Source organism: Diospyros lotus, chromosome 5, assembly GCF_014633365.1.
Source record: "Diospyros lotus cultivar Yz01 chromosome 5, ASM1463336v1, whole genome shotgun sequence".
Lineage (NCBI taxonomy): Eukaryota > Viridiplantae > Streptophyta > Magnoliopsida > Ericales > Ebenaceae > Diospyros > Diospyros lotus.
In genome coordinates, this window is record NC_068342.1 from 28,748,383 (window position 1) to 28,892,561 (window position 144,179).

Genomic DNA, 144,179 nt, shown 5'->3' on the forward strand with positions numbered 1-144,179 from the left:
CTAAGTAAGGGAACAATAAACATATTTTGTGCATCAATGCAAAATGCAACATAACGTCATTCTTTTCATTTGAGTCGACCGCACGCAACTGCTACTCTCCATTTCAACAGCCTCTTTACTAGGCCAAGGTGTATGGGTGCACCCTTGGCAGTGTAGCGACATCAATCCCTAATTGCAAACCCTTATGCGTTGCATGCTCAATAATATCATCATGAACATATGCATAATTCGTCATTAATACATGTAAATGCACTCTACATGATGCATAACATAGCATGTTAATATGATAGAATCTTTTGCATAAAATTAGTTTTGGGTTGAACCACTTACCTCATACGTATCTCATAACATCTTAATTCTTGTTCCAGGCTTTTAACGAACTCAATTTAGAACCTCAACATTCCCTAGCCATCATATTCATTCAAGGATATCAATATTCTATTTTTGTTAATTTTCTCATAATTTTCCTTTATTTCCTCCTATTTTTCCTCGATAAATCCAAACTAAACATTTCTCAAATATTTTCTCAAATACTTCTCTATAACAATTCATAAAATAACTTTATTATTTTTTGGAATTTTCTAAGAAATTTTACTCATCTTAACTTAGCCCCTCAGGCTTCCTCGGTATGCGTGTCTCAAAAAGCGTGCCTGAATAATTTCTTTCCTAATTCCAAGCTCTCGGCCATCTTCACTTGTTGCCTTCATTTGGGCATTGCCATTTTCTTACTCTCATTCTCATTTCTCTATCTATATATAGCCATCAACTTGCAGAGAAAACTTAACTATTAAGTTTGTTGTCCATCACTCTTCCATCACTTTTTACATCCCACTTGCACCACTTGCACAAAGTTTAACCATTAAGCTTTCACAGAGGCCATCACACACACACACACACGTGCACATATATATACATATATAATTATATATATTACACTAAAATAATAAGAAATTTACACATTTAAATCTCAAGATTCATCTCTATTTCACTTGGACAATTCTCTAATTGCATTTACATCCTCAAACATCAAATTAATTGATATTACGATACCGAAAATCCAAAATTAGTAGCTTAAATCTCACTCGATAAGGACGATTTCATCCCTGGGCCCATACTAGACCTTTGATTTTGCCCGAAACCACTTTAGAATTGATCCTTACGAAAAATAGGAGCCTTCTTAGGGTTCCATTAACTTCCCGGGAGTCTCCTATGACGATTCAATTTTTCAGCCTAAATCACAGCTGTACAGAAAATTGTCTCGATTCTAATTTCTTTTGATACCATAAATACTATTTTGGAACACTTATCAAGACCATATCATTTTCCTTAGACATCTTCATTCCAGGGCATTGCCTACAGTCGATTCAGTCGTTTATAACTATACCGAAATTACCCTATAACCTCAATTTATCTGTAAATTGCATTTTTTCCCCAAGATAAATTTCTCTAGAGTCCTTTTAAAATTCTTGGGTATTATATCCCATGTGTATAGATCCATATAGCTAACTTTTAGCTGCAACTAGCATCACTAATTCTTAGTGACGAAGAACACACTAACAACAACAGTTCACTAATATGATGCTTTACTCAGTATGCGTGTGACTTTCTAATATGTAACAATCAGGACGCGTCAACTCCTTGATGCCAAATAAACAATTTGACTTACTAATAGGATCTCTCCAATTCTTCAGAGCGCTCTAAAAGATCTTGAGTATCCTCTAGCCAAGACTTAAGACGATCCTAACGGTAATGAAGTCTGAACTTCAGATGAACCTATTATGGCTCTTAGATTAACGTACACTATAGTCCATCCACTGACTAACATCCCGATTGAGTGAGAGTCATGGACTAATTAAACTCACAGGACTCAGTAACTGTTATAGATCTAGTACAGTGCGATTGAGGTAGCATTTCAAAACACTTTCGACATTGGAAACTCTTTCCAATCACGCACACCCTGGCCAAGAAATTTTCAATCACAACCAATATAGATCAAATAGGATGTTCGCCCCTATCCAATAGAGGTCAATGGATCCCATCAATGAGCATTTGCCTCCATACAACATTGCACAGAGACCACACAGAGAGCATCCCTACCTCTTACACCAGATGGTTCTACTTAACGAAAAATCCCTAACACCAATGCATAAGACAACTCTGTCACCTCTGGTCAAAGGACTAGATACACAATCAAGAGCTAGCAACAGATCATTAATCCTCCAAGCCATGTGATATGTCGTAGGCGTTACATTCAATGGATGTTTAACTAACACTCACCCACATGCCTACTATATGCATCTCATACAATGTGGTATGTGACTCACCACCCCATCACATTGGCATCACTAAACAATGGTACTAGCCCATGTGCTGATTCACTAATCGATAAACCATATTCCTTTTCTGATAAATCGAAGGACCAAGAATCTCTCTAAGAAATCCTAAACTAAAGATTCTCATCACATTATTCTTAACTCTTAAGAATATGGCCTCTACTAGAAAATCTAGGGACTCCTTCATAAAGGTGAGATGGAAAGTATGGATGAAGATATGACATTTTATTAATATCAAGAATACATCAAAAGTGTCATTCACATACATCTCATGTAGGGTAAATCTAACATTTAGGGTAGTATATCACTAACACTCTGAGGCCCAAAAGCTTCGGGTTCAAAGGTGCATCAATAACTTAGCTACTTCTTCTTCATCCACTTGTGGTATACGATGCCTAAACCCCTATAGATGTGTGTGTATATATTTGCATATGGTTGTTACATACCAACTTTTGCAAGGATGTTTAGGTTTGCTTCCGCTACTTGTATGTTATGTTTTTTTGAAAAAGTTTTGAAAACCTATGTAATCCCTTACGTGGTATGCTAAGTGTTGGCACATTCTTTTAGATGACAACTTAAAGGACATTTTAATGTACTCTTTCTTATTATAGATTTCTTATTATAATCTATAATATGACACAGTATCTTCATTCAAATCTCTCCGTAATATTATGTATGAGTCCCTAGATTTCATGTTAAAAATCTCATCTTAAGTTGTTAAAAATATGTGGACAAGATTATTTAGGATGAGATTTATTAAATGGGAACTTTAATTAATTGAGTATGGACTAGCATGTAAATTTACTACATTTGGTTAGTATAAGATACTAATTATAAAAGATGGCGAGTTACATGTCATAAATGATGAGATGCATATAGTAAATATATGGGTGATTATTAGTTGAACAATGCACCAAACATGACATTAATAACAAATCACATGATTAAGAGAATTAATGATTTGTTATTAGTTGCGATTGTTTATGTTATTCTCTAACTTAAAACAACATAATTGTCTTGTATTAATGTGTTTGAGATTTGCTAGAATACGTGAACTTACACTAATCATGTGTGGCAATGATTTCGATGGTTTCCTTCAATTGGTATATGAAGGCACGGGTTTGGTAAATATGATTCATTATCTCTATCGTGAGGCAAACATTCTATATGATTTTATGTTGGATTGTGATAAGAGAAGTCCTTAGCCAAGACATGAATGATTGAAAATGAATTTTCAATGTGTCATTTCACATCACACCAAATAAGATCTATGGCACATAATGTAGTTAGTGAGTTTAATTAATGTGCGACTCTTACTCGTTTGGGATGTTGATAATGGTGGGATTGAATTACATAATTGTCAACGAAATAGGATCACTATGAATAAATTTCATTTAAATTTATATTATCTTGATATATTGTTAGATATCACTCATCTTTAGGGCGTTTTGAGAATATGAATTTTTTTTTTTAAATAAATTGAAGAGTTCAATTAATATCAAAGGAGTTCGATATTTCCTAATTGTTATTTAGTGGAAAACCTAAAATATCACACACCTAAAATTGAAACAACAAAATAAGTAATGTTAAGTTTGTATTATGCTCTTAAATGTCATTAAGAGTTAAGGGAGGCCTTAAATATTAAGAGTTAATGAAGTACTATTAAGAGTTAATAGAGGAACTATATGCAATTAAACATGACTTATAACATAAAATATAAAACGATCAACTAATTTTTTTAAAATTAAAATAAATTATTAACTACTTTTAAAATTAGAGAAACTGCTGCATATGATAAGAAGTTTATACTTTCTCATGAAAAATAATTTCACTAAATTATCTCAAGCTTTTGCATATAAATAGTCGATAATTCCTCATCGACAAATTATAAAAAATAATTTCACTGAATTATCTCAAGCACATAAATACTGAATTATCTCAAGCACATAAAAATAATTTCAATTTATATTATCTTGATATATTGTTAGATATCACTCATCTTTAGGGCATTTTGAGAATATGAATTTTTTTTTAAATAAATTGAAGAGTTCAATTAATATCAAAGGAGTTCGATATTTCCTAATTGTTATTTAGTGGAAAACCTAAAATATCACACACCTAAAATTGAAACAACAAAATAAGTAATGTTAAATTTGTATTATGCTCTTAAATGTCATTAAGAGTTAAGGGATGCCTTAAATATTAAGAGTTAATGAAGTACTATTAAGAGTTAATAGAGGAACTATATGCAATTAAACATGACTTATAATATAAAATATAAAACGATCAACTAATTTTTTCAAAATTAAAATAAATTATTGACTACTTTTAAAATTAGAGAAACTGCTGCATATGATATGATAAGAAGTTTACACTTTCTCATGAAAAATAATTTTACTAAATTATCTCAAGCTTTTGCATATAAATAGTCGATAATTCCTCATCGACAAATTATAAAAAAATAATTTCACTGAATTATCTCAAGCACATGAATACTGAATTATCTCAAGCACATAAAAATAATTTCAATTTATATTATCTTGATATATTGTTAGATATCACTCATCTTTAGAGCGTTTTGAGAATATGAATTTTTTTTTTAAATAAATTGAAGAGTTCAATTAATATCAAAGGAGTTCGATATTTCCTAATTGTTATTTAGTGGAAAACCTAAAATATCACACACCTAAAATTGAAACAACAAAATAAGTAATGTTAAGTTTGTATTATGCTCTTAAATGTCATTAAGAGTTAAGGGAGGCCTTAAATATTAAAAGTTAATGAAGTACTATTAAGAGTTAATAGAGGAACTATATGCAATTAAACATGACTTATAACATAAAATATAAAACGATCAACTAATTTTTTTAAAATTAAAATAAATTATTGACTACTTTTAAAATTAGAGAAACTGCTGCATATGATAAGAAGTTTACACTTTCTCATGAAAAATAATTTCACTAAATTATCTCAAGCTTTTGCATATAAATAGTCGATAATTCCTCATCGACAAATTATAAAAAAATAATTTCACTGAATTATCTCAAGCACATAAATACTGAATTATCTCAAGCACATAAAAATAATTTCAATTTATATTATCTTGATATATTGTTAGATATCACTCATCTTTAGGGCGTTTTGAGAATATGAATTTTTTTTTAAATAAATTGAAGAGTTCAATTAATATCAAAGGAGTTCGATATTTCCTAATTGTTATTTAGTGGAAAACCTAAAATATCACACACCTAAAATTGAAACAACAAAATAAGTAATGTTAAGTTTGTATTATGCTCTTAAATGTCATTAAGAGTTAAGGGATGCCTTAAATATTAAGAGTTAATGAAGTACTATTAAGAGTTAATAGAGGAACTATATGCAATTAAACATGACTTATAATATAAAATATAAAACGATCAACTAATTTTTTCAAAATTAAAATAAATTATTGACTACTTTTAAAATTAGAGAAACTGCTGCATATGATAAGAAGTTTACACTTTCTCATGAAAAATAATTTTACTAAATTATCTCAAGCTTTTGCATATAAATAGTCAATAATTCCTCATCGACAAATTATAAAAAAATAATTTCACTGAATTATCTCAAGCACATGAATACTGAATTATCTCAAGCACATAAAAATAATTTCAATTTATATTATCTTGATATATTGTTAGATATCACTCATCTTTAGGGCGTTTTGAGAATATGAATTTTTTTTTAAATAAATTGAAGAGTTCAATTAATATCAAAGGAGTTCGATATTTCCTAATTGTTATTTAGTGGAAAACCTAAAATATCACACACCTAAAATTGAAACAACAAAATAAGTAATGTTAAGTTTGTATTATGCTCTTAAATGTCATTAAGAGTTAAGGGATGCCTTAAATATTAAGAGTTAATGAAGTACTATTAAGAGTTAATAGAGGAACTATATGCAATTAAACATGACTTATAATATAAAATATAAAACGATCAACTAATTTTTTCAAAATTAAAATAAATTATTGACTACTTTTAAAATTAGAGAAACTGCTGCATATGATAAGAAGTTTACACTTTCTCATGAAAAATAATTTTACTAAATTATCTCAAGCTTTTGCATATAAATAGTCGATAATTCCTCATCGACAAATTATAAAAAAATAATTTCACTGAATTATCTCAAGCACATGAATACTGAATTATCTCAAGCACATAAAAATAATTTCAATTTATATTATCTTGATATATTGTTAGATATCACTCATCTTTAGAGCGTTTTGAGAATATGAATTTTTTTTTTAAATAAATTGAAGAGTTCAATTAATATCAAAGGAGTTCGATATTTCCTAATTGTTATTTAGTGGAAAACCTAAAATATCACACACCTAAAATTGAAACAACAAAATAAGTAATGTTAAGTTTGTATTATGTTCTTAAATGTCATTAAGAGTTAAGGGAGGCCTTAAATATTAAAAGTTAATGAAGTACTATTAAGAGTTAATAGAGGAACTATATGCAATTAAACATGACTTATAACATAAAATATAAAACGATCAACTAATTTTTTCAAAATTAAAATAAATTATTGACTACTTTTAAAATTAGAGAAACTGCTGCATATGATAAGAAGTTTACACTTTCTCATGAAAAATAATTTCACTAAATTATCTCAAGCTTTTGCATATAAATAGTCGATAATTCCTCATCGACAAATTATAAAAAAATAATTTCACTGAATTATCTCAAGCACATAAATACTGAATTATCTCAAGCACATAAAAATAATTTCAATTTATATTATCTTGATATATTGTTAGATATCACTCATCTTTAGGGCGTTTTGAGAATATGAATTTTTTTTTAAATAAATTGAAGAGTTCAATTAATATCAAAGGAGTTCGATATTTCCTAATTGTTATTTAGTGGAAAACCTAAAATATCACACACCTAAAATTGAAACAACAAAATAAGTAATGTTAAGTTTGTATTATGCTCTTAAATGTCATTAAGAGTTAAGGGATGCCTTAAATATTAAGAGTTAATGAAGTACTATTAAGAGTTAATAGAGGAACTATATGCAATTAAACATGACTTATAATATAAAATATAAAACGATCAACTAATTTTTTCAAAATTAAAATAAATTATTGACTACTTTTAAAATTAGAGAAACTGCTGCATATGATAAGAAGTTTACACTTTCTCATGAAAAATAATTTTACTAAATTATCTCAAGCTTTTGCATATAAATAGTCAATAATTCCTCATCGACAAATTATAAAAAAATAATTTCACTGAATTATCTCAAGCACATGAATACTGAATTATCTCAAGCACATAAAAATAATTTCAATTTATATTATCTTGATATATTGTTAGATATCACTCATCTTTAGGGCGTTTTGAGAATATGAATTTTTTTTTAAATAAATTGAAGAGTTCAATTAATATCAAAGGAGTTCGATATTTCCTAATTGTTATTTAGTGGAAAACCTAAAATATCACACACCTAAAATTGAAACAACAAAATAAGTAATGTTAAGTTTGTATTATGCTCTTAAATGTCATTAAGAGTTAAGGGATGCCTTAAATATTAAGAGTTAATGAAGTACTATTAAGAGTTAATAGAGGAACTATATGCAATTAAACATGACTTATAATATAAAATATAAAACGATCAACTAATTTTTTCAAAATTAAAATAAATTATTGACTACTTTTAAAATTAGAGAAACTGCTGCATATGATAAGAAGTTTACACTTTCTCATGAAAAATAATTTTACTAAATTATCTCAAGCTTTTGCATATAAATAGTCGATAATTCCTCATCGACAAATTATAAAAAAATAATTTCACTGAATTATCTCAAGCACATGAATACTGAATTATCTCAAGCACATAAAAATAATTTCAATTTATATTATCTTGATATATTGTTAGATATCACTCATCTTTAGAGCGTTTTGAGAATATGAATTTTTTTTTTAAATAAATTGAAAAGTTCAATTAATATCAAAGGAGTTCGATATTTCCTAATTGTTATTTAGTGGAAAACCTAAAATATCACACACCTAAAATTGAAACAACAAAATAAGTAATGTTAAGTTTGTATTATGTTCTTAAATGTCATTAAGAGTTAAGGGAGGCCTTAAATATTAAAAGTTAATGAAGTACTATTAAGAGTTAATAGAGGAACTATATGCAATTAAACATGACTTATAACATAAAATATAAAACGATCAACTAATTTTTTCAAAATTAAAATAAATTATTGACTACTTTTAAAATTAGAGAAACTGCTGCATATGATAAGAAGTTTACACTTTCTCATGAAAAATAATTTCACTAAATTATCTCAAGCTTTTGCATATAAATAGTCGATAATTCCTCATCGACAAATTATAAAAAAATAATTTCACTGAATTATCTCAAGCACATAAATACTGAATTATCTCAAGCACATAAAAATAATTTCAATTTATATTATCTTGATATATTGTTAGATATCACTCATCTTTAGGGCGTTTTGAGAATATGAATTTTTTTTTAAATAAATTGAAGAGTTCAATTAATATCAAAGGAGTTCGATATTTCCTAATTGTTATTTAGTGGAAAACCTAAAATATCACACACCTAAAATTGAAACAACAAAATAAGTAATGTTAAGTTTGTATTATGCTCTTAAATGTCATTAAGAGTTAAGGGATGCCTTAAATATTAAGAGTTAATGAAGTACTATTAAGAGTTAATAGAGGAACTATATGCAATTAAACATGACTTATAATATAAAATATAAAACGATCAACTAATTTTTTCAAAATTAAAATAAATTATTGACTACTTTTAAAATTAGAGAAACTGCTGCATATGATAAGAAGTTTACACTTTCTCATGAAAAATAATTTCACTAAATTATCTCAAGCTTTTGCATATAAATAGTCGATAATTCCTCATCGACAAATTATAAAAAAATAATTTCACTGAATTATCTCAAGCACATAAAAATAATTTCAATTTATATTATCTTGATATATTGTTAGATATCACTCATCTTTAGGGCGTTTTGAGAATATGAATTTTTTTTTTTTAAATAAATTGAAGAGTTCAATTAATATCAAAGGAGTTCGATATTTCCTAATTGTTATTTAGTGGAAAACCTAAAATATCACACACCTAATATTGAAACAACAAAATAAGTAATGTTAAGTTTGTATTATGCTCTTAAATGTCATTAAGAGTTAAGGGATGCCTTAAATATTAAGAGTTAATGAAGTACTATTAAGAGTTAATAGAGGAATTATATGCAATTAAACATGACTTATAATATAAAATATAAAACAATCAACTAATTTTTTCAAAATTAAAATAAATTATTGACTACTTTTAAAATTAGAGAAACTGTTGCATATGATAAGAAGTTTACACTTTCTCATGAAAAATAATTTCACTAAATTATCTCAAGCTTTTGCATATAAATAGTCGATAATTCCTCATCGACAAATTATAAAAAAATAATTTCACTGAATTATCTCAAGCACATAAATACAGAAATAGAAGAAGAAAAGATCACTCTCAATTGCTCTCGGTAGCTTTTTCTTTTCTCCCCCTCTTTTTCTTGCTAAGCCTGTCAAGTCGGCACATTTTCTTTGATACTCCTTAGCTAACACAAGGAAGCATCAAAGATTTTTGCTAGCTAGCTTGGCGTGGACAATTTAGGCCCTTTTTATTTGAGGAAGAATTGATTCACCAGTAGGTAACAACATTTAATTTATTAAATGTTTCTTGCTTATTGCTAAAACAACTAAACTATATGGGATTGAATGTTTATTCGTTATACATTTGAATGTATGTTTTTTTTTTTTTAAAAAAATCACATAAATCCCATATATGAACCCCATCATACGTATATAAATATAATATACATATAGATTAGTGGGGTGGTGATGCTAATTATCATCCTCGCCTCAACCATGATTGTAAGACAATTGGGGAATCCTTGGATTCAACTTGACTCCCGTTAAATAACCTTTTAACTCTGCTCCAACTAGGATGGAGTGAGACAAATTCTCATGGTTTTGAGTTATTTTGGCAACCGTAGCCAAAACAAAGTTTAGCTCTACAACGATATAAGAGTTTACCATTTATGAAACAATAAAGGGGCGAATATGAGAAACAATACTAATATATAAAAATTCTTTAACTGACAACTAAACTTCCAGGATATAAATAGCTGGAGAAGTACAGATGAGACGACAGGCTTTTTCACAATTTCATATGCTTAAGAAAAAAAAAAAAAAATCCATGCTCCAACGAACTAGAAGCCAAGAACCAAGAAAAAAGACAACAAAAAAAAAGAAAAGAAAACACTGCTAATAACCAATAACTTTACTAAACCTGATATCTATGGAAATTGAATTTGATCACAATTGTCATACACTTAGCTGTCCCAAAGTCAATTCTCCGGAAGAACTCTACTCTTTTATCTCATAAAGAATCGTCTTCCCTTGACAAAATCTGACGATAAGGCTAAAATAGACATAATTATCAGCTCAAATGTATTCGCACATTTAACCTCTCAGTAAACCCAAAAAAAAAAAAGGGAAAAAAATAAAATAAAACATGCAGGCTGGCTATTAAATGGTTCATAAGAGATAAGGTTGGGTTACAAATCTCAGTGGATGGATGCAATCACTAACCACAACTGTCAATTGCTACAGAGCATGATGATCAATTCCAAGCTGTCGAAGAGAATCTGGTCCGACGAGAAACACACGTCTTGAGGTTTGGTGTCTAAATACAACTACTCCTTTGTATGCTGTCCTTGGCACGCCATCCTACCAAAAAGGAGAATAAGATAAATGAAAGAAACAGGGGCTGGCAGAACAGGCACATTGTAAATATTGTTTCAGATTTTTTTTTTTGGGAATTAACTTTAAGGTTTTCTCTATTTAAGGGTGTAATTGAAGATTGCCCGAAGCTCAAAAGAAATAGGCTCTGGTCCTTAGTTAACCACAAGAAAGCTGGTAGTTTCAAATGGCTGAACTGCAAACCAGTATCAAATCTTTGCAGGAACAGCACTCATCTTAAAATGACAAAGTTCATTATTGATTTCACAGTTGAACAGTCCAACAAAATCAACTCAATTCGGGTTTACTTTATAGAAATCATTATGAAGTTTAAATACCTTCCATTCTTCAAAAATGCCAAATTGACGTGCAATGCGTTCGAAATCTTCCTGGTCTTTGTATACGATGCGAACATCACCATCTATATTATGTGTCTTGAATACAACATCAGCGCCATAGACAGGTCTTGCATTTTTAACCATGTCAGCAAAGTGCTTAACATACTTATCCTAAAAATTGAAGAAAAAAGATGAAAAGGTTCAGCAAAAAGCAGACAGAAAGTTGATTCATTTTTGGATGCAATCACTTCAGCATGTATCCGTACCTCCATCAGGTAGCTCAGATCCATGGATTTCCAATCAACCTTTTCAAGAGAAAAAGAAAATATATATACGCATACTCATACTTCATGACACAAAGGGGATTAATATTTTTAACTTTAAAAAATGTAGGAAGTGAAGTGATCACATGCCTGGACATGATTCAGCTTAATTGGCTCTAGGTATTGTTTGAAGAACTGACCGAAACTAGAACCCTGCAAGGAAATCAAAGACAGACTGAAAAAACGAAGCTGCAGGGAACGATGAATAATTGTTAAATATTTATAGCAATTGCATGTGCCTACCAAAAAATAAAATAAAAAAAGAAAAGTATTTCCAGGCAATAAACCATCAAATGAGACGCTCATCTTTGTTGTGTGCGAAGGAAACAAGAAGACAAAAGGTTAGATGGTTGGACACTGATTTTAAATTGGAGGTAAGGAAAGGGCTGCACAAAGCACTATGCTGATGCATTGTGAACAAGTGCATAGTCTTAATATCTGCGCTCACATTGTACAAATTCAGCTTTAGCACACAAGATAAACGTGGTTTGTGCCCCATGAAAAATTTCAGTGTTCGCAGTAATAGCAGGTTAGCTTATAATTTACTATAAGATATCAAAAGAATCATATGATTACTAGAGGGTGAGTAAAATGAGGAACAAAACACAAACAGTCAAATACTATAGCAACCATGAAGTAGGATGCCTATCTGGACTTGAGACAGAGAGCTAATGAAAAAACTAAAAACCTTATCTGACATTAAAAAAGAGAGTTCTGTAGCAAGATGTGTTTTGACTTTTAGGAGAACAAAAACATTGATCATATAGAAAGTAACAGAAAGTAAAGAAAATTTTTTAATAAAAATATATGATAACTACACTATAGGTTATTCAAAACATATAGAAAAAGGAAATTACAGGAAGAACATATGAAATAAATTTTCCCTTAAATTCCCTTGGTATTATAGAACTCCCTAATAGTGTTACATTAACTCCTAGAATGCTACAAACTTTCCAGGACGTTTCCCCTAAAATTTCTTTAAAGTTGCAACTGTATGAGTTACTTTAGCATGCTTTCAAATTTTGATGTTAGATCCAAACCTTAAACCAATTTCTAAGAACTGCACAGCCAAATTATATACATTGATTTACAAGTGTTTGTTATTTAGGGAACCGTGTAAACCTATCTGATAGAACAAAGGTTTTGAGTATTCTTATTTGCAGAATTACAGGAATCCACAGATCATGATATATCCAAAAGAATATTTAACTGTCATAGCAGTAGAAAATTCAATCAATGTCGCAAGATTTGGTACAATGGAAGAGTAGTGACCTAGCTCAGTGTAAGCATGGAGATATACATATATTGTCATCCTCACAAAAGAAAAAAGAAAAAGAATAACTGATTTGTTTCAAGGGAATGGAAACCTTCTCTACAGATAAACAAGTCAAAGAACATTATGAAGCCGAACAAGTTTGCTGGTCCAAGAAATAAAAAATCAAATTCTGGATGTGATAAAACAGGTACTAAGACGACGACTTGTAGGAAATTAGAACTGAAATAGTTCAATGCCAAATTCAGACAAGCAGTAAAGGCTTTGTTTAGTCCAACAAAGAGATTCTGAATATTGAATAGAATTGTAGTTGCACATACATGCTCACCAAAATTATATGTTCTGCAAACTTCAGGACGAATGAATTGCCGGCCTTTGTGATTCTCTTTCAACCTCAACCAATCATCCCAGTAGGTGAATTTTTGTCAAAGAAAATGTTCAAAAGAGATACTTCAAAATGACATGTTTGAACAACAGACAACAACCCAATGGACCAAAAGGATATGCTTTAGGCCACTTTGGAGAGAGTTCATCCCATGTAGATTTAGTGAGCATCCACCCAAGTCCGGGGAAAAAATCTGATCGGTACAGCACATCTGCAGAGTTACACAACCAAGGTTAGAATGACTTCTTAAAGTTTCTCTTTGAAAGAATAATCTAAATATATATGAGCATGCTGTTGTGTTCTTTTGGTTAACTACTGTTAACAAATAAGTGTCTATGGCTCCAAATGTGCATTAACTTTCCAACCAAATATGATTTTGCAAAAGGTCAAAAGGTGTTCCAAGTTGACGGAGGTCCCTTGAGTAAACAAGGGCTTTCTTTTTTGACAGGGTTAAGGTTAATAAAGAATCTCATAAGAGAAGCCTTCCCCCCCAAACCCACCCCCGCTCCCCGGCACGGGAAAAAAAAGAGAAAACTACAAAAGAGCAGGGTATTCAGTGAATTATTGCAAGAAAAACATATATTTCACAAAATTATTCAATGATGGTGAGGACACAAGAGTTAAGTTGGGACATCTTAGTAACTCTGAAGGGGACATGAGCTATATATTTTATCGAAGTATAAGTTCAAATGAAATAAGGCAAGCATTAAAAAAAAATAAAAAATTATAAGGCGGTGGGACCGGATAATATACCAATAGAAGCATGAAAATGCATGGGAGAAGAGGGCATCTCTTGGCTAACAAAATTATTTAACACGATCCTTAAATCAAAAAAGATGCCAAATGAGTGAAGGAAGAGTACTTTGGTTCCTATATACAAGAACAAATGAGATGTTCAAAACTGTGAAAATTATAGAGGAATTAAGTTAATGAGCCATACCATGAAATTTTGGAAGAAAGTAATAGAGCAGAGGCTCAGAAAAGAAACAAAGGTCTTGGAAAATCAGTTTGGTTCATGCCTGGTAGGTCAATAATGGAAGCAATATACCTACTGAGGCGCCTAATGGAAAGGTATCGGGATCAGCAAAAGGACCTGCATATGGTGTTTATGAATCTAGAAAAGACCTATGATAGGGTCCCTAGAGAAGTATTATAGAGAGTTTTAAAGAAGAAAGGAGTCCGAATAGCCTATATACAAACCCTTAAGGACATGTATCACGGTGCAGAGACAAGAGTCAGAACATGCGGAAGGGATACTGAGCCGTTTAAAATTACAATGGGACTACACCAAGATTCTACACTAAGTTCATACTTATTTGCTTTAGTAATGGATGAACTCACTAAACACATTCAGACAAAGGTGCCATGGTGTATGCTATTTGCAGATGACATAGTGTTGGTGGATGAAACAAAAGAGGGAGTGAACACTAAGCTTGAGTTTTGGAGAAACAATTTAAAATCTAAGAGATTTAAATTAAGTAAGGGAAAACAGAATATATGGAATGTAAATTTAGTAAGAATGTAATAGTGGAGAATGTTATAATAAAATTGGAATATCAAATCTTACAAAGAAAAGACCATTTTCGATATTTGGGATCAGTGATTCAAAAAGATGGAGAAATTCACGAGGATGTCACACATAGAATTAAGGCAGGTTAGCTAAAATGGAGAGATGCATCGGGGGTGCTAAGTGATAGTAAAATCCCATTAAAACTAAAAGAAAAATTATATAGGACAGTTATAAGACCAGTCTTGTTATATGGCTCAGAATGTTGGGCAGTCAAATACCAACATGAGCAAAAGACGAGCGTAGCGGAGATGAAAATGCTAAGATGGATGTGCAGCCATACAAGAAAAGATAAAATTATAAATGAGGTTATTCGTAATAAGATAAGAGTAGTGCCAATCGAAGAGAATATGAGAAAAACTAGACTAAGATGGTTTGGTCATGTGATAAAGAGACCAAGAGACGCTCCTGTGAGGAGAGTTGATGAAATGAAATAATTAGTAAAAAAAAAACAGAAATAAGACTTTGGAAAGACATTAAAATTTGATATGAAGTGTATGGGTCTAAATGAAGATATGACAAAAGACAGAAATACATAGAAGTCTAGAATTCATGTAACCGACCCCACATAGTGGGATAAAAACTGGATCTGTTGTTGTTGTTGTTTGTTTGTGAAAAAACATATTGTTAATAGGAGCCTCTACAACTCATTTTCATAGGTTTTCTAATGAGTTTCAAAGACACATTGAAAAGTATGTATTCAATTAACATTTGAATTTGTCCTTTTAGAAATAGAAGGGTTTCGATCTTTTCAATGGAAATTGTTGAGAGAAGCAATTCTATTTGTCCCATACAAAGGAATACTAGCTGCAGTTCTGTTAAGTGTAATCATAGTTTAGTTATGCTTGTTAGGTAGGACTGGTCCACTTGCCTTTGTACAGCTGTCAAGGTTAGTTGTATCTCTAACATAATTAGTTGAGTTGAATCTATAAATACTCAACTGCTCTTCTGTTTCTAATATCAAGAATTATTTTCAGCAAATTTCAGTTTCAGTACTCTCCTTCCAGTTTCTTTCTTTTTTATTGTTCATAGAAGCTCTCCCCTCATGGTATCAAAGCCAATGACCTGCATTAATGGTTGGAAATCAAGAACACTCAAGTTCTTCTCAAAGTCAATCCTGCTCCTTTTCTTCTGCCTCGCAACATGATTTTCTCCTCCATAGTGAGAGATTTGAATTACAATCTTATCAAACTATATAGTACTAACTATCTATTTTGGACATGTGACAATTAGGGCTTTCGATTCTGGTGATCCTAATGCACAGAAAGTAAATGAAGAATATCTCATTGGGCTCAAATCAGATCAGTTACTCCTTGGGTGGCTTTTCTCTACAATAGACAAAGAAGTTCTAGTTTAGGTGATTCATTGTGAATCCACAACAAAGTTATGGTATGTTCTTGAAAACTTATATTCTTAGCAAACTATTGCCAAATCTTTTCAGTTAGAACAACAATTAAGATCTATTAATAAAGATTCTCTATCTGTGAATGACTATATCTTGAAGATTAAAACAATAGGACATGCTCTTGCTACAGTTGGTGAACCAACTAGGGATAAAGATCTTTTATTGGCTATTTTAAGTGGACTGGATAGTGATTATGAAATTGTTGTTAGTCTAGTTACCTATCAAATGGATGATATTAACCTAGAGAAGGTTCAATACTTACTATTGATGCATGAACAAAAGTTATCTATTAAGAATTCTTCTTCATTTCAGCCCTAAATTTTGAAGGCACCACTCGATGAATGCAAATGTTGCATCTCACTGGTCAAAGAATGGAGGTGCTCCTATTAACAATAGAGGAGGTTTTTCTAACAAAGGACATAGAGGTCGAGGTAGGTATAACACTGGAAAAATATGTTATCAATTGTGTGGGAAGTTAGGTCATTTTGTTGACAAATGTTACCAAAGGTTTGATAGACATTTTCAAAGTTTTCCCAGTCAAAATTCTAGCAAGGAGGATTATCTCAATCTGGTTCAAGAGCTTATCTTGTAGCTCCTAGTGAAGTATTTCTAAGTGAGATTGGTTCTATTCAAGGTTGTCACTATAAGAATTTTTTGGATAATAAATTTACTTCTTCCCCAACTTGCAGTGATACATCTTTGGTTTGTTGACTCTAGAGCAAGAAACCACATTACCTCCGATCTTCACAACCTTACTCTTCATTCTTCTTATCAAGGCCTTAACAAAGTTGCAGTTGGCAATGGTAAGAAACTATCCATTTCAAATATTGACCTTAGTCAACTTTATACCCAAACCAAACATGTTTCTATTATTTCTTTATCTAATGTGCTTCACGTTCCTCACATTACGAAAAACCTTTTAAGTGTTCCTCAACTAACAAAAGACAATAACATGATTGCTGAATTTCATTTTGATTCCTGTTTAATTAAGGACAAGGGCAAAGGAATTGTACTACCCTAAGGGCTACTTAAATATGGTCTTTATCAATTAATACCTGCATCTAGTTCTATTTTTGCTTCAGCTTCTTTCTCTCATTTGTCTAAACACTGTAAATCTACCAAGTCTAAAATGTTAGTTTTGCAGTCCCTATCTTGTCATGCATGTCTTTGACTAAAAACATAATAACAAATAAAACTGTGTGATTAGTGGCATGCCATACTGGGACATCCTTCTTTTCATGTACTGCAAATGATCTTGAATAAAATTCATATTCCTTGTTCCAATTCTTCTCCTTCTTTTTGTTTATCATGTAAACTTGGCAAACTGCATCAGCTTCCTTATTCTAACTATGAAATTACAGCCAAGAAACCTTTTAGAATTAGTTTATTTAAATCTCTGGGGTCCAGCTCCTAATGTATCTATTGAAGGCTAAGATATTATATCATCTTTGTAGATGCTTATACCAAGTATACATGGCTATATCCATTGAATTACAATATCACTCTAAAATAAATGACCTAGAATCGGATAATGGAGGGGAATTTCAAGCCTTATTGCCATCTCTTAGATGTCATGGCATTCAACCTCATTTAACTTGTCCTCATACTCATTAGCAAAATGGGGTTGTTGAGAGTAAGCATAGGCATGTTGCTAAAATGAGTCTTATACTGTTAGCTCATGCTCATATGCCTTTAAAATCCAGGATAGAACCTTTTCAAACAGTTGTTTATACTATTAACCTTTTACCAGCTCCTCCTCTCAAATTTGCCTCTCCTTTTGAACTTCTTTATCACAAACAATCCAATTATCTATCCCTTCAACCCTTTGGGTTCGCTTGTTCTCCTTACCTTAGACACTACAACAAACACAAGTTTGCTTTTCATTCCATTGAATGTGTTTTCATTAGTCATGCAGAAGCTAGGTAAAGATGTTTACATCCCAGAGGTCGAGTCTTTGTTTCCAGACATGTTCAATTTAATCCTTATGATTTTCGTTTCCCTACCCTATTTCCTTCTTCACATTCTGTTTCTTCTTCTTCCTAGTCTTCCCAGTTCATTTCTTTATTTCTTTTCTTCTTCTAATCCTCTAGTAGTACAATCTCCTACTCCTTTAGTCTGGATACCTACTGTGGAACCATAAAGTTCTCGTTCATTACCTACATTATCTAGGTTATAGCCTAAGCAACCTCAGCAACATCCTCTTCCTTTTATTCATCCTATGATCACTCATTCAAAATTTAAGCAAATTCTGGCCCATAGTTACCTAATACGCCCCTCCCCCCCGAGAACCACGTTCCAGTACGCACGCACTAGAATGCAGTGCATTTGTGTCTTGGAACGCTTGGGGACGCGTCCCAGTTCCCCTGTAATGAAGACCCGGATCTTTGATGCCATTAATTTTGGCCTACACTCAGACCCTCTCTCACTTAAGCGCCCGCCGCCCACCCCCTCTGCCCTTCTCCCTCTCTCGCTTTGCTCGTTGCCGGCTGCGGGTTGCTGTCTCTCGCTCTCATTCGCTCCGCCCTCCGTGCCTTCGTTGGACAACTCGGACCGTCGCTGAGGTCGATGACTCACTCGCCCTCCTCTGTCGCTCGCCTCGCTCAATCGCTCTTCCTTGCTGCCTCTCTCTAGCTCTGTTGCTCTCCTGCGCCGCCTCGCCCTCGCCCTCGATCGTCGCTCACCCTCGCCGGCCATCAGCTCTCCCCTCAGTCTCTTGCTTGCTGCCTCTCTCGCTCCGTCGCATCAGCTGGTGGAGACAATAAAGCTTAGCCTCTCTATGAGTTGTGATTTCATTTTTTTGGACTCCACATCTCATTCTATTTTTTTAAATTTTATGATTTTATAATTATTATATTAATATTTATTTATTTTATATTTTTATTATTATTAATATGTTTAAAAAACTAAGTAGCAAACCGAAGAAGCCTACCCCCCACGTACTGCGTTCCGGGAAAAGTGGCGTACCACGTTCCTGTACTGCGTTCCGCATACCGGACATTCCACGAACCAGGTAACTATGTTCTGGCCTCTTCACCTCATGCTCTGGTGAGTACTATAGAACCTAGCTCAGTTAGTGATGCTCTCTTGGATCCTAGGTGGGTTAAGGCCATGTAAGAAGCGTCTATTACCTTGCAGCATAATGGTACATGGGAGCTTGTTCCTTTTTCTCCTAATATGAATTTGGTTGGCTATAAGTGGGTGTTCTGTGTTAAGTATACACATTCTTCTTTCATTAGTTGTGACTTGATTGGGATATTCAACAGGTTGATGTGAACAATGTCATTTTGAATGAAGATTTGATTGAAACAATCTACATGTGCCAACTTGAAGGTTTTGTTAGCTTAGAGTCTCCTTCCTATGTCTGTCAACTAAAGAAGTCTCTCTATGGTCTTAAACAAGCCTCTTGTGGTTGGTACACAAAGCTTCGAACAACTTTACAAGATTGGGGCTTTGTAGGAGCAGTTTCTGATGCTTTTCTTTTCACTAAGAGGTATATTCATTCTGCTATGTCATTCTTGTGCATGTTGATGATATTCTTATCACTGGTTCAGATCCCAAGACTTTTCAGTCCTTTATTCATAATTTGGGCATTCATTTTGCTCTCAAAACTCTAGTTTCTGTGAATTATTTTCTAGATTTTGAAGTCTATAGGGATAATAAAGGTCTCTATCTTACTCAGTTCAAATATACGGTTGATTTGTTGAAAAAGGCTAGTATGTAAGACACTAAGCCATATTCTACACTAGTTAATCTGGGTACTTTTCTGGTTGATGATGGTGAAGTGTTTTCAAATCTCTCTCTATATAGAACTATTATTGGCTCCCTACAATACTTGACTTACACCCAACCTGACATTGGTTTTGTGGTGAATAAACTCATTTAGTTTTTATCTTCTCGTAAACAACAACATTGGTTAGCCTGTAAAAGGTTGCTCAGATACTTAAAAGGGACTATTGGATTAGGTTTATTGTTCACTCATTCCTTTGATTTGTCTATTGAGGTTTATAGAAATGTAGACCATGCTGGGTGTCAAGTAACACGCAAATCCACAAGGAGATTGTCTATCTTGGTAATAATCTCTTGGTTTGGAGTTCCAAGAAACAATCAGTGGTTGCAAGGACAGTTGGGGAAGCCAAAGCCAAATATAGACCTCTAGCATAGGGAGTTACTAAAGTTTTGTGACTTGTCTCTATTTGCTGAATTGGGCTATGCATTTTCTAAGATTACTATCATTTGGTGTGACAATATGGCAGCTAAAAGTATAGCTAAAAATCTGCTAAAAATCCTATCTTCCACTCATGCACCAAACATATTGAAATTGATGCTCATTTTGTTACAAAGAGAGTTAAAAATGGTGAGATGGAGATTAGATATATTCCCACACAATATCAAACAATTGATATTCTCACCAAAGGTCTGCCTAGGGACAGGTTTCTCTTTTTATGCAATAAACTTTGCCTAACATTTTCTCCTAACTGTGCTGTTGAAGATAAACTACAGCAGAATTCTAAGAAGGATGATTCAAGAATAATACTCTAGCGCACTCAAAAGAAGACTCTCAGATGTGCACAAGTTCTTGAGTCTATTTTGAGGGGGAATGTTGAGAGAAGTAGTTCTATTGGTCCTGTACAAAGGAATATTAACTGTAGTTTTGTTAAGTGTAGTTATAGTTCAGTTAAGTTTGTTAGTTAGGACTTGTCCGCTGGTTCACTTGTCTTTCTACAGCTGTCAAGGTTAGTTGTATGTCTAACAGGATCAGTTGAGTTCACAATCTATAAATACTCAATTGCTCTTCTGTTTCTAATGTCAATAATCATTTTGAGCAAATTTTAGTTTCAGCTCTCCTCTCTCTTTCCAGTTTCATTCTTTTTCTTCAAAGAAGCTCTCACTTCAACATTGTTCTCTTTTGGTTGCATTGTGTCGTGGCTGTTCTAGTTATGTGGTATTGATGTTTTGTTCAAGGGTTTTAGGAACACTAGAAGATGTCTTGTGTCTACATTGGAAAGTTAGACCCATGCGTTACTAAGAGAGCTTGAAGATGAATTTCTCACATTTGGAGTTTTGCAGAGTGTTTGGGTTGCGCAAAGACCTCCAGGTTGTTATGCTTTTATTAACTTTGATGACCATAGAGATGCATATGATGCAGTTTGTGAACTAAATGGTAAAAATGGTTGGTGAGTTGAGATGTCTCACAACTTTAGAGGTAATGGTGGCTGTCATGGAAATGGATGTGGTCATCCTTGAGCAACCAATACAACCCTTGGTAGATCTTCAACGAGTATCTCAAAAATATGCTCAATTCTAAGCAACCCAAACAACCCTTCATCTATAACATCTTTTGCTCACACTGGTAATCCCACTACTTGTTTTACACAGTCCTCTTCTCTCAACCATGGATTTTTGACTAAGGTGCTACTAACCATATGCTTAGTAATAGTTCTCTATTCTCTCATATCCAATATTCGAGTCTTTACCTACTATTTGTTGATTCCCGTAAGAAACTCAAGAGAAAGGAAAAATGAAGGTTCTCTAATCATCCATGAGAAGATTGGAAGTTAATCTAAACCTTTTGTTTTTTAGAAATCTCTAAATTCAGTTTAGGATACTTTCTTAATTTCAGTTTAGAATTCTTTCCTAAAACTTTGTATAAGTAATAAGCTTTTTGTCCAAGTTTACACATTGTGAATTATTCTCCATTTTTTCTTTTGTTCATTATTCTCCACATCAGAGTAAATCTCTTCCACAGCTTCCCAAATTGCTTTAGCCATTTTGTAGAAGAGATATGTCCTCCCAATCTTGGGCTCCATCAAGTTGATTAACCAAACCATGACAATGGAGTCCTCAGCATCCCAAATACTATAGGTGGTTACTTCAATATCAGGCATAGGTATTGCTCCTATAAGATACCCAACCTTTCCTTTGCCCTTGATGACTAGCAAAACTGATTGAGACCATTCTCTGAACTTCGTTTCATTTAGTTTGTGTTCAGTAATCTGGAGAGAATTGCTATCAAGAGTTATTAGAGTAGCAAGCATCAGTATAACTCTAACTAGAATGGAATCAATGGTAGATGATTCACTAGTTGTCACTGCTGATGGATTTCTAGCCATGACTTGAAACTTAGAACTCTACGATTTGAAGGGTAAGGATTAAAAAGATTTCAGCCACAAAAGAATCAGTGGCTCTGATACCATGAACAGAGAATTATTTTGAGAGAAACTCTCTGATAATTTTATTTGTCAACAGTCAATCAATATATACAGCAAAACTTCCTATATTTAGCCTCCTAAATCTAAGGTCTAATTGATACAACAATTGTACTATCTATGGCTAGACTACTTAATTATAAAGGACTGATTTACAGGACTAATTGAAGAATAACAGCTAACAATCATTAAGCATGGTAACTTTCTAATGTAGAACTTTCCTAATAAGATCTCCGAGAAATTGGCAGGATTCTTTGCTGAATTCCAACAATCACAATGGAATTTTCTGCATCCCAAGCACCATACATCATGTCTGTTGAGGCGGGCATTGGAATTGCACTAGTGACATACCCTGCTTTTCCTTTTTCCTTGAGAATGAGGAAGACGGACTGAAACCACTCTCTGAAATTGATTCCATTGAGTTTATGTTGGATTATTTGGAGGGAATGATTTTCTAAGGGTGTAATACCCCATATTTTCGTAAGGTTGTCACGTATTTTAAGTGAATTTAAAATATCAAAAAATATGCTTGAAATGACAACAAGTGACTAATCGGTCACAGGGAGTGCCCTGGAGCTTAGATATTTAAGGACAAAGATATATTTTTGACGAACGTCTCGAGGCGATATTTATGGCGCTAAAAGAAATAAAATAAGAGACGATTTTCGGTTAAGCTAAGTTATAGCCTGAAAAGATCGAATGATGGTCAGGGCTTCCCGAAAATCGTACATATCGAGTAATTTTGAGTTATTAATTTTGAGATTTTAAGTATCTCGATAAATTTGATATTTGAGGGTGTAATTGTAATTAGAGAATTATCCAAACGAAATAAGGATAAAATTAAGAGCTTATGTGATAAAATATTAAAGTTGAGGACTTGAAATAAGGGCCAAAATGTCATTTGAAAGAAGTTAGGGAATTAGCTTGGATTTCAAAAGTTAAATCCATTCTAGTTTTGGATTTCAAAAGCCATTCAAATATATCTTTGAGTCTTTGGAGTCCATGGCTTAGTTTGTGACAAGTGACATAATGTGATTGGTTGAAGAAATCTATAAAAAGGCATCTGGGTTGTTCTCAAATCATTCCAAACAAGTTTGAGAGTTGAGACACTCTAAGAGGAGGAGCTTTCTCTAGAGAGAGAGGAGGAAGTTCGGTGAGAAGGCGGGAAGAAATCGAAGGAGAAGCCGGGGAAAACGAGCCTTGTCGGAGTTACGAGCCTTCGCCGGAGTTCGCCAAAATCAGTCAGCAAAAAAAGCGAGGTAAGTTCGATTTTTTTTTTTTTTGATAATCCTGTAGAGGGGGAAGAGAGGGTCGCGTAGATTCAAATGGGGGTCGAATCGGAGTTAAAACGAGGGAGATATAACCGAAATACGAAAACGACGCAATGCTGTCCAAATCTGGTAGCAGCGCGTGAGATACACGCGCCAGAAGTGGCTGCACGTGAAGGCGCGTGAGCCACCTTCCTAGGGCGCGTGACGGGTCCATTTTCCTTAAAATTTTTCAATTATGCCCCTACTTTAATATCCTTCTATCCTATGTAAAAATATTTGAGGTTAGCTTTACCAAAACGCGTGTTTTCTGCAGAAACCTAGGCCGTTTGCTGTGAAATTATACTGTCCAAGAGATAAACCAACAAGGTGAGACTCCTATACTCTAAATCCTATTTTTTATTCTCTTATGAGAGACTTCTATTGCATGAGACATATTTTGTGAAGTTCTTGTACGTAGACTTTTGTTATTCTCTTATGTAAAATCATGTTGTACATATGAAATATATTTTTCTGGAAAATATATGTTGTTGGCTTTTTAACTGTTGCATTTATAAAATTCGTGTGGCCATACTGTTGTGCCTATTTGTTGTTGGCCGAGGGCAAAAGTCGGATATCCCCCGAGAGGCGTTATGCGTGCGCCATCGAGAAAGCTCTTGTGGGGAAGACCGTGAGTCTAAGGAACAATGAATGTGGTGCTTGCATGAGTTCTATGAGGTTGGGCCGAAGTGACATGGTTAGGGACCTCTCGAGAGGCGCTATGCGTGCGCCATTGAGAAAGCTCTCGTTGGAGGAGACTGACGTGTTCACGAGACACTTCGGAGTAGTTCTCGTTGTCTTCTCATACATTTTATACCTGATCATACATCGATATAAACTGGTTTTGGAGTTTCTCACTAGAAGATTCATCTTCTAATTGGAGTATGTCTCTGGAATATTCAAACGTTCCAGGTTCGACGAGCGACTCTAAGAAAAATAAGGTAGCTGAGGAATTAACTTAAATTACTGTCTGTAGCATGATTAGCATATTTTTGTTTATGCGCGAACCTATGTAATTTTGGATAAGTTTAAGATGTTCAGTTATCACTTGATGATGTCCATGTAATATATTTTGTAGACTTCTTGAACAATTTTATGATAAATAAAGTATTATGGTTGTGAACCATATCAGGTTCGATTAGAGATGACAAAATGGGCTTGGCCCGACGGGCTGGCCCGTTGGGGCCCGGCCCAGCATCGGGCTAGGGCCAGCATTTTGCTGGCCCATTTAAGGCCGGGCCGATTTGGCCCGGCCCCCTTGGCCCGCTAATCGGCCACACAACCCCCCACCCCCCCCCCAAACAGCCCTCGCCCTCTGTCTTGCCCTCGCCCTCGCCGGTCGCCGCCCTCGCTCGTCCTCGCTCGCCCTTTGTCTCGCCCTCACCTCGCTCGCCCTCTATCTCGCCCTCGCCCTCACCTTGCCCTCTGTCTCGCCCTCGCCCTCGTCTCACCCTCGCCCGCGCCCCTCACCCACCCTCTGTCTCGCCCTCGCCCTCGCCCTCACCTCGCCCTCGCCCTCGCCCTCGCCCTCGCCCCTCGCTCGCCCTCTGTCGCCCGCGCCCCTCGTTGGCCTGTTTGGCCTGCGGGCCCGTGTAGGGTCAGGCTAGGGCCAGCAATCTGCTGGCCCGTTTTTTAAGCGGGCCGATTTGGCCCGACCCGCTTGGCCCGCGGGCCACTTGGTGGCGGCCGGCCCGGCCCGTTTGCCATCTCTAGGTTCGATCTAGCTTCTGCATTTAAAATTCTAACACCTGTCTTAGCTATTTAATATTGGGTTTGTTAAGCTGAGAATGTGAAAATTAGGGTTTTTGGGAATTTGTATGATGTATGGCAGCGATTGTGATATGAAAAATTTTTATATTCCCGAAATCCTAAGTTATAACACGCTCGAAAAATTTGGGGTGTTACAAAGGGTGATGACTAGTTAGGGTTTGGTATTGACTGTGTTAGGGAAGAGGATGATGAGGAATCACTGGAAGAATTGGTCCCAACCATTTGCTGGGGTCCTGCTACCATGAACAAAGAGATTATGGGAAGAATTTCTCTTTATTAATTTTACATGAATGAGAAATTACAATATATATACTAGACCTTTCCCTCCTTTAAGGAAACAAATTAGAAAAAGGAAACAAACCCTAAAATCTAAAGCTACAAAGCAGGAAGTTAAATATGAAATTACAACTACAAGAGAAAGTTGACCAAATTGATTCTCATATAATCGGGATTTTATTCTATCTTTCCAACAGTTGGGAAATTAATTTATCTATCACAAAAAAGACTAGATATAACCTATGCTGTCAGTATAGTGAGTAAGTTTATGCATGGATCCTTGCAAAGAGCATTTGCAAGCGGTTTAGAAGGTACTTCAGTATCTCAAATCTACAATTGGGAGAGGATTGCTATTCCAAAAAGGTGGTGAGCTAACCCTAGAAGTTTATACAGATATAGACCATGCAAGGAAGGTCTACCATATATTATTGCATGTTCCTAAGAGGTAATCTTGTGACATGGAGAAGTAAGAAGCAATTTGTGGTTGTTAGGTCAATTGCTGAAGTCAAATTCTGGGATATGGCTCATGGGATTTGTGAGTTGTTGTGGCTAAAAATAATCCTAGATGACTTGAGGATTAAAAGAATTGGACCTATGAAGCTATATTGTGATGACAACTCGGCTATCAACATTGCAGACAATCTAGTCCAACATAATCGAACTAAGCACATAGAGATCAAGAAGCACTTTATAAAGGAGAAGCTTGACAATGGGCGGATTAGCACTCCATATGTGCCATCATGTGATCAATTAGTAGATGTTCTCACTAAGGGACTTCTTTGATGCAAAAGCCCTAGCTACTAAATTTATGGACCAGGCTGACAAGAGAAAACCTAAGAGGAAAGCCAAGAAGTGACTCTTGGCAAGAAAGAATGGGCCTAAAGATTAGTTTATGGTATTTATAAACTAACCAACCAAGATCTTTGGAAACCAATTTGGTTTTATGACTGATAGTTCAACAATGGAAATTATCAATTTACTAAGATGTCTAATGAAAAAGGTTTAGAGATAACCAAAAAGATTAGTTTATGGTAATTATAAACTTAGAAAAAGTCCATGACAAAGTCCCTAGAGAATCTTGCAAAATATGTTAAAGAAAAAAGGAGCCCAAATTGTATACTATCATATTGTTACAATAGTTTAAATTTATTAATTGATTAAAATTTTAATTTCAAACAAATGCAACGGAAAAGAAGTAATTACACGCAGATTGTGAGACTGTGATGGGCATATTGCTGCTTTCAAGTTAAGAATTGAAATGCTAGCCTATGCAGGGGAACAGCTAATTGACCAGTGAAAGTGTGGGGATGAAAAGCATAACTAACCAAGAAAACAATAAACAAGTCAAAGGGAAGCCTTGAATTGGATTCAAAGGGACAAACCTCAAATCAGTGGGACTGAAAATAGTAAGGTGGATTTGTGGGAGAATATTGGATCCAAAATCTTGCATGAGGTTTAAAATGATTCGAATAAGGTTTTGTTAGCTGATGATGACAGAAAACAAATGGTCCAGCAAAATAAAATAACCAATTTTGAACATGCAGCAAATGTTTCTACAATTCCTTGCTTAAAAACACAAAAATCATGATGGCTTCATGAGAAGCAGGGAAGCAAGAATATCTCCACAGTTACTGCAAATTTATAACAAGGGTAATGGTTATGCAGGATTATCAGCAGTGACAATAATACATCGGAAATTACATATGACTTACAAGGATCATGCACAAACTGCTTTTGTCCATTGTCATTCCATGAAGAAACAGCCATAATGGACCTATTACAGATTCATAGCAATAAATTGCAAAAGGATGGTTAGAGGTTTCTCAAGCATTAAATACTGTAGTGTAGCCAACAGAAAAACTTCACAAGAAGACACACTTATCACTATCAAGTAGTTTGGCTGCAGCCTCAAAATAGTCAAGGAAATCAGGTGCAATTTCCATATCATCTGTATTCCATGGAAACCATTTTTCAGTATATTATCTCACATTGACCACCAAGAAAGGAAACATAGAAGGATCACACAAAGCTAGATCTTTGCACCTTCAAGTATGATAACACGAGTAAAATTATGATTGTAGAACAACTGGTCCAGTGCCCATTTGTAATGACCTACAACAACAACATTTAAGTATGCTTAATAATCAAACTAGAAGAAAACCCTTATGAGAACGTAGAAATTCTTACGTGCAATCTTGTAGTATGCAGTCAACTCCCCAGGCCTCTCAGCATGGATGGGTTCAAAATCCAAGTGCTGAAGCCATAGTTACATGTTAGCCAGGTTTATATTTAAATTATTTCTCAATAATACATCAACATATTTCTTAGTTAAAATATAAGAAACTTTGGCTTAAAAACAAGTTAGCCAATCAAGTTATGCAATCAAATAGTTCTCAACTAGAGATTTAAAGAGCTCTTCATTTCACATCACAAGTACAAGGGAAAAAGCAATACAAGGTTGAAGACCAATTGTGAAAATCCTGGGAGAGTTTCACCTTCACTCATCTTGTAATATGCATGAAAGGGCTAAGCAAAGAGCTAGCAAGAGAAAATCCATGAAGGAATTATGATGTAGCAGGTTTTTGGGCACCAATCATGGGACACCTGTGAGAATTTTGTCTTCACTTCTGCTAGTAAAATTCACCAGGTAAGCTAAGAGCTAACAAGATGTGATCCATGGAGGAATTCTGATAGGCGGGTTTGCAGCCCTGCCCCACCAACTACTAAATAAAAGTGAACCCAAGAAAAAGATTGATGGACCTCAGTAGTATTAGAAAGTAAGTTACACTTCAAGTGACCCTTCAAAGCGGTCTTCCTTTAAATACGCCCCAAAACAACTACCTTGTGTGGAGCCCCTGTCGTAGTATAGTATGGGGTGAAAGAGTGATTGCGCAAATTGCATTTTCCATTACTTATTACACAGGTAACACAACTGAAAACTGGCCTTCCCCCCTTCATGCAACCTGCACCACTGTCTTCTTGTCTCCCCCTCCCAGAAAAGGTTGACTAGGCCCCATTTGTGCTTGTGTCATGCTTTCTGGTTTTATGCCATTAAAGCATATAGGCAAGTGAGTTTCCCAAGTCTTGTCAACTCCAGTAACTAATGACCTAGACCTATAGTATACTTGAAAGATTCTACTAGTTTGGCAAACATGTTTAGGAGGTTCCATGTGTTGAGCCAACTTGCATTAGTCAATGATTAACACTTTACTGATTAAGAAAACTTGCGAGGATGATTAAATATTTTTACAAAATTTGTTAAGTGTTTTTAAAAGCTTAGTAGATGAGGTAGTGGATGCAAAGAGAATAGGGGATAGGATTATTATGGTGAAGGTTATTCTAGGAAGAATGACTATGAATATCTTTAGTACATATGCACCACAAGCGGGGTTAGGTGAGGAGATAAAAGCAAAATTCTGGAAGGACCTAGAGGGACTCATACAAATGATACCAATAGGAGAGAAAGTGATTATAGGAGGTGACTTAAATGGTCACGTGGGTAGAGACGGAAACGGCTATAGAGAGGTACATGGAGGGTATGAATTCGGGGAAATTAATAATGAAGGTAAATCTATTCTAGATTTTGCAATGGCATATGGGCTCATCATAACCAATACTAGGTTCAAAAAACGGGACGAATACTTAATCACATATAAAAATGTCACATCAAGCACCCAAATAGATTACTTCCTCATGAGACAAGAGAATCGGGTATGTTGTAGGGATTGTAAGGTGATACCGGGAGAGTGTTTGACTACTCCACATAGAATTCTAGTACTTGACGTCCAAGTAAGAAATTGGAAGAGAAAAAATCACATAAAACAAAATCCAAAAATCAGGTGGTGGGATTTAAAAGGGGAGAAACAACTAATCTTCAAAGAAAAATTAAGGGGTAGAAGAGAATGGAATGGAGAAGGACAAACAAACCAAATGTGGAGAGAAATGGCTAATGCCCTGATAAGCACAGCAAAGGTAGTGCTTGGAGAGACAAATGGTAGAGCCCCTAACCTTAAGGAGTCTTGGTGGTGGAATGAAAAAGTACAATTGAAAATTAAAAATAAGAAAAATTGCTATAAGGCGGTATATCAGTGCAACAATGAAGAACATAAAAAAAATTACAAAGAATCAAAAAAGGCAGCAAAAAAAGCTGTTAGTGAAGCAAGGTCAAAAGCATACGAGAATCTATATAAACGACTTAATACAAAAGATGGAAAAAGGGATATATATAAATTAGCTAAAGCAAGAGAAAGAAAAACAAGGGATTTAAATCAAGTGAAATGCATAAAAGATGAAAATCAAAATGTATTAGTGAATGAGGGAGCGATTAAGGAGAGATGGAATGAGTATTTCACAAAATTATTCAATGATGATGGCGACACAAGAGTTAGGTTGGGGCATCTTAGTAACTCCGAAGGGAACGTGAGCTATACATTTTATCGACGCATAAGTCCAAATGAAATAAGGCAAGCATTAAAAAAGATGAAAAATCATAAGGTGGTGGGACTGGATAATATACCAATAGAAGCATGGAAATGCATGGGAGAAGAGGGTATCTCCTGGCTAACGAAATTATTTAACGCGATTCTTAAATCAAAAAAGATGCCAGATGAGTGGAGGAAGAGTACTTTGGTCCCTATATACAAGAACAAAGGAGATGTTCAAAACTGTGAAAATTACAGAGGAATTAAGTTAATGAGCCATACCATGAAACTCTGGAAGAGAATAATAGAGCAGAGACTCAGAAAAGAAACAGAGATCTCAGAAAATCAGTTTGGTTTCATGCCCGGTAGGTCAATAATGGAAGCTATATACTTACTGAGGCGCCTAATGGAAAGGTATCGGGATCATCAGAAGGACCTACATATGGTGTTTATAGATCTAGAAAGGCCTATGATAGGGTCCCTAGAGAAGTATTATAGAGGGTTTTAGAGAAGAAAGGAGTCCGAATAGCCTATATACAAGCCCTTAAGGACATGTATCATGGTGCAAAGTCAAGGGTCAGAACATGCGGAGGGGATACTGAACCGTTTAAAATTACAATAGGATTACATCAAGGTTCTGCACTAAGTCCATACTTATTTGCTTTAGTAATGAATGAACTCACTAAAGATATTCAAACAGAGGTGCCATGGTGTACGCTATTTGCAGACGACATAGTGTTGGTGCATGAAACAAAAGAAAGAGTGAACACTAAGCTTGAGTTATGGAGAAACAATTTAGAATTTAAGAGATTTAAATTAAGCAGAAAGAAAACAGAATATATGAAATGTAAATTTAGTAAGAATGCAAGAGTGGAGGATGTTATAATAAAATTGAAAGACCAAATCTTACAAGGAAAAGACCATTTTCGATATTTGGGATCAGTGATTCAAAAAGATGGAGAAATTCACGAGGATGTCACACATAGAATTAAGGCAGGTTGGCTAAAATGGAAAAATGCATCGGGGATGTTATGTGATGGTAAAATCCCATTAAAATTAAAAGGAAAATTCTACAGGACATCTATAAGACCAGTTTTGTTGTAAGACTCAGAATGTTGGGCAGTCAAATACCAACATGAGCAAAAAACGAGTGTAGCAGAGATGAGGATGTTAAGATGGATGTGCGGCCATACAAGAAAAGATAAAATTAGAAATGAAGTTATACCAACATGAGCAAAAAACGAGTGTAGCGGAGATGAGGATGTTAAGATGGATGTGCGGCCATACAAGAAAAGATAAAATTAGAAATGAAGTTATTCGTAATAAGATAGGAGTAGTGCCAATAGAGGAGAAGATGAGAGAGACTAGACTAAGATGGCTTGGTCATGTGAGAAGGAGACCAACAGACGCTCTTGTGAGGAGAGTTGATGAAATGGAATAATTAATCAAAAAAAAAGGTAGAGGCAGACCTAAGAAGACTTTGAGGGAGACATTAAAGTTTGATATAAAGTGTATGGATCTCAATGAAGATATAACAAAAGATAGAAATACATGGAAGTCTAGAATTCATGTAGCCGACCCCACATAGTGGGATAAAGGCTGGATATGTTGTTGTTGTTAAGTGTTTTTAAACCTCAGAAAGCCCTGAAAACCAGAAATTGGGCTGAAAGTTAACTATCAATATCACAGTTGAGAAAAATGCTATTGGTACATCATTGTGTACACCTTGGGCTACACAATGATATTAAAATATCTAAAATGCCCCTCACCCAAGGTGGTGAGGTGAGACAATGTGAGGCGGTGAGGCGCAGTGAGGCGAGGCGATGAGGCGCAGGGGATATTTTTGTCATTTGTGATGTATTGTATAGCCTAAAGTGTACACAATGATGTACCCCTATAGCATGGTCCCACAGTTGGAAGTATTCAAGATTCTGGTTCTTGGCAGTTGACCTAGCAGCCAACTGTCAATAGTACAGCTGACCATTTTTGGTCACTGGTTTTCCTAGTTGATCCACAATCGACTGACAGTATGGCAATCGACCTAAGTTGGCTATTGGTTTTTAACAGTCTGGCTGTCCAATGGCCAGTCAACCAGTATTGGTTACTGGTTGGTCTACAGTTAACTTGGGAATGCCAGTCAAAATCAACCATCACCTTGAGAGTCAGTGAACTTTGCTCATTGAACTTTGGCAGCCAACCTCACAGTTGGCATTCTGTTTCACATTCAGGGTCACCAGCCAGAAATTGTAGGCCAGTGGTAATGAACTAAAAGGAAGCATGGTGAGGATTTTGGGACTGGCAATGTGTTTACTATCTGTAATTAGCCTTCTTATATGCCATTGTATGGAAAAGCTTCATACTTCTATTGCCCTCTTTGAAGAATAATGACCTGGATTTTCACTGCCAGCAAATGTCATCTTTTCAAAGTACTCTACTAACTTGATTTTCTGTCTCAAACAACAATGCGCTAATTTCTCCTTCCATGTCTACTCTAGCTGACAATTCCTCCCTTGAAATGAGACCAAAGCCACCCTTCGTTTTCATATAAGGATTTGATATTCTTTACCAGTCAAAAACACCTCCGTATTTCCCCTTTCCAGGTCACTTTCTAGGAGTTAAGTTTTTCAGCCAAGCAGTAAATAGGCGAGCCTCTAGGCTCTGGATATTCCGCTAATTTCTTAGTTAATCCACCAAGTAATATCCTAAGCACATAGCTTCATATATAAATGGATAAGGCCACAGCTTTCTAGCAAAATGGGCAAGTGAATGTAGGCAGCCCACAGAAGACAGACTGTTGAACATCTAGGAAATGTTTCTTTCAAAAATAAAAATTAAGAAAAAAACCATCTAAGAAGAAGAGAAGATTCTCCGTTAGAATTGAACCAGGTAAAGGGTCGCCTTTCAAGGGAATGTCTAATTCCATAGAATTTATATACAAAAATCTCTCATGACTGTCACGCCCCTAGGGGCATTTATGTAATAAAGCATTGTGGTGCATTAGATATTGTACCCAATGGTTGCCGCTCATAGTGTTTGTACCTATTTGGTTATGCTTAACTAACCGAGGTGATGGCCTATAAAAGGCATTGTAAAAGAGGATGTGATCTATGAATGAGAAATTGGTTCTTTCCCTCTCTTTTCTCTCTCTAATTCTCCCTCCCCATTCAAATTCCCCCTCCATTCTTCTCTGTCCATAATTCTCAGAATTAGCCACACCTTAGAATTGAGGCCTAACATTCTAGTATCAGAGTCGACAGTCCCCGACGATGTCTATGTGACGGTGGTGGAAATGAATTGTGTTGGTTAGAGTAGTGGAAGTGAGAACATATCTAGAGATGGCGGAAAGAACGAGACTTAAACAGTTGGATCGAGGATGGAAGCACTCGAGTTCACGATGACTCAGATGCATGAAGCGATCACACAGAGTAGGAAGGATGTGGCTGCGATCAGGGATGGGATGTGGGAGGACTAGTCAACCTCTTGGGAGAACATGCAGCGTGAATTGGAAAGGAATAGAGAAGCTATGGATCAGTTTGGCCAGTGAATCAATAGCATGTTCAACATGCTGTCATCCCTATCACAATTCTGGTTGTCACCGGAATTTCCCCCTAGATCTACAAACAATTCAAATCTGGCTGGTCAAGGCATACTTCCACATCTGCAAGGAGAAGTAGAGGCGGAGGAGTTACATGACACGAGGTCTGGTGTCCAGTAGGTAAGGGAAACTAACTTGCATACTGATACTACCACACCAATGCTAAGGTTGGAGAAAACTTTGTTTAACGAATCTAGACCGAGATTGTGGATTTGTCGGTGTGAACATTTCTTCCAGTTCTATAATGTGGCAGAGCCCCAGAGGATCACCTTGGCCACAACCTATCTCAATGATACGGCCGATTCTTAGTTTCAAGGGCGGTTTCGGTCTAGGAGAATGGAGACACATTGGATCGACTTTGCTGAGGAGCTATGTAGGAGATTTGGGGAGAAAAATATGGCTGAAATTATTGAAGAGTTCAATAAACTTAGGCAGGAAGGAAATGTCATGGAATATCTAGAAAAATTCGAGGAGTTAGGGGCCTTGATATGGAATGCTCAGCCATCCCTCACTGAGTAATATTTTGTGTTAAGCTTCATCAACGATCTCAAGGACGAGTTGAGATCCATGGTGAAGATGATGATGCCCTCCACTATTAGACAGGCGACTGAAAAGGCCAGGTTATGGGAGCTGACCTTAGAGGCAATTTACAAGAAGAATAAGGTTCAATCCAGGACTTAGCCTACCTTCAGGGGTAAACTCTAAGGCTTTGGGGTCAAGAGTGGGTGTAGGCCAACAGAAGGGGAATCAACAACCCTTGGCAATTAGGAACCCCGCCGTGGAGCAAAGGAGGCAGCTGGGGTTATGTTTTAAATGCGAGAACGTTATGGCCCCGGCCACCAATGTCACAGGCAATTGCTAAAAATGGAAGGGAAAGATGAGGAGAAGGAAGAAGAGGAAGAGGAAATGGACAATGGGGCCATTGTGGAAGATGCCCTGGAGGAGGCCCAAGGAGACAAAGGGGGGGAGATTTGATTTCACGCACTCAAGGGGGAACCTATTGGAAAGATCATCAAAGTGAGAGGACAAGCTGGGAAGAGGAAGATTGTGGTGCTGATAGATAGTGGCGGCACCCACAACTTCTTGAATGAAGCCACGACCACGGAGTTACGGTGCAAGCTCACAGCCACCACTCCCTTATTGGTCACAATGGTTAACGATAGCAAGATGTATAGCTATTACAGGTGTGCAGGTTTCAAGTGGATGACGCAAGGGAAGGAATTCTCTACTAATTTGAGAATTTTGGGGCTAGAGGGGTGTGATGTGGTCCTCGAGACTACATGAGAACAATGAGCCCTCTAACCTTTGACTTCAACAAATTAGAAGTCACTTTGGAAGTGGAAGGAAGGAAGTTAACATTGAGTGGCAGTGTGGAAGCAGGGGAATGTAAAGTGATTACCGAAAAAAGGCTACAAAAACTTATAACTAAAGGAAAGGGGCAGATATCACAAGTGTTTTCCATCCATGCTATGGAGGTGGATGAGGAGAAGCAAGAGGGCCCTACTGTCGATAACCCCCTTGCAAAGGTAACATACCCCACTGCCCTACACTCTTTATTATTGGAATTCCAAGATCTAATTGCTGAACCCCAAACCTTACCCCCACACAAACCTTTTAACCACTCCATTACCTTGAAACCCAATTCAGAACCAATTAATATTCATGCCTACCATTACCCCCCTATCCAGAAGTCTGAAATCGAAAAACACGTCAAAAGTAACAGATGCTAGTGTGAATGGAATTAGGGTTGTATTGGTTCAAGAGGGAAAGCCATTGGCTTTTCTTAGCCAGGCACTAGCTCCTATACATCTAGGATTGAGCATCTACAAAAAAGAACTTTTGGCAATACTGGTGGCTGTGGACAAATGGAGGCATTACTTAGAGGGAGGTAAGTTTGTGATCAAAACAGACCATGAGTGTCAAAAATTTTTGCTACAACAAAAGTTGCATACACAATTGCAACGAAAGGGAATGACAAAGTTAATGGGATTAGATTATGTAATTCAGTATAGAAAGGGGAAGGAAAACCTAGCTATTGATGCACTATCCAGGTGCTATGAGGACGGAAGTTCTACTATAATTACAACAGTGGTTCCAGATTGGTGCCAAGAAGTGGTCTCTAGTTATAAAGTTGATGGAAACACTAAAGAACTTCTTCAGCAATTAGTAGTGGACCCAACAGCAAGACCAGGGTATACATTGACCAATGGCCTAATCAGATACCAAGGGAAGCTGGTCAATCAGATACCCATAGGAGGACATTCGAGCATTGTGAACACCTATCACAAGGTCAAGCAACTTTTCCATTGGCCAGGGCTAAAGAAGTATGTGATGAAATTTGTGTTGAGATATGATACTTGCAGGAGGTGCAAGTTAAAGAAATTGGCTACCCCAAGGCTATTACAACCTTTGGATGTTCCAACAGGGCCTTGGGAGAGTATCTCGGACTTAATCGAGGGACTTCCCAAATTAGAAGGGTGAGATTGCATTATGGTAGTGGTGGACAGGTTTACAAAATATGGATATTTCATTGGATTGACCCATCCCTACACTACTCAGGAGATAGCTAAAGTGTTCTTGGACCAGGTGATAAAATTGCATGGAACCCCTAAAGCTATATAATATCTAACCTGGACAAAATTTTTACCAGCCTATTGTGGAAAGAGTTGATGAGATTATTAGGGGTTAAACTCAACATGTCCACTGCCAACAACCCTAAATTGGATGGCCAGACAAAAAGACTCAATTAGTGTTTGGAGACATATTTGAGGTGCTCCTGTAATCTACAACCTAAGACTTGACACAAATGGCTTGCTATGGCCCAGTGGTGGTACAACTCCAGCCACCACAACTCCATAAATAGGTCTCCCTTTGAAGCTTTTTATGCTTACAAGCCACCTTTTCTACCAGCCTTGGGAAATTCCTCTACAGTTGCAGCCCTAGATACCTACCTACAACAAAGGCAGTAGGCCTTGAAGGTACTTAAGACTGAATTAGCCAACTCCAAGAATCATATGAAATAGTTTGCAGACAAAAAGAGAGAGAATTTTAGGTGCGAGAGGTGGTGTATTTGAAGCTCAAACTAGGTCATCTGAAGGCCCTACTCCACAATGCCAGCTCAAAGCTAAAGCCAAGATTCGATGGCCCATTTCCCATTGCCGCAAAGGCGGGAAATGTGGCCTATTGGCTGCAACTACCAGAGAGCTCCAACATCCACTCAATGTTCCATGTCTCACTTCTCAAGAAATCAATGGGAGCACAACCAGTAAGCTCAACCTTGCCTTCCATCCCCAATACTAGTGATAGTATAAAGGAGCCTATAGCTATAGCGGACAGAAGGGTGATTGTCACGACCCTAGGGTTTCCTAGGGTTGGAATATGAATTTAGAAGAAGAAGAACAGAATGGGGAAGGAAACAAAACAGAAAGAGGGAGAGATGGATAAGTAAAGGAGAGGTTTTGGATGCACAGAGGGAGAGAGAAGAGTGGGGAAAAACAGTATGTTTATTCAATCCATTCATAACCCTTATTCTCTAACCTACAGCCTCTTTATAGGTTGTTTACACCCAATTTAGTTACCAACCAACTAACAACTAACACCTCAAGTAACTACACACTAAGGAAAATACAAACAAGAACAATTACAACTAATGCCCTTGGGGTCATGACATTTCCCCCCCTCCTTGAGAGAGTTCTTGTCCCCAAGAACTTGCAGTTGTTGACCCTGTTCTTCATCCAATTCCCGCCTTCACAATCTGAATTCTTCTTTGCCTTTTCTTGTTCTTTTCTCTTATTTGCCTTGGCCTTTTTTTCTTTCTCCTTCTTGGCTTTATCTAATGAATGAGAGAGGAAACAACATCTTGTTATTCAGCAGGCATTTCAAGCTCTTTTGAAATACTGCCTTCATTTTCCTCTACTAAAATTAGCACCAACTCCTCTACCTCTTCAGTGACTAAGAAATCTCCAACCATATCATCTACTGTGATTTCCTTGGTAGTGCCTAAAAGGTCAACAAAATCTTTTGCCACACGTTGACATTTTTTTCCCCACTTTTTCCCCCTCCGTCTCTATTCAGTAAATCCTCAAAATTTAGCTTTGTATTATCATTAGGTATTGGAAGAGTGCCTTTTTTTTCAAGAGAAATAGACTTGAAGTCTTCAAAATCCAAAGTTGTCATGATCATATACTTTCTCGAGTTCACAACATCTTCTACTTCCTCATCTTCCATAGAGATATCCTCAATAGGATTATCTTGTACTTCCTGAATTTCTTGATCCATTGCGGGAAATTCATGAACTTTTTGCTGTAAACTAGGGGTAGCCATAGAAAGACCTTTGTTCTGTTGGCTGCTCTAAAGAAAATTTTTAAGCAGCAGACCATGCTTTCTACAAATGGCTTCCAGTGCCAATTCTTGTAGCCTTGCCTTCTTTGCTGCTCGTTCCACCATAGTAGGACATAACATATTCACCATAAGCCTCAGCAAATCATTAAGACCAATAGTGAATCTTGATATGAAATAAGACTCATTCAAGGTTGGATGGGAATGGAGCGCGCGGATTTTCAATTTCTCAAACTTGACCAAATACTCCATAACCAAATCCTCATGTTTCAACTTGTTGAACTCCTCGTAACTCTCGTCTTCAACTTGATTCTTCTTGGTAGACTTAATAAAAAATTCATCAAACTTACTTGATAAACCTTGTAATTTGCTATCAATTATGTCCCAAGTATTTGCAATTCCAGTATCCATCTTCTCAGTTCAAGTCCTTGCAAATTCTCCTCTGTAACAATTTCTTGATCAGCTTCTAAGGATCCCCACAGAAACCATATTTGGTTCCAGTAAACCTAGTCTGCCTCCTTAGCAGGTTCAAGTTCCACTAACCCAATTTCGCGTCAATAGGAATCTGCCGATAATTGGGTTTGCCATTAACCAGAGTAGAAGGAGTTGAAGGAATCCACCATGTCTTCTAATAATCGATTGCTACCAAGTTGACCAATTGTCTGCATCTAATCACGCCGCTTGCGAAAATTGCTCTTGGACAGTTTTCGACCTCAACCGCTTAAGGCTCCACTTCCGATCGCGCCTTCCTTCTCATCTTGGTCACATGCAGTGCCCTAGATTGGTTCCAAGAGTCGCTCCACTGCGACTTCAAGTCCGAGCTATCATTTGCAGAATTAGCTTTGTTGGCCTACTTTGCCTTCAATTCCGACCCAAGATCATCGAAACTTGCTTGGGTGTTAAGGGCAATCAACACCCAAGAAACGATGGAATTCAATTGCACCAAGAACCTACCTAATACTGGACAATTGACCCCAAGAATCGCCCCACTGAATCCGCTGAAATCTAGGTCCGTTATTGGATTTTATCACTAGAATCGTTGGAATCACTTACTGGAATTAATTGGATCCACAGCCAAGAGCCGTTGGCTCTTATACCAATTGTCACGACCCTAGGGTTTCCTACGGTAGGAATATGAATTTAGAAGAAGAAGAACAAAATGGGGAAGGAAACAGAACAGAAAGAGGGAGAAATGGAGAAGGAAAGGAGAGGTTTTAGACATACAGAGGGAGAGAGAAGAGTGGGGAAAAACAGTATGTTTATTCAATCCATTCATAGCCCTTATTCTCTAACCTACAACCTCTTTATAGGTTGTTTACACCCAATTCAGCTATCAACCAACTAACAAGAACTAATAGTTAACAACTCAAGTAACTACACACTAAGGAAAATACAAACAAGAACAATTACAACTAATGCCCTTGGGGTCATGACAGTGATTTACAGGCAAGGAGTTCCTATCACTCAAGTTCTCATCCAGTGGTCTAACCTCAATCTTGATAATAATACTTGGGAGTATCTTCCAGATATCCTCAAGTAGTTCCCTCAAGTGGCAAGCCTCCTCAACATTTCTTGAGGACAAGAAAATTTTGAAGGGAGGGGTAATTGCAAGGTTGTTAAAATCAAGATTTTAAGTGGGAGCGAAAGAGGGTCTATAAAATCGAATCATAAATTTGGATTGTAAAATCGTAAAATTTTAGAGACAATTAAAATACCCTTTAATCTATGTAAATATAAGTTTATAAGACATAATTTTATAAAAAATCAATTAATATTGCTTAATAACATGATTATTTCAACCTTATTCCTTATTATAAATCAAATACATATTACTTATTTCAAAATAACTTCATGGATTAATTTTAAAAATACTAAATATTAAGTCCATTTATAATTATTCATCCATCCATAATGAAAATTTTGAATATTAGTACATTGATGTGATCCAACCGATAGGAAGGATCTCCAATGGATGAAATTGATAGAATTGTATTTCAGAATTGGAATTACAAGAAAATGAAAGTAAGAACAGCAGCAACTGGGCGTTCGAGAGGCCCAGAACTCTCCTACAATCACTCCAAATTCTTCACACCTTTCTCACTCTCTTCCTACCCCTTTTATAAGCTGTTATTCCCTTCTCTCTCCTGCATAACCGTATTTGGTTATGCAGGCGTGTCTGTTGGTTTGTTACACAAACCAGCCAAATATCTATCCTACCCCTTAGCGCACCTACTGATTGGTGCTTCCTCCAGCTGTACCCTCAACTCCCTTTGGATGCTTGTGACGCCTATAGTAAGTATGCAAAACCGGGGGCCTAACATCACTCCCTCCCCCAACTTTCACCTTGTCCTCAAGGTGGAAACCTGGAAACTGCTGCTGAATGAGGCTGAAAGGCTCCCAAGTGACTTCTAATGGGGGTAACCCCTTCCATTGCAGAAGAACATCCAAACCTCCCACATTATTTCCTTTGCCTGGTTTGACTCCCAATACTGCCTTCGGTTCGACCAGCATCTCCAGCTCTGCACTTAACTGATTGGGAATATCCACCGTGGTTTGCAATGCCCCTTTGGCCTCTCGCAGCTGAGACACATGGAACACTGGTGAATGCTGCAAGATGAAGGTAATTTTAACCTGTAAGCCACCGGTCCAACCTCCCTCTCAATCTCAAACGGACCATAGAATCTAGGAGCCAGTTTCTCATTGGCACGACCAGCCAATGACTTTCGACGATAGGGAATTAGTTTTAAGTAAACTAGATCCCCTACTTGAAACTTTACTGCTCTTCTCTTCACATCAGCCCCTTTCTTCATTATAGCTTGAGCTCTCTGTAGCTGTGCCTTCAGTACCTCCAGAATGTGATCTCTCTCGACAAGCTGCTGCTCTACCACTGAAACCGAAGTGGATCCCTTTTCAACTTTAAGTATTGCTGGCGGTTCGTGCCCATAGACGGCCTGGAAAGGTGTAGTTCTAGAGGCTGTGTGGTATGAAGTATTGTACCACAATTCCGCCCAAGGCAGCCACACAAACCAAGATTTTGGTTTGGAAGAAGCAAAGCAACGAAGATAGGTCTCCAATGTCCTATTCAGCACCTCCGTTTGACCATCCGTTTGTGGATGGTAAGCTGTGCTGCGTTGGAGCTTGGTACCTTGGAGACGAAAGAGTTCCTCCCAGAATTTGCTCATGAATATCTTATCTCGATCAGACACAATGGACCGTGGTAGACCATGAAGCCTTACAACCTCCTTAACGAAGACTCCTGCCACTTCTCCAGCAGAAAAAGGGTGTTTCAACCCAATAAAATGGCCATACTTACTGAGTCTATCAACCACCACCAAAATCGAGTCTATTTTTCCTGACCTGGGTAAGCCTTCGATAAAGTCCATCGCAAGGTCTTCCCAAATTTGATTTGGAATCGGAAGGGGTTGCAAAAGTCCTCCTGGTTTGAGTGCCAGTACTTTGTTTTGCTGGCAAACCGCACAGTGGCCTACATACCTGTGAATGTCCCTCTTGATCCCCAACCAATACACACTTGCCGCGATCCTCTTGTAAGTCTTCAAGAATCCCGAGTGCCCCCCAACACTCCCATCATGACCCTCATGTAAGAGCAATGGGATGAGAGAAGAACCCTTCAGTAGATATATCCTCCCTTTGTAAAAAAGGAAACCGTCCACCAACTGAAAATGGGGTCTGGAAGTAGGATCCCGCTGGAGGTCCTTGACCACCACTTGTAGCTCTTCATTGTCAGCTACCTCCTTAGCTAGCTGATCCAGTTGGAGAACCTGAGGAACGGTTAAAGCTAGGAGGGCAGCAGAGTGGCTGATGCGGGACAACCCATCAGCCGCTTTATTCTCCAACCCAGGTCTATATTGGATTTCAAACCAAAATCCCATTAACTTCACCATCCACTTCTGATATTCTGGACTCACCAATCTCTGTTCCATCAAGAACTTGAGACTTTTTTGATCCGTCCTGACCACAAATTTCTGTCCCAAGAGGTAGTGTCTCCATTTTTGTACCGCGAACACAATGGCCATTAGTTCCCTCTCATACACTGATTTCCTCCTACCGAACTGATTAAACGCCTGACTAAAGTATGCAATAGGTCGATGGTCTTGCATTAACACAGCCCCCATGCCATGTCCCGAAGCATCCGTCTCCACCTCAAATGGTTTGTCAAAATTCGGCAAAGCCAACACGGGCAGTGACACCATGGCAGCTTTGAGCTGGCGGAAAGCTTGCTCAGCCGCTTCATCCCAAAAGAAATTACCCTTCCTGAGTCTGTCTGTGAGTGGCCAAGCTATCTTGCCATAATCTTTAACAAAACGCCTATAGTACCCGGTGAGACCAAGAAAACCACGCAACTCCTTTAGTGTGGCGGGAGAGGGCCACTCTAACATGGCTTTTACCTTGTTATAATCAGCCGAGACTCCTTCATGTGATAGAATGTGACCTAGGTACTCAATTTCCAATTGTCCGAACGAACACTTCTTCCTATTCGCAAATAAATGGTTAGCTGCCAACACCTCCAGAACAGAGCACAAGTGTTGTGCATGCTGTTCAAAGTCTTTGCTAAAAACCAAGATGGCGTCGAAGAAAACTAGCACGAAACGCCTCATCTGTTCTCTGAAGATGTCATTCATCAGTGACTGAAATGTGGCTGGCGCGTTAGTCAATCCAAAAGGCATTACGAGGAATTCGTAGTGGCCTTCATGCGTCCGGAATGCTGTCTTTGGAATATCCTCTGCCTTGACGCGAATTTGGTGATACCCGGACTTAAGGTCGAGTTTGGAGAAGACCTTGGCTCCATGAAGCTCATCCAGCAACTCTTCAATCACTGGAATTGGGAATTTGTCGGCCACTGTCACCTTGTTTAATGCCCTATAATCCACACAGAACCTCCACCCTCCATCTTTCTTCTTGACCAGCAGAACCGGGCTCGAAAAGGGGCTGGAACTGGGTTGTATGATCCCTGCGGCTAGCATCTCTCCTACCATCTTTTCAATCTCGTTTTTCTGTAGATAGGGATAACGGTAGGGCCGCACACTGACCGGAATTGTGCCTGGCAGCAGGTTGATGGCATGATCCTTCTTTCTGGAAAGAGGCAGCCCTTCAGGTGCTGAAAACACCTCCTCGAACTCAGCTAACACTTGCTTAAGGAACGGTGGGATCTTGATCGTTTTGTCACTGTAATCAGATGCCATCGTTCCCAATTCAAGCAGCACTCCTTCTCCATTCTCCTTGAAAGCCTTCATCATTGCCTTTAGGGATACCAAGCTTTTGCTCAAGCTAGGGTCTCCCTGCAAGGTCACAGCTAATCCTCCCACCTGGAACTTCATAGTCAAGGCCTTCCAATCTACTCTCATTTTTCCCACCGCAGCCAACCACTTCATCCCAAGAATTACATCTGAGCTACCCAGCTCCAGAGGTAGAAAATCTTCCACTATTTGCAAGTTTTGTAGATGCAACTTTACCCCCTTGCAAATCCCGGCCCCTTGCACTGCCATTCCCGTTCCCATGATAACACCATAACCAGTCGTTTCTGTTCGCGGCAGTCCCAGTCGTTGAACTAACTCAGCCGCTATAAAGCTGTGCGTCGCCCCCCCATCGATCAGTACTACTACTGGTTGCTCTTCGATAACGCCTTGTAGCTTCGTGGTCTGCGGTGTTGTTAAACCAACCACCGAATTCATAGAGAGTTCAATGATTTCACTGCCTTGGTGCACTTCCTCTCCTCCCTCGTCTTCTCTCACCTCTGTGGTTCCCCTTTCGGATCCTTCCTTCTCTTTCTCTTCATCATAGATCATCATAACGTGCAGCTCCTTGTTCTTGCACCTGTGGCCAATCGAGTATTTCTCATCACAACGGAAACACAATCCCTTCTCCCTCTTGGCTTTCCACTCAGCCTCACTTAGCCGTTTAAAAGGAACATTACTACCACTCTCGGCCACTGATAGCTTACTGCTCACCTGGTTCGAGACTCTCGAATAAGGAGTCGGGCTTCTGGATTGAGTGGGAGGGATTCTAACGGTGTTAGTGGTAGAGTAGGTGGGAATTTTACTTCCCACTGGTCCGAACCCCCTACCGCAGCTCAGGACGGCTGCATTTTTATCCTTTATACACTGCGCTATTAGCATGACCCGATCCAACCCCCTGGGTTGTAATACCCTGATCTCAGCCTTAATTTCAGGCTTAAGGCCGTTGATGAAATGTCCTTCCAAGAACGCCTCAGAGACGTCTGACACAGGTACCGCCAATGTCTCAAACATCAGCCTATATTCCTTAAACGTGCCTTCTTGTTGCAGAGCAAGGAACCTCTCTTCCAGCGACCCTTCTTGAGTTGGGCGGAATCGGTTAAGAATTCCCTGCTTGAGCCCCTCCCAGCTACGGATCCCCCTACGCCTAGACTCCCACTAGAACCAAGCGAGGGCCCCTGCCTCGAAGCATAATGCAGCGGACTCTATCTTCTCATCCTCCGAGAGCTGGTTGATCGTGAAGTATCTCTCCGCCCTGAAAATCCAGTCGTTTGGATTGTCTCCTTCGAAGGTAGGCATTTCCAGCCTCCTACCTCTCCCCTCCGGTCACCATGCAGCGCTCATGCTTCCCTCCATTCTGTGACTCATACCCCCTCCTGGTGTCACTTCGGAATCTGGGGTCAATTCTGGTGGCCAGTCGTTCCCATGAGCCTTAGCCTTCCGCTCCCGTTCCTGTTCGTCCCACCTTGTGCGCATGATAGCAAACTGCTCCAGCATTTCTGCTACGTTCCGGTTGATGGTTTGAATCTCTCCCCTCATCGTGTCAACCTTCCCCTCCAGGTCCCCCACTCTCTCAGTTAAGTTTACCATGGCGATCGACTATTGCTCTGATACCAAAATGATGTGATCCAACCGATAGGAAGGATCTCCAATGGATGAAATGGATTGAATTGTATTTCAGAATTGGAATTACAAGAAAATGAAAGTAAGAACAACAGCAACTAGGCGTTCGAGAGGCCCAGAACTCTCCTACAATCACTCCAATTCTTCACACCTTTCTCACTCTCTTCCTACCCCTTTTATAAGTTGTTATTCCCTTCTCTCTCCTGCATAACCGTATTTGGTTATGCAGGCGTGTCTGTTGGTTTGTTACACAAACCAGCCAAATATCTATCCTACCCCTTAGCGCACCTGCTGATTGGTGCTTCCTCCAGCTGTACCCTCAACTCCCTTCGGATGCTTGTGACGCCTATAGTAAGTATGCAAAACCGGGGGCCTAACATACATATAATGTAAATTCTCATAAGTTATTGAGTCATAACCTAATATAAATAAAACTAACATACATTGGTAAACTTCTACATTATAAGCAATAATTATAATAAAGGCTACAACAAATATTCAATTTTTTAAGAAAACCAACAAAAATTCACTTTCAAATTAAGGAAATCCACAATAATCAAATTGTTGAAGACAGAGGAAGAAGAAACAAATGAAGCTATGGAAGATAGGAATCACTGAGTCAGACCAAGAAATTGCAAAAGAAGAAACAAACGAAGAAATTGCAAAAGAAGAAACAAAACGAACGTATATACCCCTTTAAATTGAATCAATGACGACACCGAGCAATCGGAGCCGTGAATCGATTCGTGTTGCACGAAAATGACAACATCGAGCAGGCGAGCACGGAAACATCAATTCGTGTTTGTGAATCGACATTAGCTTAGCTGGCAGTTTGTGTTTGTGAATCGACAGTGGCACTGAGCAATCGAAGTTGTGAATTAACGGCAACACTGAGCGCTGAGCAACCATGCCACAAGAAGGAACAACAGACGGCTGTGATGAAAGTGTTTTGAGAGAGAGAAGGGTTCGCAGAGGCAGAGGGATCCCTTGAATCAGAATTAATACTATGTTGGCTAGAGATGAAAAAAATTCTGTCACCTTTCTGTGCATGAAAGCTAAAACTGGTAAAATCGTTGTCCAACTCAGGATTCTACCGATTTTACCGAGTTGAATTAGGATTCACTTCGATTTTACTATAATTTAGATTTTATATGGGAGTTGAATCATTTAGAAGTTCCTAACACGTAAAATCGTAAGAGTTAAATCGGGATTTTGACAACTATGGGTAATTGTCATGTACTAGTGAAGTAAGGGGGAAGCTACTGTAATTAGAATGTAATAGAGGGCGAAAGTAGTATAATTAGCAAAGTATGCAGTAGGGGTTGTACTAAGTTTGTTGTTGTATTAGTAGCTTGTACATTCCCAACACATGTAAGTGGCTACCCGCACATGGAGGAGGTTAGGATCAGCTATAAATACAGCTAATCCCTTCTCACGGAATATATGAAAGTATACTGAAAATTTTGATTTCTCTCTCTTTTCTCTTTTCTCTTTTCTCTTTTCTCTTCTCTTTTCCTCCCTCGTTTCTATCTTCTTCTTTCCCTAAATTTTCTCTCATTTCTCCCTATTTCTCTATCGATCCTTCTATTGATCGAGAATTACCAATTAGATCCTTAGGGAGCAAACATTTGCCTCTACCTATTTTGTTAAAAGTCTCTTCCATTCCATCTACTCTACTTACAGTAGCATCAATTGGCCTTCTTCTCACATAACCAAAATATCTTAATTGTATCTCACACATCTTATCTTCAGAATAAGTCATTCCAACCCCATGATGTAACAACCTCATTTTTAATTCCACTATTTCTTAGATGGTGGCACATCCACCAGGGCATCCTCGTGCCACACTATATTACACTCATCTTTTGCACATGTTGGCATTTAACATTATGTACCATCCAATAAAGCTAGTCCTATAACTGTTCAACAAAATTGCCCTCTTTACTGAGGTTACTATCAGATAACAATCCAAAAAGACTTTTCCATTTAACCCTCCTCCCAAAATTCTATGAGTAACATCCTCAACAATCTCCCCCCTTTTTTGGATGATTAATTTAAGAAACTAACCATAAAAAAAATAAAAAACAAACAACGCAAACCTGCCCTTACTTCTATAGCATCTATGTTTCAATGATTTTGGCCCCAACAATATATGCTTAGACACTAAAATAGACTCTATTGCAAGATGGAAGACTGCTTAAACTTTCTTGAATTTTTGAAGTACCAGCACTTCTCCTCATCCATGATCTAAAGAAAATTAAAATAATTACCAGAAAATTAAAATAATTACCAGCATGCCACACAGGAAAAGAAAAACAATTACCTGAATGTACGTTAGCTGATTGTAACTCAAAGCCTTACTTCTTACATTTGGATCTTCTCCATCCTACGAAAGGCAGCAGATAGTTGTCTATTCTATCCTAGATACTCATTAAAAGAGTAATATTCATACCAATAATACAAATATAAACTTGTTTCTAGAAGAACCACTACATATGTGGGTACCTGGGACACAAAAAGGGGATACTTTGAGGCAACAGAAGTTTGGTATCTGGATAATATAAAGAATAAACTTTAGTCAGTTGAAGTATGCATAGCTAATCATTTCACAGTACAAGAAGCACACGAATGAAAGACATACTTTAGGATAGATTTGATTGTCCTTTCAAGATAATCTGCACGATTGCAAGCCATAACCACGATTGCCGCCACTGGCACCTTATAATTCAGCAAATAGGGAAGTTCAATGATTGCATAATCTCTCAAGGGAATGGGGGAGAGGATATGAGAGAAATAAAACAGAACAATTAAATGAAAAAACTGCAGTGGCTTAGCTTTCTTACCTCTACTTTGTCAATTATCTTCTCAAGGCCTTTCCCTGCAACATGACAACATATTGACTATCAATTTCAAACAGAAAATTACCATTAACTTCTTTTTTTTCCATGATTAAAAATGCCCACAAATGCATTGACAAGATAATGTGCACAGAAATGTGTTAAGGGCTAAGATTTCCTTCCATGTTTCTGAGTGCAAAGAGCAATTACAACAGGGATGATAACATGAGTATTAGAGTGGAGTACTGAGAATTTTTTTTTTTTTTTTTAAAACCTACTAGAGAAGGATTGAAAAACCAAAAACATGATATTCTTCCTATTTTGCACTTCATGGTCCATAAACAGACTAAGAGGGAAAAAAGATTAAAAAGCACACAGAATTCCATGGAAGTGCCATAATGTCAGCGCAGACAGATCTGCAAAGGGCTGAGAGGGTCGGCCACCTCCACTAAAAAATAAAAATTAATTATATAGGCTATGGTGTTAACTTATAAATTAATAATATTACTTGATAAATACATAAATACTTGGGATGGCTCTTCCTATAACCGGAAAAAGAGAGAGAGAGAGATGGCTCTTCAAGTGAATGGGTGACTGAGCTAATGTGTCATGTTTAGGCTCTTGGTCAAAATGGCATGGATTCAAATCCTGTGGCTATCATTTGATTGAAGCACTGACCACTTTTTTCTTATTTAAAGAGACAGAGAGAGAGAGATGGCCCAATTATATTTGTTTTTGTTTCAATCAACAAGACCAATATGCCCAGCCACTAATTGAGTTAGCCATCCAAATAATTTATTATGTTAGCACAATTTAAATTGGGTCTTTCCTCTTACTATTGAACTTGTTACAATAAATATAGACTATTATGAAGCACTACCGTACATTAAATAATTCCACCATTCTAGTTTCCAGAATTCCACCATGCAAACAAATTGAGCAGTTTAGGCCTTATGGTTGTAAGCACTTTTTACTTGTAGGGTTCTAGAGAAAGATTTAATCTATCAAGAGACGGCTTTCTGGGGTTAGTTTTACTCACATTTTTTTTTATATCTATTTCAAGCTTCAATTTTGTAAAGTTGCCACTAATCATACCAGTTGCAACAGCTAGTGTGGAAATGGCTTTTTATGCAGTGAATATCATAAAGACATCACTGAGTGACTGAATGGTAGATGATTGGACGTATGATTGCCTAGTCACATACATAAAAGGAGATGTATCTCACCATTAAAAATGAAGCTATTATACAATGATTCCAAAACATGAGATTTTGTAGAGAAATATTATAGAAATTTATTTTTTTTCTTTTTTGCTATATGTTTTTGTAATATATATATATATGTTAGTGTATTTTGCCCCATAGGATTGTATGGGACAAAGTAGATGCACAGCTAAGTCAGTCATCTTGTTGGCAGTCAATCTCTCCTGAGGTGTTTGCTCATCTCCTTCATAGAACACAAGCTTTTTTTGACTCGTCAGTTGGTGACAGGTCTATCCTAGCCTCTCAAACCACAACTCCCTCATATGATACTCAGTCCAGAGATCTTTCTCAGTGAGGTGGAGGGCATGGCTGATTTGGTCGTCATCCTTATCGCACTTATTGTCACCGTCATAGACATATGAAGGAGATTTGTTATACACTTCAAGGTCATCCTTCTTGAACTAATATTGCTACATCTAGGAGGTCAGGAGACCATGCATCTGTGATCGAGCCTATTGTTTCTCTTTCAAAGAAACTTGCGACTCATACTATTTCCAGCGAGGAATTGGCAAACTTTTGTCATTTTGAAGCTGCTCGGCAGGCATCGACTCATGTAGCTTCCATTACCCAGGCCTCTTGTTCTTCTACATCCTCAATTTTTAACTCTATTACTTGCATTTCCCATTCTTCACTTAGGCCTTGGATCCTTGTATTTCCCATCCTTATTTTTTCATATTGACTCGTTCTTCTCTTCCTCCTATTACTATGGCTAATGGATCTAAAACCACTCCCACAATAATAGGTAGAGTGAATCCACTTTCATCTTGAGAACTTACAAAAGGCTGGCTGCTAATATGTATTGAGTAGGAATGAAAAAAGATATCCATCGATATGTCCACCAATGTCCCATAAGCCAACAACACAAGTATATGGCTCTCTCACCAGGGGGCCTACTTCAACCACTTCCTATTCCCCATCAAATTTGGGAGGATGTGTCAATGGACTTCATAGAAGGACTGCCGAAATCAAGGGGAATTGACTCCATTTTAGTGGTGGTGGATCGGCTTAGCAAGTATGGGCATTTTATCGGATTGAAACACCCCTTTTCGACAGTCAGTGTAACAGGTGTTTTTGTCAAGGAAATTGTACAGCTGCACGGGATTCCTAACTCTATCGGCTTGGATAGAGACAAGGTCTTCATCAGCCATTTTTGGAAAGAGCTATTTCAGCTATAGGGCACACAGCTGAATAGGAGTACAACCTACCATCCCTAATCCGACGGCCAAACAGAAGTCCTCAACAAAACATTGGAGACATACCTCCGATGTTTTGCCTCTTCTACACCTAAGGCATGGTACACTTGGCTTCTTTGGGCCGAGTATTGGTATACCATTCCCTATCAAGCTTCTTCTAAGCTAACCCCTTTTCAGATAGTCTATGGGCGCGAGCCGCCTTCACTTCTACGATTTGAGAAGGGTACCACTGTCATATATGGATTGGAGCAACAGTTAGTAGAAAGGGATTTAGTGCTAGAAGAGCTTTAAGATCAACTACTGCGAGCACAAGCAAAGATGAAATCCATAGCGGATAAGAAGCGGAGGGACATTCAATTCGAAGTGGGAGACTTGGTTTACCTGAAAGATCAGCCATATAGGCAAAAAACTTTGCTACCAAGCTAAATGAAAAGTTGTCACCAAGGTATTATGGGCCCTTCACCGTGGAAAAGAGAATAGGGAAGGTGGCATACAAGCTAGTACTTCCACCCACCTGTGCCATCCATCCCGTATTTCATGTATCTCAACTACATAAGGCCAAGGGGACAATACCAGCAGCTGCCACAATTCCAGCTCAGTTGATGGCTGAGCTAGATATGGTAGTAGAACCAGAAATTCTATTGGGAATACAGTCAGGCAGAGGGAAGAACTTGAGGGGCCTTGATGTGCTAATTCAATGGAAAGGGTTGCCACCCTTAGAAGCTACTTAGGAACCGTACAATCAAATATTGCAATAGTTTCTTGAGTTCCACCTCGAGGACAAGCTGAATCTTATAGACGGGAGTCATGATAGAGCACCGATACACCACACATATCAGTGTAGGGGTAAGAAAGGAGGCAAGAGGGCAATTGAGGAAAAGGATACAGGGGTAGAATTGTCAGAGGCAGTTAGGAATAACAACCTCACATGGCTGTAACCGTCGGGGGAATCCATATAAAAGGGAGAGGAAAGAAGAGAGAGGGTGTGAAAGAATTCAAAGAGGATTTTCGGGAGAGGAGGCCCTCTCGAATTGGCCTTTGTTTTCATTTTTCTGTTCTTCCATCTTTTGTTAGTTTTCTGAAATTGAGCATTGTAAATCATTTTGTTCGACTGATTTGGATAGTGAAATTGGAGTTTGAGTGGGTTTCCTATCATAGTATCCCCTCTTCAGATCCATTATCGTATTGGTCATTCTCATTTGTTATTACTACAGCAAATGGTTCCTATGTTGTCTTCTCTATCATCTTCAGAATGTGAATCCTCCCAGTTGGGCAAACATGTTCATATTTTATTTCCAAATCAAGTTAATAAACAAGTAGATTAAGGCTTTTCTTATTTTGTCCAATTCATTAACAATTACTCTCATTGTACTTGGCTCTACTTAATGAAAAGTTGCCCCAAACTGTTGTCTCTTTTGACTACATTTTGCAATGAGATCACTACACAATTTAATTGTACAATGTGTTTGCTTCATAGAGATAATGCCAAAGTATTTCCCTATTGATTTTCAAACCTTTCTATTTCTCTATCTTAAAGCTTCTTCTCTTCAATTACTCAAGGAGATACAGTATGGGTAATGAGTTTTTTACTTTATAACCCACGTAAGAAAACATATTAGCTTACTGAACTTGCATGATGTTAAATTAAGGTACAGTTCTAAGCTTGGAAAGACCGATGACTCTACATTGCTAATCAAGAATCTTCCACGTCAGCCTCCATTTGTAATGGTACAATCCTCTTGAAAACACTGCAACTGTTCATGACGAGCCTCATAAATCCAGAACTAATAAGTGGATCTTGGACTGAAATGGTTTCAGGATAATTTATCATAATAGGTTTCTTGAGATAAGACAGGAATAGGAAAGGAAAACATCACCGATTGAAAATAACACTAATTTACTTGGAACAGATTAAAAAAACTTAAACTATGTGATTTGTGTATTGGGAGGAAAAAAAACTACTCCAGAAACACAAGAAGGGAAGAGAAGGCATACTCTCAAGATCATGAATAAGAGACCTCAATTGTCCACACTCCTGGTCTTTGCGCTTCCGTTCTTCTGAAATTTTAGCAGGGATTAGTTGTAGAAGACCAGAACTAACAAAGGACATTCAATATTTGAAGATGTAACAAAAAGACTACCTTATGTGTCAACTAGCAATGTCATAATGTAATGATAGATGTTTCAACAAATTTCCAGCAGTAACATCTTCTGCCAGTATGAAGAAGGTTACAGCATGGTTAACTGCTGATGCTCCATTCAGGTTAGAATTTTCTGAATGATTTAATTCATATATTTTTCTAGACCAAGTTTGATGAATGTCATTCAAATTAACTTGGCACTTAAACTGCATGGATTTCTGCTTATTAATTAATAAGCATAGAAGGCAGTGCAGTACATGAACCACACCTCTATATTTAGAGGTCATCTGTGTTGCAAAAAATGGGGTCTTCTCCATTAAAGTGCTCCCCCCCCCAAAAAAAAAAAAACCCCACACAGCAAAAACCCCAACATGTAGTGTTCTATGTGCATACTTTTGGCACAGATAGCGTTCCTAGATTTTGTACCTACCCATAAAGGACAACTGCAAAAGATCGAAGAGAAAATAACTAAGTCATTAAACATACCTTCTTGACTCGCTTTCGCATCATTTTCATAAGTAAAACTTTAGAGAACAGGTTTGGAAATTAAGGGGATTGACCCCTATAACAAGTTAGTCAAAAGGGAAAAGGCACCACGATATTATATTGCCCTAGTTGCTAGACACCCAAAAGAGCACTCGCCTAGGTGAAGCAAGGAACTAATTGATAAAAAATTAATAAACATATTTAACATGAAAAAGATAATCATATAATGTATATAAGACATCTTATTCACTTTCAGATATAATTTTGTTTTTAATAATGCCCAAACAAATAACTTTTGCTTTATCTAAAAGTTGCCGTCGTCAAACACCAAATCCTCTTATGCTGCATCATTAGAGTGCACACCTATCTTCCCAGTCAACACAACCATTACATTCATCAATATCTTCAAAAGCAATAGGATCAACAACAGCCCTTCAATTATTGTTCCTTAAGTTTTGATTGTACTGATATAGACAAGATCATTAATCAGTTTTGTTCTACCCAATTCTTCCACTATGTGTATCTGTTGAAACACACCCATTTTCAGATCTTAACACACTACAAGTCAAACTAAGAATCTTAATTGCCAACTGCTATAAGTTCAGAGCTCTCTCAGCTCCAATACAAGTTCTAGCGGCATAAAAGAAATAGCCATAGCTCATTAAAAGAAGAAAAAACAGCACTAAAGTAAAAAAATGTTAAAAGTAAATAGAGTTTCCAATTAACAAGACTAATTATATATGTTTATAACTTATCACCTAGAGCTTATTGTTCCTTCATCTAAGAACTCACAGGATTCTAAATTAGCCTTCTTCTTTCCTGCATGTCTACGATTCATTTATGATTTTTACATTGCACTTCATGACCTGCAAAAAACTCAATGTGGAAACATATAACCCAGATGTTACTTCCTTATCAAACTGTAATCTGGGGTTGTCACAGAAATATTTTGGATTCAAATAATGATCAGTTTTATTCAATGGAAAATGAAGTTAGCACTCCCATCTAATATCAGTGATTTCAATGATATCTTTGTACTTGTCTCTTCTTTCATGATTTACTCCTCAGCTTTGTCTAGAGCTTCATATTTTATATACATACCCTATGGCAAGTTTTCCTTCATTCTCCACAAGTTTAGAGAATAAGTGCAAGGTGACTCAAAACTCTAAGAATATATACTACACGATTCCAAAAAGAAGACATCATAATAGTTTCTAGGACACATTTACCTTTTGGATTCTCTGCCCATTGGTTGAATCCCATTTTTGATACATAATATAGCTCTTAAATTCACCTTTTGCTTATGAACATTTAGGAGTGTGAGATATGATGTATAAAAATAGGGGCTTTTTTCTGACCAAATCTCTTTGTTTAGTAAATTGTCTCATCGTGTTAAGAAACGCCAGTGTGATTATAGATAAACCTAGTCCCATTTCTCTTCCCAATGTACTAGTAACTGGAGGAATTTTCCCAATATCCTCTAACATTGGATTAATGCAATGTGTTGCACCGGTGTCAATATGCACGTGTTTCATTTCTTTTTCTTTTCTTTTTTTGGCTAGAAAATCCTACCAGCTGTGAGAAAATTAGCTACATGATTCATGATTACTTGAATGTTAATCTCTCTAACAAGTTGCACAGACTAAAATAATAGTTCAACCATTTTGTCTTGAATATATTTGTGTAGTCTAATTCTTTTTTAAGAACTATAACTCCCAATTCATGATAATTTGGGGGTGTCATACTGGGTCCATATTGTCCAATTGCTTCAGCTGCACATTTGAATGCATCTAATCCTGCAACATTGAATGGTATTCCTGCTTCACAGAACAATAGTGATAAATGGACACACTTTTTCTCTTTTCCTGTTGCTGGAGGCATCCTTGATATTTACTTGCTTCAACTTTGCCTGTTTATGAAGTTGAGCAAATTTTTGGCTTTTAATACACAAAAAAGGTCCATTAGGCCTTTTTGCCTTGATTTATTCAAATTAGTCAACTCCTTTGCATTTTCTGCAATCGTTATGTATTGTTCACTTCATCATGCTCTTCAATTTCGATTTCAACCATATCACCGAACTCATCAAAATTTAGTAACTTGTCATAATTCTCTCTCTTGATTTTTCTTAACCATATACTACTTGTGGATAGCGGAATTAAGACTTGAAAAAATAATGTTGCTTATGTACTACTTGAACCCACCCTTGACATGTTCAAGACACTCAAGACAAGCTTTTGCATTTTTTATGTTTTTAGCTTGATGTTTGTTTTGCTCTAAATATTCCATCTTTTGTCACTTTCCCAGAAAACATACACATGATAAAATTTGTCTTTCTGATTTTGCAAAACATTATTTTTTTAGTCTGGATTTTTTCGCTCGTACCACTTGATGAAACAAATAAAAAAATCATTTATTGTACAATTAGCAATACTAAATTTTTACATATATAAAATATAATTATAAAGCATCAAGACTATAGGTTAGCAGAAACTAACAGCCTAATACAACTAGACCCCGCTTGGTCCAAACCATTAAAACCTGTGAGGAATAGGAGAAATAAAACTCCATATTATCTTTTACATGTTTGGTACAGCCCCATTTATAGGGTTAGAAATTTACACCATAGGAAAGATTACACTTGTGCTAAACTAGGAAAGATAGGCAGTAGAGAAAAATAGGAAAGGTTGATTGTGTAGAAAATAGGAAAGTATTCAAAAAAGACAGGCTCATAATTACTCCTTAAAATCAGTCTCTAAATTAGGGATGAATTGGCCAATCAATCTCTTAAATCAAGGAATGATTCCAGTCAAACATTCCTCCTTATATTTCTGGCCGGAAATAAACAAAATCCAATCTAGTTAAATATGAACTCGGAGAGAATTATGGTCCAGACCCACTAGATCCGACTTTTAAATAGTTCAGATCTAACTATACTAGCCTGTCAGATCTTTACAGGCCTGTCAGACTCCTTTGCCAGGACAACATCTTCTGCCAATGTAGTTCTCAAGGCTCTAGACTTTTCAGGTTATGAGAATCACGTGCAAGACAAGGCAAAAGGTGTCTGCATCATCACCAGACCTTCATCATCACCATTACATTTCTCTTGTTGACCATAGCCGCTAAACCATCCAGTCGCTATGGGAGCTCTTGGCCATAAGGCTCTCTATCTCTCTCTCGCTCTCTCTCTCTCTCTTGCAAACCCTAGTGATCATTGCCTAGGGTTTCAAATCTAAAACCCATGATCAAATCGACCATTGAGGTTTTAATCTGAAATTGCTAGGGTTTTAGATCTGAAACTCACGATCAATTGCTGGGGTTTGGATCAAACCCTAGAGACAATTGCCAACAGCTATCTTTTTATTTTCTAAAATTTTTTCTTCTTCTTCTATATTTGAATTTTTTTATCTTCTCAGATGAGTGAGAGGAGAGCGAAAAGGGAAGGGGAGACAGAAAAATGTTGGTAGTTTTTTTTATCAACCAAAATGTTGGTATGTTTAAAAAAGAAAAAAAAAAAAAGTGTAAAAGAAATGGGTCTAAACTAGATCCATGAGATCCAATCCAAATACAAATGGATTTGATGGACCATTACCTATTGGATCTAAATCAAATCTGGTCCAGATTTGGACCATTTACAGGGCTAACCAACCACCTATAAGCATAGAGATGGAGCACACTAGACAGAAGAAATGCAGGGAACGTGTCACAGAGCCACAAAGACCATACTAAAGGGAGAACGACAAAGAGGGATTGCCTGCCACCAGAAGCCTAGTAGTGAAAAGTAGTAACAAGAGAGGTTAGTCATTTGCATTCACATGCTATATGATCATTAGCGTGTGATGCTAGTTGTCAAAAACCCTAGGCGTGTGAGAGCTCTAGTCAACCTCCAATGACTCTTCTCCAACTTGCCTCCTTGCAATCTATGTTACAGTGAACACTTCAGCTACAAAGGGAGAAAGGGGGGAAGAAATTGATAAGGCAACTTACCTAGTAATAGCATGAACAAGGTGACTCAACGATGATATGTCACCTTCTTTTACCTTTTTGCTCCTATTTTGCCCTTCATTTTTACCTTGTAACTTTCTACATGCCTCTTCTAATTTTAGGTGTCAACTCCTTTTCTTTTGTCTTACACCTATGTAAGAGCACCTAAGACACTTGGTAGATCATCAAAGTCATTTGCCTAAACATCACCTAATTTAAGCCACCTCACCTAGAGGCAAACAAGGCATTTCTATGGCACCTTAAGGTAATCAAGCACCTCCTCACCTTTGACTACACTACCTTATACCTCTCATATGCCAAGAAACACATTTCCATTTTTTATGCAAAAAGATAATCTTCACAATGTTAATAGTTTAGGTAGATGTATCCAATGATACATAGCAAAAAATGTTGTAATAATCAGAATTAATGCCCAAATGCAACCCAGGGAGTCTTAATCTATGAATTAAAATGTTGAATAATTATATATGTACATTAAAGCAAATATGAAATATTATAATTACAACTAACAACAAATCAATTATTTATCTTTGTACAAATGGCAAATCACAACAAAAGACATAACATAAACACAAGATTCACATTGTTGTAACATACCCTCCACGAGGTTTCCTTTGGAGGGCCTTTGGGGGAGTTCCCTTAGAGAAGTCAATCTAGGCCCAATAGACTGCCTTCTCTTGAAAGAGGAGGGCTTCGTTCCCCATAGACCCTTCGGGGATTAGCTTCCCTAAAGGCCTAGGCAGTCTTCCGAAGACCCCTTGAGGACTAGGTTCCCCAAAGGCTTGGCCCACCAAAGTCCTCCCGAAGCCTAACCCAAGGACAACCAGACACCCTTACCCAAAGGGTCGTGCCACATGCCCTCGGGGCCTACCACGTGTCCTAGTTCTTCAAGGGTTATAAATACCCCCAAACCCCCTGTCTTACAAATCCTTCGGCCAAATCCAAAGACCTCCTTCCTACTCTTTGCCACATACTTTTCCAAAGACCTTCCACTCTTCAAGAAATACCATTCAACACTCATCTGCATTGCACATGCATCCTTCAACAACATGACCATATCAAACTTAGGCATCGGAGGGCCCATGCGAAAGAGATCTCGCATGCCTTCTGACTCTCTACTATCTTGCAAGTCAAAAGACCCGAAGACTCCTTCGGAAGACCCTTTCATAGCTCCCTCGGAAGCCCTTTCACGGTCTCTCACACCTGAATAACCTTCTCCTTTCGAAGCCATCCTTTTGCAAGACCCCCTTCAGATGACCCCTTCCGAGCAAACCTTCCTTTGCCTGGCCCTATCGACTTTATACTGAGATTCCCCAAAACAAACAAGTTTCAATTGTTGTATTCTGATAACAATAATTTGGTGTCACCTGTGAGAAGCAAGCAAACAGTCTCACAACTAGTAAGAGCAGGGTCTCTCGAAATTCTATTTAGCTTTTGGGGGCTCCACCCCAAGCCCCTACAGGGGACACTGCCCCCTTAACCGCCACCCATTGACCAACCAATGGGACCACCATTCAAACTCAGCGTAGTGCAACATTAATCAAGTCAAGCAAAAATAAAGGCTCGAGTAAGATCACTACAGCAAAGGGAGGAAGCCATCAGGGCCAAAGCAAGTCCTCTAGGGTGAATACTTAGGGAGCTAGAGATCACCCCGCGAGTTCTCTTGGGCGACTCCCCCATACAAGCTTCACTAGCGTCTAATCAACGAGGGCATCCTCCCGAGCAACTTTCTGCTTATGCCTGGTCCTACAATGCATGCTTCCTTGGGCACACTACGATCCCGAGAAAGAATGCTCAAGTCCCAACAAAAACCTCAAGACCTTCAGGGGGAACAACCCCACAAGCTATTCTCTAGTGGAAGTTATGACAAATTGAAGAAAAGGCACGAAGAGAACCCTAAGGTGCTTAGGGACCTTACAAGTTTTGTGCAAGACACTCTGCCTATTGCTAAACTGCCCTCATCAGTGAGGCATTTAGCTTCAAGAGGGAGTAGGCCTCATTTGCCTCCGATACAATCGCATATATCGCCTCGAGTTCATCAAGGGCCACATCTTCATATATCTACCCTAGAAAGGCAAATTGGGAAGGCCATGTCTCATAACGAGGCACCCATCGAGGTCACATCACAAAGCCCCTTGAAGTCACAAGTAAGAAGGATTGTTAAGGAAGTACTTGAGCGGAAAAGACTGTTTATGCCAACAATAGCTCGTATCAGAGGAAAATGCCTTTTGCAACTAGTATATTAAGGCGACCACTCCCTCGAAAATTTGAACTCCCGTAGCTGTTTCTAGTGCTCCTGCATGGATGGGATGATGTCACAACCTACTGCGTATTCCCCTTGACCCTGTCAGACTACTCATGACTAGTTCTACGAGCTCCCTGAAGGGTCTGTCTCTTCGTATGATCAATTGCAACGAGAGTTTCTCATAGCCTTGGCCATAAATGCTTCAAGGGCAAAGGACCTTACCTATCTGCTTAGCATTCGCCAAGGGCCGAGTGAATCACTAAGACGTTACGTTGATCACTTCAAAAACGCCATCCTGGAACTCCGTGACACACCAATTGATATGGCAATTACAACACTTATGCAAGGGACAACCTTCACCCCGTTAAAGGAATCTTTGGCATTTGATCAGCCTACATCATTTATCGATCTCCTATCACGTGCCAACAAGTTCGCAATGTAGGTAGAAATACTCGATGGCCCAGCACTTCAAGCGAGGGAAGTTAAGGCACTTGGAGATGTGCCTCACACCTTTATTGTGGCAACCATATGTTTGTGGACATAAGAGAGGTGTGCCAAACCGCCTGAACAAAATCCAAGTTTTCTCGCATTCTTATACTCTGGCTTTCTAATATGCCAGTATTCTCACATATTGATCATGGATGTAAGCTCTACCCGAACCGAACCACATGAACAAAAGCTTGTATATCTCTTGATTGCAGATGTAGGTGAGTGTACCGAGAAATGTGAATAAAAACATACTTGTATAAAGCAAAATAATGAGTGCGGGTATGGGCATGCTAATGTACCCTTGCGGATGTAGGTGAGATGCACCAAACCACGTAGCTAAAATACATATGTACAAAAAACTATACTGAATGGTGGAGTGTGCGTGTGTGATGCATGCTGCTAACCCATACTTATAACCTAAGTTACTGGTGGTGGAAAGGATACCTCGGGATGCTCAGCAGTCATTGTTGGAACCATGACCTGGTCCCGAGTTGACCGTCCTTCGAGGCCTCCGGATTAGCAGTCACAATTAGCCCTAGCTCTTAAGTCACGCTTGATCCTAGAGCAAGTCTTACCCTCTCCGGGACAATTCCCTTGCATTTTGTGTACTCTTCCCTTCAACTTCCAGTCAAAGGCAAGAGTGGAGAGCCATTATTGTAACATACCCTCCGCGAGGTTTCCTCCAAAGGGCCTCCAAGGGAGTTCCCCTGGAGAAGTCAATCCAAGCCTGAGATAATGTCGTCTCCTGAAAAGGTCTTTGGGGGCCTTGTTCCTTGAAGACCCAGCCAACCTCCTGAAGACCCTTCAACAACTAGCTTCCTTGAAGGCTTGGCCCACTAAGGTCCTCCCGAAGCCTTACCCAAGTACAACCAAACACCCTCACCTGAAGGGTCGTGCCACGTGCCCTCGTGCATGTATGCCATGTATATCCTGGCCTACCACGTGTCCCAATTCTTCAAGGGGTATAAATACCCCCCAAACCCCTCTTCTTTTTGATCCTTCAGCCGAATTTGAAGACCTCCTTCCTACTCTTCGAAACATATTCTTCCGAAGACCTTCCGCTCTTCCAAAAACACCATTCGACACTCATCTACATTGCACATGCATCCTTTAGCAGCATGACCATATCTAACCCGTGCGAGAAAGATCTCCACGTGCCTTCTGAATTTCTACTATCTTGTAGGTTAGAAGACCTGAACCTTCCTGCTGGAAATATGCTCAGATTAAGGAAGATTGGTCCTTGATCCTAGAATATTCTAGGATTTAAGTTTTATGTAAATATAGTAAATCAAGGATGTAGATTAGGATGCTGTCAATATTTAGTTTATTTTCTTCCTTTTTTGTTTATAATCCTCCCCTTAAAAGAGGATGTTGTTCTTGTTCATTGTAATCAATTAAGACAAATTGTCTTTGATTATTTCTAAGATTGTATCAAAGTTGGATTAAATCACAATCATCCATTCCGTGTGAGGCCCTTCTCGCGACCGCTTGCGCCTCTCTATTGGCCGCTCGATTGGCTGCTAACACTCGAATCCGGCAACTTTCGGCTCTTCCCAACCGTCGCCGAGCTCGAATATACTGGTCGCGGCCACCCAAGGTCGTTTTCTTTGTTGCTTACTCCATTGTCAACCGCCAGGTTGCTTTCTACCTCTTGCGAGTGCAAGTTTCCATTGGGCAAGTGCAAGTTCACCATTCAGGACGGTGGCGCCCACTCCAATTGGGTCAGTTGTGTTTGCTTCAGCCACCGCCGATTGCTCACGGCCTTTCTGCCTTAACCGCCTACTGCTTGCTAGCGTCTTACATTGGCAGCCACAAATTTGCAGCCACCTCCCAGATCTTGGTAACCCTGTTTGCTGCCTTTCCTTCTTGTTTTTTTCCACTCCCAACGTGATAAGTTATGTTGGAAGTCACTTCCGAAACCACCCTAAACCCTACCGCTACCATCCAAACAAAACATCCAGCGAGCCAGCCAAACCATTCTAGCACCCATTCTGTCCAAATCACCACCATTCGTTTAAATGGTGATAATTTCTTCACTGGTCTCAATATGTCCGGATGTATATCCACGGGCAAGGAAAAATTGACTACATTATTGGAGACAAGAAGGAACCTGCAGTAGATGACCCAGCACACTTTGTTTGGGATGCTGAAAACTCTATGGTCATGACATGGCAGGTCAATTCCATGGATGAAGATATCAGTTCCAATTATATGTGTTATCCTATTGCAAAGGACTTGTGGGATAATGTAAATCAGATGTACTCTGACCTAAGTAACCAATCTCAGGTTTTTGAGTTGACTCTGAAGCTAGGAGAGATTCGGCAAGGAGATGATTCTGTTACTAAAGAGACTATAGCAAAATCTTGACCTCTTTAACACTTATGAGCGGAAATCTACTGAAGATTGCAACCACCACAAGAAAATGGTTGAAAATGGTCATATTTACAAGTTTCTTACTGGCCTTAATATTGAGTTCAATGAGCTGCGAGGGAGGAATATTAGTCAATCTCCCCTTCCTCCTATTGGTGAAGTATTTGTTGAGGTTAGAAGGGAAGAAAGCCGAAGGAGTGTCATGCTTGGCAAAAAAATTACTGGTGAGTCAATTGAAAATTCTACCTTGTTTACTGATACTGTTGCCTACAAGGCTGCAAATTACCAGCGTAGGAGCAATGAGCGACCTCGGGTCTGGTGTGACCATTGCAACAAGCCACGCCATACTCGTGAGACTTGCTGAAAAATTCATGGCAAACCTGCCAATTGGAAGAGCAACAAGCAAGGAGACAAGAGCAGTAACCGTGGGGTCCCTACTACGAATGAGGTTGGCACAGGTCCCTTCAACAAAGAGCAGATTGATCAACTCTTGAAGCTATTACAATCCAGTTCCTCATCTAGTATTCCTAGTGTTTCCTTGGAACACACAGGTAGAAAACCTAAAGCTCTTTCTTGTCTACATTCCTCTCCATGGGTTATTGATTCCAAAGCCTCCGATCATATGACTAGTTCTCCTTATTTATTTAATACCTATTCTCCTTGATCTGACAATGAAAAAATCAGAATTACCGATGGTAGTTTTTCATCTATTGCAAGAAAAGGACTTATTAAACTAATCACAAAAATTAATCTCCATCGTGTTCTTCATGTTCCTAACTTGGCCTGCAATCTTTTGTCTGTTAGTAAACTTTGCAAAGATTCTAACTGTCGTGTTACGTCCTTTGAATCCCATTGTGAATTTCAGGACCAAAACTTGGGGACGATGATTGGGCGTGCTAGGATAATTGAAGGTCTTTACTACTTTGATGAAATTTCTTCTGGTAATAAAAAAGCTCAAGACTTTAGTATAACTTTAGTAGTACTAGTTCAATTACTGTTCAAGACACAATTATGCTATGGCATCTTGGACTAGGACATCCTAGTTTTGCCTATATGAAACGTTTATTTTCCTGAATTATTTAAAGGAATTGATTGTTCTTCTTTTCAATGTGAAAGTTGCATCTTGGCAAAAAATCATCGTTCTATATATTTACCAAAACCCTACCAAGCATCAAAACCTTTTTATATAATTTATAGTGATGTTTGGGGTCCATCTAAAATTTCTACTCTATCTGGAAAAAAATGGTTTGTTACCTTTATAGACGATCACACCCGTTTGTGATGGGTTTATTTGATGCAAAAAAAATCTGAAGTGGAATATTTATTCAAAAACTTTTACACTATGATTGAAAACCAATTTCAAACCAAAATTGCCATTTTACACACTGACAATGGCACCAAGTATCTCAATGAGCACTTGGGGGATTTTTTGAAAATCAAAGGTATTCACCACCAATCTACTTGTCAATATACTCAACAAAATGACATTGCTGAACGTAAAAATAAACATTTACTCGAAATAGCACATGCCATCATGTTTTCTATGCATGTTCCAAAATATTTATGGGGCAAAACTGTTTTGACGGCATCCTATTTGATAAATAGGATGCCTACTAAAATATTAAAGTACCAAACACCCCTTGAGTGCCTAAAAGACATTTTTCCCAACACTAGATTACATTTGGACCTCCCCATCAAAGTTTTTGGATGTACTATGTATGTTCATATACCTACTCAATTTCGCTCAAAACTTGATCCTCGGGCTATCAAATGTGTTTTCTTAGGTTATACCTCTCATAAAAAAGGCTATAAGTGTTATGATTCTCTCACAAGAAAGATCCACGTGAGTATGGATGTCTCCTTCGTTGAAAACAAACCCTATTTTACCAAAAATTCCCTTCAGGGGGAGAAACATGAAGCTGAAGACAATTTTTGGGATGTTTTGGTCCCCCTTCCAAACGCAATATGTCCTACTAAGGAACCACATGTTTCTGATAATGGTCACTTAGGAGATTCTGGTTCTTTGATGCCAAGTAAAGGGGTTTCTCGCGCAAGGGGAGAATTATTACAAACTGATCATCATGATCTAAATTCTGAGCTTCAGGTTTATACCAGGAAGAGATTTCATCAAAAGAACAAAGACTTCAATATCAATTCTGCACAAAACCAGTCTGAAAACTCGAGAAATAGCACTATAAGTTCAAGTAATCCCACTTCAACTTCTAGTCCACCTCCTTCAACTTTACCTAATAGTTCCCAAATTGATTCTTCAACTATTTCCAATCACTTACCTACTATTTCTGATCTTGATATTCCTCTAGCAATTAGGAAAGGTGTCAGAAGTTGCATTAAATATCCTATTGCTAAATATCTCTCCTACCACAGACTATCAAAGAATCATAAAGCTTTCACATCTAGGATTTCACATTTGTTTGTGCCAAGGAATATACAAGAAGCTTTGGATGATCCAAACTAGAAATTAGCAGTTATAGAGGAGATGAATACTCTAAGGAGAAGTGGCACTTGGAAGATAGTTAACTTGCCCAAAGACAAAAAAATAGTAGGGTGTAAATAAGTGTTTACAATAAAATGTAAGGCTGACGGGAGTGTTGATAGGTACAAAATCAGACTGGTGGATAAAGGCTTCACCCAGACTTATGGGATTGATTATCAGGAGACCTTTGCTCCTGTGGCAAAAATAAACTCTATCAGAGTCCTGTTGTCTCTTGCAGTAAATTCAGATTGGCCTCTACACCAACTTGATGTCAAAAATGCGTTTCTTAATGGTGATCTTGAAGAGGATGTCTTTATGAGTTTGCCACCGGGATTCGAAAATAAACTTGGGAGTGACAAAGTATGTAGACTGAAGAAATCCCTATATGGTCTCAAACAGTCCCCAAGAGCATGGTTCGAACGCTTTGAAAATGCAGTTACCAGTTATGGCTTCCTTCAAAGTCAGGTAGATCACACTATATTTTATAAACACTCAAAAAACGGTGAAGTTGTAATTTTGATTGTTTATGTTAATAACATTATTTTAAATGGTAATAATGAGACAGAGTTAACAGTCCTCAAGTAAAAACTTGCAAAGGAGTTCCAAATCAAGGACCTGGGAATCCTAAAATATTTCCTTGGAATGGAGTTTGCAAGATCCAAAGAAGGCATCATTGTCAATCAGAGAAAATATGTTCTTGACCTTCTTGGAGAAACAAGATTACTCGGCTGCAGAGTTTCTGAGCCTAATGTGAAACTATATGCTGCCAAAGCTGAAGAAGTAAAGGACATGGAACAATATCAGAGACTTGTGGGCAAATTAATCTACTTGTCTCATACACGACCTGACATTGCTTTTGCAGTGAATATGGTGAGTCAATTTATGCACTCACCAGGGCCAAAGCATTTTGAAGTGGCCTCCAGAATCCTAAGGTATCTGAAAGGGACTCCTGGAAGAGGCTTACTGTTCAAGAAACATGGCCACCTACAAGTTGAGATCTACACTGATGCAGATTGGGCAGGAAGTGTTAATGATAGGAGATCTACTTCAGGCTACTATTCTTTTGTTGGGGGAAACCTAGTTACCTGGCGAAGCAAAAAACAAAATGTGGTGGCTAGAAGTAGTGCAGAAGCAGAGTTCAGAGCTGTTGGTCATGGAATCTGTGAAGAAATGTGGATCAAAAGGATACTTGAAGAACTGAAGTTTCCTTAGTCAAAACCTATAAAAGTCTATTATGACAACAAGGCTGCTATCTCTATTGCTCATAATCCAGTGTTGCATGATCATACGAAACATATAGAAGTGGACAAACATTTCATCAAGGAGAAGCTCGATACTAGAATAATATGCATGCCATATCTTCCAACAACTGAACAAATTACTGATGTTCTAACTAAGGGTCTTCACAAGAAGCAATTTGATAAACTTATTGGCAAGCTAGCTATGGAAGACATCTACAAACCAGCTTGAGGGGGAGTGTTGGAAATATTGCTGGAAATATGCTCAAATTAAGGAAGATTGGTCCTTGATCCTAGAATATTCTAGGATTTAAGTTTTATGTAAATATTATGTAAATATAGTAAGTTAAGGATGTAGATTAGGATGCTGTCAATATTTAGTTTATTTTTTTCCTTTTTTGTTTATAATCCTCCCCTTAAAGGAGGATGCTGTTCTTGCTCATTGTAATCAAATAAGACAAATTATCTTTGATTATTTCTAAGACTTCCTGAAGGCTCCGTCGAAAGACCCTTTTGCAACTCCCTTGGAAACCCTTCTGTGACCTCTCACACCCGAAGACCCTTTTTCTTTCGAAGCCATCCTCCCACAAGACCCCCTTCAGGTGATCCCTTCCGAGAAAATCTTGTTCCTTCGCCTGGCCTTGCCGACTTTCTACTAAGTTTCCCCGAAACAAGCAAGTTTCAATTGTTGTATTCCGACAACAATACACATATTAGTTACTTAAGCTTTATCTTTTACATGGAGATGTTAAGAGTAAAAATGATAATATAAAAGATAAATTTAACTCTCTATCTAACAACTTAAACTTTTAGATGAGATAAACAATAACATATCCAGCCTTTATCCCACTATGTAGGGTTGGCTACATAAATTCTAGACTTCCATATATTTCTGTCTTTTGTCATATCTTCATTTAGGTCCATACACTTCATATAAAACTTTAATGTCTCTTCCAAAATATTCTTGGATCTGCCTCTACCTCTTTTTTTTTTATTAATTGTTCTATTTCATCAACTCTCTTCACATGAGCGTCTCTTGGTCTCCTTCTCACATGACCAAATCACTGTAGTCTAGTCTCTCTGATCTTCTCCTCGATTGGCACTACTTCTACCTTAATACTAATAACCTCATTTCTAATTTTATCTTTTCTTGTATGGCCGCACATCCATCTTAGAATCCTCATCTCTGCTACGTTCGTCTTTTGCTCATGCTAGTATTTGATTGCCCAACATTCTGAACTATACAACAAGACTGGTCTTATCTATAGAATTTTCCTTTCAATTTTAATGGGATTTTACCATCACATAACACCCCCGATGTATTTTTCCATTTTAGCCAACCTGCCTTAATTCTGTGCATGACATCCTCGTGAATTTCTCCATCTTTTTGAATCGCTGATCCAAAATATTGAAAATAGTCTTTTCTTTATAAGATTTGGTCTTCCAATTTTAATATAACATTCTTCACTCTTACATTCTTACTAAATTTACATTCTATATATTCTATTTTCCTTCTACTTAATTTAAATTCCTTAAATTCTAAATTGTTTCTCCACAACTCAAGCTTAGTGTTCACTCCCTCTTTTGTTTCATCCACCGACACTATGTCATCTGCAAATAGCATACACCATGGCACCTCTATCTGAATGTGTTTAGTTCATCCATTACTAAAGCAAATAAGTATGGAGTTAGTGCAGTCCCATTGTAATTTTAAACGGCTCAATATCCCCTCCGCATGTTCTGACCCTTGAGTTGAAATCTCACTATTAACCCAATATTTATATAGCTTCACGTGTTTAGACCAATTATATTAAACCCTGGTCACACGTAAGGGAGATAAGTTATCCCTTTATCTAAAAGCTTGATGAGATGACAATTAACAACTCAATAGGAGGCAACCTAAAAATCAAAGGCAAACAAACACATGCGCGCACGCACGCGCGTGCGCACACACACAAGGGAAGAGAGAGAGAGGGAGTAATATGCACAAAGGGAGAGAGAGAAGAGAGTAATTGTATTATAACCTTCCTAAATCCACCATACCTTCTAAGACCACAATCCGCCCTTGTTGCATGCTTATCTTATCAATTAGTATGCGCAATTGATTCAAGCAATGGTTTTCTGATTCCACCTGACAAAATTGAACAAAAATTACATGTCGTAATATGCATATCTAGCATTTTTGGAAATGATTAAACTTGCCAGAACAACAAAAACAAAGACACACAATAGCTTTTACATGAAGAAAAACTTAGCTGACAACTATTTTCACACTAGACATATTATTACTCCAGTGATGCCTTTCTTAAACTTCTATTGCAGTTCATGATTCATTGTTTTCAACTATGATTGTTTAGTGGTTCTATAGTCCACATAATGTAAAACCTTTTTCTTATGCGAGTGGTAGGCATCCCTAGTAATGTAATCTTGCACGCAAACAACACCATAACTAAGGAAAATTTACTAAGAAAGATAATTACACAATATCAAATTGGGGTCGCAAAACCCAAAGTATAACACCATTCAATCATTCAAGTGAAAATCAAAAAGAAATTTTATTCCCGTAATCTCATTCATTCAATACTTATCATATCTAGAAAGGAGTAACATGAATGGGTGCAAAAATGTGTGCGCGCGCATGCAGAGAGAGAGGTGACTTTATTTGACAACCAACCTATTTTTGTTAAAAGCAAAAGGCAATTGTGTGCAAAAGACTCCAACAATTGTTAGGTCTGGGTCAAAAACATTCATTCTTATCCCATTATGCAAAAAGATTGTTTCCTTATTTTGACTTTTAACCCAAGTTGCAATGATCATCCATTTTATCTTTGCTTGAAGGCCTTTGTTTATTTTCATAAATTAAACCACTCTAGTTTCCTTAGTTCAAATGAAGCCCAACTCCGACCAAGAAGAAATATTTCATGTGTTAAGAGATTACAATTTATATATATAACTATATATACTTTACATCACTACACTATGGTAACAATATATCTTATATGATATGTAGAATATACACTTCCTTATGTTAGAATAGATTGCATGTATATAACTTTTGTACATCACGTTCAATAAAAGGGGAGAAAGACATTACTTTTCTACATGTATCAAAGCAACCAAAAAAAAGAAAAGGAAGAGAAACCCTAACCCTAGTTGTAGTAGAGTCGGCCATCGCCATCATCATCATCCCCATCACATCCAGTCAATGGTAGTGTGTCTCCTACTAGTCATGTTTCCTTCGAGTACTGGTGATGCATCATGTTCTCTCATATTGCATTCGACTTATCTAGATCTAGCAACTCTAGCCTAGATTCAACAACTCTCATCTGGCTCCAATAACTCTCCTGGGTGGTGTGATTTTCTCACATCTAGTTGCAACTCTCTCAAATCATTGTGCATCCTGTAGAAGGAAATAATGTTAATTAATTTTGTTATGTGTATTTCTCTTTTTCCCCACATAGTGGGATAAAGGCTTGATATGTTGTTGTTGTTGTTATTTCTCTTTTTGTTGTGCCATGGTTGTGTTTGTTGTAAGTTCTGATGATGTTATATTAGTTGTCTGTGATGTTGTTATATTAGTTGTTGGTTAGTTAGGCAGTTATAACTTCTTGTTGCAAGTTGGAAAGTTTGTTATTAATAATGCAACTTCAGCTATACCTGCATTTCTATAATTTTGATCATTCAGTAAAGTTCTTTCAACAAGAACGTTTCCCTCTTCTCTCTTTTCTCGTGTTTTCTTTCGGTTAGTGCCTTGAAGCTCTTGCTTCATGGTATCAAAGCCATAGACAAACGTCAATGGCTTCCAATCAAGAATGCAGTTCATCGTCTCTGCATCGTTCTTCCTCTACTTTGTCGTTGGCGTCACAATGCAATTTCTCAGCGGTTGCTTAGGCCTTTAATTACGTTCCTATCAAGATGGATATTAGCAATTACCTCTTCTAGAAGGAACAGATCCTAGCGACAATTAGGGCATTTGATCTGCTCCCATTCATCAACAAGTCCTCATTGCCGATGAAGTATATTTTTGATCCAACCTCCACTAAATCCGACTCTTAGGTTGTCAATCCTGACTACCTCAATTGGATCAAGTAAGATTAATTACTTCTCGATTGGTTATTTTTCACAATTGATAAAGACGTGCTCGCACAGGTGATTCATTGTGAATCATCTGCAGAGGTATAGTTAGTTCTTGAAAATCTCTATTCTCAACAAACGGTAGCTAAATCCTTTCAGTAAAAGCAATAATTAAGGTCAATGAAAAAGGATTCTCTTTTTGTGAATGAGTACATTCTGAAAATTAAAACCATAAGGCATGCACTTGTGGACATTGAAAAACCTCTTAGTGATAAGGACTTGTTGCTAGCCATTCTAAATGGCCTAAATAATGATTACGAAACTGGGGTTAGTCTCATCACTTATCAGATGGATGACATAAAACTAGAAAAAGTTCAGTATCTTTTATTGATGCATGAGCAAAGGTTGTCTGCTAAGAATGTTTCAATGTCCTTGGTTCTTAATTTTGATACTGCAACATCATCTATGCATGCCAATATTGCATCATATTACTCTAAAACTGGAAGTGGATCTATACACAAGAAGGACGAATTCAAAACCTGAACCAAGGCTGCACCAATCATCAGAACCAAATTTTGGACATGAGATAAGGTCTCTCAGCTCACCTTCTAAGATTGACTCTGGGATGGAAATAGATCTGCCCATAGCCCTAAGGAAAGGAATCCAAGAGTGTACAAAATATCTCTTACATCCATTATCTCATTTTTTATCCTTTCAAATGTGCTCTTCGACTCATAAAAGCTTTCTTGCAAACATTCATACAGTATCCATTCCTACCACATTATCAATGGCTTTAAAGTGTAAAAAGTGGAAGAATGCTATGAGTGTTGAAATGCAAGCCCTAGAGAAAACCAATACTTGGGAAATTGTGGGTTTGCCAAAAGAAAAGAAACTGGTGGGTTGCAAATGGGTTTTCACAATCAAATATAAAGAAGATGGGTCACTTGAAAGGTACAAACCTCAGTTGGTAGCAAAAAGATACACCCAAACATATGGAATTGACTACCAGAAAACTTTTGTTCTGATAGCCAAAATAAACACGGTAAAAATTCTTTTGTCCCTAGCAGCTAATTTTGACTGGCCTTTACAACAATTTGATGTGAAAAATGCTTCCTGACACGGAAACCTTGAGAAAGAGATCTACATGGATATACCTCCAAGATTCAATGGAAACATACTTGGAACTAAAGTCTGCAAACTCAAGAAGGCACTGTATAGCCTGAAACAGTCACCTAAAGCTTAGTTCAGAACATTTTCCAAGGTGAAGCAAACCATGGGGTATAAACCAAGCTAGGGGGACCACACCTTGTTCATAAAACACTCAACTTCAGGTTCAGTTACCCTTATTGTCTATGTTGATGATATTATAGTAACAGTGAACGATGAAAAGGAGAGACCGAACTTGGGGAGATATTTGGCTATGGAATTTGAAATCAAGGAACTAAGGGATTTAAAATATTTCTTAGGTATTGAAGTGGCACGATCCAGGCGTGGGATATTCATATTTGAACACAAGTATGTTCTTAACCTTTTGAGGGACACAGGGAAAATGGCTTGCAAACCACCAACATCCTGATTAATCCTAATCACAAACTAGGTGAAACAGAGGGAGACAAAGATACCAACAAAGAAGCCTATCAAAGATTAGTGGCAGGCTGATTTATTTATCTCACACAAGGTCGGACATAGCTGTCAAGCCTCTTAATCGAGACTTGAATTTCTAGAACGAATGAGAGTGTAGAGAGAGAGGGGGAGAGGACAATTTGGAGGGAGAGAGAGAATTGGAGGGAAAGAATTCAATTGTATTTCATGCATGAATTCTCATCCTCGCGCATGTGAGCCTTATATAAGCTATTCCCAACAGTTACATTCAAATCGAGGGTATTATGGTAAAGCTATCGTTACAAGATTGGTTAGGTCCCACCAAAACAACTAGAAATTTCAAAACAAAAATTACAATACGACCCTTGGGTTGTGACACTCCCCTCCCCTTCAGAAACATTCTCGCACATTTAAACCGTGACAAATTCCCCCCTACTTGAAACATTTCTCATCCTTAAGAAATGCTAAGTAGACTAGTTGCTCCTAAGTAAATCAACCAGGTATTCCCAAGTGTTGTTATCTTGATGGAGATTGGACCACTTCACCAGCACCTATATGATGGGAGCTCCATGCTTATTTATGACTCTCCGGTCTAGTATAGAGATGGGCTCTACTGCAACATCTGCATCCTTAGACAGTTGAGGTAGGTTAGATGACCAACTGTGTTCCCACTGACCTCTTGAGTAAAGAGATGTGGAAGACTGGGTGAATTCTTGATTCCTCAGGCAGTTGTAGTTCATACACCACCTTCCAACCTTAACTACAGTTAGATAGGGTCCATAATATCTAGGGCTTAACTTGGTCACTTGCCCTTGAGCAATTACTTTGAGATGGGCAGGCCTGAGCTTCAAATATACCCTTTCCCCCACACTAAACTCCCTTTCACTTCTCTTGCGATCCGCATACTGCTTCATGCGGTTCTGAGCCAGAGCTAGCTCCTCCTTAAGCTGTTGTAACACCCTCTGCCTCTTCTCTAGGTATGCCTCCATAGTGGCCACTACGATATGTTCTCCTACTATTGGAAGTAGTGGAGGCTGGTAACCAAACAGTGCTTCAAAAGGTGACCTCTTAATAGATGCATGGTGGTTGGAATTATACCACCACTATGCAAGTGAGACCCACTTATGCCAACCCTTAGGGTGAAAGAAACATAAACAACGTAGGTAGCTCTCCACACACTGATTCACCCATTCAGTCTGGCCATCCGTTTGAGGATGGTAAGCTATAGACATTTTAAGCTTCAGTGCTTCACCCCCAAGGATTTCATCAATTCCTTGATACGACAAATCAGCCATATCATTTAGATAGGTTGCTGCCAAGTTAATCTTCTGCCCTTCGACCACATTATAAAATTAGAAAAAACATTCACACTAGCAGATCCACCACCGTGGTTTTGATCCTTCAAACATCGGTATCTTCAACCGGGGCATGGGGGTGTAACTAGGGGATTGAGAGGAAGATCTCGTTACTTGTAGTGTTGGTTCCATGGTTGGGAGTTCCTCTACCTCTTGCACTCTTGAGGCTCTAGAAAGAATGTTGTTGCCAAGCAGAATAGGATCTGTAATTGTTCTTGGAGAAAAATACGGTGACAACCGAAATTGAGGAAGTGATGACTACATATTGAACATGTTGTTGATCCTCTAGCCATATTGATCCATGGTCTCCTTGTTCTTCTCCAATTCCCTCTGCATACTCTCTCGAGTTGCTGCAAAATCCTCTCAAATGGCAGCGAGATCTCGCTACGCATTCTCTCGTATGGCCGATCCTGCCTCCTGGGTCTAAAGCATCCCAAACTCCAAGACCTCCATCCTGGCTTCTAATTGTTTCAGTCTAGTTCCTTCGGCCATTCTTCAGTAGATTCACCTTCAATCTGCAACCAAGTTCCTCCTATTGATCACCAAACAAAGTTGCATTCGCTATGGCTACGCAATTCCCAACCCCAAATCCGATTCCTCCAACCGATCACCAAGGATCAACAATCCTCTCCAAACTGATCGCGATCGTTGTGATACCAATCTGCACCTACTTTGCGTTGATCTCAATTCTGTCACCGAGGATTGTCAACTCTAATACCAGAATGTTAAGCCTCGAGGCTGAGGCTCGGGCATTCACAGGAATTATAGAAGGTCCGAGAGAAAGAGAGAATAGAAAAGGAGGGAGAATTCAAAGAGAGAAGAAGGAGGGAAAGAATTTGTTATTAATCTCAACATAATTCCCATCCTCTACGCTATAGCCTTTTATAGCACTTCCTTTCTGTTGTAAAGCTTAATTGAAATCAGTTACAGCAGTAACTAAAAAGTACAGGTGGTTCATGCATTGGCAGCCAAAAGACTAGTATGCCCTAGGGTCGTGACAGGATTATTCAAAATGTGTGTGATAAAAAGAAGAGGGTACAAGCATACTAGTACATTGCATGGTTGTTCTATCAATTAGGAACACCATTCAATGTTGCAAGAAATAATGCATTCAAAGATGCAATTGAAGCCATTGGACAATATGGACTGAAGTATGAAGCCTCCAAGTTACCATGAATTGCGAGTTACATTCCTCAAGAAAGAAATGGATTACACGCAAAATTTATTCAAGAACCATAAGGAGGCTTGGGCAAAGCATGGTTGTTCGATTATGTCAGAAGATTGGACTGATAGTCGAGTTCAAACCTTGTTCAACTTTTTGGTGAGCTGTGGAGTTGGTACAATGTTTGTGAAATCAGTTAATGCTTCATCATATGCCCACACCAGAGAAAAGATGTGTGAGTTATTAGATTCTTTTGTGGAGCAAATTAGAGAGACTAATGTTGTTTAGGTGATCACAGATAATGCATCCAATCTTGTATCAGTAGGTAAGATTCTCCAAATAAGGAGACCATACATTTATTGGACACCGTCGGTAGAACATTCCATTAATCTTATGTTAGAAGATATTAGAAAGATTCCTCAAGTTGCTAGGACACTAGAAGGGCAATAGGAATTATTGGTTTTCTCTACAATCCCATTAGTGTTCTCAACATGATGAGACAGTTCAGAAAGCAAGGGGATTTGATTAGGGCAAGAAAAACTCATTTTTGCACATCCTATCTCACACACCAAAGAATTCACAAGTTGAAGGTAAATTTGAAAACTATGTTCCCTTCTCAAGAATGAGTCTCCAGTCAATGGGCAAAGAATCTAAAAGGCAAGAATGTCTCAAAAACTGTTTTGATGACATCTTTTTGGAATAGTGTGGTGTATATCCTTAAAGTTATGGGGCCCCTTGTACACATTCTTAGACTCACGGATGATGAAAAGAAACCTGTTATGGATATATATATATATATATGAAGCCAGAGAGCAAAAGAGTATCATGAAAGCACTCAATGAAAATGAAGCCGAATACAAAGACATTTTTAAAATCATCGATACAAGATGGGAGTGTCAATTTCATCATCCTCTTCATGCAACTGCTCATTTTTTGAATCCAGAATTCTTTTATGATAATCCAAAGTTAGACTTTGACGAGGAAGTAATATTGGGGTTATATGCTTGCATATCAAAATTAGCTCCAAGTCTTGAATTGCAAGACAAAATCATGGGCGAGTTATATGCATACAAGAAAGCACAAGGCATTTTTTGACTTCCAGTGGCAATTAGAGCAAGAAAAGCTAAATCTCCAGGTACTAATTATTAAATTATAATATTAGTTTTGTTAATTGATAATTTATATGCTTTTAATTTTTATTGCTTTTGTGTATTTTTAAATTGCAATGAGGTATATACAATTTGTTACCCTTTATATGAAGCAGAGTGGTGGAGTTTGTCTGGTAGCTTAGCTCCAAACTTAAAACTAGAAATTAAAATACTAAGCTTAACTTGTAGTGCTTCCGGATCTGAGTGCAACTAGTGTGTGTTTCAACAAATACATACAAAAAGGAAATATAAGCTTGAAACAAAAAGGTTGAATGATCTTGTCTTCATCAAGTAGAATCAAAAGATTAAGGAGCGATATGATTGAAGAGATGTAATTGATCCCATTTCTTTAGAAGACATTGACCAATGTAGTGAGTGGTCGATTAGGAAGATAGGCATTCACTCTAATAATAAAGTAGAGGATGATTTGGTGTTTGATGGTGATGACTTGACATGGAGAATTGTGGCATGTGCTATGGGTGTAGGTGAAGGAAAGAAGAATACAAGATTTCAATCAAGCTCTACTCCTTCTAGCTCACAAGCAATATTTCAAGAAGAGGAAGAAGCCAATACAAATGAGACAGAAGATGAAATGGAAGAATATCAATCTGAAGGAGATGAAGATGAAGAAAACTTAGAGCTACAATATGATGATGATGACTTTTAGCTTCGGGGAAACAAAAGTTGTTCTTGTTCATATTTGGGAATATTTTAGATATTTTTAATATTATTAATTGTTGTATACCTAAGGGGTATAACTGTAATAAAAGGAAAAGTAGAGCTATAAGGGTTGTAACCATTGTAAGGCAGTTAAACATTTAATTTTGAATTCGAGAGTAGCAACCGTTTCTGGCGCTAGCTTCCCATGAGGATGGACGAGTATAAAAACTCGATCCTAGCCCACTTGAGAGGCATGAAAATACAAATGAATTGCCTTTTCCAAACTTCCCTCTAAATCTCTTTCTCTCTCTCTTTCCCGATCCTTCCCCAATTTCTCTAAATTTCCCTTCCCACTCCTATTTTCCTGCCAAGTTCTCCTCTAAATATAGGAGAATTCTCCTTATCGGATCAAGGATTCGACAAATTGGTATCAGAGCATCGTTCCTGGCACAAGAATTTCGGTGAATTCCAGCAATGGCGGACAGCACTCACATGAAGCAAATGGAAATGCAGCTCCAGTAGATGACGGCCACGGTGATGGATGTGCAAACGCGAGTGGGATCCATGGAGGATGCGATCGAAATGATGGTTGATAAGAAGTTGGAGGAGACCTCGGATCGGTTGCGCGGGGATATGCGCAATCAGATCAGAGAGGAGATGAGGGAACAGAGCAATATGTTGCGTGATCAAATACAACAATTTATGCTCATGTTCTCAAGTCAGGTGCAGGTGAGGATGTCCCGGATTTTCCCCCACAAGAGAGAATGGATCTGATTCTACCAGGAGTTGGTAATAGCCAGAGGGTGGTAGGATCATTAGAAGCGGAGATTGATCCAACTGAGGTTGGAGAAAATGGGATGGAGAGAAGGCCGAAAATCCAGGTAAATTTGACTCACTCAAATTTTTCGATTCCTAAGTTGGAGTTGCTGGTGTTTGATGAGTCGAAGCCACGCTGGTGGATTCAAAGGTGTGAGAAGTTGTTTGGCATTCATCATGTGACGGATGAACAGAGAGTGAACGCAATGGCCTACCTAAACGATGTGGAAGACATATGGTTCTAAGGGTGATCAAGGGTGAGGAGTGAGTACAATTGGGATGATTTTGTTAATGGTTTGTGCAAAAGATTTGGCGAGAAGGGAACTATGGCCACAGTGGAAGAATTTAACAAGATGAAGCAGCAGGGGTAGGTGCAAGAGTACCAACACAAATTTGAGGAATTAAAGTCCCTTATGATCGCCAGAAATCCTTATATGACCGAAGAATACTTCATGTCAAGTTTTGTAGGCAGCTTGAGTGAGGAGATCAGATCAACGGTGAAAATGACAAGGCCCAGGACAATGCAAGAAGCAATGGAGAGTGCACTTCTTCAAGAGTTGAATGTGGAAGCCTTGACAAGGAAACAAAAGAATCAAGGCAAGGGAGGAAGTTATGGCCTATCACCCTTTCACGGAAAGGTGCAAGGGAAGGAGACATACAGGCCGGGAATAGGGCCCCGACTCCAGGCCCTGCCATCTCCTGCTCCAGTGGTGCGACAAGGGGGAATAACAATGGATTAATGGAGACCACCAAGTACGTTGTTAAAGGTGGTCTCAAGTATATGGTATAAGAAGAAGATGATGGCAGTAACAGTGAATGATGGCAATTCGCTAGAGTTCCTTTTGAAAATTTTAGATAAAAGTTGTAACCAAACTGTAATTAGTTATAGTTTGGGGGTTAAACTGTAAATATCTAATAATATTCATTGGGATATCCACCCACTATTATAAATAGAGGGCAAGGGGTAGCAAATGGAGAGAGAGTTCTCATTTTTCTATTTGTAACGAGTGCTAATTGTTTCTGAGAGAAAGGCTAAGGCTGTTAGCTTTGTAATCTTGGGGGAAAACAATTGGGGCGCTCGGGAATAGAAGGGAGAGAAGGGTCACTACTGTACTGATCGATTTCTGGAAATAAAGACTACTCTCGGGAGGATCTTAGAGGCTAGATGTAGTGCCAATTCAATTGGCATGAACCAGGATAAAAGTTTGTCTGCTTATATGGTTTGAATGTTTTCTTTCTTATTTTGTTCTTACTTAAATTATGTTCTTTATTGATTGTTTGTGTTATGGTGTGTTGGGCGGTGTGTTGGGCGGTGAGTTGTGAGTGTTTGGAGGGGTGTTTGATCGGTTTCTTGGAGGGTTTTAAGGCTGCCAGTGCTCCCAATTTATAACATATGTGGTATAAGTGTGGGGACAAGTACATCCCAAGGCATTAATGTAGGAGGCACTTACTTCTATTGGAAGGGGGTGAAATAGATGAAGGGACGAATAAGGAAGTTGTGGCAGAAGGGAGCAAGTGGGAAGAAGGGGATAACGGAGCCATTTCATAGCATGCTATTGTCATGACCCTAGGGTTTAGCTAGGGTCTAGGAAGGAAATGGGGAGAATTCGGGAGAGAAATGGAAAAGAATTGGAGGGAGAGACAGAGCAGAAATCAAGAGAAAGAGAGGGAAAACAAGGGAGAACTAGAGAGAGAGTGAGGGAAATATGGATTCACTATATCATTCCAACATACATTTTTCTACATACTAGAGCCTATTTATAAGTTGTTCAACTAAAAGAAGAGTCTAGGAACAGCACCCATGTGCACTACAACAGAACTAATAGCATTTCTTAACCAATAGTGTAACTAATTACAACTTTGCCCCTATAATACCCCAAGGGTCGTGACAATTCCCCCTCCTTTAAAGGTTTATTGTCCCTAAGAAACTTATTACAACCGAGCCGTTATTTCTTCATCCAATGCCTTTCTTCATCAATTGGTTTCTTCTTCGTCTTTTCTTGTTCTTATCTCGTATTTTCCTTTGCTCCTGCTTTCTCTTTTTCTTCTTTCTCAATAGTAACAGTATTATGACTTGCTGCAACACCAATCTCAGCCATCCACCTCTTCCATATTGCCATTAAAAATGGTTTTAAATGAGTTGTTAGTCCTGCAACTGTGTCTTTTCCAATCATAGAGAGAATTTCAAACCTCTCTGCAAGCAAAAATATGTACAATACTTCCAACTCTTCTGGCTACAATGTCACCTTTGTCTTATCTTGTGTGCCCATGCCAATGACATCCGTATGAGATGTTCCAAGCAAGGTGTCCAGTGCAATCCTTCCTTCCTTCTCCTCAAATACTTGGTAAAGAGGCTTTTCATGCTCCTTCCTCTATTGCTTCCAGAGATCAATCATAATTGGAGTCTCAACACCAATGGAAGTGCTTGAGAGGCTGTCAATTGATTGAATGCCATCCCCCAATTCCTCTTCCTCAATCTCTTCTTCCACCTCATCTCCTTCCTCTTCTTCTTCCTTCAGATCACCCCAATGTTTGGTCTTATTAACTAGTTCTTCCTCATATAGTTGGGTTGATCTTGTCGCAAAACCCCAAAAACATCACCATCGAGCGAACTACCATATTCATCAATAGGTTTGCCCCAACCTCCCGGATGATAACCACAACTCTGCAAGTTGATGAGCCATAGGGGAGGAGCACCTTCAGGCATCCCAAGAGCTACTTGCTGATTGTTGGAGTCTACCCCAGGCACACTTTTAGCAAGTATTTTCTCCTATAGAACCTTAGTCTCTTCTTCAACAATTGCCTTTTCTTTTTTTTCATTTAGAATTGTCTTATTCAGTTCAGGGTTTCCCTCATTCTTTGCAGCTACTATTCCCACTGTTATGACCTCGTCAATCTCATACTTCGCATCAACTGCATGTACACCATCCTCCTCTTCCACAGCTACCTCATCAGCTTCTTGCACTACCTGATTAGCAGTCTTAGAAGCTCTGTTGATAACATAGGTTTTGGTCCTTTCTCCAAACTGAGTACATAAGTCGATCACAAATTGTGGCCAGCTCAATTCCACCCTCCTGTGGCTCCAATTTTGAAAGCAAGCATCTACAACGCCATCCAAATAAGCTACAACCATGTTCACCTTCTCCCTTTCAGCTACTCGGTATTAGTAGAACACTCGCTCGCACCTCCTGATCCACTATTTAGGCCTATATCTTTAAAACACCGAAATCACCATCTACGGTGCTGGGGATGTGGAAGGGCTTCCTCCAACTCTTCTAACTACATCTCCCTCCTTTGCCTCCAACCTCTCCCTTGCTTCCATAGGATTGTCAGGCCCCTGCCTAGATCTTGGTGTCGTTAGAATTGGCGCCGATGAAGCCTTGGGAGTGAAATTCGTCGGAAGACTGGCATTAGGTTGTCGAGCTAACGTGCTCAACGCGACATGCAACTACTGGCTGATTTGCTGGCTTAATCCAGCAATTTCCTCCTGGAGTCCACTAAAAGCTTGATCCAAATTGGTCACACTCTCTGATCGGTAGCAACTTGCCTCCACTTGGAACTGCTCGACACCAATTACCAGATTGTTCGTCTTGGTTTCCAATCGTTCCACCCTCATTCCTTCTGCCATGGCCAATTACCAGGTTGTCCAATCAGGTTCGCCTCACCGTCTGGGCTAGAATCACCTGCCGATCAAAGTAGCAGCCACAACAACGCACCCAGATCTTAATTTCAGCGCCTCTGATCTGAGTCCTCTTCCTGGATCGCCTAAATTGCTTGCTGCCAAAATACGCCACACCAACCAGCAACCTAGTTGCTCTCGACGAATCACTTCGGATTACCTAGATAGCAGTCGCCTACGTTGCATGCGGACTCAGATCGGAACGTTGCATGCGTTATTTCGACTAACAGCGGAGGAACAGCCTCCTCTTGCTATGACTCAATCAGTCCTATGTCAACACTTGATCACTTCCGTTGTGGCTTCCTGAGCACTGGAAATCGCTTGGCTCATCAAAATATGTTTTCGGTGACTAGTTTATAGTGATCAAACTACCGGTTTTATCGGAATCTCAACTGAGAATCATCGGCTCTAATACCAAATGTCACAACCCTAGGGTTTAGCTAGGGTTTAGGAAGGAAATTGGGAGAATTCGGGAGAGAAATAGAAAAGAATTGAAGTGAGAGACAGAGCAAAAATCAAGAGAAAAGAAGGGAAAACAAGGGAGAACTAGAGAGAGAAAGTAAGGAAGGAAATATGAATTCACTATATCATTCCAACATACATTTCTCTACATACTAGGGCCTATTTATAACCTGTTCAACTGGAAATAGAGTCTAAGAACAGCACCCATGTGCACTACAACAGAACTAACAGCATTTCTTAACCAACAGTGTAACTAATTATAGCTTTACCCCTATAATACCACAAGGATCGTGACAGCTATTAAGGGAGTTGCTAGTAGCAAAATCATTAAGGTGGAGGGGCAAGTTTCGGAAGGTACTCTCATGGTCTTGATTGACAATGGGAGCACCCACAGTTTCATTGACGAAAGTACAGCTAAGAAATTGAGCTGTGAACTCTCTAATACATAGCCCCTATTGGTGACAGTAGCTAACAGCAATAAGGTGATGAGCAAGCCAGCATGTCTAGGGTTCTGCTGGACCATGCAAGGGGAAACCTTTGAGGCTGACCTGAGGCTGCTTAAACTAGGAGGATGTCGAATCATGTTGGGGGTTGACTAGATGAAGGGAGTAAGTCCCATCAGCTTCGACTTTAACAAGATGGAAGTCACACTAGCAAAGGAAGGGAAGAGAGTAACCCTACAAGGGAATGTTGAATCAGGTACCTGCAAGATGATCAAGGGAAGGCGGCTAAAGAAGCTGCTCATGTTATACCTAGGGTCGCTAGAACTACTTTCTTGAACAGGAATTCTACCACACTTACTACTCTCACACTGTAGCATCCCGCATCGAGCGATAGGAAGGACTGGAACAACTTATCCTGATGGGCCTACGCGAACTTCTCAAGAGGTCACCCATCCTTGAGCTTCCCCAGCTCAAGCACACTTAACCCGAGAGTTCTTTGCCTACATTCAGCTCAAAAGGTATCCAATTAGTATTATTTCCTTTCTTACTTATCCTCGATATACTACCATTTTCTGGGCTCTTGGGGTATTATCTTAGGAATAGATTTAAAAGTCAACAGAAAATGATAAACATAAACAGAATTAAAACAAACAAGAAACACAAACCACACATCCACAACAACACTGAGATTATCCTGGTTCATGCCAATTGAATTGGCATTACATCCAGCCTTAAGAACCCTCCAAGAGCAGCCTTCTTTGATTCATAAAGAATGATCGAACATCAGTTGCACCCCCTCGATTACAAGCCTTCTCTCAAGATTACAAAAGCTATTCTGAAACACAGCTTTCCCTCTCTCAAAACTTTCTCGAGAAACAACTGAAAATTATATGCCTAATGCCTAGCCCTCCTCCTTATTTATAGAATATTTAGGGCGACGATTCCTAGGCTATTTAAAGAATGGATATTACCAGTTTTACCCCCAGATTGATAGTTTTTTACAAGAGAGTCCACCGCCTATGTCTACCCTCTAAAATCGCATAATACCCTATAAAAAAACACTATTGTCATTGCCTCAATACTCTAGACAAAACTCTAACAACTCAGACACAAACTCACCCAAGTGGCCCACTTATTTTCTATTGAGGCGAAGGAGGCGTCAGAGGAACAAGGGGATTAACATGGGCAGTGTATGATGGCAACCAACAATCAGACTACAAACCGATGGAATGTACACGAATTAACCTCAGATGCACTATTGATTGAATTTCAGGACCTGTTTGCAGAACCTAAGAACCTTCCCCCTGAAAGACCCATAAATGTCCGATCCTACAGATACCCTCCCAAACTCAAAACCAAAATTGAAAAATTAGTCAAGGAAATGCTGAACCATTCCATCATTCATCCCAGCAGAAGCCCTTTTGCTTCCCTTGTCCTTCTAGTCAAAAAGAAGGATGGGACTTGGCGGTTTTGCATTAACTACCGCCAATTGAACTCTATCACAATTAAAGACAAATTCCCAATCCCAATTATCGAGGACCTTTTAGACGAACTCAGCCATGCCTCAGTGTTCTCCAAGCTAGACTTAAGGTCCAGATATCACCAAATTCGAATGAACCCAGCTGACATACCCAAGACAACCTTTAAAGCCCACCATGGTAATTATGAATTCACTATAATGCCATTTGGATTAACCAATGCACCAGCCACATTCCAAGCCCTAATGAACCTTATCGTAGAAAATTCATGTTGGTGTTCTTTGATGACATCCTGATTTACAGTCCTACCTTTTCTCAACACCTAGAACACCTTAAGACTACATTGCAAATCCTACGATTCAATCAATTGTGTATCAAGAGGTCCAAATGTGCATTTTCCCAAACACAAGTGGAATACCTCGGGCATGTCATCTCTAGTGCTGGAGTTAGCACGGATCCTAATAAGATAGAGGCCATGCTCAATTGGCCTAGACCAGTGAATGTCAATGCTCTACGGGGATTTTTGGGGTTAACCGGCTACTACAGGCACTTTTGTGAGGAATTATGGGATGATTAACAAAGCCCTAACCGAATTGTTAAAGAATGATGGGTTTAGATAGAGTGACAAGGTGGAGGTTGCATTTGTTCAGTTAAAACAAGCCATGGTGAGGTACCGATGTTAGGATTGCCTAACTTTAGTAAGCCCTTTGTATTGGAGACAGATGCTAGCAGAATAAGAGTGGGGGTTGTATTGACACAAGATGGCATGCCCTTTAGCCTTCTTTAGTCAGGCATTGGCCCCAAGGCATCAGGGCCTCAACACTTATGACAAGGAGTTGTTGGTTGTGCTTATGGCAGTAGACAAATGGAGATACTACTTAGAGGGGGGACAGTTCGTTATCAAAACCGATCACTAGAGCCTCAAATTCCTCCTACAACAAAGGCTACACACCAATTTACAAAGGAAGGGCATGGCCAAATTAATGGGGCTGAACTACATGATTCAATTCAAAAGGGGGAAAAGAAAACATGGTTGTAGACACTTTGTCAAGGTGTCACAAGCAGGGGTCAAGTGCAGCCATTTCTGCTTTGGTGCCGAATTGGTATCAGGAAGTAGCAGCAAGCTATGACAAAGGGAAACGGACTAAGGAGCTGATTGAGCAGTTGAGTATCGACGGCAACAATAAGCAAGGGTACAACTACACTAATGGGCTGATTAGATATTGAGGATGGTTGGTAATTGGGGATTGTGAGACCCTAAAGGATAAGAGTACTACGAACCATGCATGATTCACCCCTGCGGGGACACTCTGGGATCCAAAACACCTACCGGAAGGTGAAGCAGGTGTTTTATTAGCCTAGCTTCAAGAAATCAATTATGGAGTTTGTTTTGAGGTGCGACACTTGCAAAAGATGCAAGCATGAATCCGTGGCACGACCTGGACTGCTCCAACCCCTAGGCATTCCGGACCAAGCATGGGCCAACATCACTATGGATTTTATAAAAGACTTACCCAAGTCGGAAGGGAAGAATTGTATCCTAATGGTGGTTGATAAGCTGACCAAGTTCAGCCATTTCCTCAGCTTGTCTCACCCCTTCACGGCTCAGGAGGTGGCCAAGCTTTTCTTGGACAATGTGGTGAAATTGTATGGAGTTCCCCAAACAACCATGTCCAACAAGGACAAGGTGTTCACGAGCTTGTTTTGGCAAGAGCTATTGAAGACCCTAGGCTCTAAACTCCACATGTCCACCGCCTATCACCTGGAGACTGATGGGCAGTCCGAAAGAGTAAACCAGTGCCTAGAGACATATTTAAGGTGTTTTTGCTTTGTGCAACCGAGGGGATGGCATAAATAGTTATCCTTGGCCCAGTGGTGGTACAACTCTAGCCACCACCGTTCTATTAACATGACCCCTTTTAAAGCATTGTATGGGTACAAGCCTGACATCCTACCAACAACCGAGAAGCCAACATCAGTAGCAGACGTGGATGCCTATTTACAACAAAGGCAGCAAACTCTACAAGTCCTAAAAACAAAGTTGGCTAAGGCCCAAAACAGAATGAAACAATGGGCAGACAAGAAAATGAGTGAGAGGAAGTTAAAAGAAGGGGTGGAAGTGTACCTCAAGCTGAGCCAACCCCATTTGAAGTCCCTCTCCAAGCAGCCAGTCACTAAACTCAGCCCAAGATTCTATGGCCCTTACCCAATCATCAGAAGAGTGGGACCACTAGCTTACAAGCTGCAACTACCGGAAGGGACACAAATTCATCCGATATTCCATGTGTCCCTCCTGAAGAAATCAGCAGGAACTCAAGCGATCAGTCAAGCTCTTCCACCCTTCCACGAAGAAGAAGAATCGCCGACCACACACCAGTAGCCATCCTTGACAGAAGGGTGACTTATCAGCAAGGAGTTCCCCTAATTCAAGTGCTAGTACAATGGTCCACACGGCACCACGATAATAACACTTGGGAGTACTTGTCAGATCTCCTCCAACAGTTCCCTAATGCGACCAGTCTGCTTTCCATTCTTGGGGACAAGAATTAGCAATTCCCTAGTACAACTATAAGGGTTGTAACCATTGTAAGGCAGTTAAAACATTTAATTTTAAATTTGGGAGTGGCAACCGTTTCTGGTGCCAGCTTCCCGTGAGAATGGACGAGGAGAAAAACTCAGTCCTAGTCCACTTGAGAGGCATGAAAATACAATTGAATTGCCTTTTCCAAACTTCCCTCTAAATTTCTCTCTCTCTCTCTCACTCTTTCCCGACCCTTCCCCAATTTCTCTGAATTTCCCTTCCCTCTCCTATTTTCCCACCAAGTTCTCCTCTAAATATAGGAGAATTCTCCTTGTCGGATCAGGGATTTGACATTATTTTAATATATGCATTATTTATTTGGATTATCTTTTTCATGTTAAGGAGGTGGAAATGAAAACTTAGAAGGTGGCTAGTAGCCACAATTTGATGACGATGCCCTTTCACTTTAGGTAAGCAAAAGTTGTTCTTGTTCATATTTGGGTGTGCTTTAATTTTTTTTTTTAATAGTATTATATGCATTATCTATCTGATTAATGTTCTCATTTTAAGGAAATGGAGATAGAGTCAATAGTCAAGACAAGTATAAAACTTAGAAGTTAAAGCTATAATCTCTCACAATGATGTCTATTAGGTAAGCCAAAGTCATTCATTTTCTTTGAAGAATAATGGAAGAATTTGTATTTGATAGTATTTTAGATGTTTTATTATTATATGCATTATTTGATTGTCTTTTTCATATTAAATATATTTTTTATTCTGTTTTTATTTATTTAGCACCTCGCTTTGATCAAGGGAGCAGTTTTTTGGCACCTAGCACCTTAAGGGTGGCTTTTCCCTCTAACTACCCTCTGGCCATCAAGTTTGGGTGGGTAAACTTGGACTAGAGTTGATCGTCTAGTTTTTTATCGATCCAAATCCAATCACCACATTCTTTTGGTGTTGTATGTTGATGATATTGTTATTATAAGGAATGATCACGTTGGCATCACTAAGCTAAAGATGCCTCTAACAACACTTCCAAACCAAGGATTTGGGTTGCTTAAAATATTTTTTGGGCACTAAGGTGGCACAATCAAACACTAGCATCTATATTTCATAAAGGAAATATGCATTGGACCTGCCAAAAGAAACAAGGATGCTTGGAGATACCCCTATGAATCCAAATATTAAATTGTTACAAAGATAGGGGGACCCTATGCTTTACTCTAGACACCACCATCAATTACTTGGCAAACTAAACTACCTCACAGTCACCCATCTTGAAATGTGATAAGTTAGTTTTTGAATTCAGCTTGCAACAATCATTGGAACGCGATGATTCGTATCCTTTGGTATATTAAAGGTTCCCCTGGCTATGGTGTGTTGTATTGGGATCATGAACATAGTCACACTATGGCATAAACAAATGCTAATTGGGTAGGATCCCCTAGCGATAGGCAATCCACATTTAGATATTGTGTATTTGTTAGCAACAACTTAGTCTTTTGGAAAAGTAAGAAACAATGTTATTCAGTGTTCTAAAAGACGCTAAGCACTAGTTGGGCGGCAGACTAGCGCCTAGGCGGGGCCTAAAAAATTAATATTTTTTATTTTTTTCTTAATATTCTCCCTGCTGCAACAAGCAACAAGTTGGTGCTACTTGCTGCAGCAAGCAGCGAGCAACTGCAGCAAGCAGCAACGCAAGCTTGCTGCTGCAGCTTCTTCAATGTTTTTTCCTAAACAACTGGAGGCGGAAGAAGATGGATACAAACCAGAGGAAGACGAGATCAGCGACGAGAGATGACAGCCAACAAATGAGATTGGCGGCGACGAGAGAGAACGACCAACAGGTGAGGTCGGCGGCGACGAGAGAGCAGGACCAAGAGAAGAGATCGATGGCGGCGGCGAACGACTAAGAGGAGATCAAAGGCGAGAGAGAGAGGACCCGCGATGAATGACCAGAGAGAAAGGGAAGGGGGAAATAAGGTCGACCCAAGGACGCGCACGACCTAGGCGGCCCAGGCGGCGCGCGACCCAGGCGACCGCTATGGCCCGAGAGTCAGGCGAGCGCCTAGGGGTGCCGACCAGCCCTAAATCGTCGCGGCCAGTGGCCACCCAACGCCTAGGCGGCCGCCTAGGCCGAATTTTCGAACACTAGTGTTATTGCCAAATCCATTGTAAAGGTAGAATATAGGGATATGGCCCTCGCAACATGTGAGTTAATATAGTTGAAACTACTAGTTGGTGAGTTAGGAGTAACTCAAGTCAAGTCTACACAGTTAGTTTGTGATAATCAAACATTCAAGCTGCAATGCATATTGCTTCTAGTCCCGTGTTTCATGAGAGAACCAAACACATTGAAATTGACTACCACTTTGTCAAAGAAAGATGCTTTCCAGAGATATTGTCCCAACATTTGTTGGTTCTCATGAAAGTTAAATGATCTGTTTACTAAGTCACTCAAAAGTCCTCATATAAGCTACATGTGCACCAAGCTTGGCAAGTTCAACATTTATGCTCCAGGTTGAGGAGTGTTAAAAGATTATGATTAATATATTAGGCAACTGTATATATTTTACATCCCTATATTATAGTAACCATATATCTTGCATGATATGTCAAATATACACTTTCCTTATGCTATAATACTTTACATGTATATGAGTTTTGTACATCATATTCACTAAAAGGGGTGAAAGGCTTATTGCTTTTCCACATCATGCTTCAACTGAATGGCCTAGTTAAGCTTCCCTCGTCATGACAAAAAAGTTCCACATTCCATCAACATCCACATTTAACTTTACACTTGAAGAAGATCATGTCATTATTAAAGAGGTTTTTTAGCTCATTCCCATAGTTACAGTCCTTTCAAACCAAGGCAGGAAACATAAAACATGAAAATGTATTGGTACATTCATATCAGTGATTTGAAAAGCGCTAAGCGCAAAAGGCCTATAGAACTTAAGCACAAAGCAAAGTGCACTTAAAGTGAAGTGTGAATAAATAAAATAAAGAGTATAAACTTTTAAAAACATAAAAAAATATAAACTACTAAAAAAGCAATCATTAAAAAAAATTAAATAAGGATGACGGTTTCAAATTTAACAAGAGATGAGATATTACTTTTCATTTATATTTTATACCAGTTTACAAATTCATGCAATCATAGCAAAAACACATAGGGGTATATAAAGGGATACAATATGGTTAGCTGTTGGTCCTAATGAAACTTGAAGACAAGCTAGTATGAACTCTCGGTTCAAAGGATTTGATTATGCTAAGGCTTCTTTATTAATTTTTGTTTTTTTATTTTGTTAAGTCTTCTTTTGTTTTTTGCAAAAGTTTCACAAAAAAACCCATTCTATTTCATTAACACGATTTATACAACAATTCCCAATTAATCAACCCCTAATTTACAACAATCCCCAATCAATCAATTCCTAATTTGCAATCACTCAATAATCCCTATTTTACAACAATTAGAATCAATCATTAATCCCTAATTTATAGCAATTAGCAATAAATTAGCAACCCCTAATTTACACCTAATTACATATTCCCTTCAATATTTTTTGTTTGGTAAATACAACTAGGTCTTCTTTTTTTTTAAACAATTGTATATATGATTTTATTTTCTAAGGGTGCATTTGATTGCACACTTTTTCCATGGAAAATGGCCAATTTCTACCCAAATTCTAGGTTTTGTAGTGTTTGATTAACCAATTTTTCCATGGAAAACATTTTCTGACTTTGCCTCACGTGACCCTCATTTCCCATTTTTACTGGAATTCATTTTCCCATGGAGGGGCTGAAATAGATTTTCCAAGCAAGGAGAGATGAGCAATTTGGTAGAAGCAGAGGAAAAGAAGAGTGGCTGAACAAGAGGGCGAGCGAGAGAGAGGTCGATCGAACGAGAGGAACTGCGAGAGGCAGCGGCCGAGAGGACAACGACGATGGCGACAAGGGAAGCTCGACTGCGGCGGCAGCGACGACAGAATAAGTGAGATAGGGCGAGCAAGAGAGGGGAACTGAATGAGAGAGAGGAACTGAGAAAGAGAGAGGAACTGAGCGAGAGAGAGGGCAAGCAAGAGCAGCGGCCAATGACGACAGTGACGGCCATTGAAGGCGACGATGGGGGCAGCGGCGGCCATGGCAACCAAAAGCAAGTTGTATGTATATATATTTGATTTTTTAAATATTTTGTGTAATATTTTTTATTTATTTTTAGACAATTCCTTGGAATTCAATTAAGCCAATCAAACACCTTTAATTGATATTTTGCCTGGAATTTAATTCTAGGTAATTCAATTCTCTGGAATTCATTTTCTTTCCATTCAAATTCTACCCTTGTAATCAAACGCACCATAAGATCTAAGAATAGCTTTTTCTAACTCCGCCTGGGGATGTTATCCACTACTAATCCCAAACCTGGATAAAGGAAGGCTGTGTTAGGTAGCCGACAACCAACGTAAAACCTAGTCGGATCCAAAACATGAACTCTAGACAAACTATGAAAAACCGTTAGGGCGTAACCCTTCATAGCGACGCGTTACACTGCCCGCATGTAGTGTCAAGTGAGCTAGAGCTACTGCATCGGCGTCCAGATATAGTGACAAATGAGCAAGGGTCCTCATATTTACTTAGACGGATGTGAGTAAAGAAACTAATCCAAAATCAAAAACAAAATCAAATTCAAAGTCAAAGCCAAAATCAAAATCATAGATTAAGGACTAGGTCATAGAACATAGGAACATTAATAGGCAAAGTTATGGAAGTGGTAGATATGATGATTAGGAGAAAGATTAATATTATGTGCCTTCAAGATACGAGATGGGTAGGGAAAAAAGCAAAAGTTTTATCAGAAACTGGATATAAAATATGGTACAAAAGAAATGATCAACCGAAAAATGGAATGGGGATTATTATGGATAAAAGCCGAGTAGATGAGGTAGTGGATGTAAAGAGAATAGGGGATAGGATTATAATGGTGAAGGTTGGTCTAAGAAGAATGACTACGAATATCTTTAGTACATATGCAACACAAGCGAGGTTAGGTGAGGAGATAAAAGCAAAATTCTGGGAGGACCTAGAGGGACTCGTACAAATGATACCAAAAGGAGAGAAAGCGATTATAGGAGGTGACTTAAATGGTCACTTGGGTAGAGAGGGAAACAACTATAGAGAGGTACATGGAGGGTATGGATTCGGAAAAATTAATAATGAGAGTAAGTCTATTCTAGATTTTGCTATGGCATATGGGCTCATCATAACCAATACTACGTTCAAAAAACGAGACAAACACTTAATCACATATAAAAATGTCACATCAAGAACCCAAATAGATTACTTTCTCATGAGACAAGAGGATCGGTTATGTTGTAGGGATTGTAAGGTGATACTGGGGGAGCGTTTGACTACTCAACATAGACTTTTGGTACTTGACGTCCAAGTAAGAAATTGGAAGAGAAAAAATCACATAAAACAAAATCCAAGAATTAGGTGGTGGGATTTAAAAGGGGAGAAACAATTAATCTTCAAAGAAAAATTAAGGGGTAGAAGAGAATGGAATGGAGAAGGACAGGCAAACCAAATGTGGAGGAAAATGGCTACTTCCTTGAGAAGCACAGTAAAGGTAGTCCTTGGAGAAACAAATGGTAGAGCCTCAAACCTTAAGAAGTCTTGGTGGTAGAATGAAGAGGTACAATTGAAAATTAGAAATAAGAAAACTTGCTATAAAGCTGTATATCAATGCAACAATAAAGAAAACCTAAAAAATTATAAAGAAGCAAAAAATGCAACAAAAAGAGCTATTAGTGAAGCAAGGTCAAAAGCATATGAGAATCTATATAAATGACTTGATACAAAAGATGGAAAAGGGGATATATATATAAATTAGCTAAAGCAAGAGAAAGAAAAACAAGGGATCTAAACCAAGTGAAATGCATAAAAGATGAAAATCAAAATGTATTAGTGAATGAGGGAGCAATTAAGGAGAGATGGAAGGAGTATTTCACAAAATTATTCAATGATGGTGGGGATACAAGAGTTAGGTTGGGACATCTTAGTAACTCCGAAGAGAACGTGAGCTATACATTTTATCGACGCATAAGTTCAAAAGAAATAAAACAAACATTAAAAAGATGAAAAATCATAAGGCGATGGGACCGAATAATATACCAATAAAAGCATGAAAATGCATGGGAAAAGAGAGCATCTCCTGGCTAATGAAATTATTTAATGCGATCCTTAAATCAAAAAAGATGCCAAATAAGTGGAGGAAGAGTACTTTGGTTCTTATATACAAGAACAAAGGAGATGTTCAAAACTGTGAAAATTATAGAGGAATTAAGTTAATAATCCATACCATAAAACTCTGGGAGAGAGTAATAGAACAGAGACTCAGAAAAGAAACAAACGTCTCAGAAAATCAGTTTGGTTTCATGCCTGGTAGGTCAACAATGGAAGTTATATATCTACTGAAGCGCCGAATGGAAAGGTATTGGGATCATCAGAAGGACCTGCATATGGTGTTTATTGATCTAGAAAATGCCTATGATAGGGTCCCTAGAGAAGTATTATGGAAGGTTTTGGAGAAGAAATGAGTCCAAATAGCTTATATACAAGCCCTTAAAGACATGTATCATGATGCAGAGACAAGGGTCAGAACATGCGAAAAAGATACTAAACCGTTTAAAATTACAATAGAACTGCATCAAGGTTCTGCACTAAGTCCATACTTATTTTCTTTAGTAATGGATGAACTCACTAAACACATTCAGACAGAGGTGCCATGGTATATGCTATTTGCAGATGACATAGTGTTGGTGGATGAAACAAAAAAGGGAGTGAACACTAAGCTTGAGTTGTGGAGAAACAATTTAGAATCTAAGGAATTTAAATTAAGTAGAAGGAAAACAGAATATATGGAATGTAAAGTTAGTAAGAATGCAAGAGTTGATAATGTTATAATAAAATTAGAAGACCAAATCATACAAAGAAAAGACCATTTTCGATATTTGGGATCAGTGATTCAAAAAATGGAGAAATTCACGAGAATATCACACATAGAATTAAAACAGGTTGGCTAAAATGGAGAAATACATCGGGGGTATTATGTGATGGTAAAATCTCATTAAAATTGAAAGGAAAATTCTATAGGACAGCTATAAGACCGTTTTTATTGTATGGTTAAAAATGTTGGGCAGTCAAATACCAGTATGAGCAAAAAACGAGCATAGTGGAGATAAGGATGCTAAGATGGATGTGCGGGCATACAAGAAAAGATAAAATTAGAAATGAGGTCATTCGTAATAAGGTAGGAGTAGCGCCAATTGAGGAGAAGATGAGAGAAACTAAACTAAGATGGTTTGGTCATGTGAGAAGAAGACCAAGAGACGTTCATTTGAGGAGAGTTGATGAAATTGAACAATTAATCAAAAAAAGAGGTAGAGGCAAACCCAAAAAAACTTTAGGAGAGACATTAAAGTTTGATATAAAGTATATGGACCTAAATAAAGATATCACAAAAGAAAGAAATATATGAAAGTCTAGAATTCATGTGGCCGACCCCACATAGTGGGATAAAGGATGGATATGTTGTTGTTGTTGTTGTTATTGAGAATAGATTTTTCTAAGTAAGAATTTCATACAAGCAGCCAAAGTATTGCAAAAATTTAAACAACATTCATATTGTTTGATTAAAAAAAAAAAACTGAGCGTATTTTTGAAGTGCACTTTGAAGCTCAAATAAAAGCGTAACTTATGCACATTTTAATCACGCTCAACTGAAGTTGTTGATCTTCACATAGAAAAAGCCTCCAACATGTTGTGCTTTGTGCTTAACCCCTCTTTTTTAAACACTGATTCATATTAAATCCTTTCATCATAGCTAATACTATGTTCAAAAATTGCAATGGACACTTGTCACATATGACTTACCAAAATAGATTCTTTCTTATGAACAAAAGGATCACTTATGTTGTAAGGATTATAAAGTTATAACAAGAGAATGCCTAACCATTCAACATATGCTTATGCTCCTTGACGTCCCTCTCAAAAAAATGAAGGAGAAAGAATGATACAAGACGAAGCCCAATAATCAAATAGTGAGATTTCTGAAAGATGAAAAAACAAACTATTTTCAAGGAAAAGTGAGAGCAAAAGAGATTGGAGGGTAGAAAGTAAGGCTAAAAGAATGTGGATTGAGATGGCTATTTCTATATGGAAAAACAATTCTAGGAGTTAAAAGGAAAAGCTCTAAACCAAAAAGAGTCATTGTGGTGGAATGAAGAGTTAAAAATCAAAAACCAAGAGAGCTTCCTACAAGACTTTACATACACGCCATATCGAAAAAAAAAATATATATATATATTTTAGTGAAGAGAAAAAAGAATCAAAGGAAAAAATGCTAAAACAATAAAAGGCCTATGAAAATTAGTACCATCTATTTATTTGACAAAAAAAAAGGAGAAAGAGAAATAAATAAGTTATCTAAAGCAAGAAAAAACAAACGAGAGATTTAAGCCAACTAAAATGCATAAAAGATTGAAAATTAAAAAAAAAAGGAAGTGCTAGTAAATGAGGAGTGATCAAACAGAGATGGAATGAGTAGTTCTCAAAGTTATTTAATAAATGTGGAGAAACAAGTGTTATGGTTAGGCAACTTATTAACTTTGAAGTAGATAGAAATTACATATTTTATAGGCATATTTATCCAAATTACATATTTGTCCAAATGAAACAAATTATGAAAAAGATGAAGAATAGTTAAGTAGTTTAGAGTTTAGGCTATAGGGTTTAGAATGATTGGGACCGTGACAAGTTAGACCAAATAATATCTTGATAAAAGAATAAAAAAGCATGGAAGAAGCGAGCATTTTTTTAGTTAATAAAATTCTTCATGGGTCCTATAATGAAAAAAAAAATGTTAAGACAAGTGGAGAGAGAGTACTTTAGTGCCTATTTATAAAAATAAGGAGAGATTCAAAGTTATGAAACTTATAGAGGGTCAAGCTTTTTTTTTTTTCAGATTAGGGGCATTAAGTAGAAACATGTCCTAGGACTTGTAGAGTATACTAAGACTTTCCAATTACAATTGAATTATTATACTTAAAGGTTTGCACTAAGCCCTTACCACTTTGCTCTTCTAATGGAAGAACTCAAAAGGCACATCCAAAAAGAAGTGCCTTGGTGTATCCTATTTGCAAACAATACAATATTGCCTTTGTGAATTAGAGAAAAAATGTATGAATAATAAACTTAAATTATGAAGATAAGTAGATCAAAAAACTGAATATGTGAAATGTTGGTTTATTAAAACAAGAAATGTGAATCATGTCATTGTGGGACTTGGCAAGCAACTTGTCCAAAGAAAAAATCTGTTTAGATATCTTAGATTAATTATTAAGAAGAAGAAGAAGTTATGAAGGATATTACTCATAGAATTAAAGTAGGTTGGCAGAAGTGGGGAAGTGTGCCCAGCATTTTAAGCAAACATAAATTCCTTTAAAGTTAAAAAGAATGCTTTTATCAGACAACTATGACATTACTTTAAGGACCAACGTATGCAACATGCGAGCATAATTGAGACGATGATGCTTTTTAGTGGGCATGCAGCCATAACAAAACCATAAACTAAAAACAAAAATTACATGTAATATGATTCAAGTGGAGCCCATAGAAGATACCATGCAAGACAGACAATTAAGATGATTTTGATGTGTGAAAATAAGAGACTAATAGATGTTCCCTTGAGGGAGGTGGATGAAATGAAAAAAAAAAAAAATGTTAGCAAAAGAGGGAAAAGAAGAGTAAAGAAAAGCGGGTGGAAAACCCTTAAACATGGTATAGAATATATGGCCCCACTGAGGATATGACCATGGATAGACTCAAAGATAGCTAGAGATTTAGAATTCATGTAAACGACCTCACCTAGTGGGATTAAGGCTTGTGATTGTCATTGTTGAGCTCGTAGAAGAAAGTTCAAACAATAACAATGCCTAGATTTTAAAGCTATACAAACATTCATTCATAATTGTAGATGAGTCACTCACATACTCCAAGATGGTAATAGTTGATACACAAGTGTGGTGATTGAATTAAAATTAGTCGTACGTACTGCAGCAGCAAGCCGATCAGCATATTCTGATTGCGTAGCAAAAAGCCGCATCTGAGGTAAACACGGTAGAGGAATGAAAAAGAAAAAAAAAATAGATAGGAGAAAAAAAGAAATTGCATTATTTAATAATCATCATCATCATCATGAACCTTAATCCCATTAGGTGGGGTTGCAACATTTGGTAATAATAGGAAAACTAATTCAATTAATGGGAGCATAAGAGACATAGACAAGAAACATATTGGTCTAGCTCATACAGAAAATGGATAGCAAAATTGCATCAAAAGCATATGAAATATACAAATAGCAAGCAAAGACAGGTATGCCATCATCAAGTTTTACAATAGTATATGCCAACAAAAACAAAATGTTTTACCTGTTCGCAATGTGACATCTGATACTGATTGGGAGGAAGACTGAAATTAATTTGAAAACAGGAAATGTAAAAGCTATTCGTATGACATGAATGGTGAAAGAGCTATATGTTTTTGTGTATTTAAGATTCTAGTTTGGGAAATTATTACAAGAAAACTAAATATTCAAGAATTGTGGCTTAATATCCATTTATTAGGCCAGGGTTTATGTTCCGTTAATCGCCATTCCTTGAGATATTGATAAAATCTTTCCACTTTCTGGACTATGGTTGTACCTCCTTTTCTTTTATAGATATATTGATGTTATCTTACTGTTCAAAGGTAACCCTTACAGGCTAAATGAAACCCTAAGAAGGGAACCAATCATGCAGAGAAAAGTAAGTGGAATGATGAAATAAAAAGAAAAAGCATCGAGAAATGGCATTGATCAAACAACAAATTTCTGATGAATTTATCTATTATTTACAAGAAAATCCATTATGAGGAAGAGGAAGCATCAAATCAGTAGCTGAACTAATTTCACAATTGAGCAGAAAGTCTTTTGAGCATAAAGCGGTGGAATCTTGATCATCATCATCTGTCAATATTATTATCTTCGTCTTTATGCGATGCTTGGAATTGGGACTTCTAGAAGAAAAGGAAAAGCAGAAGGAAAGAAAAATAAATGTTTTGAGTGTGTGTAAAATGCTCGGACATGAATACCTTTATTTTCTTTCCATCTAAAAACTCTAGTTCCCTCCCAAATATAGTTATATAAGGGAACTGATTTGGGTGGTGTCTCATCCGACGAAATTATTTCTTCGGGAAGCATTTAATCAAACCATCAGTGTCTCTCTCGGTCAAAAGCCGCGTACTATATTTAAGTAAGTTCATATATAAACACAAATATGTTCGCATATGCCGATTAGGGCTTTAAAACATCTAGAAAACAGAATAATTAAGGAAAGCAATGAGATCGGACGACTAGAAATAAGTGAAAGAGTCACCTGGATGTAGATGAACACGACCGCCGCAGCGAGGAGAAGGTATCGGAAATCGAAAGAACATTTCACCATTTTTTCTCTTTTTAAGGGTAATCGACCAAAAGCTTCAGAAAGTGAAGTTTCGATATCAGAAAACAGGGGTATGAATTTGCCTCTTTGCGTCGCGAATCACTGGGATTCCAGCGCCTGGTGTCAACTCAGTCAACGCATCGGATGGTTGCCGTGGTGGCGTCCTGAATTATGACTTTGACGTACGCGAATTCTACACCAAATCGGAGATTCCCCAAAACTCGGCGTTTTATCTTTGAAGCATCGATCTGGCAACCAGAGAGCGCCTGTGCATTTTGATCGACTCGTTTGGCCTAGAGTGATGGAATGAAATAGAAATGAATGGGATGAAGTTTCAACCCAAAATATTTTATATATTAAAAAACAATTTTATATATAAATTCAAATATATATTTTTTTCATTTTTCGTTTAATTTATATTTTGAAAAATAAAGTATAAAATTTAATTTTAAATACATATTGGTTGGCAGGGAATGATGATCTCTGCACAGATCGTGTATGAACGTATGTAATTATTGTTTAATTAGGTTGTTATTTAAATATAATAATAAATTCTCATATATATATATATATATATGAGCGTATGTAATTATTGTTTTATTGAATTAATATTTTTAGGGTAATATTGATGTTAAAATATTAACGTAAAATTTTAATTAATTATGTATTAAATAATGGAGTGAATCATCTTTACATATTAGTTCATTCAATTAAATTTATAACTATTTGAGTAGAAGCTTTAAAAGTATTTGAGTAAATGCAATAAAAAATATTATTTTAACCATATTTCAAACCATCACTCAAATGAACTAATGATAGATATCGAGTAGAAAATATTTGAGTTTACTTAATCAAATATCCAAACAACTTGGTAAGACTTAAATCAAGTATTACTTTGTTAATCTCAAATAGCTCTATGATTTATCCAATCGAGTGATCAAAAAAATTTTGAATATTCAAATAAAAAAATCAACTGAATTTTGTTCGCCAATTGATTAGAGATAAGATGCTAAAATATCAAACTTATGTGCTTACATCATCATTCGGGTGAATATTTTAACAAATCAAGTGAACCTCTACAGAGTCTCTCAGATAACTATTTTTCTTCACATACTGACTTAAGTATCAGAAGGTATATGCAGGGTGAGGAATCCTCGTGTGGCTTCTAATTTATTCTTGTGAGAGTAATTATGCCTTGAACACACAGGAAGATACTCACGGACGAATCAATTCCCTACCAGATATGGGTCTGAGGGCTTATTTGAGGCCTCGGTCAAATAAACGGAGATAGGAGCTACTCAATGTACATTCCATGAGTAGACACCTACCACTTGTTCGCCTCGTTTTGCCTTGACTCTAGCATTTCCATACTACAAATTCCAATTGTTATATTTTGGTAACAATTTGGGGTCATTTATGAAAAACTAACAAAAAGTTATGATTAATAGTGAGAACAATCAAGTTTGTTTCTGCTAGAAATTAGTTGGGTAATACAAAAAGGAACACCAACCAGCGTACCCCGCCTGGTGGGCTTGCTCGTCGATGGGATCCTCCAGCATGGAGCTATTAGATGTTATGCACGGATTTCCACAAACCTTTAATAGCACTAAAAGGAGATCCTTAAATGGCCATGGGCACACCAAGTCCTCGGTAAAGCATCGCCACTTGTATAGCTCATTTAATACGAGGGATCAAGGAAATACCATGATGTATTTAGAGCATAACATGATGCTTAATTGCCAAAGAAGTCCAACTTGCATTGCTAATAAAAGGGTCACGTTTGCCTCCTCAAAATCCTCATGACCCAAAGTGGTCTATGGAGAGCCTCTAAGAAACATGACTTGGGATAATTCTATTGTTTCCTTATGAGTGTACCACTAAGGATGAGATGGTTGGAAGATCGAGTGAATGTGAAAAATAGTCGGTCGTGAAGAATTCGCTAAAAATATGACCTTAAAGAAAAGTGAAAATCCTACTTAAGTCCTCTATTTATGATCATCTACAACTAGGACGTCGTGGTCGACTCAATTGAGAACCTTTAAAAGTCATAGAGGAAATTTCAGAATAGAGGAAAGCATTGGCTTTTTATGGGGAGATACGTAGTAGAAAGGTCTTGATTCCTATCAATTTTCTTAGGTAACCATTCTCGCCAATGTTTGAACTTCCATAATTGCCAATGCATTAAAGGAGGAGAAACCCCTTGACCACCTACATGGGTTGATAATGCGACTGTTAGCCATACATTCCTTTTGACTTGGTTGAACGACCAACATTGTGAATACTCCAAGGAAAGAAGGATTCGATGTACCTACTAAGCATTCAACAAGAGCCTACACGAGTCATTGAAGCAGTATGCAGATCATTTTGAAATTGCTACTTCGAAAGCATAAAATCTATAAACTAGTGCGATAGTTATAGCCTTCTTTTAAGGAGCAATGTTTATTCCATTGAGAAAATCTCTACTTGATGCCTCGTGGTGATCCCCTAGGCATCCCTATCGTAATCATTGAACATCCCATCAAGGAGGTCTTGGTTGACAACATTCTACTGAGGAGATAGTACAGATAATATTAAGCATGTGCCTCTAGAATGTGACAAGATAGGTTAACCTTATGGAAATCAAGACATATTCTTTCACCCAGTGCGATCTTAAGGAGATCATTGGTTAATGACATGAGGTATAAGCTAGTATGGCAAGTCGAGGACGTAAACGAGACATGTTGAACTGCTGAAATAAAATATTAATACAGACATTCTTCATTCATGGATGTAGGTGAGACACGTTGAACAGCAAAAACAAAATATTGATACAAATATTCTCTTTTCGCCGACGTAGGCGAGACATGCTAAACTGTGGAAACAAAATATTGATATAGATATTTGCTTATCATAGACGTAGGTGAGACATGCTAAACCACAAAAATAAAATATTGATATCAATATTCTCTTATCGCAGACGTAAGCAAGACATGTCGAACTGTCGAGACAAAATATTAATACAGATACTCTCTTATTTGCGGGTTGCGTATGGACGGAAATAACCTCCACATTTCAAATTAATGCGAAAAAGAAACAGGAAATAATGAATGACAATTTTTCAACTATTGAAAAAAACACAAAATCATTCGTTAATTTGGGTAACCCATAAAGAAGTATTTATAGAGGAGGAAGGCCTCTTAGGATTTCCTAAATCCTAATGGATATGAGCCGGCTCATTTATCTTTGTTTAATTAGGAACTAAATTAAATAACTCAAATCCAATTATAAATTTAAATAAAATATTTAGTCCAAATTTAATTTAACCTAAATATAATATTTAATTTAATATATGAGTCAAATTCAATTTAGCTCAAATATAATAATTAATTTAATATTTGGCCCAAATCTAATTTAGCCCAAATATTAATTTAATCTCAAATATATATTATTTTCTATTTGTCAATTTAACAAATAGAAAATTATTAAATTAGAAACTCATTTATAATTTAATCAATTACAATCATAAGAAACTCTTTCCTTTATGATGACTCTTGTCATATCGATATCATTACGTCTATTTGTTCTTCTTCAGTGAGAACCTACGACGGCACAACTTCTTATCGAAGTGTCTCACTTAACCATATGTCTACTTTTATGGTTTAAACCAAGGACCGTACATATTGCATATGACTCATTAGGCTTCTGAACATGTTGGCAATGTATCGGTATGAACACATAAGACAAGATTGATCTCTAGCAAGGTATCATACCTACCCAATTATTCAAAATGATTCATAATCCAAAAATAACCTTTCACGAGTATGATTACCGTGTAATTCGATCTTCTCATCAATGTATCTTATGTGATATCAAGTCTGGCGATGTGTTGCTTGATTATGATTATAGAAGTTTTCTTCGATCATCAGGATATCCCCACTGAATAGAAAATAAATCAATAACTCCTTATTGATCTCTTTCACCATGGCCATGGATTTAAAGTGAATATCCATCGAAGGCGTTTTAGATACATTAACATCTATCAAGAGATAGACGAGTCTGATCTTGGTTATGCACCCATCTCCAGAAGCTTCACGATATGCCCAACGATAGCCCACGTGTAACCTGTGTCTAGATCCATCGAAACAATGTCAAAACATACCCAGCCTCTTATGAGATGACCGTGACAACTTTAGGTTCAAGGATTAGTTACACCCATCTTGTATGAGAATTCCATCAACATATAACCAAAATGGATTCTCATGGCGAGTCATATCCAGTAGCACGTTCTCCAACATTGGTCGCCTATGTACTTGTCTAGGCATCCCCATGTCTATGGGTGTGAGATCCCATTGTTATTACATAGCAAAAACATAGCACATATAAGTCTTACTGCAATTGTCAATGCCTATTCTTAACATTGCTACGACACTACAAGAAATACACTATTTAGAAACAAAATTAGTGACGGGATAAAATCTGTCACTACTTAGTGACGAAAATCCATCGCTAAATTTTTGCGACGCATATTTTTGTCACTAATTTTTTTTGAATTTAGTGACGAATCAGCAAAGGGTGACCCATCACAAAAAAGAGAAAAAATAAATTTAAATAAATAAAAATTTAGCGACGAAAAAAGTCTGTCGTTAAAAAAGGGAAAAAATATAAAAAATTTAGTGACGAAAATAGTCCATTGCTAAAAACAAAAAAAAAACTAATTTAAAAAATAAAAACTTTAGCGACGGAAAAAGTCCGTCGTTAAAAAAGGGGAAAATTAAAATAAAAAAATTAAAAATTTAGTGATTGAAAAAGCCCATTGCTAAAAAATTAGAAAAAATAAAATAAAAACTAAAAACTTTAGCGACAAAAAATGTTTATTGCTAAAAAAGGAAAAAATAAAATAAAAAATAAAAAAGTTAGCGACGAAAAACGTTCGTCGCTAAAAAAGTAGGAAAATAAAATAAAAAATTGAAAAATTTAGCGATAGAATACATTTATTGCAAAAAGAAGAAAAAATTAAATTAAAAAATTTAAACTTTAGCGACGAAACAATATTCGTCGCTAAAAAAGGGAAAAAAATTATATTTTAGCAACTAAATTTATAAAATGTGAAATTCATTCTTGAATTTCACATTTTAGTAAATAAATTTATATTTTTGACTCAATTTAATTAGATATACTTTTTTTAATTGTGACAACTTAAATTTTTCGTTATTTTGATTACATCTATGTGCTTGTATTTATCTTTTTTTTTTTACACATCAAAGTAAAGTGAATAAATTGAATAAAAATACAAATATAAAAATAAATTTAACTTGAAGATATAAATAAATAAGTGTAATTAAATAAAAAAATTCAAAATGATTGTAAAAAAAAAAAACGTAATAGTACATAAATAAAAATCTAGATGTGTCCCATATACGCGTATATTTTTTAAAGATTTTGATCTTTATTATTAAGTAATATGTTATTGTTTAGCTAATACCCATCTTTTTAATTGAATGATACACAGATAAAATAAAAATAATATCCACGATGTTCAGATGATAAGTTTCACTTATTTTAAATTTCATCATTAATTAGACTAGTTCATCTCCTGTGCGACGCACGGAAGTTCATATGTATTGAATTTATTTAAAATTGAAAACCTCACAAGCATAAATTTCATCTACAAGTTTCAAGAACTATACATTTTTCATAAATTAATAATTAATTTAACATATGATAAATATAAATAGATTATATAAAATAATAAATAATACGACAACATATAATAAATTAGTAACATAAATAATAAAAATATAAAATATAATAATATTTTCAAAAGAAATATGACAACATATGATAAATATAAATAGCCTATACAAAAAATTAATTTTGTCAAAATAACTTTAACGACTTATTTAAAATAATTCAATTTTTCCTAAATAACTAATTTAGCATAATCTACAAACTAATTATTTTTCATAATTAAGTAGTAACATAAACATATATAAAATTTGTACTTTTTTTGCATGAAACTAATTAAGGGTTTTAGAGTTTTGAGTGGTGGCTTTATTGAGAGAGAATGAGAGATAAATTATGGGAAGTAAAATAAAAAATTAAATTTATTTTTTAAAAACTATACTTGGCAATCGGTATTTGGCAGCATTACTTGATATTTCAAGATTTCTCCCGATTTAAAAAAGTCTTTTTTTTTGTAATTTATTTTAATTAAAATTATATATGAATATTTAAAATTAATAATATGGATTAGATCCTACCTCTTCATATACTAGCATGTTTATACATTATTCAAACACTATTCAACCATGAATTAAACCATTTACAAGTTCCAAGAACTATACATTTTTCACAAATCTAGACTTAATTAATGACCTATAAAAATTCTATTTTGGGTAAGCAAAAAAATAAATAAAATATAATAAAATATCGAAATAGAAAATGGAAATTGGCGTGAAAAAATTTGACGGCTGTTTTGTTATAATATATATATAGATGATGTCACGCTATATAATTCAGGAGTTTGTTAGGATGGAAGGTGCTATGGCACACACCAAGAGGGGGGATGAATTGGTTATATTAAAAAATTCTTTTGAGAAACAGAGATATCAACCGTGTAAAAACAATCTTGTTTTGTAAAAAGTAAATATGAAATCTTATGAATGAATGAATTAAGTAGGGATAAAAATGCTAACATGAACAAATAAAAACAGGAAGCACAGAAGACAAAAGATTTATAGTGGTTCGGCTTTCCAAACTTAGTCCACTACCTTAACTATCCACTAAAGATTTTGAAGCAAATTCACTATCAACCCCCTACTCAACCCGAGTAAGTTCTCTAGTCCGTGACTAGGAAAAACTTACAAACCTCCCAATATAATGGGCTCTCTAGCTTATGCTAGGACAATTACAGTAATCATGAAAATGAGAGTCTAAGAGTACAAACTCTTAGTTACAAGCTCTCTCCAACTGATAAATTAAGGCTTACAATGAATGTAACAGTGTATACAAAGCCTCAGAAATGTAAATACAGAGAGAGAAGATATTAATCGCTCGATGTAAAAATGAAAGCTCAGTGGTTGAAGATATTAAATATTTTCCAACAGCCTTCAATCGGTTCTCCCAACCCATATTTATAGTAGATGGTAGATAGATCCAAAAATCCGACCGTTGTGGTGGTTGGGCGAGCATTAAATGCGTCAAAAACTAGCCGTTGTAAGTTTCTGTGAAACACATAGTCGACAGATCAATGGGTTAGTTGACTATTTCTTCAAATAAAACTAGGCATAGTCGATAGATGAGAAAGCATAGTTGACTATTTTTCAACCAAAACTTCTCATAGTCGATAGATCCCTTTACATAGTCGACAGATCAAAAATTACAAAGAAAATTTTGAATATCATGAACAAACATAGTTGACAGATGAAATAGCATAGTCGACTATCCTTACACAATAGTCGACATAATGAAATATAGTCGACAGAGGCCATATATAGTCGACAGATTAAACAAGCATAGTCGACTATCCTTATGCATAGTCGACAGCACTAAACAACATAGTCGACTATCTTCTTGGAAAATCTGGAAACTTAACAGATAATATGTAGAAGCACACTTGATTAATACAAAACATCACCACATATTAACAGATAACATGTCCTTATTTTGTTTAATTTATATTTTACCTTCCATTTACTTTAATACATAAATGTAAATAAGAAAGTACCCCCCATTTGGATTCAATAAAAATATCAAAAAAATCAAAATCCATAAGAATAAAAAAGTAGAATTTGAATTTTAGTAGGAACTCAGGATTTTGCGATTTTACCACCTCCAAGATATATACTTTTCATTTCTTGAAAAATTTGTTAAAAATCATTTTATCACTAATGAATGTTAGCTATTGAATTACAGGGAGTTAATTTTCTAAAAATGAAACATTTTCATATATGTCTTCTTATAAGGTGCTAGTTTTCCAGACTTAGAAAAATATTGAAACGATATCAAAGTGAGTTTCAAGACATGATGCATAAACTAAAGGATTTTTCATACGATTAAGTTTCAAACCAAAACCTTTCATGCATGCTTCAAAATATGAAAGCTTATTCTGAAGAATGAGATTAACATAAATGATTTTTCATACTTAAGATTGGATTTACATCAAACACATTTATGTTCAAGTTGGTCTTTAGCCTTAGAACAATTTTAGCTCTATGTTGACCAATGACCCAATGACTTCAAAGCTAATTTGAAAATCATTTTAGGAGATTCTTTTAAGATTAAATACTTGACTTTGCAAATCTCCAACTAATATAGAAAATCATAAATCTTTTTGGATTTCATTTTAACAAAGCACTTGAAATTGATTTTTATTGAAAACCACCACCTTGATTCATGACTTAGGGATTTAATAAAATATGTTTTTCATCATCAAAACTAAGTATACAAAAGTAAAACAACAGAGTTCACACTGATATTTTACTCTTGGTAATAAAATAGTTTTGATAATGACTATATGAAAATCAATCTCTACTATATGGATTACATGTATGAGAAAATCAATCTTTAAATCTCATTGAAGCAAAGTTATGAAAATTTATATAGGAGAAATGTTGAAATGTGGTTGAGTGTGTTTAGATTCAAAATAAATATGTTTTTAATAATCTCAACTTGCTTTCAAAAGAATTGAAATGAGGATATGTTAAGTTTTCATTTTTTCAAAATGGATAGTCGACTATGTGGTTCTGTGCTATCGACTATGCATAAGGATAGTCGACTATGCTTGTTTGATCTGTCGACTATTTAAGGCTTCTATCGACTATTTTTCACTCTGTCGACTATCATGTAAAGATAGTTGACTATGACTTTTCTTCTGTCGATTATGTTTGTTAATGATTTTCAAAATCTTCTTTACAATTTTGTATCTATCGACTATGTGTATGTGTCTGTCGACTATGGGTAATTTGTGTTAGAAGATAGTCGACTATACTTTCTTGTCTGTCAACTATGTCTTGTTTTACTTGTAAATATAGTCAACTATGCATTTTCTTCTGTCGATTATATCTTTTGCAGAAAGCTTCCAACGGCTAGTTTTTCAAACTTTAACGGTCACAAACGGCTACATTTCTCTTCAATCTTTTGGGAAGCCTATATATACAACTCAAGGTTGATCAAGAGGAGGCTAATGAATGGAAAGAAAATTATTTGAGCTTACATCGTATACACATTTATATTTATATTGACTGTGGTTTAATTTTCTCTGTTCAATGCTTTGATTTTAACTTGTATTATTTCATTCAAGGCTTGTATCATTTTTGAGAGACATTGTAACTAAGAGATTCATCTCTTAAATTCTTTCCAATTATACATTTCTTGTATTTCCTAACTTGTGTAGCTAAAGGGCCCATTTGATTGGGAGGTTTGTAATTTTCCTAGTCTCGGACTAGAGGACCTACTTGGTTTAAGTAGGGGGTTTTAGTGGATGGTTTGAAAAATCCTTAGTGAAGAGCTAAGGTAGTGGATTAGGTTTGGGTTAAACCAAACCACTATATATTTATGTGTTCTCTCTTGCTTATGTTATTTGATTTGTTTATCATTGCTAGCATTTCATTATCCTCACTTGCATTGATTTTTTATTTTCAATCAAAAGGATTTCAAAATTCTATGAAGTTTTTAAAATAACCAATTCACCCCTCTCTTGGTGTGTGCTATAGCACCTCCCGGTCTAACACACACAATAACTTAATAATTTTATTAAAATTAACATTTAACAAAATATTTATAAAAATTTAATGTAAAATTCATAAAATATTTAAATTAAATTTAAAATCTAATTTGAAAATGAAAAATATCATAGTTAAATATAGAATTTATAAAAATTTCAATTAAATTCAAAATTAGTGATGGAATATTCTGTTTTTAAGTTGCTAATTAATAAAACATGAAATTACAAATTAAATTCAAAATGAGTTTTCAAACATATTTTGAAAATAAGTTTGAAAAATATTGGGGTGCAAATGTAATTCTGAAAAGTTTAAACAAAAATACAATAAAAATATTTTATGCTCATAATAAACGAATGAGACATTTAAATCAGCTGATAGAGCATGTGTGTGTAAGTTTTTGGAGGCTAGGAGATCCAGAGTTCAATTATTGGAAAAGACAAGAATGACTTGCTCGCTAGGAAAATAATTTTCAAGAGCAGATATATATTTTTATTAATAGTGGAGTAGGAAGTGCCCATTAGCAGATATATATTTTTAATTATAATATCATACTCAAAATTATATATTTAATTAGGTAACTAAATTTTTTACTATGCTACACTCCTATTAATTGTATAATTGAGATGAATAATAATTTTTGATAAAATTTTCAGTATTTTTAGTGAAAAATATAAAAACATGACTACAAAGTTCTGTTTGCTATTATATTTTATCTATATTGTTTTACTCATTTAAACAATAATATAAAATTTTATTATTTAATCAATGAAAGGATCTTCAACTTTATCTCAAATAGAACTTTTAAAGAAATGATTGTTCATTTTGTTTTCTTCTTAAGAGACTTTTCCTATCCACAAGATGTATAGGCTTTCTAGCAAGAATGCTAGATGATATAACCTCCTATAATACTTGTGTAAGGGCCCACTCTCGAATATTCCCGTTAATATAGAATATTCGAAATAAGGTCATTACAGAAATGAAATAGAACAAAACTAAACTCAATTAATAACTCATTTCATTTATAGTAGCGGAATTTAAATTAAAGTTCAATTACATTTTTAGAATCTCATAACCTTAGGCTCAATGGCCATACAAAATAATAAGAGGCTCAAATGCCAATAACATAATAGATTCTCATTACAATAAAACCTCACCAAATCACTAACTAAAATCTTTGAACTTAGGACGCGTCTTCATACACTACTATCCCTGGGCTGTATTCCTACTGGACTTGCCTCCAATAACAGTCTTTCCTTTACCTGGAATGGCAAAGAAAATCAAGTGAGCCACAAGGCTAAGCAAGTTCGAGAAACAATGACAATATATAGGATCCAAGAACATGATGACACCAAAAAGAGTAATCAAGGACTTCAAAATTATATACAAGATTCATAATTCATGAATTTATCAATTCAACTTAATATATCACGTCACCATGTATCATTATGCAAATGTGCATAAAATTTCAATATCATTATCAATTCTCACAAGCTCACAAGCCATCAATCAATACATGCAAGAGTGTATAATTTCATTATGAATATCAATTTTCCCGGCTCTCAAGCCATAAATCGATGCATGCAAAAGTGCATAAGTTCCATAAAATCTCACAAATAAATATGGAGCCAACCTGTCGGGCTATGGCCAGCTCGTCTAGCGCCAGGTGCTCTAGGGTATCCTTTTTCCCTCCACGCAAAATAACAGGTGCGCAAAACATATATATATGTAACATGTACTTGTATGCATCATGTATGTATTTGACAACCACATGCATTTCAAGTCTTGTTTCCGTGATATTCATAGTTTCAACATGTAAGCACCCCCGCCCGGATATCCCAACCACTCGGTCTATCCGAACGAAAGCGCTTACATAAGAGAAGAGAAATAGACACAAGACAAAAATACCCAGGCATGCATATATAAGAAATACAACAGTGGAAGCAAAAACGGTAAACATGCACGCCTACAAGTACCCCGTTGGAATAGCGGTCACGGAGTATATAGAAATATACAGACACTTGTGCCAACAAATAAAAGATACAAGGAACAACCCAGCATAGTAAAAAATAAAAAACAGAAGTTTTAACAATATATCAGAGATGACGAGGACAGTTAACTGTACACCCTACCGACACAGCTGGCTGCTAGGTGGTGTGGTCCTCGCCCTCAGTCTTCGCCTTACCCTTACCTGGAATGATGGAAAGCAAGGTGAGTCGCAAGACTCAGTAAGTTTATATGAAAATGAAGGCTATAACATGATTAGAAGAGGAGATCACTCCAAATATAGACCCACATATAGACCCACATGTACACACAAGCCATGTGACGCAACAATACAATAGTGCCGCATAATAAAAATACATACCGGTCCTTAGGGCCCACATAAGACACTTGGCACCCAAGTCCCATACCAACCTGCCGCTGCCTAGAAAGGCAACATAAATCTCCAACAAACCTGTGCGCACTGTCCCAGGTCAGTACTCCCGTCACCCGTATCTATGTCGGTACTCCTGACACCTGAGCCATAGGCTTCCTCAGAACGGTACTCCCGTCCGAGAACTAAATACTAGTAGTAACCATGCAATGCACATAAAATGCAATGGTGTAATGAGCATCAACGTGATACATGGCATCCATACATCCAGGCATCAAGCCATGCTCCGCCTATAAAGTAAACCACACGTGATGCATATGCCCGTGCTGGATACATCATAACCAAGCTAGGATGTCCGTGACCAAGCATAACCGGATCATGAAAACCCCAACATGCAGCCCGTACCCATGTGCACACCAAAACATGCAACAAGAATAAAATGACACCAGTCATGCTATAATCACGTATTGGCAAAGCTAGTCAACGGTCAGTGACTAGGAGAGACTAGCCGACGGCCTAAGATAGACCGTACGACAGTCACACCGTCACCGAACAGCCGATCCTTGCCCCCACTGCACAACCGTTCTAGCCTATAAATAACCAAAAATCCAATAATAATACCCGAACAGCTAAGAACCTAGCCCCGGGTAAGTACAACATCATTCCCATAGGCTTGGGGGTGGCACGAACCCCCCGTAGGCAATCAAAGAATGAAATCCTCGAGACTAGTTAATTAAATTAAATTTTTAAAACACACCATTTAAAATCCCATAATTTATTAATAGCCGAAACAAACGAAGGGAAGTCAAATAAATTGACAACGAAAGAATCGACGAGGTGGGTATAAAGAACTTGCCTTTACGAAGATATCCTTATGCTTGTTTTGACCCAACACAATAAAAATTATACAAATTGCAATACCCAAATTATTTGCCAAAATTAACAAAATTAGACACAAAACGAAATTCTGACCGTATAGAATATTAATTACTAGCTTAGCTACATACCTGGTAATTTAAATCTTCAATTAAACTGGATTTAATTTGAATTTTAGCCCCAAAATCTCCCAATTTCACGATCGCGCGCACTGCTTCATTTTTTGTAATTTATTTGCTAATCAATTGCAAAAAGGAACGCTCGAATTGGGCTTAAATAGGGGCAAAATGGGCGGAGGAGGCGCGGCCACGTGGCAGCACGTGGGCCAGTGCTGGAGGCCACCGCCTCTAACCGAAACGACGTCGTTTCGGACGTCTAGCTGATTAAAAATCAGCCTAAAACCTCGGCCTCGCGCGCGTGCCCCCACGTTTCGAACCTGCGACCGGCTACCTCGCATGCACGGCCGCGTCCACCCGCGCCACACCCGACTTTCATACATATAATGCTCGAATTAATATATAAGGGAACCTTTGGTCCCTTTTTCGAAATCGCACCAGCCCCCCTCCAAATTCCATTAATCACACACGCACCCCCTATTTTAATTACAGTAACGCCCAAAACTACCAAAATTCCCACAATTTAATTTATTTTAATTTTTTTCTTATTCAAGAAATTTTCTAAAATAACATAATTAATTATCTTAATTTCTTATTTCCTTAAATCCACATAATTTATTTTTATTTATAACAACAAGTTATTTTAATATTTCTTATTAAATTAAATTACCCCGATAATGTATAATTCAATTAAATCGCAATTTATGGGTCGCTACACAACACACCAACCCATACCGGGGCATTTTTCCATCATCAGATAAATTCAACATATCTTACTTCATAACGTTTTTCACGTTTAAGATGTAAATTATAACCTAGAAGTAATTTTGGGAGATACTATTTAAGGTTAAAGCTTGATTCAACATTTGGGGAGTATTAGAGATTTAATATGTTATTTTTCCCTTCTTATAATTTCCTTGAATTCATTTAACTGGCTCCAGTATACAACTACTTTCCTTTATGCTATATCTCAATTATAATAAAGAATGGCAACCCAAAAAGATTTTCATCTCACAAGCTGTTGCCATACTTATATATATTTTATCCCCGTCTCACAATACTGGATAGTTGTTCACTCATCTCAAGTATGCACATGCTGTAGTAATTATTTCAAGAATTCATTAAATCAATTGATATTTTACTCTTAGAAAATAAAACAGTTTTGATAATGACTATATGAAAATCAATTTTCAAATCTATACATGAGTTTGAAGCAAAGTAATGAAAATCAGTCTTTCTTGATGTAACGGTCCGCCTCCCAAAGCCTCCGCTAGCATAGAGGATTTGTGAGAAGGTCATTATTTGAGTGATATAGAATAATAACACAACTAAAAAGTCAGACACTGCCCTTATTAAAACCATATCTTTTTAATCATATAGCATTCCATATATGTTCTTGCATAAACATTTAGACCGTGAGCCCACTTGGCTTACATAATATTTATCTAAATCAAAATTATAAAATATTACACAATGACACCCAAGACCAAGGTTCAGGAGAGCTTTACACTTGCTATCATGACTTAATGATCTGAACCCAACTCTGTTGTACGCACCTGCGGTCTCAAGATACTCTTACCTAGAATGATGGAAAACAAACGTGAGTCGCAAGACTCAGCAAGCTCTAGAAATAAAGGTTGTAGGGTACAAACAAGACTCTTCCCATAACACCCCATGCAGTTCATGCCAATGCAACATCATATCATGCCATGCCCAAGACCTACCTTATTTTTAGATGCATAAACATATAATAAACTTCACATAAACGGTCATTGGGGCCCACATCAAACACACATTGGCACCCAAGTCCCACATACAAACCTAAAATCAGTCTCTTATAGGCTACCATACCATTTCCCTTACACGTCCATTCATGTTACTATCAACATAATCTGTTGCCGTGGGTCTCACCCTAGGGTCTTACTGTGGGTCACGCCACTATGGGTCTCACTCCCAAGGTCTTACCGTGGACCACGCCGCCGTGGGTCTCACTCCCAAGGTCTTACCGTGGGACTCACTCCCAAAGTCTTATCATGGGCCACGCCGCCACCCATACTCATCACTTAAAATCGCGCATTCTCACCATGCAGTGCAACACATAAGAAATGCAACGGCTTTTGCAGTATAAACGTGATGTCAATGCCCCCATAAACCAAGTATCAGGCCATGCTACGCCCACATAAGAATTCACACATGCGAAATGCCTCTAAATGCACCGGCTCACCTAAAGAACCCAAATCGGCTCTTGGACCAACCGGCTCATGCAAATGCTCACACATCCCATCACACATAAAACATGTCCCAGCAATGATTGCAACCCAGTCCCTATGCAGCACACACATTATGATATGCACACAATCAAGGTGGGAATCTGGCAGTACCAGCTCTTATGGCCTATCTAGCGCTTATCGTAACAGTCGATGACTAGCGCCCATACATCCAACCATCCACAGTCAGTGGCTTTGTACCCCATACCCTTAAGGCACACATAGGCAACACTAAACTTTTATACTTATCATTTTGCACACTTTATTCATGACAACATAGACACCATTATGTCATTCACATTCTCATTTCTCCCAGGAACCCATCTCCATATTCATATTAAATTATTAACATAACCCTATAAATCTTGACCACATCCATTTTCTAAGAACCTAACCCCAACGGATTCGGCATCATCCCCAAGGGATGCGGAGTGGTACGAAGCTTCGTGACGGTCGAAATGAAAGACACCAAGATGACATTGCTTAGCTCATTCCATTAACAATAATCTCATTAATAAAATATAAGTCATAGGGTGGTTACCACGCAGATTATTATTATTAATGCATGGAATCGAGTCTCAGTGAGGGAGGGTTTAAAATATGAAAAATAACGAAAACTCTATAGGAAATGAAGAACATAAGGGAAAGGTTAGGAGCTTGCCTAAAAATGGTTAATTCTTGACTTTTACGCACTCCCACTGTGAAGTAATACAATTAAAGTAGGTAATGAGTTCTCGGGCCCCAATTAATTAATTTTGAGCGTATAAAATTAATATCTCTATGTGTATAATATTCTAATAATTTATTTAATTTACCTGAATACTTAAAACGCGGATTAAACAATATTTTTCCTGACTTTTTCTTCAATTTTCCTCCCTCGCGCACTACTGGCCGAGCTCCCATCTTCTCCCAAATTTTTCTTCTACTTTTACTGCTTTGAAAATGCCCGAAATGGGCTTTAAAATGGGTACAAAACAAGTGGCTGGGGAAGAGCCACGTGGCGGCCGCTGGAAGCACCACCGCCTCCCCGAAATGACGTCGTTACGGGGAGGAATTTGCTGATTTTTCAGCAAATCTCTCCCAGCCTCGCCCGCACGCCCGCGAGTTTGATCCCGCGTCCCCCGCCCGGTCGCCCGCGCGACCGCCCGCGCCCACGCTCACCTTCAACATATATGGGCCTTCAATTAAATTTAAAGTGATTTGCGGCCATTTCCGCAAATCACATTTCAGCACCCACAACTTTCATTAATTACACACACAGCTGAACTTCCTTTTCCCTTTATTACACTTTCACCCTATAATTTTCAAAAATCCATCAAATTAATTTATTTTACTATTTCCATAAATACTCCCAAATAAAATAATTAATTACCTTAATTACTCATTTCCTTAAAATAACATAAATAAATATTTCCTCTTAATTCCTCAAATATTCCATAATGATTTCAAATACCAAAATTAATAATTATTATTTATCCCAAATTTCGGGTTGCTACACTTGAATTCTATAGGAAGTAAGGTTGAGTGTTAGGATTCAAAATTAATAACCTTTTGGTAATCTCAACTTGCTTTCAAAAGAAACGAAACTAGGAAATGTTAAGTATTCAGATTTTTCAAATGGATAGTCGACTATGGGATTATGGTCTGTCGACTATGCCTATGGATAATCGACTATGGGATTATGGATAGTCGACTATGCCTATGGATAGTCGACTATAGGCTTATGGATAATCAACTATAGATTATAGATAGTCGACTATGGGCTTATGGATAGTCGACTATGGCTTATGGATACTCGACTATAGGATTATGGATAGTCGACTATAGATTATGAATAATCGACTATGAGATTATGGATAGTCGACTATGGGTTATGCTTTGTCGACTATGCCCAAGCTTCTGCCGACTATGAATTTTCTCTGTCGACTATGTATGTGCGCTTTGAATATATATAAGTGAATGTAAATGGGTTTGCTTTGAGCAGAGAGCATCCAATAGCTTGAGTGTGGGTAATTATATGTACATATATATATATATGTGTGTATGTGTGTGTGCGCTTCCAAATATGATAGGGGCTGGGCATGCGAACTGGATGTGTGCTGATGTGTGATTTTATGCACAATTAATTTGGGCAAGTGTACCTTAGTCAAATTTGCATATAGTGACGAAAAGATGTTGATCCCACGAGGACTAGATCACAATACCAAAACAATTTTAATTTAGCCTAAGTTGAACTATATAATTAATCGGATGAATAAAAAGAAAAATAAGTAGAAAACTGAATTCTTTAGGAGAAAGATTAATTAATAAATGCACTAGGGTTTAGATTTCATTTAATCTGGGTTATCTAATTATCTATTCAACTCGATTCAAAACCACATATACCTTTACAATATTTTATAATTATTTGCATGTGATGGTGTATTTCCCTCAATTAATTAATAAACTTTCTCAAGTCATATTAATCCTTTATTAATTCAATTTTACTGTCAGATTTTTGAGCAGATATCAACGAAATAAATAAGCATTAAATTCTTTGGAAATCTCTAATCTCGGAAGGGGATTTGACTCACTAAGCTTCCTCGATTCCCACACATGAGCTAATCATCTTTCGATCTCATAGTCAAACATGTGATTTATATTGCCTATGAATCTAATTTATAACAATCCTTTAGTCAGTCATGTATAAATCATTGAATCATTAAAATGTGGCCAATCTTTTAAAGTATTAAACGCAACAATATAAATTCCTCACACAAATAATAATCGGGTTTTGAATCAAACTAAACAAATAATCACATAATCCCAGAATTAAAATCCATCCAAACCCTAGCTAAAATAAATTAGCTAGACATTACTAAGGTAAAAATAACAATAGAAAATTGAATAAAAGCAGAGAGAATACTCCCTGCCCAAAACTGAAATAGATCTGGATCACAATGAATATGCCTAAGGCGTCCCTGTGATATGCGTGGCATTCCCTTCTTCCTTTCCTCACTGTATGCGGCCTCCCAATTGCTTCACCGTGCGCAGCCTTTTCTTCAATTTGTTGTGCGCTGTCCAGAGCCCTCTTAATTCATTCATTGTGCACGTGTCGACCACTTCAATTCCTTCCCAATCGCCAACTAGGTAGCACGGAAACGCGTTTGGGACGCCGTTTCAGCGTTTCCGAACCGTTTCCCGTTTCGGAGACGGCGAGAATGGCCAGAAACGAATTTTGAGGCATTTCTGTAAATTGTGAAACGTTTGGGGGCCGTTTTGTAATTTACTAAAACTTACTGAAAACGCGTTTCAGTCTGAAACACGTTTCCGATGACGGCCCTTGCATTCCAGAGACGAAAAACCAGCCGCCCGCCCACATCGCAAGCTTCCCGAAGGTCGATCGGACCTCTGCCCATTTTCCCTCTCTTCTTCTTCTTCTTCTTCTTCTTTCTGGTTGTTTCTCCTCCACTGTCACTCGCGCACGCTCGGCTCAAGTTGCTGCTCCTGGTACTAGCATCGCCACTGATCGTCGGTCCGTCGGTCGCTTCCAATTCCAGGTCATCGTTCCTTGCCGGTTGCGTCCGATTCCAGGTCTATTTGTCACTCAGCTCAAGTCTCACGCTCTCTCTCTTTCTTTTCATTACTGTTAGTGTTTGAATTTGGGTTTGTATATGCGTGGTGTGTGTGTTGATTACTATTTTGATTTGGATTTGGATTTGTATGTGTTCTCTTTGTGTTCATTACTGTTTGGATTTGAATTTGTATCGTATTTATGTTCTTGTTTGTTTTTGTTTGATGTAAGGATTTGTATGTGTATGTGTTTGTGTTTGGATTTGTTTCTAAGTTGTTTTTGTTTGGTTTCAGTTTAGTATTTAATTTTAATCTATTTAATCTATTAGACTTGAATCTTTTGAAGTGTTATTAACCTCAAGAAATTATATATATTTTTTTATTTGAACTATTTTGTATAATTTTTTATATTAAAAATAATATTTACAAAAAACTTCATATATTTTTGAAATTTACAGTTTTCCCCATGTTTTTGTTTCCTACCTTTTTATAAAAATATCGTTTCAACGTTTCTATTTCGTTTCGAAAACATATCATTCTTCATTTCTGTAATACTTAGATCTCCGATACCCATCCACTTAACATATATATATATATATGCGTGGCGTGGGCCGCCCTAGCCAACCCAGTTCACGCCACTGTTAGATTCTTCTTATTTAATAATATAATATATATAAAATGCATATGCCATGTCCTATTCTTCAACTTCACACCTTCACGCCACTGCCACCATTTATTATATATATAGATATATTATAAAAAGTTATAATAATATATATAATATAATACATATATATAAATATTATAATATATAAAATAATATAATATAATAAAATATTTAATATACTATTAATTATAATAACTTTAATTATATTATAATATTAAGTATTTAAAATATTTATTTATTTTAAAATTAATTTTGTAATATATATATTTTTTCTTTTTACGTCCAAATCTTCAAATTAATTTCTTTTGCCGAGTTCCTACAAAAAGAGGTTAAAATAATATAAAATCCATATAAACACAAATTTATGTAGGAAAATTAATACAAAGTTAAGATAAAAAATAGATAAAAATATATATATAATTAAGTCCTATCATGTGCGTATATATATATATATATATAGGTATACGAGGTTGGCTGGAACAAGGGAAACATAACAGTGGCGTGCGTATATACATATATATACATGAAGGTGGGTCGCTGGTTCAGCTGGTATAAGAGATCCAAAAGAAGCTGAAAGTGTATATATATATATATATATAAATACATACAAGTGTTACTCAGCTGGGATAGCAATGAAACTGATCGCATGTATATATACCTATGTATATAAGTGGGTCGCTCGGCTGAAATAGGGGAGCCATTTCTGTTCGTATATATATATATATATATATATAGATGGGTTTGCTTGGAATAGGGCCTCCATGGCCAAACGGATACAACTTAATATATATACCGGTGAGTTTGCTCTTATGGCTGATGCATTCGCAGAGGTTGTGCGTATATAAACATATGTATATATATATATATCTCTATATAACTTAGTTACTACGGATACAATGAACGAAGGTTTGCATTCTTACCTACCAAGATGTCGTTCATTGGAAAGAAATGGGGGCGATGCGAGTCCCCACTGCAAACTCAATAAAAATTGTATGTATATATAATTTACTAGCAGAGGGCTTACAACAAGTTAAAGAGGGCTTACAACAAGTTAAAGAGGATGCGTGGAAAACTTGTAGAATGTAAATAGGTTGAGTAAGAAACTTGCATTGGAATAAAAATGGGTAAGAGAACTTGCATGAATGAAAAGAAAGGAGGGTCAAGGAAACTTGCCTAATAAAGATCCAGAAAGCTCCATCAGGGTAATGCAAACGACGCAACGCAGCACAACAAATGAACCATGAAGAAGAAGAAGAAGAAGAAGAAGAAGAAGGAGGAGGAGGATGTTGAACAAGAAGATGTAAACTAAGAAAGAGAGAGGGTAAGTGAAAAAGTTGGATGTTGGCAAGGTTATATGGAAGAGGAAAGGCTCGACGCATTAGAGGGAAAAATGAGAGGGTTGCAGGCCTGCACGCTGCATCCCCGCGAAATTACCTGATTGCCCCTCACCTTACAACAGTCAAAAGAAGGTCCAAGGGTACTATTGACATTTGTCATTTTCTTTATTTCTTTTCTCACATTCTTTATTCAACTGAATTGGTGTAATGACCCGTTAGTGGGTTCGGGTGCTATATTTTGCAATGAGGTATCCATGATGTGAGAGTGATAAGTTTTGGTGATTGTCATGCGTAATTGTAGGTTATTTCCAAGAAAATGTGGAAAAGTCAAATGTTTGACTTTGGTGAAGTGGGACCCACTATATTCCGAGGTATGGGTCGGGTTATCTCTTTGCAATTTGTGGTGCTTAGTTAATGTCTAATTTACCCTTTCATATTAAGGATTTAGCTTATTAAATGAAAAAGGGCATTTTGGTAAATTAATAAAAATGGTATATATATATAGAGAGAGAAGGGCTTTATTTTGCCCTAAGTGGAGAAAGGGAGAAAGAGAGAACCGATCGGGAAAAAGGGAGAGAGGTGCCAAGGTGAGTAAGTCCTTCATCTTCCATTCTTTCTAGATTTTGAAGCCTCCAAGAGTAATTAATCAAGTTAAGATTGCTTCTCTTCCCCTTTTCTCTCATTTTTCTTCCATTTTGAGTGTAGGATCAAGTATATTGAAGAGAAAATCATCTCAAGCAAGTCTTGCAAGGAGGAGGAGTTCTAAAGGCAAGCTCTTCTCCTCTTAATCTTCTTCTACACTCTTAAATCTTGGTATTTTGAGAATATGAGTTGAATACCTCCATGGTTTGCAAAACCCAAACCAATGTGGATACCTAAGTAGAAATGATTGTAAATCTCCCTCAACCCTTAGTTATTTCACTTGAAGTGACTTGGAACTTCAAATAGGGTCTCTTCCACCCTATAATCCATGGGGGTTGTGGTGGGATTTGAAGGAGAGTGGTTTATATGGGTGATTTTGGGTATTTGGCATGTATTTGGGGATGTTCGGGAGTTTTTCTTTGAGTTTGGTCGACCAATTGTCTTTAATCGGTCGACTGATGGGGCGTAGAGGGTTGTGTTGGTCGACCAAGGGCTTAATCGGTCGACCAACTGGGTGTTTAGGTCACTGTTGGTCGACTGATCTTTTCCTTCGGTCGACCGATCTTTCACGTTTTCAGCCTGCGCATGCTCCAGTGTTTCGAGCATAACTTTTAGTAAAAAACTCCGATTGATAAAATGTTTGAAGGTTTGTAAACTAGACTCAATAGGCTTCGTTTTGGTATATAATTCAGCCCATTTGGATAATATTTGATCAGTCCATTATTGTGAGCTTTGGAGGGCTTGATTCTCCCTTCTGATTATTGCAGGAATGAAGCTAGGTTCCTAAGTTCTTGTTAGAGGTTGTTGTGGATGAGATTCGAGCATGTGAATCCATTTATTTTCAGTATAATTCTAGTTCTTTCTTATGCATGTAAAGAAGGCTTGAGATATGCATTGAGGGTTCCATATGGCTTGAGTGCTTGTCACACAACCATGCTATTTATTTGTTAGTTGTTAAGCACAAGCATTTGCATTTGGCGTGTGATTTACTAGTTGGGTGAGGCTTGGCGGGATGCTTGGCTTATGGGGGCTTTGTATCCTGTCTAGTCTACTATGCCACCCTTATGTGCTGCATTTGCATGAGTCTTGACGCCGGTTTTGAGATACAGCTGTACGGTGTCGGGCTTTCCTGGACCAAGTTATTAAGGACGCCTCGGCGTGCCTAGTTTTTATTTTGGACGCTTATGCATGCCAGCGAGTGTGGTCGCTCCCACTCGAGCGAGCTTTAGCTCGTAGTTCAGAGACAGTCTGCCTTCAGGGCAGTGGCAGGTTTGTTATCAAGACTTGGGTGCCAGTACATTTCTTATTTGGGCCCCAAGATCCAGTATGTGAGCATTATTAATTTTCAGTTGATACTTGCTTCAGTTTATGAGCCTACATGACATGTTATGCATGAGTTTTAGTTTGTTATGTACTTGAGAGGCAAGTCTACTCTTAGTGTCTATTCTTGTGCCTTCTTTTCTTATGAGCTTGTTGAGTCATTTGGACTCACCTTATTTCTCTTCATTCCAGGTAAAGGCAAGGACCCGGTCATGGGCGAGTCTAGCGGTTCCTGACTTATGGGTTAGATGGTGTACAGGGCTATGCAGACCTAGCAGTTGTCAGCCTGGGAGTTTATTTTTATCCATTTTGTTACTTCTAGTCTATAGTTTTCTTCAGTTTATATGGGTCTGTATGTATTGTATTTATTTTTGTGGCTGATGTGCTAGTGATGTATGTTATGCATGCCTGGGCTATGTAAGCCTAGAGATCAATTGTTGTATAGCAGATTGAGATTTTGAAATGCATGCCAGGATGAAAAGTTTCTTTTCTCAGTTTTCTTTTGATATTTATCAGCGGCATGTATGACAGGTCCTTTGAGATCAGGTTGCTTCTATTTTAGTAGGGCACCCGCTCTGGTTCTTTGAAGACCTGGGTAGGGGCCTTACAATTGGAATTACACACTTGCCCTTACCTTTTTATCATGCATAATCATTCATTAACCCATTTTAGACATTTTACATTTCATTTCAATTTCATATTAAATTTCGATCATTAATTGCAAATGGGCTCAAGCCAAACCCATTTATCCATCTCAAATAAACTAGGCCCAACTGTTCTTCTCTCAACCTTCACTTATTTGCATCAACTTTACACTTAGAGCTAACTCAATTCCAAAGCCCAATCCTCTTTCCTTCACAATTAAAATTCTAACACATCTCAATGGTCCAATTCATTTGAACTTTTGCCACATCTTTAAATCCCATTTGAATGGGTTCCCAAATTTTTATTTTCACTTACACTTTATTTCAAAATATATATATATATTTATTTATTTCAAATTTTCAATTAACTAAAACAAAAATTTTGAGCCTAAAATAAAATGCCCGTAAACATCTAGACCCCCTAACGGGTTGTTACAACTTGTAGGCCTTGTAGCACTTGTTAAATAATACAAAAAAAAAAAAAAAAAAATTAATAAAAAAAAGAATATAAGAATTAAACTTCTTAATTACAATATCTTTTAATTGATATAAGGCTTAGAAAATAAATAACAACAATGACTGCAACAATAGCCATAAATGCATGAGAAATAAAATATGAGCACTTATAAGTTAGAACATTTGGACACTTGTAATGAATGTTCTCCGACCCCATAAATACTGCACCAACCAAGTATTTATAGTTGAGAACAAGAAATGTCAAAAATCAAGTTATTGGGGACAGTTGAGCTACATTAAATACACTTTTTAAAAATAATTTTTAGTTTAAAGAACATATATAATTTAAAACTAAAAATTAATTAGTCAAATAATTTATATAATAATATTATTATTATTATTATTTATAACATAAAAATTATTGATCATTTAAAAAATAAAAAATTAATGTTGACCTCTCATTTTATAATTAAGAATAAACTTGCATACTACTCAAAAATATTTTAATTAAAAAATAATTTATTTCCTTCATCAATCATTATTCTTCAAATACTCTTAGTGTTTTATTTGTATTACTTTTTTGTTTTAATTTTTTCCCTCTTTCTTTATCTCTTATACTTATGTTTTCTAATTAATTTGAAGTCGTAAAATTAAATATCTAAAAAAAAACTATATTATTTTTAATAGTTAAAAAAATATAAATTTTAAAAAATACATATTATTTAGCGATGGACAATCACCTGACTCTAATTCTCTTTCATCTATGGCGGGAGATTGTCTGTCGCAGATGATTGTTGATTTTACTTTCCTCTTAAAAGACTTATAATTTTTAGTTTAAAGAATATATATAATTTAAAATGATAAATTAATTAGTAAAATATTTTATATAATTATTATTATTTATAAATAAAAATTATTAATCATTTAAAAAGTTGAAAAAATCAATTTTAACTTCTTATTTTAGAATTAATATTAAATAGTTAAATATTAAAATTAAAAAATATCTATTAATTAAAAAAATTAATTATATTTTAAAATAGTTAAAAAATATATATATATTTATAAAATTATATATTAATTTAAAAAATATATATTTATTGATTTTGCAAATTAATTTAAGAAAATATATAATATATTTAAATTAGCGACAGACAAGTTCCTGTTGCTAATATTAGAGATGGGTAGGTACTTGTCTTTGATTGGTGCCAGCATCAGCAACGAGTAGGTGCCCATCACTAATTGTGGTGGACACCTGTCGCTCGCCCTCTCCCCAATGCACATTGGGGAAGGGTTAGCTTCAATGATGGACAGGCGTCCGTCGTTGAATCTGCAACAAGCATAAGCGACGGGCTGGTGCTCGTTGCTGAATTTGGCGAGCACCAAGCCGCCCACTCTCCCCCTTTGTGAGAAGTGCCCCTTCCCCCCTCCCCCTTGACACTTGTCACCCCCTCCTCCCTTCCCTATTTAAACGCCCTGTCCATTTCCTCTCCACTCCATTTCTTCTTATCAAATTCTTTCTTCTTCTTATTTTATATATTTTTTTTCTGTCTAACTCTCATTAAAATCATGAACGTGATTTTTATTTTGTTATAATTTTGTCTTCATCTAGAAGAGATGAACTTCACTGAGAATTAAAGGTATTTATTTTTTATATATTATGTTTTTAGGTATTAATCATGATTTAAAATGCAATATTGAATGTTTCTTACATAATAGATATTATTTGATTAATTGTTAAGTAATAAATAGTTATTTATTACTTCATTAATATATATATGTTATGATGATTAATCGTTAATCTTAATATTTCCATTATTTATATTTATTATCTATTATTATTTATTTTATATTTATATTGTTATATATTATAAATATATTATTATTACATATTCTGTATAAATTATTATTGTGTTTTATGTGATTTAAATAAAAAAATTAAATTCAATAGAATAGGCAGTTAGAAGGTTTCAGTGTGTGTGTGTGATCTCGGGGGGGGGGGGGGGAGGGCTGCGGGGGTTTGTTTTGTTGTCGGGTAATAAATTTTAAATAAAATTTAAATTTTTTTATTTAATTTTAATTATAACAAATTAAAACTAAATAACAGAGGGGGCGGGGGCGGCCCTTCGGGGGGGGGGGGGGGGGTCAGAGTGGGTGGGTGGGTGGTGGTTGTTTGGTTATAATAAATAAAAAATAAGGATCGGTGGGTGGGGGAGAGGATTGTTTGGTTGGGGGGTTTTAATTATAAATTATTATTAAAATTTAAATAATATTTAAAATTTTAATTATTAAAAATTAAAAATTAAATAAGAGAAGGGGCCTTCAAGGGGGGTTATTAGGTTGGGGAAATGTTTTAATAATAAATTAATATTAAATTTTAAATAAAATTTTAATTTTTTATTTAGTATTAATTATAAAATTTTCATGTTATTAATTGTTATATGTTTTTTCTGATCGCATGAAGCGGGTTGGACTCGATTTAGTAGGCCGACCCAATCTCTTAAAGCCCAAATAGGCCCAAGACTTAGGTTGTCAGAGTTAGGTCACATGTCGCCTATTCTGAGCTCAGGCCGCGGAATCATGTGAGCTCCCAACAACGCATTTAACTCGCAGACCGACCATTAAGCTTGCAAGACAAAAATGCCGCGTAATAATTGGAGGCAAGACCCACCTGCCTTATCTGGAGCAAACCATATCCCTGACAATGCGAAATTTATTCCCAATTTTGTGGAGCTGATAAGAACAAATTATCTCTGTGATATTATCCTTCTATATTTAGAAGTCATCAAAATTGTAAACACCTCACTCTATAAATAGGGGTCAAAACACCATTATATGGGGAGATGATGAATTACATACTGTACTCTGCCAAAGTTATCAGAGAACAGTCTTGGAGTAGGCATCTTCTGGCCAAACCACGTAAAAACTCTCTTACGTATAGTTTGTTATTTGTGCTGTTTGTTTCTTCTCTTTGCATTCGTGTTTATTTGATCAGTGCATGCTGACGAATCATGATTAACCGATTTTGAACATCGACATTTTGGCTCTAGAATGAGGGCTCGCTCTGATTGATATCAATGGCGAGAGGAAGAAACACAAGGAGTTTTGAAGTGGTGATCAATCAGCCCAAAGACCATGTTAACCAACCCCCAAAAATTCCGCCCGTCAGGACCATAATCGAAACCGCTGCAACTACTTCTGTTTCCCTATTGACTGGAACCGCCTCAAACGTCCCCTCATGGGTTTCCTGTTAGTCTATGATCCTTGTCCCAGGGATAAAGGCGATTCAGGCATGATAACAGCGTCGGGAGGCATTGGAGAACACAGTCATGCAGCTCATGGATGCAGTTAGGGCGTTAGCCTAAACACAGGTCCAAGTTGTCCAAAAGCATGTGGAGGTCACACCACCCGGAGGTGTCCTATAGCCTCGGAATGAAAGATCCATTCCAGACGAATGGAAAGGTAGAGGAACATCATGACGGGCTGGATCTATGCACTCCTCGAACTCGCGGTCCAAGAGATCGGAGGAGCGGCGATCTCGAGGAAGAGAATTGGAGGCGCACCCCACAAATCTGAGGGCGAGAGCAAATCGTTATAGAGATAGCCATGAAGAGGTTCATGAAGGGAGTTGGCGACGTGGGGATCCGCGCCCAGGGGAGAGCTCGGCCAGGATCAACCCAGGTCTTGCCACATACCGTAACTCACTAGATCCTGGGAATAGGAGATGACATTTGCCACGAGATCGCTATTTGCCAGAGTGAGGTAGCAAATGGGAGAGGCGGTCTCCCTCTGGACGATTTGTGGATCAAAACCCAATCGTGGAGGAATTACTGCAAAGGGTCCAACAATTGGAGGCGCGACATGGAGCTCATGATCAGAGGGGAGACCGCGGGGAAATGACCCAATTTTCCAGGGAAATCAAGTTGGAACCTTTCCCTCGCAGATTCAAGGTCCCCAAAATCCCTCAGTACAATGGAAATGGCGACCCATATGACCATCTGGATGCTTTTAACATCCAAATGGATCTGCAAACCTTTAGCTTGTTAGTGAAGTGTTGAGTATTCCCCGTAGCCTTGGGGGACATATCTCGGACATGGTTCAGAAGTCTCCGTCCTCATAGTATCTATAGCTGGGAGGAGTGTCAGAAGAGGTTCATTAACTAGTACAGATTTCTTCGAAGGTAGCTAGCCCCAACATGTCACCTTGCTATAGTTTTCCAGCGATCCAGCGAATCCTTGAAGGATTACATAGAAAGGTTCAAACGAGAGGTCCATAATGTTTAAAACCCATCAAACGAGAGCATTTTAATTGCAATATCTATGGGACTTCAGAAAGATAGGAAGCTCTATGAGAGCATATATAAATCTCCCGTAAGGGACTTATGCGAGTTCTACGAACGAGCTGCAAAGGAAATTAGATGGGAAGAGACTTTTGGTTCGAAGAAGTCGGGTAACCAGAAGGATGAAATCAGGAGCTCTAACAAAAACAAGAAGAGGGGTAATGGTGACAATGACATAGGGGGCTAGGAGCGAAATTCCAATGATTAGGTTACTAAGAAAGCAAGGAACGAGCAAAGAGGCGAGCAACCTCTGCGCCAAGGTTGCTATGAGAACTACAACATCCTGTCTGACACTTAAGATATGATCTTTGCTACTGAGAAGAGCCATCAGGATTTTGGGAGGCCTAATCCCATAGGGACTTCCAACAGATTCAGAAATAAGGACAAGTTCTGTGCTTACCACAATGAGGTGGGGCACAACACCTCTGAATGTTGGGAATTGAAGGACGCAATTGAGGAATTGATCAGGAGATGTAGCTTGCATGATTATGTGGTGCGATAAGAAAGCTAGCAGCCCCAGTAGCTAGCTCAACCAGAGCCTCGTCAAGCTCCCGAGTAGGATTGAGCACTTGCAGTAAGTACTATTTTTACTATCCATGGTGGGCCTCGTATTGTAGGAACCTCAATAGGTCGCGTAAGGGTGGCTGTTTATCAATAGCGGGCTTCGAGGTATTACAAACAAAAGGATTCGAGTTCGGTGCTATGACGTCGGTGATCTCGGGCTGTGCCTTGTTCTTCATGGAGCTCGCAAGGCCAGCGACCAGACACTAGGCCCGAACTACGAAGGCCCCTATATTATCAAAGAAAGCCTGGGAAACGGAACATATCGCTTCACAAATATGGATGGGGCTGTTCTCCCACGTGCTTGGAATGTAGAGCACCTCCGTCCTTACTCCTAATGAGCGTAACTAATTCTTACTTATGCTCCAACTTTTTGTTACAATTAACTCTCGTAATTCTGATTAGAATTTATGAAATTTTCATTCTGTAAGCTTATTGCACTTTACTCTTATTCATATTCGATTGGATGTCCTTAAAATTGGGGATACCATGGTTTACGAGCTGGGGCTTATTCATCTTAGCCTCTGTGTTATGGTTTGCGGCTTATCTGACCATTCATCTTGGTCCTCCCCCAGGTCGTGGTTTGCGAGATGAGGATCATTCATCTTGACCTAATGTCATGGTTTGGTATCTACTGAGCAACCACTTTCATTAATGATTTCAAGCTAAGGGTTCACTAGTTGGGGTTTTTTCATCTTGACTCAAGTTATGGTCTGCTACCTACCTGTGTATTCTCTCTTGGCTCGTTAAAACCAAGTAAAAGCCATGGTATGTTAGCTGAGATCATAGTACGATCTACCTGGACATATAGCTTGGTGATGTAGATCAACTTTTGAAAGAGCCATGGTATGTTAGTTGAGATCGCAGTACGATCTACTTGGACATATAGCTTAGTGATGCAGATTAACTCTTAACAGAGCCATGGTATGTTAGCTAAGATCGTACCACGATCTACCTAAACATATAGCTTGACAACGCAAGTCAAAATCATGTTATGTTAGATGGGATCTGCTCTTGCTTTCCCAAATTATATATTCCATGATCTACTAGACGTGTAGCACAAGATGGCATGATTTGAAACAATTGGGAAAAAGTCAGAAAAGCAGATTGACAAGTCGCATAGCCCGTTTTAACCAGCATGCATCAACTCTCAATCCGCAGGTCGCACTAAGAGCTGGAGGGCTAATGTTATATGCATTTTCTGATCGCTTGAAGTGGGCTAAACTCAATCCAGTAGGCCGACCCAATCTCCTGAAACCCAAATAGGCCCAAGACTGAGGTCATCAAAGCCAGGTTGCACATCACCTACTCTGAGCTTAGGTCGCGGAATCATGCGAGCTCCCAGCAATGCATTTAGCTCGTAGATCGACCATTCTGCTTGCAAGACAAAAATGCCCGTAATAACTAGAGGCAAGGCCCACCTGCCTTATCTGGACCAAACCACATCCTCGACAATGCAGAATCTATTCTCGATTTTGTGGAGCTGATAAGGACAAATTATCTCTGTGATATTATCCTTATATATTTAGAAGTTATAAAATTGTAAACACCTCTATCTATAAATAGGGGTCAAAACATCATTATATGGGGAGATGATGAATTACATATTGTACTCTGCCGAAGTTATCAAAGAACAGTCATGGAGTAGGCATCTTCTGGCCAAACCATATAAAAACTCTCTTGCATATTGTTTGTTATTTGTGTTGTTTATTTCTTTTCTTTACATTTATGTTTATTTGATCAATGCGTGTCGATGAATCACGGTCGACCGATTCTGAACGTCAACATTAATATTAATAATATGGTTGTTAAATAATTTTTGTAGGTAAAAAAAAAATTATTTTGCACCAAATGAGATTTTTTTATTTTAAATTTAATTAAAATAAATCTTAATAAAATTAGATAATAATATATAATTGAAACTAAATTAATAATAATCATAATGGGGGTTTTAAATGTGGTGGGGGGGGTTTTGTAACATCATAAAATTTGGAAATAAATAATAATTATAAATATCAGTGCTGAGGTCATTATTGGGTATTTGGAAATTTAACGAAAAATAATAATTTATGTTATTTTGAGGAAATAGGAAATTAAGTGTAATTAACTAAATTATTTGGGAATATTTACGAAAATAATGAAGGAATTAGTTAGGTGAAGTTTTAGGAATGTTCGAGGTACAAGTGTAATAAGGGAAAAGGGAGTTTGGGGTGTATGTGGTAATTTTCGTAAGCAGTGGGGTTTAAATGTAATTTCTAGAAATTGTCGCGGGGCTACTTTAAAGTTAATTTGGTGCGCATATATGATTGAGAATGGTGGCTAGCTGGGTGGCACGCATGCAAGGGACCCATGGGCTGGATGCGGGTTCAATTTGCGGAGGCTCCGTGCGCTAGGGAGGAAAATTGCTTATTTTTCAGCAAAACTAACCCCAAAATGACGTTGTTTTGGGGCTAGGCGGTGGCACTAGCTGGCTGCTACGCGGAAGCTTCTGGTGGCCCGTTTCTTCTCTTTTTAAGCACGATTTCAGCGGCATTTGGCTAAGGAAAATGGCAGAAACAGAGAAGAAGATAGGAAGAAGAAGAAACAACGCGCATGGGCTATTTTTGGGGGAGAAATTTAGGATTAAACTTGGTTTAATTAGCCAGGTAAGTAGAGAAATATGTGCTAATCATTCTGTACGGTTGGAATTTAATTTTGGGTCCGATTTTATTAATTTTGGGAGGTTATTTTATTTTACAGTGTGTATTAATTTGGTGGCGTGTGGGGGTAAAAACGCTGTAATCTGATAAAACGGGGCAAGCTCCCTTCTATCTTTGTGAACTCCTTCCATTTTGTGAACCCCATGCCTTCCCTTAATTCGTTTCGATTTTACGTATTAATTATACGAATCGAGAATTTTATTGGTATAAATTAATTTAAATTAAATATGAGACTCCTTGGGGTTTTATTTGTTGTGTGCCTATGGGGTATTTTGAACTGCTCCCATTCTTTTCGGAATAATGCTGAACCCAACTTGGGGACTAGGTTCCTGATATGCAGGTTTGATTATGGATTTCTTGGGTGTAAGTAGGCTAGAGCTATCGAGCAGTGGGGCAGGGGTCGGCTGTTGGGTGACGTTGGAGTAGACTATTGTACGGCCCTGAAGTGGACCGTCGGGCGGACACTCCTAGTCACTGACTATTGACTAGTGCCAGACACTACTGACTAGCTCTGCCATTATGTGTTTTACTGCATGATTTGATATGTTGTGTTATCGTTCATGGTTTGATATGCACATGAGTTCGGGATGCATGTTGGGGTATTCATTTATTGAGTATGCTTGGACACGGACATTCTAGCATGGTTAGTTTGCATCTGGCATGAGCATATGCATCACGTGTGGTTTACTATATGGGCGGAGCATGGCCTGATGCTTGGATGTATGGGCGTAAGTGTATCACGTTGATGCTCACTACGCCATTGCATTTTTATGTGCATTGCATGGTTACAGATAGTTCACAGGTCTCGGACGGGAGAACCGTTCCGAGAGAGCCTACGGCTTGGCTATTCTACAGCTCGGGTGTCGAAAGGACCGACGCGAGCATTCGGGTGACTAGAGCACTGACCTGGGATGGCACGCACAAGTTTGTTGGAGATATATGTTGCCTTTCAGGGCAGCGGCAGGTTGGTATGGGACTTGGGTGCTGTGTGTCTTGTGTGAGCCCCAAGGACTGATACGTGCTTTTATTTATATTTTTATACTGTGTTGGGCGTCTCATGGTCTGTGTGTGCTTGGAGGTTGGTGTTCTGGGGAGAGTTACTGGATATGTTCAGCCTGCAGTCTTTCTTTCTTTATACTTGCTGAGTCTCTCGACTCACCTTACTTTTCATCATTCCAGGTAGTGGCAGCGTGGGTCAAGGGCAAGGGAGATAGCATCTAGCGGCAGAGTCGGTATGGTGTACAGGCAGTTCCGTTAGTCCCGTCAACTCTGATGTTTGAGAGGGATTTTCTCTATTCTTTTTAACTGTACCAGCTCATTTCTCGTGTCTCATGTATGTCGGCACAAGAGTCTATATGCATTTATTTTTCATGTGATCGTTGTGATAGTGAAGTACCCGTAGTGCATGCATGTGTATAGCTTAGCTTCCGCTGTTTTTAATTCTTGTGTATGCATGCGAGGGTAGTCTATGTCTTGTGTTTCATTCTTTCTCCTTTCGTAAACGCTCCCGTTTGGGTCGTTCGAGAGGTTGGGATATCCGGGCGAGGGTGCTTACAGGTTTGGTTCACAGTGGGGTGTTTGGTTATTTGTAAATTTGGAATAAAATTTAAAAATTTAAAAAAATTTATATTATAAAGTTATGATGTTATTAATATTACTAATATGGTTGTTAAATAATTTTTGTAGGTTCAAATCAAAATTTTTAACTATTAAATGAGATATTTTGATTTTAAATTTAATTAAAATAAATGTTCACAAAATTAGATAATAATATATAATTGAAATAAATAAAAACTTGTGTATTAGTTTTGTTGTTAAGAATCTTTTCTAATTTTTTAACTTAATTTTTTATTAAATCTCTTATTAGTAATTAAAAAAACTTAATTTTTTAATTTTATTAATTATATATTATAAATTAAAAAGATTAAATATATATTTTCTATTTTTTAATAATGAATGGGTGGGGTTTAAGATTTAAGCATGAGGGTTTATTTGGGGGGTGTGGGTGGTGTGCATTCGGTTTAATCAAACCGAACCGACTGGATTTTAACAAATCGAACCGAACCGCCACTAAATATATAACCGAACCGATTAGAACCGATTTCTAGTTTGGACTAACCGAACCGATAACTGAACCGAAAAATCTGCCCAACAACTGAGTTGAACCAAACTAGATTTAAGCATAAACGGAACTAATCGAGTTTAATACTGAACTAACCGAACTGAAAACACACCCAAAAGTCCAAAACCAAACCGAACAAGGTTGGAGTTTACATAACACCAATTACAACTTAGCATACATCTAGTACCACCCAATCAGGGTCATGGTATATCCATGAGATGTATATAAATATAGTAATTAACAGACACAAGTTGGAATTCCCTATAAGCTAAAACCAAGATGATAAAATTACTCTGGTAATATTTTTTGCAAAGATAATTTCAACCAATGCTATTATGAGAACATCCAGAACCACAGATACATGGAAATTAGTATATGCAGTAGACAGGAACCAGACCAAACCTGTATTTATGGTAAAATGAAGAAGGCTCACAAGCCCCTGACTCAACAATCTTGCTGCTCAACCAAAAGAATCTGAACTGTGCAGTGCATTCATAGAGAGAATATCCAACCCAACATACAAGGTCGATCACATAGTAAGTTTGATTTGATCCAGCTGTAAGTCATCCACAAATCACATTACTGACATTATAGATGAACCACAAACAACTCCAACTCATATTGACAGCCAGAAATATTTAACCTTCCAAATATTTAACATTATACATAATCCAAACCCTTAAAAAAGGAAACAAACAAATTGTGTATAACTTAGAGAAATATTCTTTACTCATGCTAATATCATCCAACTATGGCAACAACTGCAAAAATGATTCAGTTAAATTATGACACCCATTACTCTTAACCATGGTGTAACGGCCCGCCACTCGGAGCCCCCGCTAGCATAGATGATCTGTGAGAGGGTCATTACTCGAGTAATATAAAACAATAGCATAAATTAAAAAATCAAACACCACCCTTATTGAAACCATAATCTCTTTATCATATAACAACTCATAATCATTTTTACATAACCATTCACCTCTTGGGCCCACTTGGGCTTACGTAACATACACTTGACTAGAAATATAAAGGCATTCCTCTGATCCAGACATATGACTCCTAGGATCTAGTTTCGGGAGAGCTCTGCACTTGCTATCATGACTCGACTATCTGGACCCAACTCCGCCGTACGCACTTGCGCTCTCAGGATACTCTTACCTGGAATGATGTAAAGCAAACGTGAGTCGCGAGACTTAGCAAGCTCTAGAAAGAAAGACTGTATGGTACAGACAAGACTCTTCCCATAACATCCCATGCAATTCATGCCAATGCAACGTCATGTCATGCCATGCCCAATACCTACCTTATTTTCAGATGCATAAACATATAATAAACTTCACATAAATGGTCTTTGGGGCCCACATCAAACACATATTGGCACCCAAGTCCCACATACAAACCTGTTGACAGCCTTCTACAGGCTACCATTCCATTTCCATGACACGTTCATTTCCTTGTCACTATCATCTTATCTTGTCGTTGCCGTGGGACTCTAACCCCCGGTCTTGTTGTTGCCGTGAGACTCTAACCCCTGGTCTTTCCGTGGTCCAAGCCATCGTGGGTCTCACTCCCAAGGTCTTACCGTGGCCACGCCCATCACATATACTCATCACTTAAAAATGCACATTCTCATTATGCAATGCAACAATTAGGAGATGCAACGGCTTATGTAGTATAAACGTGATGACAAGGCCCCCATAAACCAAACATCAGGCCATGCTACGCTCACATAAGAATTCACACATGCGATATGCCTCTAAATGCACCGGCTCACCTAAAGAACCCAGGTTAGCTCTTAGACCAACAGAGTCATGCAGATGCTCACACATCCCATCACACACAAAGCATGTCCTCAAGTGAATGCAACCCAAGCCCTATGCCGCACACACATCATGATATGCACAAGTCAAGACGAGAATCTGGTAGTACCAACTCTTCTGGCCCGTCTAACGCTTATCATAACAGTTAATGACTGGCGCCCATACATCCAGCCATCAACTGCCACGACCTACGGTCGACAGTCAGTGGCTTTGTACCCTATACCCTTAGACACCCATATAGGCAACACTAAACTTTTATACATTCCACAACACTGAAACAAAAAACACAAAAAACATATATACTTACAAATGCACGAGATCTTCAAAATAAAAAAATTTAAGTTTCCATATTGGACGTTAAGCTGCTGCTGTTTATGATAACATTTGACAATTCTAAAATCAATATGCAAAATGAATTAGTTAATATCAAAATAAAATGTATTGAACAAACTCTTGAGTAAATTTAAAAAAAGAATAAAACTGAGTTTTACCTTCTTCAAGTTATTCAACATGCTCCAAATCTTCTTCAACACTTATTGGGGCGGTAGATGACCGAAGCCAATCTTGCATACAAATCAAGTTTTCAACCACTTTAGGAGATAAAGAGCTCCTAAATGGATAAAGTACTCGACCCCTAGTGCTAAATACAGATTCAGACGCAACAATAGAAACTAGAATTGCCAATACATCTCGAGCCATCGAAGACATAATGGGAAACCTATGACAATTTGCTTTCCACCATTTCAAAATATTGAATTATTTAGCTGGAGGCTCACACACTTCACTGAAATACTTATCCAATTTTGAAGGCACAATTGTAGGTCCACTACCATCGCCACACTTATGTTTTTTGAAGCGAGAAAAAAATGGATTTTCAGAGTCATCCTCGTCATCCACCACAATAGTTGGAGTAGACACTTCAGATGGCTCTCTAGCATCACCTCGAGATTCCAATTTTTTCTTATATTCCTCATATAAAGCATGTAGGGAATTTTTCAATAACAAAACTACACTAACTCCTCTTTTACTCTGATACATCTCTTTCAGTACATATTCCATATATTCTAACTTGTATCTCGGATCAAGCACCACAACAATATAAATTAAGTTATTTGTTTTGTGCAGATCCCCCTAATATTTATCAAACTTTTCTTTCATTTTTATCGCTCTTTCCACCATTTCAAAATCGTCACTCTCCAACCACCCCTGTAAGAGACAATGCATCTTACCAAGCTCATGAAAAAAAGTGTTGGAGGTGACATATGATGAACCCGATACTCGCAAAGTTAGTTCATAAAAATGTTTCAACACTTTGACAAAAAGTCTGACCTTATTCCAATCCTCTGGCTTCGGTCTCCCATCTATAGTAATAACTTGGTTCAAATCAGTATTTCAATTACTTGTACTAAGATCAAGTTTAAAACAAGGATCTTTTTCATCAAATCTCTCAAAAGCCCTCTCAAAATTTTGAGTGGTCTCTAACATCAAGTAGGTGGAGTTCCATTTAGTTGCAACGTCCAACGATAACAAGCCCTTACATTCAATTTTTTCCATTTCAGGACATTTTTTGAATTTTCTCAATCTTGTTGGGGATTGTCTAACATATCTCACTGCATCCCCAACTCTTGTTACCGATTCATTTAGGTCTTTCCACCCATTTGTATGACTAAATTTATATTGTGAGCCACACACCTCATATGCAAATATTGCCCATTCATAATGCTAGTATCCCATTTTGCCATGTTTTTCTTGAAATTAGCCACAATAATATCATTTGAACTAGCATTATCCATTGTCAAAGTATTAAGTTCCCATCCCATGAGACATTTCTCAATTGCCATAGCAATGACATTACCTTTATGACTAGATATTGGACAAAAGTTTAAGATTTTTTTCTTCAAAATCAAAGTATTGTCAATATAGTGTGCTATCAAACACATATAATTCATCCTTTGAATTGAAGTCCAAGTGTTAGTGGTTAAGCAAACTCTTTGACAAGAATTTTTTAACTCATTCATCATGTTCGACCTCTCTTCATTGAATAACTCAAAACAATCACGAGCCATAGTCCAACGTGAAGGAAACCAAAATTTTGGACAAATAACATTCACGAAGTGTCTAAACCTCTCACAATCAATAAACTTGAAAGGTAGCTCATCTACCATCAACATATGACCTAAAGCCTTTCTTGCAACCACTTGATCAAATTTCCAATTAACCACTACAGGAATATTATCACCACCATCTCTCACACCATCTGTTGCAGTTGATTGAAAATGTAATTCCATTTGATGAGATTCTACAACATGAGGGTGTTTCTTACAATTTCCCATATGATTCCTTAAAGTTGTAATCCTATTTGTTTTGGGATCACAGTGGAACTCCTTAGAACAATAGTTGCATCTCCCTTTAATCTCACCCTCTAAATTTGTAAACTGGGTAAAATGATCCCAAACCTCTGATCTAGCTCTTATTGGTTTTCTCTTTGCCTTCCCAAGTGATGTTGTACCTCTATCATTTTCTAGCTGGCTATCTTGTGTAACATCCCAAAATTTGAAATAATTAGCAATTTTTAATTTTGGTATTTGAAGTGATTATTGAATATTTGAGGACTTATGGAAAATATTTAATTCTTGGGTTTTGGGGTGATTTATTGAGTTATGTGAAGTTTTATATTAATTTTGGTATGCTGTTATTTGAGGTTATTAATGAATATTTGGAAATTTCAAAGAAAATATTTATTTATTGTGTTTAAAGGAAAAATGAGAAATTAAGGTAATTAATTATTTCATGAAGGAATATGTATGGAATTATTAAAATAAAATAAATTAATTTATTTCTGAAAGTTATAGGGTTAAAGAGAAATTTTGAAAATAGAGTGCGAGTTGCTTTAAATTTTATGGGAGGTGGTAATTAAGCGAAAAACAGCTAGATCAGGCGGTTGGGCATGCGCAGGAGGCTAGGGAAGGTCGTGGGATCGAACCCGTGGCCGTGCAAGGAAAATGGCTGGTTTTTTATAAACCAGCCAGGTGCCAGGAGGCGCCCAGGTTCGCGCTCGCGTGCGAGGCCACGTGTGCCGTATGTATGCGGTCGCGTGGTCGCGCGTCCATGCGCGGCTGCCAGCTGCGACCACGCGGTCACTCTGCCTGCTAGGTGTCCAAGCACCTTTTTCTACTCCAAAAACTTGTCCCCTTGCTGTTCTTTCTTCTTGGCCTATAAATAGGCAATAAATGCGTGTGTAATGGGGGGAATTGGAGAAGAAAAATGAAGGGTTGCTTTGCCTTCATAGGGCACACCAACTTTCTTTCTCCTTAGCCTATATTTATGGGATGAATGCTTGAGGGAAAGAGGAGATTTTGGCGGTATGGGCTTGAGTAGCGAGTCTGTTCTTGCCAGAGTTGAGGAAAAATAATAAAGGCAAGTTCTCTTCCTAGTTTTTGCAAGTTCTTATTCCTATCTTGCAAGTTCAGTTTCTCCCTCTTCTCAAGTTCATGTTTTTAATTTGCAAGTTCTTATTCCTATTAAGCAAGTTCTTCTTCCTCTTTGTTCCATTTAAGAGGCAAGATCTCAGTTTTCTTATTAATATGCAAGCTCTTAGTTCCTGATATTTTAAATTGCAAGTTCTTATCCTATTTTACAAGTTCAGTTCATCTTTTCTCAAGTTATGTTTTAAATTACAAGTTCTATTTTATAACTCTTGACATTGCAAGATCTTACCACTTAATTTCTAAATTCCATGTTATTTTCCTATTTTTCACGTTATTTCCCCTTTGCTAGTAAATTATTCCATGATTTACATTTATACCTATTGAATCTCAAATAGGGTTTGTACCACTCTATCTTTCCTTGGGAATGATGCTTTATTATGGACATGCAAGAGTTTGATGTTGTCTTGCACGAATGTTATCCCATTGTGCATATTGTTTCGTTAATTGCATGCCAATTATATATGTGAAGTTATGGCAAATATGCATGTTATGAGGATGCATGAAGCATGTGCATGAAAATGGTTTTTAAATAAATGTGTAAAGGCCTCATGATGCGCATAGCGGACAAGTCCGCAGGATATATTGGCAGAGTAAATGTTGAGCTCAAAGTTGGACTTCGGTCCCAAGTTTATGTTATGGACTTTAGTCCCAAGTGTGTACAGAGTTGTCTTAATCAAAGGTCCTTGGGGGGGTGTTTTCTGGTGTGTAATATTAAGTTATACTTGTTTTTGTTTTAAATTGTACCCCTGAGGGGATATGGTGGGTTTGTGGACCCTAATAAGGTGTGTAATATTAAGTTACGTTATGGGTATGTGGACCCGAATGTATTTGTCTATGAGTAAGAATGTATGAATATGGCTTTCGTTGTCAATATCAAGGATGATGTGCAATGTTTCTAATTGATTTGGCAATTATGTCATCTTGTTGTGGGTCCCTGGTTAGGGGGCCTACATCTTGGGTTGGTGCTATTGGTACAGGCCTTGAACTATCATCCACACTAGTAGGGATATTTGTGGTGTGAGTCATGTTTTCTTCTCTTGCCATCTAAAATTAGAATGATACAATTGACAATTGTAATTTTAATTTAAATGTATTTAAAGACTAAAGACTAAAGACTAAAGAGTAATTTTAATTTAATTTAAATATTTTTAAAGATTCAAGACTATATAGTTGGAAAGGGCATCTATGTACATAACTTAGGAAACCCAACACATGAAAACAAGGATCAATTACAAAAATCTCATATAAGAGTATGACTTTACGTACATTGCAAGAGGAGGACGTTGAGGCTGCCATTTCGAATGAAGTACTAGTGTAATTACACTTATACTTCCTGTTACATTACAATAATATTATCAAAATTAGTCTCTTTCAAATAATAGTAATGTTGTCATTACTATTATTTGAATGGCCTTGAAAGGATAACCTTAGTGGGGTTTAAATAATACCACCACTAGCATCCATAGAAACCTATGTTCATAAGTAGTGTACTGTTTTGTGCAACTGTGTAAGGATATTCTGATGTTATAAATTGATGATGCTATTAATTAAAATACTACTGTTAATTAAATGTATTATAATATTAATAACTTAATTAAATAATGTTGTTAATTATATGTATTCTACTATTAATAACTTAATTAAATAGTGTTGTTAATTAAATGTATTCTGTTAGGTTATAGAGAGAGAGAGAGAGAGCCAAAAAAAGAAAACAGAAAGCTGAGGAGAAAACCCTAGTTTCTAATTTTAGTGAGTTCTTTTTTTTCAATTAAATGTATTCTAGTTCTAGTGAGTTCTTTCAATTTTACATAGATTAACATAAATCATGAATATTAGTTGATTATAAATGAAGTCGGAAGCTAAACCCTAGTTTGGAACTAGATAACAAATTAGGAATGTAGTCTTTTCTCATCAATAATGAACCTCAAGACAACATAACATAAAGAAATAAACATTTAATTCTACCGAACCCAACCAATCTAAACATTAAAATTTCACAACTACAACACATTTTAATTAATCGGTCTATCAGCAACTCAGCATAAGTGGCTGAGCCACTGTGGCTTGAAACAGTGTACACGATTCACACGAAGTTGAGTAGCATATCAAAACCAAAACCACAAAACCAAAATAAATCACAAAATACCTAGGAGTGGACGAAAGATGCAATGAGAGTCATGAGACTTACTTGTCACCTATGTGGCTATGTCAACGTCTAACAGCAAAGGGCAAGGCAATGGATGGCTGAGGCGACGAAGGAATAGAGGGCGATAGAAGGTAGAGGCGACGAAGAAATCAATGACGACAAAAGGCAGCAACGGCAATTGTAAGGGATCGGTTTGGAAGGGAAGAGGGTTAGGGTTTCCGATTTTGCTCTCTCTAAACTCGGGAATCCTCTCGAATGGAAAATGTGGCGCACGAAGTGAATTGGGGTGGGGTTGGGGTTTATGGTTTCTAAGTGCAAAACTATGTCGTTTTAAGAAATACAAAACGACGTCGTTTTAAATATCGGTCGGTTTGGTTTATTCGGATAATCGGCCGAGCTAACCGAACCACAAAATTGAACCGCGAATAAACCAGCATTCTAACCAAACCGCAACTGGCTAATCTAAATAATTGAACCAAACCGGCCAGTTCGATCGATTCGGTCCGGTCGGTTCGGTTAAACCAAAAATTTGCACACCCTTAGATGTGGGTTCCCAAATTTAAGAAGGGGGTTAAATTAAAATTTTGAATAAAATTTTAATTTTTAATTTAGTTTCGATTTTAAATTTATGATACTATTAATATTAATTAATAATTAATAATGTGGCTGCTAAATAACGTTGTAGACACAAATAAAAAAAATTGACTATTAAACGAGATATTTTTACTCTAGGTTTAATGAAGACAAATCTTAACAAAATTAGACAATAATACATAATTGAAATAAATAAAAACTTGTGGTCTAGTTTAGTTGTTTGGTGTAAAAAATGATTAGTTTAATGATAAACAATATGTTTAAATATAACAGTTGAATGTCGACAATATTGTTGTTGAATTAGTTATTTTTTTAATATAATTTTAAAATTATAATTACAAATATAATATTATTATTTGGTTAAAACTTTTGTTACTTGGTAAAAAATTTAAAGTAGTGTATGTCTCAAATTGCAATTAAAAATTACGTTGGTCTATAGTACTAAAAGATAATTTTGTGAATTTTCAGGATAGTTTTTTTCGTCATACATATTATTGAATTTAAAATGGAAATTCCATCGCATCGTAAATGGATTAATAATAGGAGTAACCTAAGAAGGGGCGGGATTACTAGAGAATTTTATGAGAGTGTCGATGAGTTTATTCAATTTGCGTCTACCCAAAAAAGTTTCATAAGACTAGAAGGAAAGTTAAACTGCTCTTGTATGAAATGTGAGTGTCTGAGGTTCAAATTAGTCAATGAGGTGAAAAGAAATATTTGCAAACATGGATTCATGAAGGGTTATTATTATTGGACGCATCATGGTGAAGAAGTGCCCGCAGTGCCTCATTTAGTTGTTGAAAATGAATATTATAGTGAAGATAATTTTAGGTATCAGTTTAATTCTTATAAACAAATGGTAATGGATGCGACTGGGCCATCGAATACGTTATATATAATGCAAGGTACTGGTAGTGGAAGTGGTTATCAAACTTATAATTTAGATGAAGCACCGACTGAAAACGTACAAGCATTTTATGACATGTTTTCTACTGCACATGCTCCATTGTATCCAAACTGAAAAGTAGAATGTGAACTTTCTGTTGCAGTTAGGATGTTGAGTATTAAGTCTGATTACAACATTTTTAAAGGTGGGTATATTGAAATCATGCAGTTTATGCATTAAATAATGCAACTGGTAATCGTGTGCCCATTGACTTTTATCAAACCAAGAAGTTGGTTTCCCAACTCGGTCTTATCAGTAGATTGATTGTTGTTTAAATGGGTGTATATTGTATTATAAGGATGATGAATCCAAGATGAGTTATAGGTTTTACGGTTATCCTCGTTTGAAACCTGTAAGAAGTGGGAAGGAAAAATTTAGACAAATTTCTTATAAAAAAATGTGATATTTGTCTCTCATACCAAGACTGTAGAGAATATATACTTCTACGGTTACAGCTGCAAGCATGAGATGACATCATGAAAGTCGGAGTGAGCCTTGTGTATTGTCTCACCTATCTGATGGGGAAGTATGGAAACATTTTGATCAGAAATATCCTAACTTCTCCGTCGATCCTAGAAATGTGACGCTTGGTCTTTGTGCAGATGGGTTCACTCCGTATGGTAAATCAAGTCGCCCATATTCTTGTTAGCTAGTCATTGTGACGCCATATAACTTGCCACTTGGATTGTGTTTGAAAATGGAGTTTCTTTTTCTAACTGCTATTATTCCAGGTCCATCAAATCTGAAAAACAAGATAAATGTGTTCTTACAGTTTCTAATTGATGAACTTAAATTGTTGTGGTATGAAAGGTGTTCTGACTTATGATATATCAACAAAGAATAATTTTTTGATGAAAGCTGCTCTATTGTGGATCGTCAATGATTTTTCTGCATATGGAATGTTATCTGGTTGGATGATATTGGGTAGATTAGCATGTCCATATTGTATGGAGGAAACTAAAGCTTTCAACCTCAAGTATGGTGGAAAGACGTCATTTTTTGACTGTCATAGGCAATTCTTGCTTATGAATCATGCCTTTTAGAGAAATACAAGTGCATTTAGAAAAAAACAGAGTTGAGAATTCTTCTCCACCACCATGGTTAACTGGAGATAACATTTTTCAAAGAGTCTATAATTTTTCATCTATTCTGCAGCTACAGGATTATGCGATACTTGGGTATGGTATGGAGCACAATTGGACGAAACAAAGCATTTTCTGGGAATTGCCATACTGAAAAGATAATATGATCCGACACAAGTTAGATGTCATGCATATTGAGAAAAATATTTTTGACAATCTTTTCAATACAATAATTGATTTGAAGAGTAAAAGTAAAGATAATACCAAGAATAGAATGAACCTTAAAGAATATTGTAGGCGGAATGAACTTGAACTAATAGACCGTGGTGGGGTAAGTATTGGAAACCTAAGGCCCAATACATGTTCACAAGGGAATAAAAGTTAAGTGTTTTGACGTGGATAAAAGAACTTAAGTCCCTGATGGATATGCTTCCAGATTGGGTAAATGCGTTGATATGAAAAACGCAAAATTTTTTGGGTTGAAAAGTCATGATTGCCATGTTCTCATGGAGCGATTACTTTCAACGGCATTTGCAGCATTATTAGATCAAATTTGGCATCTGGTCATTGAGTTATGCCAGTTTTTGAAAGACATTTGCACAATATTGAGGATTGAACACTTAGATGTCATGAAAAAAAATATACCCATCATTTTATGCAAATTAGAGTGTGTATTTCCTCCCGAGGGTTTAACCTAATGGAGCATCTCCTAATACACTTAGTTTACGAAGCAAAGGTGGGGGGAACAATACAATACAGATGGATGTATCCCTTTGAAAGGTATGTCTAATATAATTTGAATTGTTTATTTTTAAAGAAAATAAAATTTTCCTATATTGAGGAGATTTTCGAATAACTAAGGTTCCTCAACACTTTAAAGAAGAAGGTTTACAATAAAGCTTGTGTAGAAGGATCTATATGTGAGGCATATTTAATTGAGGAGACGTGCACATTTGGTTCATATTATTTTGCACCAAATGTTCCATTAAGAAGGACGAGAGTCCATCGAAATGACGATGGGGGAGATTCTTCATATCCATAAATTTTCGTCTTCAATTATCCAGGTCGTGTTGCGGGAGAAATGAAAATCAGGTGGATGGTGATGATATTGATTTGTTGGTTTTGATGATCGACCAAACTTATACATATATGAAAATAAATTTAAATTCAATTTCAAACTATTTTTCTAACAAGTTATCTTATTCAAATTAAATCAAAGTAAATCAAAAACAATCTTTCATATTTATATCATAGCAAAATTATCATATTTTGTCTTAATCCATTGGTCTCATTATATTCTAAGCTATGGGTTTTCAAATGTATAAGAACCTGTCGACCGGTTGCTTTAAAATGTCAAGTTGTCGATTGGTTAAGACATAGGCTGTCGACCGGATAAATAACATGCTCTCAATTGTTTCCTGTTGACCGCCTCTGCATGTTAATCTGTCGACCGGTTTTAAGAACCTATCAACCATTTTTCCTTACCTGTCGATCGATGTTCAAAATTTTCAATTCATCCTGTCGACTGGTGTTCAAATTTTTTAATTCATCCTGTCGACTGGTTATATGAAGTTGTCGACCGGTTTGTCATAGACAGCTTTTAACGGCTAGTGACCACTCCTCTCAAGTGTTCTCTCCTCTTTCAACGGGATGATTTCAATTTTTGTCTTTAAAACTTCTATAAATGTAAGACAAGAAGGTGATTTCAAGATACTGAAGTACTCCATCTACAAGCTCCCAAGCGCTCATCAATCTTTGTGCTTCAATTATGCCCTAAGTATCTTGCTTTCAAGGCTTGTATTTTATTCATTTCAAAGCATAATTTTTACCCTTATATTTATTCTTAATTACATTGTAACTAAGTGGGCAAACAAATCTCTTGTATCATTTCTTATGTTCCTAGCTTGTATAGCTAGAGGACCTATTTGTCAAAGTAGGGGTTTTGTTACCTAGATTTGCTAGAGGGTTTGCTTATTTAAGCAAGAGGTTTGTATATTCCTAGCTTAATGCTAAAGGGCCTATCCGGGGTGATAGGAGAATTATAGTGTTTTGCTTGAAAATCCTTAGTGAGGAGCTAAGGTAGTGGATTAGGCTTAGTTAAGCCGAACCACTATAAATCCTTGTGTTCTTGTATGTTTGTGGTCTTCCCATTTTATCTTTTCAAGCATTTCTTTATTTCTCCCCTGTTTCACATATTTAAATTCCTCATTGGAAAAAGATTTTCTTATTTTTTTCCATTATCAAAAGATTTTTTAAAAATATCAATTCACCCCCCCTCTTGGTGTGTGCCAGAGCATTTCTATTCTAACAATTGGTATCAGAGCCAAATTCCCATTTCTTTTAATAGGTTTAACAACCTAGGGACAATATCCATCTATGGCTCTTTTTGTTAGTTCATCCCATTTGAGGGAAAAAGTATAGCTCGTCCACCTCAATTTGATGGTACTAACTATAATTATTGGAAAGCAAGAATGAAAATTTATCTTATGCAGGATTCTACTCTTATGCAAGCCATTAAGAAGAATATTACATTGGCCGATATGGAGAAAATGAAAACTTGGACAGAAGAAGAAATGAGAAACATGGAGATCAATGCAAAAGCAATGAATGCATTGATATATGCCCTAAGTGCAAAAGAATTCAATCGTATATCAACCTGCAAGACCGCCAAAGAATATGGGATAAGCTAGAGGTAACACATGAAGGTACAAAACAGGTAAAAGAAATAAAAATTAGTTTACTTGTTCATGACTATGAATTATTTTCCATGAAAGAAGGTGAGTCTATAAAAGATATGGTTACTAGATTTAATGATATAGTTTCAAGTTTAGAATCTCTAGGTAAATCATATCCAAACACAGAAAAAGTTAGAAAAGTCTTAAAGAGTCTTCCTAGAAATTGGGATCCAAAAGTCACTGTCATAATGGAAGCCAAAGACCTAGATACTCTAACATTTAATACGTTGCTAGGATCACTAATGACTCATGAGATTTTGATGAAAAGAAATGATCCAGATGAATCAAAGAAAAATAAGAGTATAGCCTTTAAGATAGAGATCGATAATCAAGAGTCACAAGATAGTGAGGACGAACACTTTGCAATGTTTACTAGGAGATTTAATAGATTCATGAGAAATCAAAAATTCAATCAAAAAAGGAATTTTAAAGAAGATAATGAGCAAAAATAAGAAAGTACTAAAGAAATTAAATGTTATGAATGCAAGAGAATAGGTCATGTAAGAGCCGGATGCCCTTCCTTGAAGAAAAAGGAATGGAAAGGAAAGAAGAAAGCCTTAGCCGCATGGAGCGAGAATGACTTCTCCTCGGGAGATGAAGATCAAAATGAGGAAGTTGCCAATATTTGTCTCATGGCCAATATTAAAGAGGTAAGTTCTTATAAATCCTTGAATTTTACTCTAGAAGAATTACAAGATGCATTAAATGAAATCATGAATGAGTTTGATGAAGTTAGATTCAAATA

The 144,179-nt window shown here is 37.1% G+C and overlaps 1 protein-coding gene across 9 annotated transcripts; it reads right to left on the reverse strand.

The window, feature by feature from the left end:
* Positions 1-10,673: 10,673 nt before the first annotated feature.
* Positions 10,674-97,257, reverse strand: LOC127802638 (alpha-1,3-mannosyl-glycoprotein 2-beta-N-acetylglucosaminyltransferase). 9 transcript variants are annotated; one of them, XM_052338564.1, is made up of 19 exons: positions 96,882-97,257; positions 95,898-95,937; positions 95,522-95,572; positions 68,048-68,135; positions 52,535-52,597; positions 48,091-48,125; positions 47,889-47,965; positions 47,753-47,798; positions 47,571-47,633; positions 28,206-28,272; positions 28,062-28,130; positions 27,897-27,966; positions 27,731-27,792; positions 13,608-13,698; positions 13,423-13,516; positions 11,920-11,982; positions 11,773-11,811; positions 11,507-11,677; positions 10,674-11,156 (listed from the first exon to the last, which is right to left on the reverse strand). In XM_052338564.1, exons 2-19 carry the CDS (start codon positions 95,913-95,915, stop codon positions 11,034-11,036), a joined length of 1,290 nt encoding a protein of 429 aa, XP_052194524.1. In that variant the 5' UTR covers positions 95,916-95,937; positions 96,882-97,257; the 3' UTR covers positions 10,674-11,033. The 9 variants fall into 9 exon arrangements, with proteins under 9 accessions (XP_052194524.1, XP_052194523.1, XP_052194527.1 ...); XM_052338563.1 differs by lacking the exon at positions 95,898-95,937; XM_052338567.1 differs by lacking the exon at positions 95,522-95,572.
* Between the last annotated feature and the right edge of the window lie 46,922 nt (positions 97,258-144,179).

Coding starts and splice junctions, on each gene's coding strand:
- LOC127802638 (XM_052338563.1), bottom strand. CDS start 96,950: ATGGTGAAATGTTCTTTCGATTTCCGATACCTTCTCCTCGCTGCGGCG. Junction 47,634..47,752: donor ATCCCCTTTTTGTGTCCCAG/GTACCCACATAT, acceptor TGCCTTTCGTAG/GATGGAGAAGATCCAAATGT. Junction 11,678..11,772: donor ATCTGAGCTACCTGATGGAG/GTACGGATACAT, acceptor TTCAATTTTTAG/GATAAGTATGTTAAGCACTT.